Source organism: Cupressus sempervirens, chromosome 6 (genome assembly GCF_028749045.1).
Source record: "Cupressus sempervirens isolate cs-2001-9-10 chromosome 6, ASM2874904v1, whole genome shotgun sequence".
NCBI classification, from domain to species: domain Eukaryota; kingdom Viridiplantae; phylum Streptophyta; class Pinopsida; order Cupressales; family Cupressaceae; genus Cupressus; species Cupressus sempervirens.
Window position 1 is genome coordinate 694,248,119 of NC_143123.1, and position 144,179 is coordinate 694,392,297.

General features: G+C 33.9%; 1 pseudogene; it reads right to left on the reverse strand.

The window, feature by feature from the left end:
- Window positions 1–24,915: 24,915 nt before the first annotated feature.
- LOC149554101 (G-type lectin S-receptor-like serine/threonine-protein kinase At2g19130) lies at window positions 24,916–85,107 on the reverse strand (annotated as a pseudogene).
- Between the last annotated feature and the right edge of the window lie 59,072 nt (window positions 85,108–144,179).

Sequence of the window (144,179 nt, forward strand, 5' to 3'; positions counted from 1 at the left end):
AAAAATATGTTTGAGAAGGGTTTCAGTGACACTTGGACTTCGGGTAGCCATCTGAAAATCTTATTTTGATCGAAATTGAATGAAACAAAAGGGGTTTTCTAATATCATCTCAAGATTCCATCAATATAATTGCTATCAAATTCTTAGTTTGACAAGTATTTATTAGTCAATTTTCAATGAAGATTGACATACTAATTGAGAAATAGCTATAACTTTCAAACAGTATAAAATTTTTTAAATCTAAAGGTTGCGTCACATTCTATGCTTCTCCTAGTATAAGAAAAAAAAATTAAATTTGGTAAAATTTTCTATTAGTTAAGGTGGTCAGACATGGGAGTTTTTTTTTTCTGAAAAAGTTTTGGTAGAAAATTTATATTTAATTATTTATTTGGATGTAAAATACCCAAAAATATGCTTCACATCCATGCATGAGTCTACTTTTTGTATCTATAATTATATTTAAAAAAATTATCATTTGATTTTGATTAAAGTGGTCAGACATACACCTACTTTTTATTTTTGCCCTGAAATTTTTGTAATACTGCATTAAAATCCAAACTTTTGACCAATCAATTATTTTTTTCTCTAGATAAGGCCTGGTAGTTTAAAAATTGCATTCAATTTCCTATAGATTATTTTCTTACAACTTTTTGATATAAAGTCTGCAACCACTTTAAAATTATGCGTTAAGTTGATATAACCCTGATTTGCTAATTTTTCACTACCACTTAAGGCCATAGTTTGGTACACCATGATCCTGCACATACCCATCTATATTATTTGAAGTGATAGCATCATTACCTATGGTTCTAGATTCAAATTCTCTTTTCCACTTACCATAGGCTATCATGTTAGCTTACATCTCCATAGCTAGCATTTGTGAAGCTTGTAAATTTGCTACATTTTCTCTCCTAATTTGATATCCTAGATAAGGAGGCATAGGGATGATGTAGAAGGTCTTATTATTGTCATTTTGTGGTGCACTTGCAATTGGTATTCTCTTGATGAGTATATTAAATCTTGAATTAAAATTCTTCATAGAAATAGATGGTTCTTTCTTCATTTGTGCCCATTGTAGCAACAACACTTGTGCATCTTCTATACTTTTATAGCAGTCTTCAAAAATTTACTTTATGTGATTCCAATTTGTGATGCACCCTCTAGGTAAATCTTGGAGCCAATCAACAAAATTATCTAGAAGAGTATCCATAAACATCCTGACTGCCACATCCTCATATTGATGATTCACCACACCACAAGCTTTATGAAAAGCACTTAGGTGTTGTTCTATAGAGATTGTGTCATCACTGTTGAATCTTGGGAAATTTTTCCTTGATTCTCTTGGCAAGTCATTATTAGCTCCAAGGTTGAGAGGACCAATTGCATTGCCCCAAGGGACTACCATAGCTACTAGTACAATGATATGATTTTTTTGGAAAGTGACTAAAATAGGGAGTGCTACACCATGCAACAACAAAGAATCAAAGATGGAAGGAATAGATGTTCTAGAAATGGGAGGGGAAGAAGATTAAATTATCCTTGTTCTAGTAGAAACAACTTAAGGTAAATGAATTTCTTAGAGTTTCTTAACCACAGATTCCCTTGTAAGCATTCTTCCCTTTCTAAAAATATCTTTTAGAATGGGAAAGTTGGCTTTCTTGAGTTCCCCATCTATTGGATCAACCCTTCCTCTTTCCTTGGAACTCCTAGTATACTTGGCATCCAGGATGAACTAACTACTTAGAAAATGGTGTTTATAGTTTATCTTAACCTTGGTGATCAAGAAAGCTTTACCAGTCTTCAAGTTTGAGTTAGCTTATCCTTTTCTAGCAAGTTGAGGCTGTAAAACTAGTATTGGGTTCTTATGGAAAACACATCACTTCCACATGACCTATATTTATACTAAAAATATATGAGGAATTAGATTAAAAACTAATTATGAAGGGAAATTCTTCAGATCTTTCATTTTGAATTATCCCCAGTAAAGTTTCCCAAAAACAATTGTTTAATAGTTTGTTCTTGTGTTGTAGTTTACAACCTGACACTTTTGATACCCAAGGTTTGGAGAAACAAAAGGATGTCACCAAAAAATGGGTCACTGTATGTATTCTATCACTATCCTCTAAATTACAAGGTACAACTCCCTTAGGACTTGCAATGATTTGTAATGAATGTGTCTTTCTTAGATTAGAAGTTTGTGACATAATAAGCTCTTAACTTGAGAGTAGTAAAGGCTAACCAAATTGCTTGTAGGCACAAATAGCTCAAGAAAAATGGATTTGAATAACCCAAAATCCCCAATGGAATGTTTTTCATGAATAATCTTGCATTACTTCTATCTAGCTTCTAACTACAATCTATCTCTATTGATGATTGTTAACCCTAACAAAGTAAAATAATAAGAGGGAGACAAGAAACAAAATCATATATGGATAGTAAATATAATTACTTATACCACTAACACCATGATAAAATGAAATTTTAAAGGAGATAATAGAGTGACACACAGGTGTCTTTCAACTCTTCATGCAAAAACTACTTTAAAACTAAGTGGAACAACAAAACCTTAACAAAAAATGCAGGTAGATGGAACTACAAGACCAATTCACCATCAAGTTTTCTGACCTTTGTATTGTAAGAGGAACCCACATTTATATCTTTTTGTCATTCCTCAATTCTAGTAGTGCAAAAGTCACAAAATAGAAACAAACTATGAATAAAACATAAAAATATCTAATCTACACCATGGTAGGAATTTGTGACATCTTTCTCAATGAAGATCCTAATCCAATGGCACTTCTAAGAATACCTAGTGGTTGTTTATCTTCATGTAGCTTCAAAAACCTTGTGAAAATATTCATTCCCTTTGTATTATGCTATTGGAACCAAATCTATCTAATTCATATTTCAACAATCATAACAAGTTTGAACTTTAGCCAATGATCTTAGATCAATGATCATGATTAAAACCTAGAAATCCTCACTAATTTTCCTTTTATGACTTCCTTCATGGGTCCATCTATGCACCTGTATTGAATGCTTACTTTCTCACTTTGGTTATTTCTCTTGCAACTTTATAAAGCAAGATAGTGACAGGTATTGATCTTCTTTTGATGAATGACTTCTATAAAGTGAAAATCACTTATAACAGTCAGAAACTCCAACCAATCTAGGCATGCCATCTAGACAACTTATTCTAATGCATTCCTTTTTTTAGCCTATAGCTAAGTTAGGTCCAAATATCTCCATGTGTCAAATACTTCTTCTCTCTTTGGTTATTTATTGTTCAACTTTATAAAGCAAGATAGTGACAGGAGTTGATCTTTTAAGATTTGACATTTGGGAAGATGCATTGTTTAGCATCACTTGGAAACCAAGAGGGGCCTACAAGGATAGGTGTTAACTCATCTCTATCTCACTTTGGTTATTTCTTGTGAAACTTTCTAAAGTGAGATAGGGACAAGCATTGATCTACTTTTGACCTGATGATTACGAATCCATCTCTAAGGGCAATTGACCTTTCAACACATGACATAAAGACTCAGATGTATGTTGTGCCATTGTTTTATTTCCAACTAATGATTGTGATTTATTTCCAAGGTGACTTGACTATTCAACTCAATGATATGGATGTTTAGATGTATTTTAGACTATTATTTCAATTTCAACTTTGGTATTTGCCAACTTTGACCATGTTCTTCACCATTTATCCATCTTTCAGTGCTCATTGTGCATCAAAATCAACTAATCTTGTTTCTAGCTTGTTCTCACTATCTACCTATCATATTTTAGCCTCAGTTCTTGTATTCTTTGCTATCATTTTCTTTGAATATGTTCATGATCTTATTTATGAATTTATCATGTCTTCACTATGAACACTTGACCAAATTACTAGGCTTTCAGAAAAAATTCCCTCTTATGAAGGAAATTCATATACTTTCCCTCCCTTTTCTGATCACCTTCTATGAACAAATGCATTAGATTGCTTTTGAATTCCCACCTAGGTGCATAAAAAGGGATAGATGAGATGAGACATTTCTTAAGGGTCATCTAGACACACACATGCCATCATATTGACTTAGCCCTAATCCTAAAAATTTGAAAAATATAGGGGAACAAAAAACATGGAAACAATTGGCTCTGACTGGGGAATTAGGCATGTTACAATGATAACTTTAAGAAACCCCTCCTGAAAAAAGAGAGTTTAAAATGCTAGCAAATACAACATTTTGTGGGCAGGAAAATTTTAATGTCGAGGGCAATTTTTTTGTTCCATATAGGGAAATAAAATATTATATTTTGGTGATTTTTGTCTTACCCTAGAAAAAATCATTTTAAATGTGGCGAATTAATGTTTTTTTGGCTGATGGATAAAAAAATGATGTTTATTTTTTCCCTTGCCAAAAATGAATTAATAATGTTAGAGGTGAATTACTTGTTTTGTAGGAAAATGAATAATAATGGTCTAGGCTTATCTTCAGTGGTAAACTAAAAAAATGTTTAATCTGAAAGAAAAATTTGCACATGTATTGGCTAGTGACTATACTGACTACTGAGTAGTCACTTCAAGTATCAACTTGTGTACTGTCTTAGGTGTGTTATTAATAATGTTGTAACATTATTATGTTAGTGTCACTATTACCAAGTCAGCTACCGTCACTTTCATATTGTTAATAGTAAATACAATAGTTTTATTGATCGTTTATTAGATGGAAATCAATGATAGAAGATGCATCTCGAGGCCACTCACTTGAAAAGACTTGCAGTTGCATGTAATTCTCTAGAATCAAGACACATTGAAAGGTTTGCATGAAAATCATTACTCAATGTTAGGAACTATCAACTATCTAACATTAATGCCAGTACATTTTGGCATTTCACATACTTAAAATTAATAGGAATACGAAAAATTAAGATACGAAAGATCGCAAATGCCAAAGAATTAAATGCAACTGCCATAATGGAAGTGCCATTAAATAGAAAGTTCTATTAAATAGCCTCTTCAATTCCTCTGTCATTATCATTTCTCATATTCTTCAAACTTCAATCTGAATTTAGTTTGTAGTTGCAATTTGCAGAGTTTCTTGAATCTTAATCATGGATATGCCAACTCGCCTCAAATGCAATACAATGGCTCTGCAAAAGCCCTTTCTAGGTAGGATTCCTGATGATGTCCTTGCCATGGTTTGCAAGGTAGATGCCCGGAGTCTTTTTATCCACCATCCTATATTCAAGGTACTCAACCATGAATTCTTGAGAAATGATAAGAGGTACCATGTGTCCATGGATATTACATTCTGCTTCCTTGCATTTCTTCTTGACCTTATAGGTAGTCAAATAGACATGTTGATGCTTCTGCATAATGTTTTTAAGAAAATATTTTTAGAAGATGATGTAAAAATTCTTGTATTGGTTGAGCAGATACCGGTGCCAGGCATTGGTATCACTTTTGTAGATGTAGTAGAAAAGTGCTATGAGGAAGGCATAAGGTGCATTATACATAAGCATTCTTTCTTGCCTGACATTAACAAATAGTAATTGACTCACCATCGGAAGTGGGCGTGGCTCAGAAGGGTTTTTTTGCAAAAATGGTTGTTGTCGAATGACATCAGCGAGATCGACTTCACATGGCTGACAAGTTTAGGGACATCATCTTCTCCAACAGATTCCTTGCAGATGGACATAAAGACCTTTCTGATTAAAGGCTTCAAAGTTTTGACCCCTTCGCCCGCTCATGCTTCCAACCTCCCTAGGTCCTTGGTTTCTTGTTATCTCAGCCCTATTTCTGAATATTATTTCCTTACCAGTTACCCTTAGGGAAAAAAATTGTTTTAAAGATATCTATATTTTTATTTGATTGGGCCTTGCCCTTTTTTGTAAATTACAAAATAGTGAAACTAGGCTGATTTAATCAACTATTTTGAATATCTATGCTATGAATCAATACTATGTACATTGTATAGTCTAAAAAATTATCAATGAAAACAATAGTTTTTGGCTTCTCATATCATTGTTCTTGTTAGTTTATGACTTTGTAAGTTTGTTTTTGGCATCTTGATTCTCAATGCACTATTGAAATGTTACTATTAGTTTGTGACTTTGTTAAAAATAGTTAACTATTAATAATTAACTATTTTTGTTTAATCTAATTGGTTAAAACAAATGGAGCTTCAATGAAAACTAAAGATTATAACCTTAACAAAGTTAAATATAATTTTGATAATTTATGTGTCAAATTTTTGTTTCATACTTATCTTGTCACCTATTCCTAACTTTTTTTTTCATTATGAAATGTTTTAAATGATGAAGAATAGTTTATAAATAATTATCACAATTTTTAATATATGTTAAATTTTAATAATTTATAGATATTTGAACTATATTATATTTTAATTTTGAAATTAAATAATAAATAGGAATAAAAATATAGCATTTGCAATTATATTTTTAAATTGTAATTATTTTATTTACATTATTATTATTTTATGATATATTGCACCAATTTTATTTTATAAAATTTAATATATTTTCATTGGATTATTCATATCATCTTTACAATAAAAAGCTTATGATAGAAAAGAAAATCAATTCACTAATAGAAAATAAAATCCTTTATTTATATATTAAAACTATTATAATAATAATTTTTGATCGATAATAGGTTCTACCCGAAATCCTGATTGTTGCATAAAAGAAGGATTGACGGCCCGAGATGAATTTTGAGCCGATTTGGGGAATGCTTTCCCATGTGGCTAGATTTATTCGAAATTATGACACATGTCTGGTCATTGTTAATTGGAAGAATCAGTTAATATTTTTATTTTTTAATGTAAGTACATTGGTTTATATTTTATATTGTAATAATGTATTTTTTAAATAAAGAATAATATGTTTTTTTTTTTCATTCAATTAAAAATAATATTACTTATATTATATAATCATTTAAGATTTATTATTGTTATAGAAATATTATTATTATTATTTATAATTATTTATTATATAATAGAACATATATATCAATTATTATATAATATAATTATGAATAAAATTTAAATTTAAATAACATCATTACAAATTTAGAAAAAATAATAATTATATTACATTTTTATTAATTAAAATATTTTATATATTATAATAAATTTATTAAATTTAAATTAGATTTATATAAAAACTAAAGGCAAGTACTAGTGGCGCTTGTTTCATATCTTGCACCAATTTTATTTTATAAAGTTTAATATATCTTCATTGAATATCAATAATTAAATTAACCCGAAATTGGCACATGTGTGCTACAAGATTCTACTTGAACATTGAAATCTCGACTATTGACTAAAAGAAAGATCGATAGCTCGAGATGAATTTTGGGCCAATTTGGAGAATGCTCTCCCAAGTGCCTAGATTCATCCAGAATTGTGACACATGTCCTCAACAAGTATCACAATGTCACGATTGATGGACGTGTGATGATATAACTCAACAAATTCAGCGATTCACTCAAAAATCATATCGTATCATCAATAATTAAGTTCTATTTTAATTAATTAATTTATTTAAAAGGAACAAATTTATTCAAATGTATGTCAATGTAATAATTTTTCTTTTTTAAATTTTTTATTATTGTTATGTACATTACTAAATTATTGAGTTTTGACTCTTTATGTCATTTAAATTTACGTTGTACATACTATTAATAAAGTACCTAAAACCATTAATTACTTAATACTTTCTTTTTAAATATTAACCCTACCCTATATGTTCATTGTTTTTAGAGTCTAATATGTCAGTAGGGTTTTCAAATTTCAAATTTTCTCAAAGTGGTAGAATTCCATTTTGTGTTTTGAAGACTAAAAGTATGAAAATTGAGTATTAGATGACAACATCAATTATCTAATCTTGATTCTAGGTATTTAATTTTTTTAAAACTTTTTTATTGCAATTTGCAGCAATAGAAATCTTGATTTTAACTATCTTAGGTTTACACTTTACAATTATTTTAAATAGGGCCTAAAGAAGAATTTTGTCTAATAAAAAATAGAAGGCATGGACAAAACAAGGTGAAAAACCTCCCATACAAGTGCAAGCATAAAGGAAAAGAAAAACATTATAGAACTTAGGCAAGTGTTACAAACCCCAAGTTTCATCGATAAATGTCATGATATTTTTGATCTTGTTATCCATGGAGATTTAGAAATCATGGGAATTGGACATTCATTGTTTAATAAGTGAAAAGATCCTTAGAAGGGGAGAAATTATTACAAATATAAAAACAATATTTGTGCACATACAAATAAATTAGCTGCTTTGGTTACTAGATTAGCAAACCTTGCTATACCTAAAGTATTCCCTTGCCCTGAAATTGTAATGCTATACGCTCAGAATTATGATGAAAATAGAAAGGAAATTGTAAACCAAAACACTCAAGAGGAAATGTTATCCATAATTGAGAGTGAATTTTTCAGTCTATTAGACCTAGGGCTAGGGTTTAAACCAGAAAGCTCTAACGAGTACATTGACTTGGATAAACTAGCATAGGCTTATGACAAAATGGAAAGAGTTTTTCAAGATTCATTTATTAAGGGTTTAATAAACTTAAAGTCCTCTAGTTCTACTAGTGTTACATTGGACATAGACCATAAGCCTCCTTATCAGTATGATATTTTTGTGCCATGGGTTCATAATACTATTTCTTTGTTATCATCTTGTCTAGGATTGGATAGTAACAAGGAAGTGGGGGCCAGTGTTTGCAAAATAATTTATAATATCCATTGTCAAGGTCAGTTAGTTAAGTAGATGGAAGATATAATTTTTTCCAGCATATTGTTGAATCTATGCAACAACAATTACTGACGATTAAACAAAGTACAACTATAGGCAAGACAAAGAAATTTAGGTTCAAAAGTTACATGTGCTACCTTCTTTTAGCAAAGCATAGCCCAATATTTGAGACAGAGAACAAAAAGCTTGATATTGAGGTCTATAAGTTTGATGAGAGAACCCAGAAGAAACTAGAGACTCCAAGTCCAGTATATGAGTGGACACATAAAATGAGGATGATTGTTACAAATAAAAACTACTTGCCATTTTGTAGACTTCTTTTTGACACCTATTTTCCAAAAAATCATAGGCACTTTGATGCCTAGATTTCCTATTTCTTATAAAGATTGCATTCAACTGGGAAGTTAGATTCAATTGGCTAATTGGTTCTTCATGGAAGAGTACACTATCTTAGGGTTTTACAGTTCAGCAGTTGAACCTTACAAACTTCCAATGCATGTTACAGAAAGGGTTTTTGCACTAGAATATGTATGGTAGATGGAGAGTGCAGATGAACTTTTGAGTGGACAACAAAAGAAAAATATATTTCCTTCCTTGCCTTTCGCAATTGGAGGCCTCACATTTGAGAGAAAGGCTTTCAAAGTGGCAAATGAATTGGTAACTTTTTTTGGCTTTGATTTTGTTAGGCAATAGAATTATGATCCACTGAACATAATAAAAATGAGACTGATTGCCAATGAGAACTCTGCGAGCAAATATCAACATCAAGAGATACCATTGATAGAAAAGTTTAAAAATAAGTATTCATGGGATGAGGTTAAGAAAGTGATGGAGAAACATGCAATAGAGAATAATATTTCAATCCAAGAATTGTCATCCCAAATTATGACATTACACAAATCAGAGCCTTTGACATACTTAAATTTCTACAAGAAAGCATCTCAACCTTCTAAGAGGTCTATGCCAAAATAAATTAAGGAGGTATGCATAGCTAAAATGTGGTGTCAAACCAAGATGACTAATTTCTAGAAAATGAGGCAAAATTTGGGTGAACCAGAGACATCAGTTGGTTTTGATGAAATTTAGGAGGATGAATTTTTTAGCAATTATTGGAATAAAGAGCATCAAACTATACTATATGATTTTGGTAGTGAAAATGATAATGAAAGGTAGAAGGACCTTGAGTCTGATGCTAACATTCAAGGTATTTAGGATTCTAGGTCAACTAGGGGTAGATATATTGTTACACTTCAAATGAGTGATTCTATTAAACAAATAGTAGAGGGGAAACTATGATACAAAAAATGGGTTATGCAGGTATAGGGCCCATTGGTGCAAGTGGTGAAGGGATTTGGAATCTAGTTCTAATACCAGACCCACCCAAAACAAGATGTAAACCAATAATTGGACTCTCTGAGAATGAAGATGATTCATCTAGAAAGGGCAAAAAGCATTATGCCTCTACTTCTAAAGGTCATCCCAAAACATTATTTGTTAAATCTTTGAATCCAGTTGTAGTTGATCCCACTGGCAATGGCACTGGCACTAGCATGGATGAACCTTGTGCAAAAAGGAAAAAAGTTATGGCAATTACACCGCCAGCAATGTCAGCAGTTACTTTACCAATGTATGCACTAGTAGCTTCTATACAAAACCTAGAAAATAGTCCTAAAATGCCAAGATTTGGAATGATCCATATTTAGTATGTTGGAAATCCTCAAAATACAATTGTAGGTGGAGTAAGTTTAACTGGAGTTGGAGGAGCACACAAGAATACAACTGATGTTTCACCTTTCAAACACTCAATTGTGTTAGCAAACCTAGATTTTAGTTTGAATGAGTTTGCATCAAAGTTTGAATAGACAAGCAAAATAAATAGGAAAATTATGAAAAAAGTGATGTAGTTGCTAAATGTTAGGGATCTACTAACAGAATATTTCCAACATATGATCCAAACAATGAAATGATGAACTTCATGGTGGTTATGCCCTTGGGTAGAGATAATAATCCACCACAAAATGTAATAAATCCTAATGATATACAAGTTACTAGTCTTCAAATGGATTTGTCAAAAGTGAAAAATATTGACAAAATCAATATATCAAAAGAGAGCAACAAAATGGTCTACTCTACACTTTTGAAAGTAGAGAGGGAAAACAAAATGCTTACAAAGAAACTAGAAAAGTTATACACAGACCTTGATAATGTGAAGGAAAAGGGGAAATCAATAGACAATAGGTTTGAAGAATTGCAAAGTGGGATAAAGAAATCTTCTCCTACAGAGGCAATTGTCCAGCAAGAAAAGATGAATGAACAAGTGCAAAAATTGACTAAAGAATTGGATGAGTGCCAAAAAAGACTTTAGCATCAACAAGCTTCTACTGCATAGTTGTTCAAGTCTATAGAGAGTAGTGCACAGGTCAAAAATAAATTGAAAACTAACCTGGACTATGTTGTCAAGGAAAATAATATTTTGAAGACTAAATTGGAGAATGAAAAGAAGCATTCGATGTCTAGGGAAAATATGGTTTTTAATTTTCGAAAGGGATTGGGGAATGAGAAGAAAAAAGAGGAGTCTAGTACAAAAATAATCAACAATTTGAAGAAGCAATTGGAGAATATGAAACAAAAAGAGGAGTGAACTACAAAAACTATTAGTAATTTGGAGAAGGAATTGGAGAATGCAAAGAGAATGGAGTCTAGTGCTACTGCAAGCACTAACACAATCCATCACATGAGGAGGGAATTGGAGAATGCAAAGAAAAAAGAGGAGTCAACTAGAAAGAAAATCCTCAATTTGAGAAAGGAATTGGAGAACGTGAAGAAAGAGGAGTCTACCGACTCTACTCAAAGCCTCCATGATTTGAAGAAGGAATTGGACAATGGGAAGAAAAAGGAGGAGTCCACTGCAATGACAATCCATGATTTGGAAAGGGAACTTGAGGATGAGAAGAAAAAAGAGGTAACTACTACAAATAAAATACAAGATTTGAAGAAGAAATTGGAGGATGAGAGGAAGAGAGCAACTAATTGGCAAGGGAAACTATAGGAAATATAGAAAAAAAGTGAAAAAGAGATGTTTGAAATGAAGAAAAAGATGGAGAATGTAATGGCAGAAAATAGAGTGACCTCTTTTGAAGACCATCATGTGAAGGATACTATAATAAACATGGTTAAGCTTATCAAACAAGAAAATTGGGACAAAATAATGAAGAACAATGATAGTTTTCTTGAATGGATTGATTAAATAGCAATCTCAGACTTGTCTATGAAAATTTAAAAAGTGTTATTGTGGGTAAAAGAAAAATCTTCACCAATTCTTTAAAAAATATTTTTGATCAAATTTTGAATAAAGTAAAGAGATCTACTGATAGGGATTTGGAAAAGCATGGAATAAACAACCGCTTGAATGCCTCTTTAATGACCATTGAAGTTGGTCACCATTGTGAACAAGTAACAAAAATAGGTGAAGCTCTCAAATTTTTTTCCAAAGAATTGATGAAGATGAGTAACATCATACTAAACTTGTTGACTATTGGATTACCAAATCCAGCTGACTTAGATGGCAGATTCATTAGAAAATAAAATTACATGAAAAGTTTGCAAGATAGCATGAATTATGATTTAGGAAACTTGCCTGAGGAAACCACTCCAGAAAGAATTGCAAGTTTCATCAAACCACTGTCAATAATGAATGAAGTTATAGATAAATTCCTCGATTCATGTAAAAATATCTCTCAGAAGTATTTATTGTTGACAAGGTTACAACTATTTAGCTACAACCTCAAAAAAATAGAGCTTCCAAATGATGTAGAATGGAGCACCCTAAAGAAATTCTTTGAAGCTGGGTCATCTTCACAAATTGAAGCTATTACTATTGTTGTCATTAGTAATCATGACTCATAGCTAATAGCACTAAGAAGTAACAACTTAGTAAGTGATACTACTATAATTATTTTTTTACTTGTTACTCTTTGATTTCAAATTTTGGATTTAATTTTAACTTTGTTTAATGTTAATTGTTACATGAATCAAGAGCCAACATATTAGGATAGTTGGGCAGCTAGGAACTGGCATACTATTACTACACAGAGCAGATGAATTTTTTTTCCTAGTCCTACTACTTGAAAAAATTGTACAGTTGGCAATGTGGAAAATTGGAAATGTGATTTTATAGTACTAAAGTAACAAGAATAAGAATCAGATCGAAATCGGCAAGCTTGAATCGAATTGTGAATTGAATCGTACAATCATGTGAATCGTCATGATTCTTGGAATTATGTTGTATACACATAATGTATTATGTAGTAATAATTTGATTATATATACAATTACAAACCAACCTATAGCTATTGTTTCTCCCTTATATCTACAAAAAGGAATTCAGGGTCATTTAAATTTGACATTGAGTCATTTGCAAAGGGTTGTAATTATTTTAAATTGACAATTGTTAAATCTATTATGTTATAGGCTAATTTATAATTATAAATTATAATACAATTTTTTAAAAATAGAGCTTATTCTATTAAATGCATTATGTTACAATTTCTTAAAGAAAATAGAATCAATGAAAATCTCAACATGTTAAAAAAATACAATTAATGAAAATCTTAATATGTAAGTTTGTAACATCAACATGTGCAAAAAAATAATAATTTAAGCATCTATAAAGGGACAATGAATGAAGGCTATAAATTAACTTCTATAAACATTTTACATAATTAATTAGTAGATAGAGTCTTATATCAGAGCTACTAGTCTACTACTTGACTCACACAGAAGTTAGAACTTGAGGTTGAGATGCTATTATAGTTGCCACTTTGCCTAGATCGGCTCAACATCACTACCTTCAAAATACTCCTCATTTATTGCATACAACATTTCATTTTCCACTATGCTTTCTTTAGATTCATTGTCAGCATCAAACTCACTATGCGTGCCAAAGTCAACACTATCTTCATTGCTTCCAATATTAGGATATGAACCATTGCCTTGACCACTGTCACTGCCACTACCACTTGAGTTTGAAATGTTGGAAATCCCTCTTCTTTGACATTGGTTTCTCCAAATGATGATAGCCCTTTCATAAGGGAAATTTTCTACCTCATACCTAGAATTATAGAGCCTTAGATAATTATCCAAATTTTTGTCTAATTGTTTCTAACCTTTGACTTTAGGAAGCCCAAAGTACTGAAAAGTCTCTCATCCTCCATTGAACCCAATATCATTGTCAGTACTTCAAGAAGCCCAAAGTACTAAAAACTCTCTCATCCTCCACTGAACCCAATATCATTGTCAAACATAAATCAATAAGCTTGAAATATTTTGGTATTGCCTCTCTCAACTGATTGCTCTCATCAAGGTTTTTCCAAAGCTTTTTTACTACTCCCTCTTCATTTGGGTTCTCCATAAGAGCATATTGTTCCCTCATTATGTTTGCAAAAGAATATGATTGATCTCTCAATCAAGATTCATCTAAAATTCCATTTATAGTGACTCCATTGATTACTTTAGGTTTGCAAAAATGCTAAATCAAAGCTGTCATCCTTCTTTGAAAATCAATCAGACAGTTTAGAGACCAATATAGTAGAAAAAAAATTGACATTGCTTCGAACAATTCCTTTGCAAGGAATTTAAATCTAATTTCTAATGAAATATTGTAGAAAACTCGATTAACAGAGTCAAGCACAGAGTCTTTGATCTTCTTGAATTCTTTACTTGTAACACATGAAACTACCTTCTCTAGTACTGATTCAACTTCACTTCCTACTTTTTTGGGGTTGGAGTCAGGGTCAACATGGGCATAGTACTACATTGGTATGTCAACTCCACATACCATGGCATATACCTCATCATTTGCACCAATATGTAAAAATATCTTAGGATTATTCAAATCTGAGATTTCTAACCACTTTGCAAACTTTGTTTCATTTAATGGTATTAATTGGTACAGAGTATCTAGGCTACTACATGTCATTTTATGTAGCTTATTATATTTTGCAATGTACATATCTCTTTTTTGAACCTTTTTTATAATATTTCTCATGTCTTGTAGCATGGGGAGAATAGCTACTAAAGTTAAGAATACCCTAACATTAGTTAGGCTTGAATATAGCCAAGGGAATTTGTCTCACACAGAGTGGATTAGTCCAAGTAATGACAGCTATTAAGACATTACTTGATGCGTTGGTCCATCCAAAGAGATCCATCTAGTACCATTGTGTTTAAGAAGCTTTCTCCTATCAGTAAGTCCTTCAGCAAAGTGTTAAAATTCCTAGACTCATTTTAGACTTCAACAAAAGTATTGGTAAATCTCTATGATAAGAGATTCCACTTTACTTACACAACCAAAATTTTTGACAATTCCAAAAGCTAGATTCATTTGATGGGCCATGCAATGAATGGGAATAGCGTAGGGTGCCAAATTATTTGTGATCTTTTTACAAAGACCACCTTTATGACCTTGCATAACCAAAGCTCCATCTACTCCAACACACACCAAATTTTTGGCAATCTCCATGCTATCCAAACCTCAAGATTCAATTAAAGTAGTCTTTAATAATTCATATAAATTTTCAGCTGTTGCACTATGATTCAATTTAGCAATAGATAGTAGAAATGGTTGATGACAAAGATTGTTTATAGTATAAACATGCATACACACCCAAGAAGTATTATCAATTGTTGTAACTTCATCTAGAGAAAATGAAATGAAATTAGAGTGTTTAATTTTGTCCTTCATATCTTCTTTTTTAATATTTGCAAGACATCTAGCCCATTCCCATTTATTGTTTACTGACCAGTGACTGTTCGAATAGTTTTGAGTTTTCAAAAAGCACAATAATGCAAGAATTGAAGGGTAGTCCATCATAGGATGACCTCTACTCAATATATAAAAAACCACACTTAATTGAACTACTTTCCCCATATTTTTCACTTCTATTGCTTTCCTAATGAAACTTTCAATGGAACCTTTTACTGCAGAACACTTCTCCCATAATTCCTGGTGTAACTCGTATATTTCAGCATTCCTGATATGCAAACAGTTCTCCTTTGTTTTCCAAGTTAGTATGGATTTTTCAACTCCATCTATAGTTTCCTTTTTGTAAACTTTATTGACATGCTTTTATATGGTATCAATTTTAAGCTGCAACCTCTTCTCCTTCTTTATTATCTCTGTGCAAACCTTACATCTGCATTCTGCAGGAGGCTAACCATCAATTGGATTGGGTACTAGTTCAATGAACTAGTACTTTTCCACCCATTCTAGCTGAAAATTCCTTTTGGAAAAATCAAAAATTCCTTTTAGATAGATCCCAAGGAGATCGGTCTTTTGTCAATTCCAATTTTCTTTTCCCCTTTTGTGCATGAACACGATTTATGGAACTAATTTTGGTGTTCGCACCTGATTGATCCGAGACTGACTCCAACTCTATAATCTCAATTTGTGACTCCCTACTCAAGGGAAGTGCCTCCAAATCTTGTTGAAGTTTGTCCTTGATTGAGATATCAGGTTCACCAACTTGAACTTCAATACAGTCTGAGGGTCCAACTTGTGATGAATCTCCTTTTTCAATAACCACTAGAGATCTAACTTGTGAATCTTGTAGGTTTCCGACATTTTCACCACCAAAATATGCTACTATGGTTCTACGTTTTGGTAATGGTCGCCTCTCTAGGCTTTCAAGGGTCCTCCTAGAACCCCTGTTACCCCTCTTGTTTGACATGGCAAGCCAATAAAGGCTACAAAAAAAATTAACTTAGTTGTTGAACAAAAGACTCAACTACTTAGACTACATATAATAACAATAATATGATTCATTCTCAAAAAAAGGGTACTATTTCTATGGTACTATAGTCTATCGTACTACCCAATATAATTCACAAATTTATAGGCTATCTTAGCATGTGAGATGTCTAGTCACTAGTAGACATTGGACAGTAAAAGTAAAAAAAAAACTAGTACCACTAAACCAATGGTCTAGTATCATTGTTGACATAAAAAATAAATTAAAAATCACTTGTCTTTTACAAAAACCAGGATGCACGAGTCAATGGCCAATGCACTCAGCACTTTGAAAGTTCCACACCAATAAGAAATGCTAGTCTCCAGACTAGAAAATAAGGAATTGTGTAGAATAATAATATCTTATACTCCAATATAGGTTGGCAAACTATGTAGGATTAACAAGAAAGAATGTCAAATGTAGGAAAAATGCACCTTCCTATGCAAGCCCATAGTAGGAAATAGTTGGCTAAATAGGGCTGGTGATCGACACACATTGGTAAAATGGTTGGCAACTCCCAACCCAAGGGAAACTTATTTTCTTGTAGTAATGGAGAAAGAACATGGGCCAATAAGAAATAATATGACAAGGCTAGTGATATTTAAAAATAAATGTATCCAAAATGTATATTGCATTGGCGATTGGACTGATATTTTTGACCAATGATGTGATAACTAATGGGTAACTATCCTTGGCATTGGACCCAAATTTGATAAATATCTAGTGACACGGTTGACCTATGTTACATGCATTATTTTCCAAATGATGATCGACTCATTAGATGGGATCACGAAAAGGTGAAGATTTTCCACTAAAGTAATCCCTGGCATGTTAGTGCCTAGCCAAGAACTTAGCAATATTTGGTTTTTCAAAACAAGATGACAACTTGGCAACAAAAAGAATAGACTAATCTAGGAAAGAAGCAACAACTAACTAAGAAAGTGTTCAACTAAGCTAAAGAAAATTGTATGAAAGAAAAACCTATCTAACTAACTACTATTCAGGGGTTACCTTCTTCAATTTAGCATTTGATACAACTTCAAATCCTTCCCATTATAAGGACAGGGAAAGGGTTCTCTAGTGGGATGTGCTAAGTTGAAAAAGTTGTTCTAGTTCACTTGCATGATTTGAAATGGCCATTTCCTCAATGATTGAAACTTAGAGTGTATTCCTCTTCATTCATGACTCTTATCCCACAGTAGGAGAAAATCACCTTCTATGAAGTTCCTTGGTTTTTCTCTTTTATCATTTAAAATTTTCACTCTCTCTTGATACTAAATGATTTTATCTACCATTTCTTCTCTTTCCTCCTGCAACTTGGTGAGATAGAAAATTCTCTTTCCAATCCATTTCAACATATAACATATTCAATCACAGTCTTTAATTTATAAGTGGAAAGCTCTAGAGGCAATGACAAGTTAGCTTCTACTCCTTAAACTAACTCAAAAGGTAACATACCAATGGCCCTTTTATGTGTAGTTCTATCTACCCATAAAGAATCATGTATCTTCTTGTGCCAACTTCTCTAATTTTTTGAGACCAATTTCTTCCAGACATTAATTAGATTCTTATTGCTGGACTCAGCCTGCCCATTTCCCTGAGGATAATAGTCAAAGGAATTCCCAATTTGGATACCATTATCATAACAAAATTCAATAATTTATGAAGAAGAGAAATAAGATGCATTGTTAATTATCAATTTCATAGGAAATCTAAAACTGACAAATATATGTTCTTTAAGAAAGTCGCATACCACCTCTAATGAGATCTTCTTCATTGGGATGGCTTCCACCCATTTACTGAAATAATTTATGGTAGTTAGGATATAAGAATTTCCTTGACTAGAAGGAGGATTGATTGGGCCTTTAAGATTAAACCCCATTGATGAAAAGGAGCTTCAACCACAACTAGCCTAAGAGGCAAGGCAACTCATTAAGGTTTACCAATAAACATCCTACATTAGTTAGAATTGGAAACCCACTTATATGCATCCTTAAACATACTAGGCCAATAGTAGCATTTCCTTGAGGTTTGAAATGTAGTGATAGTAGAAGTGAGGTGTCCTCCACATGCTTCATTCTGAAAAGACTTTAAGAGCTTATCTTGCTTCTTCTTATCAATACATCTTAGAAATGAACCAAAAATAGCTCTCTTATGCAAAACATCATCATGAATTACATAATTTAAGGCCTTTATTTTTAGATCTCTCCTTTTATTAGCACTCAATCCATCAAGAAACTCACCATAGGTCAGAAAGTATGCAATATTTGAAAACCAAGGATCTTGAAGACTTAGCATAAGAAAGTTTGGAGTATCTTCTTCTTCAACTTGTTGATCTTATGCCAAGGGTTTACAAAGTGTATTTACTCTCACAAGTTCAATTGGCTTAATTTCTATATCATATTCTTGGTCCTTAGCTATTCGAGCTCCTCTATTATTGCAAAGTAAAAGCACAGATCTGTGTCATCGTTTATGATAGCAAAACCTATTTTGATCAAATCTCATTTCTCTATCAAAACTCAATTTTTTTCAAAAACTAAAAATACCCTTTTATAGATCTTAGATTCAATATCAAAATTATGTAAATTTTTGAGTGTTTTGATTAGTTATAATATGTTATAATCTCAAAATATTATAAGTTGATATTTCAACATTTCAGAAGATGCTCCCTTAAAAAAGGAAAAAAATAGTAAATCACATAAAAAAAATTAAAAAATTATATTTATCTCTAGAGGAGAGAATCCTCTTCACAAATATGTAATTTTTTTCAAGAAAGTATAGATTTGATAGGGAAGTTTTGATGGGAGGAAAAAATTGTTGGATTCTGATAAGGTCAAACTTGAGTACTTATAATAAAGAAAATATACATCAAAAATAATTATTTCTTTTTTGTTCACTACCTATACATGTGATCTATAAGATATTTTTAAATCAGAACAAAAAAAGATGATTTGAATATACTTGTTTGATAGGAACTACAACCTATATTTTTTACAATTAAAAAAGGGACATCAAAATAAAATAAAATGAATAAATTCTTACTTTAAAAAATTATAAAAATTATAAGCATAAAATTCATCCAATTCTACACATTTCATTAGTTTACATCATCTTCATATTTTAAACACAAATACCATTTTTTTTTGTCTTTAATGTTGAATAGTCACATTTTGATATCTCATTTCTTTATAAAAGGTGACACATGTTTGTGCTTTTACATTGCAACCAACCTCTTTTTGTGTCAAGATACTTTTAACCACAAGATCAAGAACATATATTATTGAATGAAAATGCAACACATAGAACCAAATTTTTTTAAGCTATCTCACCATTGCATATGCATGTTTCTCCATTTGTGAGTATCTCTTTTCTTTATTCTTTAATGGCATACTCATGAATGAAATTGGGGCTTTTATTCCTTCTTTGTTTTCCTACATCAATATGGATAACATGTTATGCTCTATTGCATAACAATACATGATGAAATCCTTAGTATAGCATGGATGAATAGGAACATGAGCTTTGGCAATAGCACCTTTGATGTCTTCAAAATATCTTTTCCCAATATCACTACCTTTGAAAGATGTACCACCCTTCATCAGATCTACTATACACCTAACTATCTCAGAGACATCAGGCACAAACCTTCTTAAGAATTTTACTTGGCCAAAGAAAGAATTTACTCCATTTTTTCTCAATGGCAGACTAAACTATTGAATGGATTTAAGTCTATTTGGATCAATCTTTATGCCTTCTTGAGAGACAATGAGATCAAGTAGTTTACCTTTTGTTACACAAAATTCTATGTTCTTGGGATTCAATGAAAAACCATAATCTCTACACTTTGTAGCACTCTTTCTTATTCCTTGATGTGATCTTCCCTTTTATTGGAGAGGACTATCAAATCATCTAGGTACACAACAATGATTCTATCCTTCAAATCACCAAAAGCCAAATTCATTGTATGTTGAAATGTTGTACATGCATTAGTCAAACCAAAAGGTGTTATGTTATATGAAAAAGTACCCCATGGTGTCATAAAGGTTGTCTTTAGTTGAATTGTCTAATCTACTTGAATTTGATTATACCCTAAAAAACCATCTAACATAGACATCATCTCTTACCATGCAATAGTCTACAAGAGGTGATCCATGTTGGGGAGTGTAAAGTTATCCTTTAGAGAATCCTGATTTAGACTCCTATTGTATGCATGAATATGTGACCTTTGCTAACACACACACACTTCAACATGGTCATTGTATCTGGATTCATCCCGAAATGAAAATTGGATTGTTCATTCAAAAATCAGCCTGCAAAGCGACCTGTTGCCTTCTATCTAAAGGGAATTGCTTGTCAGATATCCTCAGATTCGAGGTGTTTAAGCAACCAGACCTTGTAAGAATGAAGGATTTGAATGCACTTTAAGCTATATGAATGTGCAAGTAATCTATATGAAGTACAAGCAATTAATCTAAGAAATAAAAGACATTAAACTAAAAATTTATGCATTATTAAGCTAGATGAGTCTAAACTAAGAAAGCAAGATGTATGTAAAAATATGAGCAAATGTGAGTATGAATTCCAGCAGCAATTCAATGCAAATTCTCCAAATTCATCCTCTCAAAATGAAGAGATGAGGGTCTCTTAAATAGACTTTCCTGGAATCCATCAATGGTTGAGATTGATTTCAATCAACGGTCAGGATTAAAGGTAAAGTTCAGTCATAAAGGGAGATTCCCAAATTAAAGGGAGTTAACAGATTTAATTTGCGTAGAAAAAGGAGTTAACTGATTCAATTCATTTTTTGATCAATAGTGAACTAGAAATTTCCCTTTTTTGAACTGAAGAGAGATTTTGGTGAAATATTTAATTTAATAAAATGAGATATGCTCTCATAATTACCTTTTCTATTTAATTAAATAATCTATTAATTATTTAGAGATACTTTTCTTATTTAATTAAATAACTTCATTTAATTAATTAGGAATGGCTTCCCATTTAATTAAATAACTTTGTTTAATTAATTAGAAGTAAGTACTCCATTTAATTAAATAATTTTTTTTAATTAATTAGAAATACCTTTCCCATTTAATTAAATAATTACATTTAATTAATCAAGATAGGCGTATTTATTAAATTGAATAAATTTAATTTCGTAGTACATTAGCCTTTAGGATATAATTTAATTTAATTAAAGCATAAATACTTAGTAATTAAATTAAATATTAATCAATAGGTTTAATGCGACTTACATGAGTATGTACTATAGGAATTAAATAAGAAATATGATGAATGTAGATTAAGGTTTTCTATATCTGACAATTAAGCCAAGTAGTGAATAGCAAAATGAGAACTGCCTATTAGAATAGGACTTAGAAATTATCAGAAATAGACCAGAATTGGTATAATGGCAATGAGCCAATTTTGGGGTATTACATTTTGCCCCTCTTTGAATGAATGTGTGAGCATCACATTCAATTCAAAGATAATCAAAAAGCATGATGCAATCATGAGATTGGTTCCAAAGGTGATGATACAGAGACCAATTGATAAGCTTTTAAGGACTATCTCTAGAATAGAACTTAATCCTAAGGGATCCAAGCAGAGCACTTAGATACCTAAGATTGATAGCATTTAAAAGATTATCTCCAGAATGGAGTGTAATCTTTAAGGATCTAGACAGAATGTCTAAATACCTGAAATTGATAGCATTTAGAAGATTATCTCTAGAATGAAGCTTAACCTTCAAGGATCCAGGTAGAACACCTAGATACCTAAGATTGAAAGCATTTAGAAGACTATCTCTAGAACAGAGCTTAACCTTCAAGGATCCAGATAGAACACCTAGATACCTGAGATCGATACAAGATAACAAGGTCCAATCATGAGTCATAGAATCATCCCCAGACCGAGGTTTGATTCTTAGGAGTCAGGGTTTAGACTATCCCAATACCTATCCATCAAACTCTGAGAAGAGTTGTTATAAGGTTGATCAATTAATGAAAATATAATATAGATGGCAAAGATGCCAGATAGAAGGGAACAAGATGCCCCAAGTGATGAGATGCCCCAAGTGATGAGAACATAAGATGGGAACTAGATGCCCCGAGCAATAAGTATTTAATGATGTAATCATCCTGCCCCCTCGAGAGCAAAATCGAAAGATGACACACCAGAAATATGATTTGAAGTAGTATATCATGAGATATAGAAGAAATTTGAGATTCAGCAGAATCTAGAAGAGATTAGAATGATCTGAATAATAAAGAAGAGATCAAAATGATCAAAAGAAATATGAAGAGATCAGAATGATCTGAAGAAATGTAAAAGTTGAATCGAAGTGATTTCAAGATCCAAAAGACCAAGTTTGACCAAAAGTTGACCAAATTTAGCAATAGTTGACTTAAGTTGACTATTTTCAAAATGAATTTTGAAAATATGGAGAATGTAAAGTTGAAAGGATTCCAAGAATCACAAAGTATGAGAAAGATTTGGGCTGCACAAGCGTTTGATCGCATCAGTCCCTAAAATTTTAAAATGCTTTTTTGAAGCTCTTAGGTGTGTCAAATTTTAAATTTGATCTTGAAAATGGATCCAGAATGGTCCAATTAGCCAAGAGTGTGATTTTAGCGCAAATCTGAGCACTTTGAAAAATTTGGGCAACACCTATATAAGGGCCCAAAGGGTCATTTTTAATTCATTTGTGCTTTTGTCCTGTAGTGAATTTGAGCTCTGATAGAGACATGGCAATAAATGTGAGATATCATCATTTTGAGCACTCCAAACGACACAGTCGGCCAGCAGACTACAGACCACTGGTCAGTCATCCATTTCCCAACATTGTACTTTTGTTTTCACACATTTCAAAGTCATTTATTGCACATTTTAGGATGTTTTTTAGGGGTCAAATCTTTCTTTGAGCAAGATAGATCTCTTCTCATGCGAAGTCCTCTTTCTTTGCACCAATAAATAGAATACGTTGTTTCTTTGTGCGTGGCCGGAGGATCTTTGCGTGGGACAATTTTGGTTTCACGCAAAGATGGAGTTTCTTCGTGCGAGATAATTCATGTTTTGCGCGAGAATATCTTTTATCACGTGGGAAAATCTATCTTCGCGTGAGAAGCTATTTTTTGCACAAAGGCGAGATTCTTCGTGCGAAGAAATAATTATTTTGCATGAAACTGAATGTCTTCACGCGAGATTTCACGAATCTCGCGCGAAATTCCGTGACAGTTTTATGATTTTTGCACTTAGAAATTGCATTTTATTTTGTTTTGATGCTTCAATTTGACTTGATACTAATCGTTTGTTTGTCATTTTTTGTTGTGCGTGCAGGAGGTCTTCAGAGATGTTTCATTTGGGTCACACTATCCGCCATATGAAGAGTTATTGCGAAGTCTAGATGATGCAGATCGGGCACACATTGCCCAATTGGGTTTGTCTTCTCTTTTTCGAATTCCAGCCGTGATGGTGAATCATGGCTTACTCATAGCTTTAGTAGAGCGTTTCCATTCAAAGACGAACACCTTTTACTTGTCGATGGGTGAGATGACTATCACACTAGAGGACATCTGGAGGATCTTGCAGATTCCTTTCCATAGTGCTTGGGTGGTTTATGATACAATGCCTTGATTAGGGACAGAGGCACTATCCATTGTATTCGGGAGAGAGCTATCGAGAGGCAGGGCCATCAACTAGGATGAGTTGATGCATACTTATGGACCCACTCACAGGTTGGCATCTGTGCTGGGTATATTCTTGAGCTGCTTCCTATGTCCTAACAGGGGACAACATGGGTTGGAGTGTGGATGGGGTGTCATACTTCGCAGGATGTTGGAGGCACCAGAGATCTTTGGGTGGGGTTAGTGCATGTTGACCCATTTTTTCCATGAGATGCATGAGGTCATCTTCCATGAGAAGAAGACCATGGCAGCGGGTGTATATGTATTATAGATCTAGGCTTGGGAGCATCTCCCTATATGTAGGCCAATTTTTTAGGATGCCCAAGAGCCTATGGAGCCCTACATATGCAGATATCAAGGGTATATTACCCAAGCCCACCTGGGTAAGAATAAGCACTAGTAGACTCATCTTGATAACCTAGTGTCCATTGTATGGTGACCGTGGAGAGAGACAGAGGACTGGGATGATGCTCCTAGAGAGCTACCATGGATGTTTAGTTCTTGACCTCTGGCGGGCAGGATGACATTAGTGATTGAGAGATTTGTTATCTTACGAGTGTGGTGGCAGTATGGCCGACCACAAGATATTTCACCTGAGTACTGTGCCTATGCCAGGGTGCAGAAGGATATTGAGCAGGGATGGCCTCCACGGATGGATCCAGGGTGATCCATCATAGATATCTGTAGTTTAACTGCTGTTCAGTGGGACTACTTACCAGAGGTAGTAGATGTAGGGATAATGCCTGCATATCAGGTATTTTTGATCAGCCATCCATTCCCATGTTTTATAGATCTAGTGGGGATGGCAGGGTAGGAAGAGAGACAAGCACCTTAGTAGCAGTTGGCACAACCACAGCCACCCGTTTAGCCACAAAAGCAGTCACTAGTTCGGCATTGGGTTCAGAAGATGCAGATTCCCCCACGTTAGATGGGATTAGACCCAGGTTCCAGGGGTAGTTGGAGTGGACAGGGCTGATGTCGTAAGTAGAGGACAGATGAGGAGGCCCCTTAGTAGGAGGCTTCTCAGCAACAGGTGCCACCACAACCATAGGCACCACCACAGAAGCAGGCACCTGAGATGCTTAATGAGGATATGTCGGATCAGCCGGTTGGTGGGGTACATGATGTGGTATGGCGGTATTACAAGTGGGTTCATCAGGCCTCCCGACAGTTGGGAGAGTTGTAGATTGCAGTGGTAGTTTGGGATGCATAGCTGGTAGAGCGACAGCAAGAGACAGATCGTTAGAGGGAGCACACGGAGACTGCATAGCAAAGGCTGGAGTTGGCGCAGGATGAGATCCACTTCTAGTCTACTCAAGCTGCGTATTACTATGCCACATACACCAATGCTGTGCCAGATGAGACATTGTAGGTTCAGCATTTCTCTTAGTACACGCGAGAGTCTGGAGGTGCATGACCTCTTGTCAGGCCAAATATGCCACCATTGCCTCCGCCACCTACTGCCCCTACTCCTCCTACTCCTCCTGGAGTTAAATGCTCTATGCTTGATTTTTGATTTTGATCCCTAGTTATGTATCGATTGGTGTGCTAGCACCACATGTATCATTTTTGATCAATTGTGCTTGAGTAGTACCCATTTTTGTACTGACCCATTCTTTCATATATATATATATATATATATATATATATATATATACGAGATTTTGAGCCAAGTATTTCTGTGTACATGTCATTGTTTGTTTTGTTTTTCTTTGATGTACATGAGATGTATGTTGTACTTAGATAGACCGCATATGTATGAACTGACATCTTACGTAGTATTGCGTGTTTTTGTCTGACAGTCAGAAGTATTCAATTGAGGAGCGTGAATCAACAAACCAAATACTTGTGTAGCCATGGAGGAATCTGATGCATGTGGAGTATGGATAGAATTACCATCAAATTGCGTGCTAATGCAAATGAAGTATGTAATGCAAGACTATGTTAAATGCAACCCTAGGTCTGGTTACCAAGCCTTGATGATTTATCATCATTGGATATAAAATAAAGCTTATATGTTATACAACTCCCACTGACATTGCAATCATGAATATATGAATATAACATACGTTATTGGGATGTTGGGATTAAATGTAAGCATTCAAGGCACAAGAAGCCAGAATGACTAGAACATTTGTCCCTTTTAATGTAGTAAGTTAACATAAGCATCAGAGCATAAATGCTAGGATGACCTAAATGTTGCTTGCATGACAAGTACACCAAACACATGGGAGATTCCTCTTATGCTAAGTATTCAGTATTCATTCTGTCCACAATGACCCTTGCATTCGTAACCTGAGACAAAAGTGTGCTAGATATACTCGCAGTGACCCGTATGTTCACTTAGCAGGAAGAGTATCAGTATTTACTATAGCATGAAGAGTTCACTCCAACAAACAAGGAGAAGCACTGAAATTATTGACATATTCTTATAAAAAGAGCCGAGGTACACATGACCATCCAACATGAGATGGAGGCTCTTATAGTGGACACCCCTCTTATAGGAATAAATCAACTTATTGGAACTAAATTGCAAACAGAAAGCAAAGGAAAAGATCATGCCCCTCAGTCATTGCATCTCTAGTCAAAGATGACATCATCGAGTTGCTTGAGGAGATATGATAAAGAAAAACAAAGGAAACAAAGAAAATTCTCAGCATATCCAAACAAGTATATCATTTTTGAGTTCAATGTTTTCGGATTGATGTCAAGTGCTAATGTCTAGAATAAATTCTAAAGAAATCTCTTTAGTAGGTTGACAACAGTACGTAGATGCAGTTAGAACGACTGGTGACTGAGGTCAAAGAGGAATCTTCACAATGAAGAACCTAAGAAGAATTGAGTGATAGTAGAAAAACACAGCCAGGATGACTAGTGACTGACGTAAAAGAGATCTTCCATAAAGGAGTTTGGAGACATGAACTAGCAACAGTAGACAGACATAGCTAAAATAAATGGTGACTATTGCAAAAGAGATTCTACAAGGAGAATCTTAAAAAGAGTGACACTAGTGATAGTAGGCAGATGGAGTGAGGACCACTGGTGACTGTCGCGAAGGAGATTCTATGAGAATCTCAAAAATAGTGACACTAGCGACAGTAGGCAGACATAGTGAGGACCACTGGTGACTATCACGAAGGAGATTCTATGAGGAGAATCTTGAAAAGAGAGTGTCATTGGCAACAGTAGGAAGACACAATGAGGACCATTGGTGACTATCGCGAAGGAGATTCTATGAGAATCTCCAAAAGAGTGACACTAAGGGGGAATGCCCCAGAGCTGTGATAAGACTCAATCCATGGATACATGAGTAGGAAGCAGGAAAGCGAAAGTGACTATACAGAATAGCCATAAGATATGCTGCAAGGTGAGGCATTGGAAACAAGAGGCGCCTGTTTACTAGGTTTTCACCTTCTTGGCAAGTTTTCTCTTTTTTCAATTTTTTTTTGTTTTTTTTTTTTTTTATAACTTTTATTTAGGACTGTTTCTGATTTTTAGACTTTTTTTTCAAGACATTTAGATATGTACAGAGAGCTTGTTGAGATTAAATCAATTGTAAAACTGCTTAGATCCATATACTGCAGTAATGATGTAAGGACCTAGCCTATTTGGTTCAAACTTTCCCTTTTGCATTCATTGTTGTTGATTCTTAGGGTTCTCTCTCAGGATGAGGTCACCCAGCTGGAAGTCACGTGGCCTAATTTTCCTGTTGTAGCTTCGTTCCATTCTTTGTTGATATGCTCGTAGATGATCACAGGCCACTTGTTGTCATTCATCTAGTAACAAAAGCTCTTGAAGCCGAGCTATCCTGTAGTAATCATCAGTGATAAGGCCTTTCATGGAGATTCTCAAGGTAGGAATCCCAACCTCTATTGGAAGCACAACATCCACCCCATACACCAACTCAAAAGGAGTCATGCCCGCTGGAGTTCTAATAAATGTCCTATATGCCCACAGGGCTGGATTGATCTAGAGATGCTAGTCTCTCCTTGACCTATTGACTGTGTGATGAAAAATTTTGAGGATTGCCTTATTGGATGCCTCAACTTGGCCATTACCATAAGGGTAATAAATAGAAGACCAATGTTGTGTAATCTTGAATTTCTTGCATAGTTCCTTGAGGTCTTTATTTTTGAACTGTCCTCCATTGTCAGTAATGATTGAGGATGGTATACCATATCTACAGATGATGTAGTTTGTGATAAAAAGTGCTACAGTTTTACCATCATCAATTGTGAGAGGGACTGCCTCTACCCATTTTGTGAAATAATCTGTAGCGGTGATAATGAACTTATGTCCATTGGAAGAGGTTGGGTGAATCTACCCCACCAATTCAAAGGCCCATTGCTGAAATGGCCATGTTGTAGTAGAGGGAATCAGCTCTTTGGCTGGAGCATGAATGAGATTCCCATGTAGCTGACACTGTTTGTAGGACCTAGCATATTTAATAGCTTCTTGCTCTATTTTAGGCTAGTAGTAACCAGCATGAAGGAGTTTGCGAGCTAGTGTCAGGCCATTGGAATGAGATCCGCAAATGCCTTTGTAAACTTCAATTAGTGCACGTTTGGACTCATCAGGTTCTAAACACCTAAGGAGTATTCCATCGAGACCTCTCCTATATAGATCGTCAACAATAATGACATAATGTGAAGCGTTACAAATTAGGTAATGTTTCTCATTCCAGGTTAGACCTTTCAAAATGGTTTGATTGTGAAGATAGGAATAGATGTGTTGGTAGCGAGATGATTCTTGTCCTATAATAGAATAGATTATCCTAGAATAAGGTGTGTCATAGGCTGGGTAGTGTAACGCTTCCACCAAGAACTCATGTCAGAGATCATTTTTTGGCATTTGTAGAAGGGAGTCCAGAGTGGCCATGGCATTAGCCACTTTATTATCTGCATGTGGAACTTGTTAGAAGGTGATGTGTACAAAATATTTCATCAAGTCATCAACCATGCATTTGTAAGGAATTAGTTTTTCATCCTTTGTTTGATACACATCATTTACTTGGTTGATGACAAGCTGAGAGTCACTAAAGATATCCAACTGATCTACTCTCCATTCAACTTCAATTTTCATACCATTAATCAAAGCTTCATATTCAGCAATGTTATTTTTACAAGGAAACAAAATCTTGTACACTTTGGGCAATGAGTATCTCTGTGGTGTGATGAAAAGTAATCCAGCACCTGATCCTTGTTGTGTAAAAGACCCATCAAAGAACATAACCCATGTATGGTGAGTGAGTGTTAGAATTGACCCATCTGGAAAATCAATGTTTATTGGTAGAAGACTCTGTATGGGTGCCTCAGCTAGCTAGTTTACAATTGCCTATCCCTTTATAGCTTTTTGTTCAACATATTGGATGTCAAACTCACTTAGTATCATGACCCATTTAGCCAATCTTCCTGTGAGAGCTGCCTTACTAAGCAAGTACTTTAATGGATCTATTTTAGCCACAAGCCATGTAGTGTGGGCAAGCATGTAGTGTCTCAACTTTTGGGAAGCAAAGACAACTGCCAAGCAAGCTTTCTCAATAATGTTGTAGTTTTTCTCATAAGAGACCAATGTTTGGCTCAAGTAATAAATAGCTCTTTCTTTGTTGTCATTGTCTTCCTGAGCCAATAGGATTCCCAAATATGTTTCAGTGGCTAAAATGTATAAAAGCAAAGGCTTCCCATGCATAGGAGGCATCAAGATCGATGGATTGACAAGATAATGTTTGATCTATGTTAAGCTTTGCTCACAATCCTGGCTCCAATTGAATTTCACACCCTTATGTGAGGTCTTTGTGAAGGGTTGTGATTTATCTGCCAATTGTGAAATGAACCTATGAATAGATTGAAGCCTTCCCTATAGTCCTCTCATCTGACTGATGTTTCGAGGTGGTGGCATGTCCATTATTTCTTGTACTTTTTTTGGATCTACTTCAATTCCCTTTGCAGAAACAATATATCCTAACAAGTTTCCTGATGTGAAACCAAATGTGCATTTCTTAGGATTGAGCCGAAGACTAAATTTTTCCATACGATCTAGGATGGGTCCCAAATCGAGAAAATGAGTATTGTGTTTAGCACTTTTGACCAAGGTATCATCAACATAGTCCTCCATGGTTCTATGCATCATGTCATGGAAAATTGTAGTAACAACCCGCTAATATGTAGCTCCAGCATTCTTTAAACCAAATGGCATTACATTCCAACAAAAAGTTCCCCATGCACATGTGAAAGCTATTTTCTCTTGATCTTCTAGCGCAATTTTTATCTGATTGTATCCAAAAAAACCATCCATAAGAGAGTACATCTCATAGCTAGCTGTCACGTCCACGATCATATCTATATTAGGGAGCGAAAAGTCATCTTTAGGACATGCCAAGTTAAGATCATGCTTGGAAATAGGAACAATATTGGATATCCATTCATCATAATCAATTGCACGGATGAAACCAACCTTTAGAAGTTTCTCCAATTCTGCTTTGACTAGCAATGCAACATGAGGATGCATTTTCTGAAGCTTCTGTTTAACTGGTTTGATGCCTGGTGCTATGGACAAATGATGCATGATAAGATCATGATCCAATCCTAGCATGTCAGAATATGTCCAAGAAAAATTTATTTTCTTTCCTTTGAAAAAGGCAATGAATTATTCCTTTTCTTCAGGCGACAATGATTGCGCCAGATGTATCACATGAGGATGTTCTTCTGTGCCCAGGTTAATTGAATATGTTGGCTCTATTAACACTGATGATCTCTCCTAAAAGTGACTGGGAAGGACATCAAATATCTCATCCACGGGTGCCTCAGAGAGGTTTTCACCCTTGGATACGTCTTTTATTTTTACTTTTTTTGGATCTGACACTGCCACAATGTGGTTTTCACCATTGAACCTATTGCATTTTTTCTTTTTAATTATGTGACTGAGATATTTGATGTCAGCCTCAGTCATGTTGACACTCTGCTCATTGGTGGAAGATGTTATAGGTTTTATAACATTGAGGTAACAGGCAAGAGCATAGTCATTTTGGAATGTGGGGACTTTGTTAGATGCATTGGGGTTCTATTCTATAAGCTCGGGATGTGCGAGTGAGAGAGTAGTGGCTAGTTCAATTGCATTCATAGTATAGTCATTAAGTGTGTGGACCAAAAATTTGAGACCTACGACGACCTCATCCACAAGTGTATTCAAATGCCTCAAAGTATGAACGTTAGTAATTGATGACTCTAGGACACTAGTTGGATCAGACCCCCATGACCTAACCCTAGATGTTTCACTCACTTTGATTTGATTTTCATAGACATGCACTTGGTCAATGTCTTTATCAGTAGTCACTTTTGAAAGATTGTCAAATTCATATTCATGAGAATCGGTGCTACATGGTGAGAGACTATAGAACTCCCCATCAGTGGTAGGGACATACTCTCCTTCAGCCTCTGGATTCTTACACAAATACTCAATATGGCATGACTGACTAGATTCTCCCTTTTTTGAATGATATTTGAGTTGCTCAACATTGTCCTCAGAAGAATTACTAGTATCATCCACAGTGCTAACACATGGCACAAAGTCATCTGGCTTAGAAAAGAATTTAGCAAGATCATAAGGAATAGGATGAGGGTAAGAATCCTCATCATCAGATTCTTCTTCTCAAGTACTTGACTAAGACTGTGACTCATTTTTAGATGAACTCTCAATTATGGGTATGAATTTTTTGGATCCCAAATGGAAAGGGACCTTCTCAAACCCTAGGCCAGTTGTGTCACTGTTGCTTTGAGTTGTTGCTTTGATAGGATCTATTAAACCATTGTTATTGCACCCAATAGGGCCAGGTCCCTTGTAACCAAAATGCTTCATAAGCTTAAGACCAGGCCCATACTTCTTAGGAGTGATTTCTCAAGCTTGTTCTATTATGTCTACTAGAGCCTCTTCTTTGTAAATCCATGCAACAATGGCTCTATTTTCACTTTCATCTTCTAAGGGAACTATAGCTTTGACAAAAGAGCCATTAAACTTGGTCTGAGGTGTCAACACGAATGGCTTCTTTGCTTCTGAGGGTCTCCCAAAATGTCGAGGGGACTCTGGAATAGATGTTAATGATAGCACTGGTCCCTTGTGGTACTCTCCCATACTAGTTCCTTTCAATTTAAATGACTGCTTAATTTGTTTCAGCTTATTGTTGTGACAATTAGTAGACTCATGGTTAGCAGGGACAAAAGAATCAATAGCTTTGAGCATATTATAGGTGTAGCTAGTAGTGGCAAGAATAGTAACTTCGAAGCCATGAAATGGGAATTTAATGCATTAGTGGTATGTGGATGGCATAGTGCACATCTCATGTATCCATGGCCATCCCAATAGAATGTAGTAGGCTAAGGGAATGTCAAGCACCTGACAGGTGACATCCCTTTTGACAGGACCGACGCAAATTGGTAAAGTCACAAGACCTAGTGACTTTCGTTCTACTTCATCATACACTTTAATAGTGATCTTTCATTGAGGATCATCAGATTCCTTAGAATATTCCAATTGTCCAAGCAGAGTAGCAAAAAAAATATTTAGGCCAGCGCCATTGTCAATGAGTACCTGATGAACACATGTCTGGTGGATCATAACCTCAATGTGTAGAGGTTGATTGTGTGGGTGATTCAGTGAGTTGTCATCCTCCTCAGAGAAGGTCATAAGATGAGGTGAGGTCAAGTGACCTACCATGGATTGAAATTGCTCAAGATTAAGATCTTGAGGAACATTTCCCTCAGTGAGGGCTTTGTCCAGAATTTTCCTATGGGCAGGCAAGATTTTAAGCAGCTCAAATATGGAAATGTGAGCATTGGTTCATTTTAACTAATCTAGAACACTATAACTGGTTACATTCAAGTTTGTTGTGTGTTTTGCACCTTTACCAGATGGACCAGCAAGGGTTTTGTCCTTATGTTGTTCAAGATTTGAAATAGGAGGTGTAGGGCCTTTGAACAACAACTTCGCATGAGAGCGAGTAGCAGTGTTAGCACAATGTTGCGAAGATGCATTATCCATGTTATTGGAAGTAGATCCTCTTAAGAAAAATGGTGTCTTGGGTTTTTCATTATCTTGCTTCCCCTTTATGGTAGTAATGTCACAGTATTCATAATCTACAGGTACAACCATGTGAATGACATTGTCATAATTGGAATACGTATAGTTGACCTTATTGTAGGGTTCTGGTTTTGAAGTCTCTCCTTTTTCATAAGCTGGGAAAGGCTCTTTGAATGCCTTGTGGTCTGAGTTTTTGTTATGTCCATCTACCACAAGTTCACCAACATCAATCATGTCCTGGAATTTATGACACAAGTTTATATAGTTGTTGGTTTTGTGTCCCTTGTTTTGGTGATACTCACAAAATGAGGTCTCATTCCACCATGGTGGACGTGGTTGTGGATCATAGGGACGAGGGTTATCCATTGGTGAGATAAGCTTTTGTTGTAGAAATGTTTTGTAAACCACATCCAAAGCTTCTCTCAAAGGCATATAATCTCACTTGGGTCATGTTGCCCATGAGTTTCTCAGTTTGTTTCTAGACATCTTATTGTCAGGGGGAGGCTTCTCAACATTTTTGGATGCTTTGAGGTAGTCTGTGAGATTAAATGCTATTTTAGCAAGTTTTGGTGTGACATTATCAACAACCCCATCATGTACAATTTCTCAGTTCTTGTTGACATGTTTGATTTTATCCCTGTTAGAAGTGGAACCTTATTTTGAGTCTCTCTGAAGAGTGAGTTCACCTTTCTTGACCATAAATTCTTCGATATGGATAGCCTATGTAATCATGTCTTTAAAGGTACGCGGATCTTGTAGTTGGACTCTATACTTGAAATCAGGTAAGAGGTTATCAGTGAAAATGTCAAGCTTCTTCGTTTTTGGGATTTTACGAGAATACTTAGTGTAAAGTTGTCTCCACCATTGGAGGAAAGTGAGAAAAGGCTCACCAACCTTCTGTTTAAGGTTGCATAGATCTCGAATATTTACAGGAAGTTGAATGTTATGAGAATATTGTTGAACAAATGAATTAGCAATTTTGTCAAACGTCTTGATACCAGGAGGTAAATGTGAGAACCACTCTAAAGCCTGACCACCTAGGTTTCTAGGGAATAAACGCATGAGGTAGGTTTGATTGTGTATAAACTCCATAGACAAAGCACCAAATTCTTGCAAGTGATCTTGGGGATTAGTAGTACCAAAGTACTTGTCATATTTGGGTAGTTCTATGCCTCATGAGAAAGGTGGCATGTTTATACTTTTGTCAAATGGGAATGAACAAAAAGCATCCAATGTGTATGTCTTTGTGGGTTTCTCTTTCTCATGCATCATCTGAGCCAATTGGTCTTGCATAATTTTCAGTTATTTTTGGAGTTTAGCAGTCTCAGTTTCTTCTTCATGTGTGATAATGGTCTCCACATTGAAATGTGTGGGCAGTTTAGCTCCCTCTTGGGCAAGTTTGAGAAAGTACTTTTCTTTCTCTTCGTTGAGTAGGATTCCCATGACCTTCTAAAAGTTTTTGTCTCTTCAACATTTTGCTATGTGTTCAGGAAGGATTTCCACCTCTTCTTGTTCCTCATCAGTGTCATATTCTTTCTCTTTCTCCTTGTCATCCCTAGGTTGTTCTTGATATCAACTATGACTACCCTGTTCAGGTTCATGATTAGTCATTATAGAAACGTGTTTAGTTTCTGTACATTGTGTTTCAAAAGGGTTTGTGGAGAAAGGATCATACATTGTATTTGGGAATGTAGGACCTCTACCTATTTTAGCATCCTCTTGGTAAAAAGGATTCCTAATCTTTTGCAAATTGGAAAATGTTCGTTGAACTTGAGATGACCTTGCAGGTGAGGAAGACCATGAAGATGCCTCACTAGCCAAACTGGATACAGATTGTATAGCGAAAGGTAAGCTACCTCTTCCATGATTACGACCCCTAGCATGACCACATCTAAGGTTATTGGGATAAAACATGTTTCCGCTTCTAGTTGTGACAGCCATTGGCAAGGACAAGAAGCTAGAACCTAGACAAGGACTACACTAAAACTGAGTCTCAAAAAGGATAAGATAATAGCAAGAATGTTGTTCACTAAGGCACAAATGGTCTGATTTAAACTCTAGAACAACCAGAGATTATGACCACTACAACACAAAGTATGACAAGCATTAAGACGAGGACCAAAATTACTTATGAGCCAAGACTAGTCAAGGTATAAGACACAAGTCTTTGGCTAAGTGAAGTGTCATTGTTTCAGGGCTGTTTGCAAATAAAGAGCGATAAATGGAAGTAGAAAAGGACAGCGTGCAAGTCACAGATAGATAGAACAGACCCAAATTGGTAATGCTGATACAAAGTCTCATGTGAAAGACCTTTATGGGTCTCACGAAGAAGTTTTACAGGTCACGCGAAGATGTTTCTGTCTCGCACGAAGGTTAGTAATAGTCATTTCATTTCATGTGAAAGTGTTCAAGGATTGCGTGAAGATACACAACAGGAATTTAATTTCGTGTGAGGACAAAATGGCTTTGCGCAAGTTCCAGATGATTTCACGCAAGACCTAAATGATTTCGCGTGAAAGGGCAGAACAGTTTGACAATAGCGACTGATTTTAACAAAAATTTTGATCGTTCCAATAACCAGGTAGATAAACAAGCATGTAGAATAGTAAGCAAGTGATTTCAAGCACGTCTGAAAACAATGAGCAAGGGCAAAAGAAACCTTGTGCATGAACAATCAAATGACTTAGTCTGTGCTAATCCCTAGGAGAGCTATTTGTGTACGTTTTCAAAGAGTTTTGCAATCATGCATACATCTCTAGAAAATAAAATTTGGCCTCTCTAAGGTATTTAGTAATGGTTTGACTCTGCAACTTTTATGACTCACAGGGGTGACCTCCAATCCCGGCGCACTGAGGTTTTGACACAGTCCAAGAACTTAATCTTCAAGAGCTGCTAGGGAGATCTAACAACCCACAATGAACCACACCCATGGAGATTTCTTCCACAAGGACATTTATATAGTAGTTGTCACTACCATGGCGAAAAATGGCTATTACTGCTTGAGGTTCCGTCAATGTAGTTTTCCTTGTAGAGGGATTGTCTACTACGGTTAACCCTCTCTAAAGGTGACCAACTCACAATAGTATACCACAAGGGGACTTAGCTTCTAGATTCAAGGTTTTGACACCTTTTCACCTTTAGCCCAATCAAAGCAAATAGATTAATTTGACACGCTAAACTAAGAGTATCTCTTAAAGATCTATGATATCAACTCCCAGTGATCTATCAACCTCTCCGGAGAGAGGATGCCTTAATCAACAAGTTGAAGATTCATCTATCTGCGAGATGCTCAAAGTATCCTCCCCACCTACAAGGAATCCATCTTAGAGAGGAGTTTCACTAGAAACCCACTCCCTTAAGATCCACGAATAGTGTTCATGGGGGCTTAATTACTATGTGTGTACAGATGTGAATTTTTGAAAGCAAATCTATCCAAAAGCAATCAAAAAGTACAAGGTGGTACACTTAACACTTTAACTAATGTGAGGTGAGTCCAAAGATGTGGAACATTTAACCCCTCACACAAGCTAACATGAGTCCACAACTTAGAAACTAGTGAGTTCTAGAAAGCACAAAAGGGTTGCCTAGTGGAGCCTTTAACACTTCTTTCCTATAGACCCCTCCCCTTTAACGTGGTGTTGATCTTGCAACCACAGGGTGGAACGAGGGGCTAGTGGATTAGCGAGTCCAATAACCAAAAATAGCTATCTAAATCTATCACTACTACCTAAGCCTGCTAAATCAATACTAACGGAGATCACACCCTAGTATCAAATTATGCATGTGTTGTAAAATGAAAATATGAAAGGAAGCACACACACGCTCGACATGAGGGATGTTTGTTTTAGATCCAAATGAAGTGTTATTAGCTGAGCAAGGTTACCTAATGATCCTCGCAATGCGCTTAGTAGATTTTACCTATTTTTAGTGACTTTATCACGATTTTCCCATTGTCTCGCAAACCGCTATTATGTTGTTCCAAAAAAATCAAAAAACACAGAAACACTAGAAACCATGAAGAGTCAACAGAAAAACTAGAAAAAATGAAAATCAATGCAAAAAAAATGCCTCTGTCAGCAGAGTTTCGCACAAAATCCCTAACAGCCTGCACGAAGAAGTTTTACGGCTCGCACGAAATTGTATTTTGCTTGCGCAAAATTATATTGGCTCGCATGAAGAAACAAGTTTCGCGTGAAGTTTCATGCACCAAAGAAATTTCTTACACAATGTGAAAAAGATCTTTGTGCTAAGATTCTAGATCCTCATGCGAAAATGAACAGTCTCACGCGAAGATTCTCGAATCTATATAGAACAGTACGGATAGAGAACAAAAAATGTTTTAAAAAATACAGAAAGAGGCTAGAAAAACTGATTTTTGGGCCCCACGGTGGGTGCTAGAAGTGTATGGGTGAATATGTGACCTCTACTAACACACACACTTCAACATGGTCATTGTATGCAGATTCATCTTGAAATGAACATTGGATTGTTCATCTGAAAATTAGCCTGCAAAGCGACCTGTTGCCTTCTATCTAAAGGGAATTACTTGTCAGATATCCTCAGATTCGAGGTGTTTAAGCAACCAATTTAAGCTATATGAATGTGCAAGTAATCTATATAAGTACAAGCAATTAATCTAAGAAATAAAAGACATTAAGCTAAAAATGTATGCATTATTAAGCTAGATGAATCTAAACTAAGAATGCAAGATGTATGTAAAAATATGAGCAAATGTGAGTATGAATTCCAACAGTGATTCGATGCAAATTCTCCAAATTCATCCTCTCAAAATGAAGAGATGAGGGCCTCTTAAATAGACTTTCCTAGAATCCATCAATTGTTGAGATCGATTTCAATCAACGGTCAGGATTAAAGGTGAAGTTCAGTCATAAAGGGAGATTCCCAAATTAAAGGGAGTTAACAAATGTAATTTGAGTAGAAAAAGGAGTTAACTGATTCAATTCATTTTTTTATCAATAGTGAACTAGAAATTTCCCTTTTTTGAACTGAAGAGAGATTTTGGTGAAATATTTAATTTAATAAAATGAGATATGCTCTCATAATTACCCTTTCTATTTAATTAAATAATCTATTAATTATTTAGAGATACTTTTCTTATTTAATTAAATAACTTCATTTAATTAATTAAGAATGGCTTCCCATTTAATTAAATAACTTTGTTTAATTAATTAGAAGTAAGTACTCCATTTAATTAAATAATTTCGTTTAATTAATTAGAAATACCTTTCCCATTTAATTAAATAATTACATTTAATTAATCAAGATAGGCGTATTTATTAAATTAAATAAATTGAATTCCGTAGTACATTAGCCTTTAGGATATAATTTAATTTAATTAAAGTATAAATACTTAGTAATTAAATTAAATATTAATCAATAGGTTTAATGCGACTAACATGAGTATGTACTATAGGAATTAAATAAGAAATATGATTAATGCAGATTAGGGTTTTCTGTATCCGGCAATTAAGCCAAGTAGCGAATAGCAAAATGAGAATTGGCTATTAGAATAGGACTTAGAAATTATCAGAAATAGACCAGAATTGGTATAATGGCAATGAGCCAATTTTGGGGTATTACACCTATAATCCACACAAATCTTTATCTCTCAATTTTTATTCCTCACTAGCACAATGTTAGCTACCCAAGTAGAGTGATGAATATGATATATGATCCTAGCCTTCAACATTTTATCAATCTCCTTAAAGATTTCTTCTTCAATTATAGGATTGTAATTTCTTTGTTTCTATCTGAATGGTGTTGCTCCTAGCTAAAAGTGGATTTCATGATTGAATGTCCTATTCATAAAATTTTTTAGATCTTCATAGATCCAAGTAAATATATCTTGATATTCAATGACTAATTTCTTGATTTCTACCCTCTCCTTTTATGTGCAACACTTCCTTATGTTTATCATTTTTGGATTGATTTTTGCCCCTATATTTATTCCATTATACCCAACACAAGCTTTTCCTTTCTATCTCTTTCTCTCTTAATGTATGCATCATGTCTATCAAAAAGAGTTTCCTAAGAAATGAGATGAGATGGAATCTTGTTACCTTTCAATTTATATCATATTTTGCTCTGGTTTCCTTTTACCATTACTCAATGAATCACCACTTAAATTAGTGCTTCCTTCAAAATACAATCCTGCAAAATTTTATGCCTCTTCAATGAATTGTTGTATATGTTTTTCATTATCAAACACCTACCAAGAATCTTCATTATCAAGAACATTGAGCCTGAATAGAACTTTCACATTATATATGGGTAAAAGCACAAAAATGTGTCACCCTTTTACAAAGGAAAAGGGTAACAAAAGTGTAGTTGTTCATATTCAATGACATGAAACTAGTATTATTATTTAGAATTTTGAAATGAAGTAAATTATTGAAGGGTAAGTGCACCAATTTTTGGTGCCAAAAGAGGGGTATAAGTGGACATCTTTTTTTCTGAAATCAGCAATTTCTAAACTTCAACAAGAATTTGAAGGTAGTTATGCTCAAAATTTTAAGATATGACAAAAAAAAAAGTAGTCCTTTGAATCTAGTTTCTAAACTTTTAAGTTTTTTTCCAAAATGGTTTAGTTTTAGGTCCTCAAAAAAGAGGGCCACAAAAAGTGGTACTATTTATTTAGAAAAAACATAACACACTAAAAAGTGTGGTACCCCTAAAATTTTAACTTTTTTTTTTGAAATTCTTTAATTGCTCTAGTCAAAAATTACCTAACACTGTGTAGTTTATCCTAGATTTTTCAACTAATTTTATAATGTATATTTTTTAATGAATTTTTTAATTGGACACATCCCAAAAATGTGAAATATCTATGTGCTCCCCCAAGAAATGATTGAAAACTAATCTAAAATCAAATTTTCTTTTTTTCAAAGTGTGTAGAATGGAGTCTAGTTTGTAAAAAACTAAGTTGTCGCATAATTTGATGAACGAAATAAAATCTATAGCCCAATTAGTACATGTTGGTTTTTGACAAAAAATGGACATACATTCAAAAGAAATTATAGTTGAAAGGTTTGAAATAATTTAAATAAAAAATAAATTATATGGTTATATAGCTAACACAAAGACTTACAATGTCATGTAACCCAATTTTATCGATGCTCAACCATGAGGAAACTTGAAGGAGAGCGCACAAGAAAAATCAATTTTTTTTGTATGTTTGCAGCAAAACACAATTGGAAATGATTGAAAAGATCATGAATGAAGAATAATGGAACTGGTAAACAATGTTTTCAATCATTATTTTGTCATTGATGTCAAACTTGCTACTTGTAGGAATGACAATTGCTTAAGTGACCCAAATATTATCAATTGGTTGATTGTCAAGGAGGTGGCAATCAATAAGATGCAACTGGAGTACCTAGAGAAAGGTTGAAGTTATGATGTTGTAATGAAGTATAAGGATCAACTAAGCCATTGATGAAATAGCATATTGCTGACATACTCTAAGAAGATGGACACACTAAGATACAACAAAGATGTAAGATTTAACTAAGTCATTTGTAAAGCCTAACTAAGTTCATTAGAGTGAGCCGAGCAAGCTAGTTAGAGTTGAGCAGATTCTTTGTTGAAGCCGAGCAAGTTCAACTTTAGTGTAAGCTGTGTAATTATTCAGATGTTGAGTAACATAGAATCCTTCAGATGTCGAGTAGCAAAAAAGATAATGGATGCCGAGTAAGTCTTCAAGTGCTAAGCAAAGCAGAAATTCTATAGGTTTCAAGCGCTAGTCAAATAACAATAGAAGCCGAGTAACACAGAAGGAGCTGAGTATTAGTAAATCTATGATGTCGAGTTGCTGCATTATTTGTTAAGTTAAAGATTCACCAGATCAATAATGATAAGTTTGTTACATCAAATTTTGTGAATCAGTTGGATGATAAGGATGATGAGTAGATGTCACAGAATTTTATGTAAACCACACAAACCAATTCAAGGCAAATGCTAATGGACTTATCATGAAATTTCTAGAAGAAACAATTTGAAGGGAAAATAATACCATTTTCTCAAGGTCAAATTAAGATTTGAGTGGGAAATGAAGAACATAACTTCTTTATAAGGAGTTACAGGTCAGAGATCAAATGTGCATGTATGAGAGGGAGTTGGTCATAAAGTATGGTTGTACAAAGAAGCCCAGAGGAGTAAGAACAGAGCATCAAGACTCTGAGTTGATCAAGTGACCATAGAATGCATTGGCATAATGAGTGGAAGAACTCAAGGAGACATATCTTGAAGGGTGAACAATCTGTCAGCATTACAAGGGAGGAAAGCCAAGCGAAGAAAAGAACTAAAGAGTGATCTGAAATCTGCACAGTTAGGGTTGCAATCTTTATTAGGTCAAAACCCTTCTAATACTCTCTTACCATTGTATTAGATATTGAAATCCTACATTTCTAGGTTAGCTTAATAGATATGTGGATAAGCCTTAGGAGAAGGATAAAGAGATCCTCAGGAGAAGGATAAAGAGATCCTTACAAGGAGGATAGGAGATCCTTAGAGAGGGATGAAAGATTCTTTTGAGAAGGTGACTATAAATCCCATGGACTTGGGTGAGCCTAACAACTCTATGTAAATCCTTTGACAGGGTGACATTCCAAGTCAAACGTTCTTAAGTCCTCTAACAAGACACACTCCTAACAGGGTGTAGAAATCCTTTAACAGGGTCACATTTAACAGTGTGTTACATAGCCTTTAACAGGGTAGACCATCAGAAGTGGTTGAAATTAATTGCACAATTATTCTGTGGGTATCATCCCCACCCCAGTTTTACCTTCTTATTCCTGGAGGGTTTCTGGGTCATCAAAATTCTTTGTGTTATGGTGATGCATGTTTACTTCTCATGATTGTTTAATGTTTAATTGCATGCATGATAAGAAAGAAGAAGGATAACACTTATAATTCACTCCTATTTATTTAGAAAGTTTGAATTGGACATCATTGGACCTTGGATAATTGATTCAACCCCCCCCCCCCCCCCCCCCCCCCCACTCTCAGTTATTCTAAAGAATTCTAACAAGCATGTCTTAGACCAGTTTAGAGACTCCAAACCTTTGTGTTGGATCCCCAAGGCAAAATCAAGACTTAGGCATGGTAGAATGCAAAGCTTTAAATAATGTGTGTGTACTATAGAACGTGCATGCTATTTAAAGATTTTTAAAATTTGGGTCTTAATAGCGCATGTGTGCTTTAGTAAACATGCACTATTAAGGCCTAAATTTCAATAGAGAGGGAAGGAGAGAGGCAAAGAAAGAGAGAGGAGAGGGGGGATGGGAGTGTTTGTGTGTGTCTTTGAGAGGGAGAGTAGGGGATGAGAGAGTGGAGAGAGAGAGTAGGGGATAGGAGAGAGAGGAAGTGTGAGAGAGAATAGGGGGTCATAGAGAGAGAGAGTAGGGGATGGGGGTAGAGAGAGAGAGAGTAGGGGATGAGAGAGAGTAGAGAGGGAGAGAGAGTGAGAGAGAGTAGGAAGTGGGAGAGGGAGTGGGAGAAGGAGAGAGAGGGGGGATGGGAGAGTGTGTGTGTGAAAGAAAGAGAGTAGGGGATGGGAGAGAGAGTGTGACAGAGAGAGTAGGTGGTGGGAAAGGGAGTGGGAGAGGGAGAGAGAGGGGGGATGAGAGTGTAAGAGAGAGATTAGGGGATGGGAGAGAGAGAGAGAGAGAGAGAGAGAGAGAGAGAGAGAGAGAGAGAGAGAGAGAGAGTGGGGGTGGTACGGTGATCCCACAATAATGGGTTTCATTTTTTGGCCAATTTTGACACTAAAATCAATATTTTTGCAACAAACCTCATGTTCGAGTGACTATATCTCTAAAACTATAAATAATTTCAAGATGACATAAAGTAGTGATTTTTAGTACTCTATTCCTAATTTGTAACCAAATTTTTTAATCTAAAAAAAATTTATTTATGTCAATTATTTCATCTCCTCCAAAAAGTGGTACATAATAAAATTCAATATTTTTAAAGAGTGATAGTTTATTTGACACACATAAATTTTTTTTATAGAAATGATAATGAAGTAATTCTATTGGCGTTAGATTTGTAACATCAATATCTAGAGGATGCATTTGGTTTGATTCATTTTGGTTGACTATTGTATAGTTTATGAAGGTTTGAAGTGACACCAATTGTAATTCAGACAACACTCATTTTGACACAGATAATTTGAAGTCAATTTATCATAAACCTATATATATTTTTGAATAATAAGCTATTTCCTACATTTTTTCAAAAAAAAAAAGACCTAATTTACTAATTTTCCCGAAGTGTCAAAGTTGGTTGATGCTCAATCAGTAATGAACTTATGATGAGTTAAACTCATATTTGAAAGTCTTAATGATTAAAATATGTATTACAATTATAGTTATTGGAAAGCTTGCTCTGAGCAGTACATTTTGACATTTTTTATTTTATAGTAGGAGATCATTGTTCTACAATTATGGGTGTCAAAAGAGAAAGAAAAAAAAATTAAGAAAAAGGGGGGCAAAATTTTCTTAGTTTTGGGCATTCACAATGAACATGACATTCATAGTGAACATATTTTATATGTTCGTTCCAAACATATAGGTTATAATTTCTTGACCACCAAAAGTCTAATAAGATATGTTCGTGCAAACATATATTTTTTATCATGTTTGTGTAAACATGTAACAAAACAAACAAACTTGACATCAACTTCTGATAAGTAGTTTAAAAATAGTGACAGTGATAAGAAAATCTATACAACAAAATTTTTATATGATTATTGCGCAAAATTTATATTGAGCCAAGGAGTAATTTTTTTAAAAAAATTTATAATGGGAAATAAGAAACTAAGGCAAAACAAATATGCAAGAAAGAGATCCGATGAATCCGAACAAAGAAATCTTCAGAAGACTATGGGATGTTATCATCAAATTAAACAAGGTGGAGAAAATGTTGAAGAAGGTTCAACAGAAGTAAAAGAAGTGCATATGGGAGAGAGGTTAGGAACACTCCCTATGGAATCTCAAACAATGAATGTTGAAGAAGGCTCAAGATCACTTCCTACAGAGGTTCAAATAACAGAAGTCAAAGAAGGGTCAGAATCTTTCCCTATAGAATCTCAAACAATGGATGTTGGAGAAGGCTCAAGATCACTTCCTGTAGAAATTCCAATAATAGAAGTCAGAGAAGGGTTAGGATTAGGTGTAGGAACTGGTATGGATGAGCTCCTAAATATTTCAAACAATGTTATTTCTCCAAAAAAAATAGATATTTACTTAAAATGGATGTGGATAAATTGAGAAGACTTGCAGCTACTATTAAACTATTAAGTTTGTCTAAGATAGGGTCAATGAATAAGAAGATAAGAGAAATTATGACTTAATTTGATAACACTGGAACACTTGAACAAGCTTAGTTACTTTCACTTTTACTTACACAAAATTTGCAAGAGGAATTCAAATTGTTAGGTGTACACAACATCAAAGAAGAGAAGATTTTCTAGCATACAAACTAATCTGATTGAAAATGTTAAACAAGGTTTGAGAAACATAAGAAAATACTCTCAAACTAAAGATAAGTTCGTGGCAAGAAAAGTGATGTTGTTGTCTATTGTAAATAAGAATATGACCCAAAATAGACAAATATCTTCAATTTCATATGAAATGGGTTTTAGTAGGAAAACAATGAGAAAATATGTTAAGAGAAGATTAATTGTGGATGATAGTACTATGGAGGGCAATTGGGAAATCATGTGTAGAGCACCTCATTCTGATAGGATTGAAGAGCCATTAAAAAATTTAGTCATATCATTTTGGATTGATAACACTCATCCTTCATCAAATAGTAGAGATGTTATTAGGCATAGGATTGCATCTAGTCAATATGAACATCACACAAAACATTGGTTGGACACAACATAGCATGAGTTATATGTGTCATTTTGTAGTGAACATCCTAATGTTAAAGTTGGGAAACTGTTGTTTGAAAAATTGAAGCCATACTTTGTGAGGTCAAACAAAGTGTTTGAAACATGTTGTTGTCATCATCATATTGAGTTTGATCTCCACTATCAGGTATTTCAAAAGTTTGTCAAAGACACATATGGTTTTCATGTTGCTCCTCCTAGTAGAAGAAGTGAGTTTATATCATCCATTCTATGTGACAAAATAGATGATCTAGCTGGTCAAATAAATTGCATCAAAGGATTATGTGAAACATGTGATATATTGCCTCTATTTCATTTGAAAATTGAAAATATTGATGAAACCAAAAAATTGAATTGCAAAAGTTACAAGTATGTCAAGAATGAAATAAAGTTAGGAAAAGAGACAAAAAGGTTGGAATATGTTGAAGAGGAATTACTTGTTCTAACATTTATAAACAAATTTAAGAATTTGATTCATCCTTATATTCATCGTGCATTTTTTTGAAAGTGGCAAGCACAATAGTTTCAAACTTTGAGAGGTAATTTTCCACTTGGAATGATTGTATCAGTTGTTGATTTTTTAGAGAACTATTCCTTTGTTCATCAGAAAGTAATTCAATTAGATTATTACTTTTCTAAGCAAGTCACTATTATGGTACATGTTTGTTATAGACATGCACAGTTAGATTTGGATGGTGTTCAGAGTACAGTTCAAGTACAGGTAATTAAAAAGGAATATCATTTCTATATAAGTGATGATAAAGAACATGACATTCACTATGTCTAACATTGCTTCAATATCTTCTTTTCTTATTTGAAAGAAGGAAATATAAATGTTGATAAACATTATGTTTGGTCTAATGAATGTGCCACATAGTTCAAATCATCTAGACCATTTTATGCATTATGTAGATATCATCACAATGAGAATATAAAACACATATGGAATTTCTTTGAAAGCGGTCATGGAAAAGGTGAACATGATGGTTTTGGAGCTTGCATTAAATGTTCTCTACGAAAGTATCAAATGAATTATCAAGGAGTTTGTGTAAATGATGTACATGATGTTGTTGAATGGGAGTTCGTGTAAATGATGCACATGATGTTTTTAAATGGTGTAAGACACATTTTACATTAGATGAGGTCAGGACATCATCAACAATGAGTCGACAAGTACCATATAGAGTCTTTTGGGAGATAATAGGTATGGATGTCTACATCTGTTTAATTTTTATGCAATTAAGCTATAAAATTTTATTGTTAAGTTTTATTTTTCAATTCATTAAAGTTTAAATTTAATTTGTCCATATTTTGAATTTGATGAACTTTTAGGTGTTAATAGAAAAAAATGCATGGTTCCAAGAGGATAGAAAACACATGTTCCTTACATTCAATCATGAGTGCAGATAATTGTAATTGGGCACTGAAGAGAATATTCATATTTTTGTGACAGTTGCAATGATGAAGATTATGAAGAATGCATCAATCAAGCACGTGGATATACAGGTGCATGGATTTTGGTACCACTTGATGTTACTAATACATTTGATAAAGATGATGAAAATTTTGATGATATTCCATTGATTTCTGATGCTTATGATCATATCTCTGGATTGGTAAAAGTGGGTAAGTATCATAAAAATTAATTTGAATGTGTTATCTATTTATCAATTTGAACTATCTTATATATGTACTATACACATACATATGTATACTTGTTATGCAGGAGATATCTTTGTAGTGATTGTTGAGCCTAGAAATTATGAAGGTGTTAGTTATTATTTATTGTGATGTATTGTAGAGAGGACAAAGTTATATGACCTTGAAGAAAGTGATGGAATGTTGTTCCCCATAGGTAACCTTATATGAATAAATATATATATATATATATATATATATATATATATATATATATATACACACACATATATATGTATATATATATATATGTATATATATATATGTATATATATATATATATATATATATATATATATATATATATATATATAGGTAACTTTATATTTATCAAATTTTAAAATACTTAAATTTGTGGTGCAAGTTCTATTGTGATAGAGGGAACATATTTGAAGCAAGACAAAATAGTCCAACATGGAATACACTTTGTTGATTATCAACCTAACAAGAAGTTTTTACAATACAACCACTTGGTCATTGCTACCAGGCTTTGTCTACATTCAATCAAAGTTAAGTGTGCACGTCACAAGTGGAGACTAGACAATGAATATCATGAGAAGATATTACATGTTATAAGTGTACATCATGGTTGAGCTGACATTTGAGATTTATTTTATAATAATTTGAATATCAACTTCTTTTCAAACTATTGAATTTCATCTTGAATTAAATGTGTTTTTAATTGTATGATCATAGTCTTCGTTATCATTAGTTTATTAAAAAACTATATAAATTAATAATATTAATTGTACCATGGATGAATTTAATAATTTAACAACTTGATATAAATAGGCTAAGTTAGTTCGAAATTACATAATCATTATTTATAGATATGTATCAAAAATAATTTAATATGTTACAATTCTTAAATATCAACTTCTTTTCAAACTATTGAATTTCATCTTGAATTAAATGTGTTTTTTATTGTATGATCATAAGTTCTTAATTATCATTAGTTTATTAAAAAACTATATAATTTAATCATAAATTAATTGTACCATGGATGAATTTAATAATTTAACAACTTGATATAAATAGGCTAAGTTAGTTTGAACTTACACAATCATTATCTATAGATATGTATCAAAAATAATTTAATATGTTACAATTCTTAAATATCAACTTCTTTTCAAACTATTGAATTTCATCTTGAATTAAATGTGTTTTTAATTGTACGATCATAAGTTCTTAATTATCATTAGTTTATTAAAAAAATATATAATTTAATAATAAATTAATTGTACCATGGATGAATTTAATAATTTAAATTCATTTATAAACTTTTTTTCAAACTATTGAATTTCATAAGTGAATTAAATGTGTTTTTAAAATTGTAAGATTATAAGTTCATAGTTATCAAATGTTAGTTTATTAAAAAATTGTATATTTTAATGTTAGAACTTTATTACATCTACGGTCATGCTCTTAAAGTTTAAATTAGTTTAAATTAATATGCTTTTAAATATTATATTTTGTAAAAGTTTTCTAAAATAATGTATTGGCTTACCTAATTAACATATTTTTATCCACATAAAACTAATATTTATCTTTAGCAGGTTAGTAATTGATAATTTAAGAAATATGCATCTTTCTAACTTCCTACTGATTGATATAAGAAATTTGCATCTTTATTTAGGTACTATTTGATTTACCAAATTTATGTATCTTTAGTCCTTCTAATTGTTTATTTCATATAATGATTACAATTAAATATAATGTTTTAAATTTATGATCTAAATTATTTGGGTTAATTTAGTAGTTTTAAGCACCTATATTAATTCAATTCAATCACCCTATTTAAATTATTATTCTTTTTGAAAATTTTTAATTAGGTTCATAGATCAATTTGGAACTTCTTTGAATATTTAACTATTGAAGTACCTATATTTAGAGAAGTTAATTTGATTATTTTATAATGATGACAATAAAATCTAAAGTTTAAAAGCTATAATCTTATTGATGAAGAATGTTCTACTATAAGTACTATAAAAAAAAATAACACACATGTATATATACATGTACACATCTCAAGATCATGTTCTATAGCTATAATACAAAAAAAAAAATACACATATACACGTCTCAAGAATAAACATCTATAGATCTAATATATCTCTACAATTGAAATACATACATATGCAAACTGTAAATCTTGAATAAATACATGTATGTTGCAAAATATAAAAAGTCATATATACATGTGACCATCTAACTACCGAAGTACTCAATAATCAAATAAATAGTGAAACATATGTATACATGTATGTCATCAAGGTACTAAAATATACATGTGTATGTAAGCTATCTCCGATATATAAATGCATCAAAAAATATATAAAGATCTACTACTAGAGGGACCCCTCAAGATGCATATGAATAGAATGACCCTTTGATCGAGTCTCCTGTACATCCTCTTGCTGAGGTGCATCAACCAAGACCTACAAATATATATGTACATATACATACATTAGAGTTCTATCTAAACATATATACACATGTACATGTACATTCAAATTAAATACTAACGTGTATATATATATAAAGTTTGAAACATTTAAATAACTTTAAACAAACTATTTAAAAATCAAGTACCTAAGCACTACTGGTTGCCTCAATGGAATCATCTCACTTACATACATGATGCCCTAAACCAACACTACATGTAACCATGTGCTTAGTGACCTGTGCTTGCATGATTTATTATAGTTAAAGATTAAATTAAATATCTATATATATCTAAACTAAATTTTTAAATAAATTCATTTTTTTTATTTCATATATATTTAAAATTAAAAATAAATTATATATGTACCTAGGTCTCTGGAGGTGGAGGATGATCAGTAGACTCCATTGTATCATCTACCGATGCACCTGAGCCTAAAACTCTAACACCTACTGAACCACCCTCTGCACCATGTCCAACTGCTAGTAAATCTAAGTGAATTGGACTATGTAACTAGCTGGGTAATGGTGTAGAATAAGTGCTGCCAGGTCATCCGAACAATAGTTCCATGTATGATGAAATACCCAGGCTCAAACTAGTATCAATCTCAAACAAGCTTCATAAATGTTCACAAAAACATCAAGACCCTCTGTTGTAATCTAGACATCTCCAACTCATATGTCCAAGTCATTTGTAGAGTGTCATGAGCTTGGTGCTAAATGTTGTGAGCTACGAACAAGTGTATAATCTATCACTAGTGTGGCAGCCTGTGTCTGTGGAACTATGATAGGGCTTTGATGCTATCTAACAACATCCATCATTGAGTGAACCAGAATCCCCTATGTATTAGAAATATAATTGATAATGTGCAACATATCCTCCAAAAAATATAGTGCCAAATCCTATGTCTGATTTCTTGAAAGACCACAAACATCACTCGGGAGTTGTACCCTAGTAGCTCTATATGAATCATCGGAGGTGCCTGAAGTGCTACTAGATGCCTTTGAAGATGGTCAACCAAGTGGACGAGGATGTCGACTATGAATATAATGACCAATAGAATCAGATGTGATACTAGCAACCATAGATGCAATGTGTCCACTAGTGTCAAGTGCTCCCCTCTAGGAAGCAATGCCAACTCTATCTGCAATAGGCACATGTGCTAGAGTCACAGGAGGCAGTCTCTGTCCAATAAACTATCTAATATCTGGAGGTGGTAGACAATGTGCATTGCAATACTGGTCATGATCTGTGATCTAACCATGCCCCTATCTACAATAATTAGGAATATCCAAGTAGTTGATGTTGAGCCCCATGTGGAACTCAAAGTACAACTACTATAAAAAATAAAGAGGTATCTGGTCGTTATTAGGATAACAACCATGTACAACTAAAAATTAAGGATAGATCATGCTAGCACTAACAAGATCTCTGCATCATGTGACTTGGTAGCCTCTCACCCTACTTTGTGTTCCCTCATATCCTAGAAAGAGCTCTCTTTTGATGACATATTTGGGGGCCACCCTCTTGACATCATCAAAAGATGCATCTCCTAAAAACTCAACCCTAAGCTCCCTATACATGGAAGCTAATATGTTAGGAGTAAATGAATGGTGAGCTCTAAATCTAGCTATCAGATCATATAAACTCCTACATATCATAGCACATATGTCTCTATAAAGACCATCATTAGAGGACAATATATACTATTGTAGTCTAGCAACCTCCTACTCTGAAAAATGCAAATAAAGCATTGATATCGATGCATGGAGGTGGTGCAGTAGGACCTCTAGCAAGAGCTGTAGGTGCAGCTTGACCTGGAACATGAGCTACACCAGAAGCCACGAAAGGACCTACACCACTTGGAGCCACACCAGGAGCTGTACCAGGAGCCAAAGCATGAGCCACACTATGAGCCCTACCTTGAGGTACACCATGAGCCCCACTACAAGCTGCAACACAAGCCCCACCATGAGCAACATGATGAGCTACACGAGGAGCCAGAACATAAACTACATTAGGTGCTGCAACAAGAACTGCATCAACCTGTGATGTAGTAGGAGCCAGAATAGGAACTGCATCAGGTGCCACACAAGGAACCACAACAAGCTAATCATGTGAAGCCATATCTGTAGAAATGTATCAAGACCTAAATTGTCTATTGTACACACAATTTTTTTTAAAAAATTTAAAATTATACATGTAATTGAACATACATCACACATGTCTAGATAATCTATAACATGTACATATATGATCTAATAAAATTTAAATATATATGATTGAATTAATATACATGCATACATAAGAACTTTAGAGTTAGAGACATACATGCATGCATACATACATACATACATGTGATAATTGAAGTAAATTCATTTTGTTGAGACATCATGTGTGGTGTCACAAAGGTTGGTCACATGTGAATCCTTCTAAATTTAGTCTTTATATGTGTAATTAAATATAAATTTGAACACATTGGTCCATAAACCATCAATTAAAATATATAAAAAATAATCTAACATGATCTAAGGATAAATTAGATCTTATTTTATCCCCTAGATCAAATATTTGGAGTAGTTAAATTCTAAAATATATATAATAGTTTCTCTATTTTGTAACTTTTGATTACTAATTGTATAAGAAATATAAATGGTTCATCTTATTAGATATTTAAGTAATATGTTTTTATAATTTTCTAAGAAGTGCATTTCATAACATTGAAAGTTATATGAGACCTTGATTCAAGTTTTCTAGATTAAAATACATTAATATATTATGGTCCATTGTGTTATTTCTATAAGGAATTAATCATATAGTTTATGAATCAATCTCATTGACCCATGTTTCAAGAGTAGTGATTCACATGAATCCATTTCTCACGAGAATGTCTTCTAAGTTTATCAATATTATCACATGTTTTGAAAAGATTTTCTATATTTCATTTAACAATAATTTATTCAAAATAAGCTTTCAAACATGAAAATGTGTTGAATTAACTATACATATAGACCTATTATTAATTAAAAATTAGCTAAGTCTACTATACACTTAAAAGTACATTATTATATATTATGACATTGCACGTTATTTCTATAAGGAAAATATAGAAAATCTAGCTAATTTAACACATTTTTAATTAATAATAAGTAAATAATATAAGTAAACTTAGATTTTCTATATTTCATTTAACAATAATTTATTCAAAATAAGCTTTCAATCATATAATATAGAAAGTTCAATAATATATTTACTTATTATTAATTTAAAATGTGTTAAATTAATTAACTAGATTTTCTATATTTTCCTTAAATAGAAATAACACAATGTCATAATATATAATAATGTATTTTAATGTGTGTTGTTTTCAAATAAGTGAAAATAGTGTCATTTGATTAAAGATGTTGTAAATTATAATTTAGATTTGTGAAATTAAAAATGCATGTGCACTCAACTTTTTATCTTACTAATTTTTTAACCACGTATCTCCAAACTTTCATATAGATGTTCAAGTCTAGGTTATCTCAAGGAGGAAAAAAGTCTACTTTTGACACCTTTTATAATCCCTTATTTTCAAGCTTTTATCCAAACTAGTTTTTAAATCATTTACAAGAATCTCAATTGATCTTTTATCACAAGATATGTTGTCCAAGGTCTAATATGATGGCTAAATAATTTTTTATTATTGTTTCTACTAAGGCTCAAACAACCTTTGGGCTTTTATGATTTTGGTCCTTATGATTCAAATTGAGCTTTTGTTAGCATTCAAATTAGGGTATGGTTATCATGAATGTTAGGGTTGGGTTAAAGATTATGGTTATAGTTTAGATTATATTATAGTTAGGGTTAAAACATAGATATATTAGTTTCATTAATGTTATGATTTAAGGAAAATTAAGGTTAGAGTTAAGGTTAGCAAGTAGGATAAGGTGCAAATTAGAGGGAAAGTCTTTGATTTATAGATAGGGTTGATTTATATTTGGTTATGGTTAGAGTTAATTTATTGTTAGGATTTTATTATACTTTGGGGGGTATTATTAGAGTTCAATTAGGGCAATAAATTATTTATATTATTCTTAAAGGATAATGTTGAGGTTTAGGTTTCAAGTTGGGTTACATATCATTTAAAACAAGGGCCATACTTCATGTACATGTACATGTGTCTTTATGTATGCATGTGCATCCCAAATGTAATATTATGATTTGGGATTAGGGTCAACTTGTTTTAATTTTATGTAAGTTAGGGGCCTCAATTAGGTTTTGAAATAGGGTTTTAGTGTAAGGGTTATAATTAGGTTCAATTTTAGGGTAAGATTTAGGATAGGTTATGACATTGTTAGGGTTTATATGAGTATAATTTAGCATTATTAAGGGGTTAATATTAAGGTCCACATGTGGTTAACAATTTAGGATAAGGGTTTAGCATATGAAGTTTATGATTTGGTTCAAGATTATGATTTAGGGTAAATTATGATTTATAATAAGGGTTTAAAAATTAAATTTTAAGATCAAGGTTAGGGTTAGGGTTTGGATAATGGTTAGGTTTAGGGTTAGAGTTAGGATTATGGTTAGGGCTATGATTTAGGATTGAGACCATGATTAGGGTTAGGATCATGGTCAGAGGTTAAAAGTACAAATTATAGTCTATTAATTAGGGTTAGTATTAGGGTTTAGCATTTAGGATTTAGGGTTATAGTTATGATTAGGGTTAGGGTATGGGTTTACATTTCTATTAGTATTATTTATAGGGTTAGGCTATGGGTTGACATAGCTATTAGTATTATTTTTACCGTTATGGATTGTATCAAGGTTAAAATTTATGGATAGGATTATGATTACCTGGCTTATAATTTAGGATAAGGGTTGGGGCTTATCATCTAGTATAAGGGTTTACCATTTATGATTAGGGTCAAAATTATGGTTTGGTACTTAAAATTAGTTTATATAGCTTTTAGAATTAGAGTTTAGCATTTAAATTTAACATTTTAGGATCTTAGTGTACAAAGATTAGGGTTTAATATTTAGGGTCATGGTTTAACATTTATGATTTATGATTATGATTAGGGTTCTAGGCTATGGGTTTTACATCATTGTTGGAAGTATGGTTAGAGGGTTAGGGTATGGGTTTACATCATGTTGTTAGAAGTATGGTTAGAAAGTTAGGATTTGTATTAGGGATAAGATTTTGGATTATGGTTCTAACATGCAATTTTAATATTTATAATTAAAGTTAGGATCAAGTATTATGATTTACTATTTATTGTTGGGGTTTATCATTTAGGTCTATGGTTCAAATTGAGATTTAGGAGTTATGGTTGAGCATAATAGATTAGGGGTTATAATTTATGATTAGGGTTTTGCAGTTAAGATTGTGACTAGGATTAGTATTGAGGACTATTGTTTAGCATTAAGGTTTAAGAGTTAAAATTTAAGTTAAATAAATAATCGTTACATGTTAGATTATATGATGTACGTTCTTTATGTTTGTATATAATCAAGTTATTTTCTTATAATTAACTTTTATTAATTAAATGTTGTAACATCTATTATTTAGGTCATACATGTTCTAAGTTATATGTTCTTATGTATGTATGTATGTTATATTCTTACCTATGCAAATTAATCTACATTCTTATATATGTATAATTTAGGATCCCCCCTTAAGACATGTCATTCAATTATATAGTTAATTATATACTTGGATTAAGGCATTAAAAATAACAACATATACATAAACATGAATATTGAAAACATACATGTGTCTATATTTAACATGAACATATTTACATGTACATACATTAATCTACATTCTTATGTATAATTTAGGATCTCCCCTTAAGATATGTCATTAAATATAGTTAATTGCACTTAGTTATAAGACAAGTTAAGATCAATAGTTAACATATGTACATATAAAAATGTGAATTTAGTGAAAATATGTACATGGACCTACTTGTAACCATGAACAAATATACATACATCTATGTTCAAAATAAAAAAATACATTTTAATCTACAATCTTACATGTATAATTTAGGATCTGGACCCTTAAGATATGTCATTTAATTGCACTTCTAAGATTAAGACATTAAGATGAATTTAACATATACATAAACATTAATATTGAAAATATACATGTCTACATTTAACATTAACATATATACATATATCTATGAGATAAAATATGTATATTTTAATTTGCATTCTTATGTATAATTTAGGATCTTCCCTTAAGATGTATGCCATTAAATATAGTTAATTATGTAGTTTATATTAAGGTGCATAAAGATGAAAAACATACACATAAACATGAATAAGGCATTAATATGAATAACATATCTAGAAACATGAATAAAACATATACGTAAACATAAAAGATTAAGATGTATTAAAAATCAATAATGTGTACATTAACATTAATAAATTTATATGAATATTGAAAATATTTTTCTAAATTTTATTTTTTACACTATTCTTTTTTTAATATTTTTAAATATTTTTCTAATGTTTTCTAATTTTCAAGACTAATATTTTTAAAAATATTTTCTAATGTTTTTTTCTAATATTTTTCTAATGTTTAAATCTTAATTTAATTTCTCGTAGTTTTCTAATATAAAATTCTAAATTATTATTTTTGAAATATATTTTCTAATGTTTTTCTAATATTTAAATGTAATATTTTTTCTAATATTTTTCCAGATTTGTTTTCTAATACATTATATTATTATAAATTTTCTATTTTTTAAAATAGTTTTCTAATATTTTCTCTAATGTTTTTCTAAATTTTATATTATTATAAATTTTGTAATGTCTTTCTATTGTTTGTTCTTATGTTTTTCTAAATTTGTTTTCTAAATTTTATATTATTAGAAATTTTCTAATGTTTTTCTTATTTTTTTCTAAATTTGTTTTCTATATTTTATATTATTATAAATTTTCTAATGTTTTTCTAAAATTTTTTTCCAAAATTTATATTCTTATAAATTTTCTAATATTTTTTCTAATATCTTTTCTAATGTTTTCTATTTTTTTTTAAATTAATGTTTTTTATATAATATTTTTCTAATGTTTTCTAAATAAACAATAAAAATATTAAATTAACATTAAAATATGCGTTGAAAACATAAAAAATGTAAAGAACATTAAAATATGCTTTGAAAACATTAAAAACGTAAAAAACATTAAAATAATAATATATAGACATACTTGAAGAGGAGAATCTAAAGGAAAATGACAGGATGACACTAACAAAGAGCACACGTTCACTCCAACACTTGAGTGAATAGTTAACACCATAAAAAATGACAAAAAGGGGGTTAAAATGGCATTTTTAAATGCCAAAAATTGACATTTTAGATTATCACTGCCAACATATTAATTATGTATGTTTGTAGTGAACATACGTAATTATATTTTAATATGTTCACTACGAACATGGTTTTAATATATGTTCGCAGTGAACATATTTAGTATGTTCGTAGCAAATATATGATAATCTCAAACTTCGTGTTTTGCAAGTTTTTTCCATTTTTCTTCATCCCACTAAAGTAGAACCCATTATTGTATGGGATGGGAGAGAGAGAGAGAGAGAGAGAGAGAGAGAGAGAGAGAGAGAGAGAGAGCAGTGGGAGAGGGATTAGGAGAGGGAATGGGAGGGAGAGAGAGAGAGAGAGAGAAGAGAGAGAGAGAGAGAGAGAGAGAGAGAGAGAGCAGTGGGAGAGGGATTAGGAGAGGGAATGGGAGAGAGAGAGAGAGAGAGAGAGAGAGAGAGAGAGAGAGAGAGAGTAGGGGATGGGAGAGGAGGGAGAGAGGGAGAAAGAGAGGGCGGATGTGTGTGTGTGTGTGAAAGAGAGAGAGTAGGGGATGGGAGAGAGAGAGAGTAGGCAGTGGGAGAGGGAGTGGGAGAGCGAGAGAGAGAGAGGGAGGGTTGAGAGTGTGTAAAAGAGAGAGTAGGGGTGATAGAGAGAGAGTAGGGGATGGGAGAGAGAGTGAGAGTAGGGGATGGAGAGAGAGTATGTAGTGGGAGAGGAGAGGGAGAGAGAGAGAGAGAGAGAGAGAGAGAGGAGAGAGAGAGAGAGAGAGAGAGAGAGAGAGAGGAGGGGTGATGGGAGTGTGTGTGAGAGATCTAGAGAGGTAGAGGATGGGAGAGGAGAGAGGAAGGAGGGATAAGAGTGTGTGTGTGAAAGAGAGAGAGTAGGGGATGTGAGAGGAGAGAGAGAGAGAGAGTATCCCAAGAGAGAATGTAGGGGATGGGGGAGAGAGAGTAGGTGGTGGGGAGAGGGAGTGGGAGAGAGAGAGGGGGGGATGGGAGTGTGTGTTAGAGAGAGAGTAGGGGATGGGAGAGAGTGTGAGAGTGTTAGAGAGAGAGTAAGGGGTGGTAGAGAGAGAGAGAGAGTGAGGTGAGAGTAGGGGATGGAGAAAGAGAGAGAGAGTAGGTGGTGAGAGAGGGAGTGGGAGAGGGGAGAGTGAGAGAGAGAGAGAGAAGGATTAGAGTGTGTGAGTAAGAGAGAGAGAGTAGGGGATGGGAGTGTGTGTGTGTGTGTGAAAGAGAGAGAGTAGGGGATGGGAAAGAGAGAGTAGGTGGTTGGAGAGGGGAGTAGCAGAGGGAGAGAGAGATGGGGGATGAGAATGTGTGTAAGAGAGAGAGAGTAGGGGATGGGAGCGAGTGTGAAAATGTGAGAGAGAGTGAGAGTAGGGGATGGGGAGAGAGAGTGGAGAGGGAGAGAGAGTAGGTGATGGGAGAGAGAGTGAGAGAGATTAAGTAGTGGGACAGGGAGTGGGAGAGGGAGAGTGAATGAGAGAGAGAGAGTAGGTAGTGAGAGAGGGAGTGGGAGAGGGAGAGCAAGAGAGGGAGAGAGTAGGGGATGGGGGAGAGAGAGTAGGAGGTGGGAGAGGGAGTGGGAAAGGAGAGGAGAGAGAGAGAGAGAGAGAGAGAGAGAGAGAGAGAGAGAGAGAGAGAGAGAGAGTAGGGAATGGGAGAGAGTAGGTGATGGGAGAGGGAGTGGGAGAGGGAGATATGATACAGAGAGAGTAGCAGTGGGATAGGGAGTGGGAGAGGGATAGTGAGATAGAGAATAGGGGTGGGAGAGGGAGAGAAAGAGAGAGAGAGAGAGAGAAAGAGAGAGAGAAGATGGGAGTGTGTGTCTTTGAAAGAGAGAGTAGGGGATGGGAGAGGAGAGAGTAGGGGATGGTAGAGAGAGTGTGAAAGAGAGTAGCTGGTGGGAGAGGGGAGTGGGAGAGAGAGAGTGAGAGAGAGTAGGGGGATGGGAGAGAGCATAGGCGATGGGAAAGGGAGTGGGAGGGGGAGATAGATAGATAGAGAGAGAGAGAGAGAGAGAGAGTAGCTATGGGAGATGGAGAGCGAGAGAGAGGGGGGATGGGAGTGTGTGTAAGAGAGAGAGTAGGGGATGGGAGAGAGAGTGGGAGAGGCCAGAGTGAGAGAGAGAGAGGGAGGAAATGAGTAGTGTCTATAAGAGAGAGTAGGGGGTGGGAGAATGAGAAAGAGAGAGTAGGGGATGGGGAGAGAGAGTGAGAGAGAGTAGGTAGTGGGAGAGGGAGAGAGGGAGGAGAGAGAGAGAGAGAGAGAGAGAGAGAGAGAGAGAGAGTAGGGGATCAGAGAGAGTGAGAGAGAGTAGGTGATGGGAGAGGGATAATGTGTTTGTGTGTGTGTGTGAGAGAGAGAGAGAGAGAGTAGTGGATGGTAAAGAGAGAGTGAGAGAGAGTAGACAATGGGAGATGGAGTGGGAGAGGGAGATAGATAGAGAGAGAGAGAGTAGTGGTGGGAGAGGGAGTGGGAGAGGGAATGGGAGAGGGAGAGAAAGATAGAGAGAGAGGGATTGTGAGTGTGTGTAAGAGAGAGAGTAGGGGATGGAAGAGAGAGAGAGAGAGTAGGTAGTGGGAGAGGAGTGGGAGAGGGGGAGAGAGAGAGAGAGAGTAGGGATGTGAGAGAGAGAATGAGAGAGAAAGAGTAGGGGGTGTGAGAGGGAGAGCGAAAGAGAGAGAGTAGGGGATGGAAGAGAGAGTAGGAAACGGGAGAGGGAGATAGATAGAGAGAGTAGTGGTGGAGAGGGACTATGAGAGTTAGAGTGAGAGAGAGAGGGGGGTTGGGAGTGTGTTTTATGAGACAAATGAGAGTAGGGGATGAGAGAGAGAGAGAGAGAGAGTGAGAAAGAGTAGGTGGAAGAGAAGGAGGGGGAGAGGAGAATGAGAGAGAGGGGGGATGGGAGTGTGTGCCTTATGAGGGAGAGTAGGGGGGTGGGAGAATGAGAGAGAGTAGGCGATGGGAGAGAGAGTGAGAGAGAGAGAGTAGGTGTAGTGGGAGAGAGAGAGTAGGTAGTGGGAAAACGAGAGTGAGAGAGAGAGAGTAGGGAATGGGCGAGAGAGAGAGTGAGAGAGTAGGTAGTGGGACACAGAGAGAGAGAGAGAGAGAGAGAGAGAGAGAGAGAGAGAGAGAGAGAGAGAGAGAGAGAGAGAGAGAGAGAGAGAGAGTATGGGATGGGAGAGGGAGTAGGTGTATGGGAGAGGGAGTGGGAGAGGGAGATAGAGAGAGAGAGTAGTCATGGGAGAGGGAGTGGGTGAGGGAGAGAGAGGGGGGATGGGAGTGTGTGTGAGAGAGAGAGTAGGGGATGGGAGAGAGTGAGAGAGAGTAGGTAGTGGGAGAGGGAGAGGGAGAGGGAGAGTGAGAGAGAGAGAGGGGGGGATGGGATTGTTTGTCTACAAGAGAGAGTAGGGGATGGGAGAGGAGAGAGTGTAGGGTATGGGAGAGAGGGAGAGTAGGCAGTGGGAGAGGAAGTGGGAGAGGGAGTGCGAGAGAGAGAGATTAGAGGATGAAGAGAGAGAGTAGATGGTGGGAAAGGGAGATAGAGAGAGAGTAGCAGTGCAAGAAGGCGTGTGTGAGAGGGAGAGTGAGAGAGAGGGGGGATGGGAGTGTGTGTAAGAGAGAGAGTAGGATATGGGAGAGAGAGTGAGAGAGAGAGAGAGTAGGTGGTGGGAGATGGACTAGGAGAGGAGATAGATAGAGAGAGAGTATGGGACGGGAGAGGAGAGAGAGAGAGAGAGAGAGAGAGAGAGTGAGAGAGAGAGTAGGGGGATGAGAAGGGAGAGAGAGTGAGAGAGAGAGTAGGGGATGGAGGGAGAGAGTGAGAGAGAGAAAGTAGGTAGTGGAGAGGGAGTAAGAGAGGGAGATAGATTGAGAGAGAGAGAGAGAGTAGAGGATGGGGAGGAGAGAAAATGAGAGAGAGTAGAGGGGGTGGGGAGAGGAGAGAATGAGAGAGAGTAGGGAGAGAGAGTAACACACATGTTTACTTTAGGATAAAGAAATTAGTGAAGTTATGAAATCATTGATCAAAGACTTTTGGACAAATATCACACGTGTTTCCCCTAATGAAAGAGATGTTGTAAGAAGGAGGATGGTAGCCAAAATTGTGACCCACATGCGAAACATGTTTTGGACACAACTCAAATACAATTTTTTACAAAATTCATTAGTATGTATCCTCAAATTCAAATATGTCAAAGATTTTTTGAGATGGGTAAACCTTTTTATGTGAAGATAAATCATGTGCACACAACTTGTTTTTGTAGGATACATATTGAATTTTCTAACCATTTGATATTTTTAGGCATATATGTGTCTTTTTGCATTCTAAGTTTGTTTTGTAGGATTGTGACATGAATGAGCCACCTAGATCTTCAAGGGAATTCAAATCAAATATTTTATTTGAAATAGGGGATGGCCAAAAATTTTATGAGACATCATGCTTGGATGGTACATGCTTATTTTGTGATTCTTTGCAACTTTTATCAACTGGTGAACATATGGATAGTACACATGCATTGGAAGTGAAATAGTAGTGACATATGCTCTAAAAGATGGGAAACATGATAAAAAGATGTGATTTAGTCATGAAAAGATTCTAGTGTATGAGTTCATGAAGATTTTTTCATGAAAAGATTATTTACAATTATGCAAGGCATACACATAGAGCTCGATGGCTAGATTTGCAATTCGAGTTGCACAAGGATACATTTCCACTAGATACCATTGTTTTTAGTTGTAGACTTTACAAAGGACTAAAAATTACAACCAGAAAATTAGGTGCAAGAAAAGTATTATACTTCTCAATAGGTTTCCATATTTGTTCACATAACATTCATGCATTCACCTACAAGTACATAGGATGACAAGAAGATTTTGATGGAGTACCATTTTTACATTAGTGATGATCAATCACATTCTACAGAGTTTGTACATGGTTGTTTTCAACTATTTTATGGAGATTTGGCCAAAAAGGGCATACCATATCATCAACACATTATTTTCTCCCACAGTTATGCATTTGAATTCAAGAATGCAAAGATGTTCTATTGGTTGAGCAGGATGCAAAAGTTGTCTAGAATTCAATATATGTGGAATTTCATAGAGGTTGGTCATGGAAAAGGAGAGCACAATGGTGTAGGTGCATGCATCAAAAGAGCCTTAGCTCATGAAGTACTAAAGTACAAGATGGAGAACTATTGATAGATGCAAAATCCATCATCCAGTGGTGTAATGCTACAATGGGTCTAGGTAAGGAAGGTGAGTCTATGGTTATTCGAGGATTGGCAAACAGAGAGGAAGATTCTTCATTATTCAAACCTTGTTGTCACATCAAATGTCCACTTGATAAAATATGGTGATAAACCACATAATAAGAACCTTTGGAAAGTTCTTGAGTTAGACCATGAGGCAATTACTTGAGACATTAAAATGTAGAGCAAATCTAGTTGGTTCATTAGATTGAATAGGGAGAGAGAGAGAGAGAGAGAGAGAGAGAGAGAGAGAGAGAGAGAGGCAACTTGAATTGTAGGGCCCTCACCTTTTCATTTTTGTTTCATTATGCTCCAAGTGAGCCTTGTAAGTAGAATAAGGGTCACTAGACCTAGGTGTGGTAGTTAGGGTATTGGATGTCATTTAATGTCCTTAGAAGAGTCACTATTTTGGTCTAAAAATCAAGCATACATTACAATAGGGTGATAAGCAACCTAAGGGATGAGTCATTAGCTTAGGGAAGGGTACCTAGCATGGAATTGCTAAGGGATAGCCTAAATAACAAGTTAGAAGTGTTAAGAAGAGCAAGCAAGAAAAATCCAAAAGTTTCTATATTGCAATTTTACAAGAAATTATGGATTTTCCTTTTACAACTTGAAGGAGGCTGATGCAAACCATAAGGATGAAGAGGAAAGGCCTAGGAAGAGATATACAGACTTTGTAAACCCTAAAATGAGAGAAGTTAATATCATTGTGTACCATCAACATGCTATAGCATGATATTTGAAGGCAAAATTACTGAGTTTCTAAGTTTTAAGGCATTTTTGACATTGTTTTTCTAGATTGCACTAGTTTCCATGGTAGATTTGGCTATTTAAAACAATTTTGTTTTAGGAAGTTTGGTTTGATTGTCTTTCTTTTCATAGTTGTTCAAAAAGTTTCTTGACAACTTTTGAGCAACTTCCTAAAAATTTCTTAAACTTTCAAAAACTCTTCCCAAAAGGGCTATTTGGTTCAAACCAATCTTATAACTATTGGGGACAACCTATATTATCCCTCATAGGTAGGTGATAGGCATAATGTACTTATTTTGGAAAGAAATCAATAAAATAACCTATTTTTCCTACAAAATGTTGTGTTTCAAAGCATTTTATGGACTGGTATAGATGTTGAGACATGCATCAATGACCCTAGGAGTTAAAGGGTTGAGTTTCCTTTCATTTTCACTTGGTTTCATTTTTTTATCCTTTTTAGTGTGCAAGTTATTCAAGTTTTGTTGAAGGTGTCTAGAAATCAACATTAAACCAAGGGTTTCACCTAGAGCCTTGTTGTTTTTTCTCTTTCCACCATGGGAATAAAATTCCCCTTAGTGGAATACAAGGCCTATCAGTGTACTTCATGATTTTGTAGGTTTTATAGATGGTCAAGCAAGGAAAGAATTTTCCCACCATACCCTAGGTGTATGGCTCCATACACGCACCATTTAACATTTCACAACCGTGAGTATAACTTATGCTCTAGAGTGGTCCAAGTTCTATAACTTTGGATTTGGACTTGTTTCACGTGCCCCTAGATGTTCCAATAATTTTTTTGTAGATTGGCATGTTTGAAAGGGTACCTATAGTGTAATGCAACCTAATTAAGCTTATCAACACTTTCCAAATGTTGTTACAACAATGGCTTCTAGTCTCTTCCAGTTTGTGAGGTTTACATATGTTTTATATGTCCTAAAAGGTTGTTTGAATATCACTTTAAACTATATCTTCATGTGAGGTTTTTCCATATTATGTTCAATTTATAGTTTGAAGGGCTACTAGCCTTTTCAATGCCAAACAATTGTAACTGTATATTAGTGTTGTTTGGACACAACAGAATCACTTTATCTACTGTATATAGACCTTAATAGGTCTAAGGTGTGTTTGTATTCCATTCCATGGTCATTTTTCTATTTTCATTCATGTTTGGGGGTATTTTCTCTTATTAGGATTTCGGAGAATCCTTATGTTTTGGTGCTTTTGAACTTAGTTAAACCTTTTGATTAGGTTCACTACCTTGTTTGGGTTGTGATAACATGTTATAAGTTCATTATTGATGCTTTTGATAAGTTTCCTAGCACTAAACCCTCTTTTTGGGAAATTTGAAGGATTCCAACCTTGTCTAATTGCCTAATGGCTTGCCTTTTAGAAGCTTCCACTGTGCACTGCTACATCACAACCTATCCTAAGTGAACTATCTAGGATCCTTAGGTGCCTTATTTGATTAGTCTAGAATGGGTACTACTACACTAGTCATCTTCTTGAGTGGGACATGTTTGGGAACTGACAATCTCCATTTAAACTCAAGTCTCCATTTAAAGGTGGCAATGAGTTTTTTTTGTTCTGATAAGATCATTAATATATTTCAATGAGAACTTTAAGGGATCATGCCCAACTTGAGTATCTTGGCTTCCCAAGTCCTATAAATTCAAGTCCATTAATGTATAGGCATTTCTAATTGAAACGTCTATGGTCTTGGAATGAAGTGCATGCCAAGATTCTTTGCCTACTAATGAGCCAATTTGAGGCTTCACTTCACATTGCTCTATGGACAATTTTATAGCTCTTGTTACTTCTCTATCTAAAAATTTTGTGTCTATGTACATGTGCACTCTTTCCTAGTAGCTATAGGTGTTGTCTCTTAATCGTAAGTAATTGGCATACCCTAGATGGCACTAAGATAACCATTTTCTTTTGAAATGTCCTTTCCTTTAGAATTAATCTCTCTATTAAGCATGTTTTCTATATCTTCGTTTGTATATTTAATAGATGTAGTTGAAATTCCTCTATATATATTCCTCTGTATATTAAGCTTTCCTCCATAGGAATGAGAAGGCATGGGGAGTGAGGCCAACTATTGGTCACTATATTAAAAAGGTAGTTCTTTGCCATGACATTGATGGGAATTATTTCAATCTTATTTTCAAAATTGGTAACTCATTTTTCTTGAAAGAATAATATATATTATTTTCAATGTCTTTGAAATACCTATAGCTGGTAGCAAATTTCTTATTTATTGCCTTTCAATATTCATGGAAAAATAAGGTATTTGGTTACCTAATAGGTCCCAAGAATCTTAACTAGTGTCCTAGAATAGTCCTAGATGGACCCATTTGACCTAAATATGTAAAGAGCAAAAATTGCTCAAAGGTTGCAATGTTGCTCAAAAAGTTGTTTTAGCAACTTTACAATTTTTGCAAAAGAGTTGCAAATGGAAGTTTGAGAAGTTTTAACTATCCATTCTTGAGTATATGAGCATGGGAAACATTTTTTTGAAGGTTAGAAGGTTTCCAGTCAGATTTGCATTTTTAAACAACTTTTGCAATTTTGCACAAAAAATGCAACTTTTGCAAAGTTCACTAGATTTCACTTCTAGGACTTGGAAAAGGTTTCAAACTATTTAAAAAAAACTAAAAACACCTAATCCTACGCTATCTTGACTAAAAACTCAAAAAGACCCAATTTTTCCTAATTAGCAACTTTTGCTCATATCTTGCACAAAGTGGCCTAGGCATACATATCTTGCTCATATATCTCTCACCGTTCATTGTGGGATAAAAATGTCTATTTTGTTAGCTTTGGATAGCAGGATAAACTCCAACCCCAATCTCGTCCGATCCCTTTGAGTGCTCAAATGTTCTTGGGAATTCCAAATCAAAACATCCCTAAGAGTCAATAAATGTCATAGGGCAATGATCTTTGACATGACATATCTTAGAGATCATGTGAGGTATGGATATGAATCTATGTCCTATAGGACCATATAGTGGAGACCTACAATAACCTCTCTAACTTTTTGGAGATCTTACTCCATTTTCATTTTGTGATGCCATCTCGAGTGATGTTGAAACTAGTAGTGTTGGCTAGTACAAAGTTCCAACTGCCAAATATCCCTCACAATTCGTCATGGGATTGAACTATCTATTCTATTAGCTTTAGGTGGCCAAGCTCATCCTATCCATTTTATTGCTCAAACATTATCAAGAATGCCAAATCAAAATGTCCCAAAGAGTCACTAAATGCCATAGGGAAACAATCTTTGATGGGGCATATTTCAGAGCTTGTGTGAGGTATGGATGTGATTCTAGGTACTATAGGACTATGTTGTGGAGACCTACAATAACCTCTCTCACTTTTTGGAGATTTTATTCCATTTTTATTTTATGCTGTCATCTCAGGTGATGTTGAAGCTTGTAGTTTTGGCCAATACAAAGTTTCCAAATGACAAATCTCCCTCACTATTCATCATGGGATCAAACTATCTATTTCATTTACTCTAAGTGGTTGGGAAAATGCTAGCCCTAAGCATGTCCCATCCCATTGAGCACTCGAACATTTTCAGGCACACCAAACCAAAATGTCTCTAAGAGTCAGTAAATGCCACAGGGCAACAACCTTTGATGGGTCATATCTTAGAGCTCATGAAAGGTATGTATGTGATTCTAGGTGCTATAGGACTATGTTGTAGAGAATTACAATAACCTCTCTCACTTTTTGGAGATCTTACTCTATTTTGATTTCGCGACACCATCTTGAGTGATGTTGAAACTTGTAGTATTGGCCAATACAAAGTTGCCAACTACCAAATCTCCCTCATCATTCATTGTGGGATTGAAATTTCTATTCTATTTGCTTTGAGTGACTAGATAAACCCTAGCCCCAAGCTCATCCTATCCCTTTGAGTTCTTGAACATTCTTGGGCACACTGAACTGAAACGTCCCTAAGAGTCACTAAATGCCATAGGGCAGAAATCTTTGACAACGCATATCTCAAAGCTTGTGCAAGGTATAGATACAATTCTAGGTCCTATAAGACCATGTTATTGAGACCTACAATAACCTCTCTCACTTTTTGGAAATCTTATTTTGTTTTGATTTTGTGCCGCCATCTTGGGTAATGTTAAAACTTGTAGTATTGGCCAATGCAAAGTTTCCAATTGCCAAATCTCCCTCACCATTTTTTGTGGGATCAAACTATCTATTCTATTAGCTTTGGGTGGTTGGGTAAACCCTAGCCCCAAGCTTGTCCTACCTTGTTGAGCACTCAAACATTCTTGGGCATGTCAAACTAAAACATCCCTAAGAGCCGCTAAATGCCAAAGGGCATATCTTGGAGCTCATTTGAGGTATGGATGTGATTTTTTGTACTATAGGACCATGTTTCAGAGACCTAAAATAAACTCTCTCACTTTTTTGAGATCTTATTCTATTTTGATTTTGTGATGCCATCTTAGGGTTAGGTATGAATCTATGATTGAGATTCATCCAACCTTCTTGCTCAATTCCCTTCATTTTTCTAATTGGTTGCATGTTGGTCACATAGGGAATAGAAATAGATTCAATCTTATCTTTAAAGCTTAGAGATTTATCCATATGTCAGCTCAAAAATGGTTTACATAGTGGTTTGTGCCATCACAAACAACTAGGTCATTTTTGTGTTACTCGGCACTTGTTTAATACTGATGCTTAGCACATACTATAATTCTATCTAGCTCAATACTTGAACTTGCTCAGCATTTATTTTTCACTTGGTACTTGATTTACTCAGCACATGAGTGACTTGGCACTCATTGCAACTTGGCATCTATATGTATTATACTTGGCATAGGTTACCAGCTTGACACAAACTTGGTAAAAAGCTTAAGTGTGTTGAAACTCAATTGTCAAAACCAATCTAAGATAAACAATCTCCCCCTTTGACATGAGTGGTAAAAACACTTAACTATACATGATGAATCTAATCTCCTCAGGTATAATATACATCTAATTCGACATATATAGAAAACTTCAAAATTTGTTCAAAATTTTGTAAAGTACTATATACCTCAAAATTTTGTAACTCCTCCTAAGTTAATGTATCTTTTTGGTATCCAAAATCTCTTAGAGTATATTTGACTCTTGCTTACACTCCTTGTCTTCATTCTAATACTCTTTATCTGATGTGTTCTGATATGATGCCCTATTTATGTTTTTTTTCTTATTGCTCCCCCTTTCTTCTCTTTGTTTATTTTGTAACTCCCCCTTTCACATGTCTCCCCTTTGCATAGATATTTCTCCCCCTTAAAATATTTCTCCCCATTTTTGACACTAATGTCAAAGGATTTAGACACTAAGTGTGTACTTATCTAGGAAGTTCTTGTTTACTTTCATTACAATCTTGAGAGTAGCATTCTAGTTGTCTATTGCGACATCTAGTGATCTAATATGGATGGTTATCTCAGCTACAAGGTGAACTAAGTCATCGAGTGTTGAAAGATTAGGATCTTTCCTGAGTATTGTCTTAGCATAGGCTAGTTCTTTCTATAGGATTTCCATGTGTTGGGTTAGGGAGACTTAAATTTAAAGTAATTTGGCTCTAGTATTAGCCTTTTCTGCTATTAGTACAACTAATTCCTTTTGTGTGTGAAGCATAGAATAAAAGTACTTCTCACTTTGAGTTGGGTTCTGTGGTAACTGCATACTAGATACTTTCAAGTTTTTCTCCAGACTAAAAATCCTTGAGCTCATTTCTTGTATGAAGAATGTGAGGTCACACAATTTAGTGTATAGTGAGAATATATTCTCAAGTACCTTCTTCACCTTTTCTATCTTTGTAGCCAATTCCACTTGTGATAGTGTTATTCCACTTGATATTTTCTCATTTACCTTTCCTTGAAACTTCTTTTTAGACCATTCCATGAGTTTTGCATTAGTCTCTTGGTCTTCATTTGTCACCTTTTCAATAATTTCTGACAATTATTCCAATATTCGCTTGATTGCATTAGGTTTTTGCAAGAAAAATGCATCTTAAAAGATGTCTTTGATTTCATGTAGCACTTGCCTTTGTTTATACTCCTTTCTAAGTATCTCTTGGTCCTTTTTCATTTCCATTGCCTTCTACATCTCTTGATTTTTTCAATGTTCATGGTTGCATAGTCATATTTTGGTATGACAAATTCTTTATCTAATGTTGGGTCTCCATAGTGAAGTACCCTTGCAACATTTGTGGAGCTCAAGCTTGGTGCTAAAATTTGAACTAGCATTGCTTCAATGCTTGGCTTCTGAAGGATTTTTGTAGGAGTACCGGTAGTTGGTAGATTAACCAATGTCTAGATGGCTTCCTACTACTTTTCTCTTGGAATGTCCTTCTCTTCTTGTGATCCTCCTTGATCAATCACAATTATTTGTAGTACACCTTGAGTTTGTGTAGTAGGAATAGATACCTTTTTCTATCCTATTTGTTCCTTTGTTGGCTCCTCAACAGTTAGAGTCTATTGTCTAGTCATGACAACCTTGACTATGGTATCAACCTTAGCTAATGTATCTGCTAATGTTCATTCTTGAGGTTGTCCACGAGTAGTTGTAGGGATGGTAGAGGATGTTTCTTGTGTAGCCACCTTGTTCCTAGTTAGGTTAGCTACTAATTTCTACAACTCATCCACACTGACCAATACTGAATTGTCACATAACTTTGCTTGTAATGTTGATTGGTCAAGGATCTTCTTTAGATTCTCTACAGGCAGTGGATTGACATTCTAAACTAAACTATCAAGAAAATCCTTCACTTTTATCGTCTCTTCAAGTGTGTTAGTGTCATGCAGAGGACATAGTGGTGGCAATTGTGTGTCTTGCACACTTTAATCTATTTTTTGCTCCTTAGTAGTTTCTATTTCATCAATTTTCTATGTTCCCTCCTCCACTATGTTATCTACCTTTTCTTTTTCAACTTCTCCTTCTTTGTCATTCTCTTCCTCTTCTTCATTGTTTCTTCCCTGAAAGGGATCCTCCTCTCCTTCCTTAATAGTACTTAACCCATATATTAGCTTTCACATTTGAGTGGACTTCTTTACAACATCTTCAATCTTGTTTAGAAGAACGTTGAAGGCCTTATACTTAGGTACAAATTTGCTTTCCATTTTTTTAATTTTCTTTTGTTATTTGGCCTTTTAATAATTCTAGCATCACTTGTGACAATTTCTTCATCTAATGTTGGTTCTCCATAGTGAAGTACCCTTGCAACCTTTTTGGAACTCAAGCTTTGTGCTAAAATGTGAAGTGGCATTGCTTCAGTGCTTGGCTTCTGAAAGATTTTTGTAGGAGTGCCAGTAGTTGGTAGATTAACCAATGTCTAGATGGCTTCTTGTTCCTTTTCTTTTAGAATGTACTTCTCTTTTTGTGATCCTCCTTGATCAATCACAATTATTTGTGGTGCACCTTGAGTTTGTGCAATAGGAATGGATACCTCTATCTATCCTATTTGTTCCTTTGTTGGCTCCTTGGCAGTTTGAGTCTATTGTCTAGTCATGACAACCTTGACTGTGGTATCAACCTTAGCTAATGTATCTGCTAAAGTTTGTTCTTGAGGTTGTCTATTGGTAGCTATAGGGATGGAAAAGGATGTTTCTTGTGTAGCCACCTTGTCCCTAGTTAGGTCATCTATTTCTTTTTGCAACTCATCCACATTGACCAATATTGAATTTTCACACAACTTTTCTTATAATGTTGATTGGTTAAGGATCTTCTTTAGATTCTCTACAGTCAATGGATTGATGTTCTAAACTGAGCTGTCAAGAACATCCTTTACTTTTATTGTATCTGCAAGTGTGTCGGTGTCTTGCAAAGGAATTAGTGATGGTAATTGTGTGTCTTGCACACTCTAATCTATTTGTTGCTCCTCAGCAATTGCCATTTCATCATTTTTCTATGTTCCCTCCTCTACTATGTTATCTGCCTTTTCTTTTTCAACTTCTTCTTCTTTGTCATTCTCTTCCCCTTCTTCATTATTTCTTCCCTTAAAGGGATCCTCCTCTCCTTCCTTAATAGTAGTTTGCCCATATATTAGCTTCCACATTTGCATGGACTTCTTTACCACATCCTCAATCTTGTTTTGAAGAATGTTGAAGGCCCTATACTTAGGGACAAATTTGCTTCCATGTTTCTTATTTGCTTTTGTTATTTGGCCTTTTGATAATTCTAGCATCACTTGTGCCAATGTGGAATTTCTTATTTCTTTCTCCATGTTTAGGCAATAATGCCATTTATTTTCAATAATAGAATATAAATCCTTAGTCATAGTAGTGTCAAATTCAAGTGGAGTATTCTTGAATGTTTCCATCATGGCATATACTAATTCTTCCACCTTATTCTGATATTCTCTATTTAATTTATTGAATTCAATACTTTTCAAACCAGTCAAGTCTGTATTATCCCTAATATTTTCACAAATGTTTACCACTCAAAACTAGCTTGTGTCCTCTAACTTGGTCCTCTCTTCATCAGATTCAGGTTGTGCAACATATTTCCCCCTTAATTTCTTTTGCACTAGACCTGGTTGTTCGGTAACCTTCTTCTTGTCTTTTGTTTTCTCCTTAGCCTTCTGAGTGGTGGCACTTCTAGTTGCTCTTGTGGCTAGAATAGTAGGCTTCACAGGGCTTGGTTTTGTAGTCTACTTACCCTTGGGTTGAGCTGTAGGTTGTTTCTGAGCCTTTCTCTTCTTAGGCTTTGGTTTAGCTAGTGCTTCCTTGGCTTGTTCCTCTTCAACACCTTCTTCTTCTTCATCATCTTCTTCTTCGTCATCATCTCCTTCAGCCTCCTCACCAAATTTTGCTTTCAGCTTCTTCACCAATTTATCTTTCTTTTTGAGATTTGAGGTAGTTTTCAACTCCATTTCAACCTTGGACTTCACAACATCATGGTTTCCTAAGATTTTTGTTGACTTATCAATTTTCTCTACAAGTAATGTAGTGATGGCTAGTGATGCTTCATCTATATTGATCTCATACCCCAAGGCCTTAGCCATCTTACTCTCGGTACTATAGCCTAGACAAATATGTAGTCAATATCTACTAAGAAACAAATGTCATTGTAGTGCTTCTCCACTAGGGAAATTTGGAATCTCAATCTTTGTTTCATAGATTTCTTGAAATCCTCAAAATAACTAGTCATTATAGACTCAAAATTGTCTCCCATTTTCTCTATGTATTCATTAATTTGTACTGCCATAAACCTATTGGTCTTCCAACCTACCTTACCAAAAGAGGGAAACTCATTCTAAATATAAAATAATATACATATAAAAAATTGAACCAAATTTGCATTGAGCACCTTTTGATCTCCATATTGCTCCTAGGTTCTCCATGATTATTTGCAACTGTAGCTTTGCAAGATCATAAGTATGATCTTCCTTCACAATTTTGTATCGTACATCAACTACAATGCATGACACACTATTCAATCGGCTTGACTGCTAGAATTTGTGAGATACGACCCTCACTGCAAATTCAAGAAGTGGATCTTTGATAGTATCAATGGTCATTCCTCTCTTATTCCACTTTGCCCTTATATTTTTCTCAATTTCTTCTTTAGAGTCACCTCTTAGGGTTTTGGGCTATTCCAGGGTTGGATATCTTGTAACCCTATGTACAATCATTTTTGATAATTTGATAGGTCCACCTTCCAACCATAAGAATCCATCATGGATTCTACTCAAAACAATTCTTATCCATTTAGTCTCAAAGATAGTGGGGAAATATAGGGCACAGGTTAAGCACTTTCCCTCAATGATTTGAAATTATTTCTTCAACATGCCATTCTCACATAATTTGTCATGGAATAACTAATTTAAACTTGTCTACCATGATGGCTTGCACAATAAAACACGTATAGTTGCTTTTATTATTTCTTGAATATTCATTTTGCACCCACAAGCATGCAACTGCTAGATATATCTTGTTTTGAACAATTTATCAAATAATGTAGAAAATAATTATGTATCAAAAAATTGCATGAAAATAAATAAATTAATTAAAATACTAGTAATAATTTACATATCAAAAAATGTGGTTAATAATAATTTCTGAATACTTCAATCCTCTTTAGTTTTTCTCACTATTGAAGTTGTAAGAAAGTTCTTCAATATAAATAATATTATGTCTATTGTCATACATCAAACCCATAAACAATTTTGTTTAAAGTATCTACACATGTAGAATCTATCTTTCTTGTCTATCTTTAGAATCTACGTTTTACTTCATTTATAAGAATTGATAAGATGAATAAGGAAGAGAAATGAAACTAAATTAATCCAAGTGAGACATGTGAAGAAAAGTTACCATAAAAGAACCAAGATCCAAGATCATACACCAATCAACAACTACAAAGGAGACATAGATTTTTGAAATGGGAAAGAAAATAAAACCCCTTGTGAATAGTATGAATGGAAAGAAAAATATCTAAGAAGGAAGAGAGAGAGAGAGAGAGAGAGAGAGAGAGAGAGAGAGAGAGAGAGAGAGAGAGAGAGAGAGAGAGAGAGAGCAGTGGAGAAAATAGATCTCATTACAATAACATGAAGATGGTGTGTAGAAGTTCTATGGAAGAATGATCAAGAGGCATCTCTTTTATAGAGATGAGAAAGGAGTTGTATGTGGTTTCATGTATAACTCTCCTTCAATGAATGCCGCATTCATAGTAAGTGTGTACAAAGTGTCAAGATCCTCTTAAGTAGAAATAACTATTTTCCTTAATAAAGGAATTACAAAAAATGAGTTGTCCTTAGACGTGGACAATATGACAAGAAACTAACATGTCCTCCACATGTGGACTAGAGGAAAAAAAAAACAAGGGATACCTTGGTTTATCCCATATAATAAACAAATACAACCAAGGAAAGATTACTAATTCTTATATTCCCCTTTAATCTTTACTTGGGGATTACATCAAAGGGTATCAAACCTAATTCTAAATAATACAAATTTATTTTTTGAAATATCCTCAATTGTGCAAGAGGTCTCTTATTAGTGTGGGTACATCATTGGAGAGCCAAGAGAATTGGACAATCCTTGAAGCTTGTTAGATCTTCAAGTGGGTTCATGTGGTGTGGGATCTGCACAACAAATAATGATGTCTTGTATATGCCTTGATGGATTAACTTGAAACATAGAAACAAGAAACAAGGAAACTATCCATGAGGAGAATGCCATCTTATATTTAAGTTAAAATATTTCTAAGTTTAAGTAAACACTCATAGAGTAAATTGGAATATAGAGTGATAAATGTAAATGTAACCTGGTACCACAAAGCAATCAAGATAAACCATATTCTTGAAAGAACGAGTTTGATAAGAAAATATGTTATCAAAGCTCCCAACATCAATAGTGCATCAATCAAGTAGATGTATACAGTCCACTAATAAGTTATCTGACTGCAAGTTAATGGGTGAGCAATCCATAACTTGCTAAACTCATGATTTGAGCAATCAAGTATGTGGAACATTATATGTCATGATTTCAAAGATACCAAAGGGAAGGAGTAAGAGTATTAACAATAAATTACCTTCAAATATGAGTAAAGTGTCTTCAAGATGGGAAAATTAATTGAAATTGGAGGGAAACTCCAAGAATAACATGCTCTTCATGAGGGACAACAAAATGGAGGGAAACTCCATATATATCTTAGACTTTCAAAGGGGAACACATATAAGAAAATAGAATTGATATCTCATTGTAGTTTATATCACATTGATTCATTTTTTTAATTATTAGCAATTTCTCTTTTTGCTCATCAAGAATGTCTACTCTGTCAATCTATGATTACTAGGCTACATAGCATTGTCTCCTCTCTTTGTGAGATAAGTTTTTGCATGCAAGTGATTCTTGAGAGGTCTAGGGTTGAAAAATGATATAAAGAAATATCTCACATCTCAAACTTAACAATATCTATAAAAAATTACATATCACAAAACATAGAGAGATGTAGCTACTTCCCTATCTTTATAACTAGACTAAGCTCTAAATTGACATTTTAAATATCTTCAAAATCAAAATATGTTAAATGACATAATTCTTGAATTTGGAAATTTTTCTATCTGAGCCATGTTGTTCCTAAAGATCTAACCAAAATATAAGTAATTTATAAAAATGTGACATATATTCCAAGAAAATAAATATGAAAAAATAAATTAAAAAATCTTCTTAAATTTTCTTTTGGTTAGGGCTCTCAATTGCTACATTTAGGACATGACAAGATTTGACCCTGATCTGTCTATAAAAGAAGTTTTCAAAAGTCTGTATAATAAAAGAAAGATAAATATTCAATGTATTCCTTTCAAGGTCTCACTAAAGACTATTTTGATCATTACTAGTTTGGTCGTGGAGGGAAAGCCTATCCCTAGAACTACAAATAGACACTATAAATATAGTCTCAAGATTTTCCTTGGCCATAATGAATTTTTATTAGACTTTAAAATAGTTTGAAAAATGAAATTATTTCCAGTGAATGAAATTATTTCTCCATAGTGGTTATAAAATTTGTCACCCTCAAAGGTGAGTTTGAACATTTCAGTTCCCATTTATTTCCTATACTTAACCATTTGTGCCACAATCCTAAGCTTAGTTTCTTGTATTAGATATTTTTATCTCTATTTCAACTAGTTAGTTAGCTAAAAAGGTAGCCCCCTCCATTAGGGCTTAATCCTTTTCCTTTGCAATTTTAATGTAGCTTAATCCCTAGAACTTAGCCCTAAAAATGCTAATCTCTTGAAATTGACCTCTTTACTTATGGACCTTTGTAAACTAATGGTTAGCCACAAAGGTAAAATAAAGCTAATGGATTTAATATTATTGTTGCATCAAAAAATACCAAGTCATCAAGTGGTCCATTCAATCGGCTTGGTCCCCAAAAAATTCCCTCACCAACATTATGTGTTGCACACATGAACTCCCTTCCCCTAATATGTAGAAAAAGGTACCCAAATGACCCAAAAATAACCTTCAATGTTTCCTCACCCCATTCAAGAAAACCAACTTCTCAAATGATTTTCCTAAGTATTCCTTCAAAGTGAGAATAGTGGATAAACTATGCATACTCTACTAATCAAATGGTTAATTTAAAGATATACATTGCAATAAAATGGTTTAAATAGATAGGAGATGACTTTTGAGGCTAGAGCTAATGATGGTGATTGTGAAACACCAAAGTGGATAATAGTATGTTGAATGTTGTAGAGGAGTTAGGTCAAAATTTGAACAATTGGAGCATCATGAAAGACCAACTTGGAGAACTAAAATCCTTCATCCCATTGAATGAGGAGATATAGGAAATGATAAGGGCATTGGAGAATGTTAAAGCCAACTAAAACTAGATAAACAATAAGTTATCTTAGGTTATAAAATCCAATAAGGACATAATGGAAACAATGAACTCCTCAATTAATACCCTATAGGAAGAGTTGAATTACAAGACATCCAAAAGAAGGAAGTGGAAAAAGATACAGATCATTACCACCTAGCAAACAAAAGAGGGACCTTTCATGGTGAAAGAAGGACTTGGTCAAGATACTACTATGTGGACCAAACCAAGAAGTCTTCTTTTCTAGACACTCTTAATGAGCTTAATTTGAGGAGTGGAAGTACAATCAAATTCCTCCTATCTAATTTCTTGTTTTAAGTTTGTAGCAAGATATTTTTTAGTAGCTAATATTTGTAAATTTGCTAATTTTAGAAATTTTTGGCTAGTAGTTTGGCAAATAATTTAAGATATGATACAATCTAAATCACCATAGTTTTATAAAATCTAGTTTTAGAATATTTTAAATCGCTCAATAATTTATTTTATTGAAAATCTTAAACTCAAATATTCACCACAATATTTGATACATGATAAGATTTGAGTCATTTATATATTATATTATTGGGCAGATTAAATTGAACTAACCAATAATTATCATAATTATTAGTTACTTTAAGGATATATCACCAATATTTAGGTTTCGCTATTGATTTAAAGAATATGTAACGATCCTCATAATATTCCATGAGGTAAAAAAATATTTAATTTTGATTTGTAATATTCCATGATGATTAATGAACTTCCTATTATTATTGAGATTCATCAATATATATACAAAAAAATTATGATTAAAGAATAATCACCAATAATAATCATATTTAGAATAAAAAATTGGGAGATTTGCCAATAGAAATAATTTTTCTTTTTCAAAATAATGAAAGGTTCGCCAATATTTTATATCTCTTTTTGGAGGCGACTTTCTTAAAGTTTACCCTAGTTTGTAGGCTCTTGTTAGGTTTGTTGCTTGTCTTTTTGCAAATTAGTCGCTAGTTGTTTCTAGTTTGTGGATTCTAGTTTGAATTCACTACTTGTGAATTCCTTTTGATCTGTTGTTTGACTTTCTATTATTCTAATTGGTTTGGGTCCTCTTTTGTTCAAACTTAATCAAAAAAATTAGATAAATATATTTATACTAAAAACTATTATGTATAACTAAATATTTTGTAACTGAATAAATAATTAGTACCCTAGCAAAATAAATATATTATTTATAATAAAATTTTCATTTAGACATTAAGTGAAGGTTTCATGCAAGTCAACTTGTTCATATTATCAATGATGATTCAAATTTTTTTAGAAGAAGTTTGTCATGTCCCCTTTTCAAATAATTAAAAATAATAATCTTTACTAAGGTAGGCAGGCCCAAAAAGGTGAATTTTTAGAAAAAGGGGATAATCTTTGGAAGCTAATGGATTAATAAATGAAAATTATTATTAAAATATGTTTTATTAACCCCTCTTGGACATGAGTTAGGGTTATGCCCTCTTTTAAGTGGTTTGGAGGCATTTTGGGTTGATTCTAAAACTTGATTTTTGCTCATTTCTTTGTTGTTCTTCAGAGGCTGCCAAACTTGTGGAGAAGGAGACCAAAAAATGAGAGTTTGTATGTTTTTAGGAAGGCTAAGGATGGGAGTTTGAAGCCTTTATATGTGCATGCTCATGCAGAGTTTTCCATTGTGCTGAATAGTGCAGATTTGTGCGTTTTTGGATGTGTTTTTTTGTAAGAATTTGTTGTTTCCGGTTGAGTATTTCATATAAGTTTGGGTTGCTACTGTATTTCATACTTTTAGATGTTAAACTAGAGCTAAATATATGTATTTGGTCATGATTATACTTCTATGATAGATTATTAGTGTTTTTGTGGTGTTTCTGGGCTATTCTATGTTGTTTTCGAGAGCTCGATGAGCATTGTTTTTATCCTCCGTTTGGGAGCTGTTGTGTAAATGTTATACAGATATGAAAATGTCATTTTGTAGGCTGTTATGCCACTGAAATTTCTATAAAAATTTCCACTTTCAAATTTACTAATAATATGTGACGCTGTGAAGTTTTTGGCACTATTTCCGACATACCCAATTTGGGGTTTATTGAGAAATTGGTGGATCTTTGAAAGATTGGTTGTTTGATCTTAAAGATATGATTAGAGGCTTGAAATATCATATAAAATCAGAGGAAGGGACATTTCAATGGTATCAGAGCTATGATCTTGCTAGCCTGAGGGTTTGTAGAAGTTTGCATGTCAGTTTTGACAACTAACCAAATCTTGCATGTCATAATTTATAGTTGCATGTTGCTTCTAATCAGCTGCATGTCAAAATCTATGGTTGCATGCTACTTCTAATCATTTTCATGTTAGTTCTTGGTGAATTTGGTGTTTGCATGTTGCTTCTAACCAGTTACATGTCAAAATCTATGGTTTCATGCTACTTCTAATCATTTGCATGTTAGTTCTTGGTGTTTGAAGAAGTTATAACCTATTGGGGTTACACTCTACTTTATCAAGAATGGACAGGTATAGTACATAGTCTCAAAGGACGCAATCTTGGACAACTAATATCCAGAGTCAGAACAATAGAAAGGATGGTTATTTAGACATTCGAGATAAACTTAGGAGAATAAGCCATGACATGTCTAAAAAGTTGGTTGAGCACCACAATATAATGAATGACATGTTTTTCGACCCAGCTAAGGTGGATAAGTTGACTGGATTTCTATTTGGCAGATTTTCTCACAAGGCAGATGACACAATTACCAAGAACTTGCATGAGGAGTTTGAGAAACTAGCTTATAGCCAAGCAGAGGTCTCAAATTCTACTCTGCCATAGGAGGTAGTGGGTTTAGATGATGATTATGAGGATGTTGTTGTGCATGATGGTGAGATACCTGATAGAGATGAGCAAAAATTGAGCATTCATGACTTTTCTGAGAAAGAGTACCAGGCACAGTTAGATGCTTCGTCACATGTGGTTGAGGCTAGTAGTACTTCACATGATTTGTCTAGCCAGCCGAAAGTGAACAAAGAAAGTATTGTGACTTCATTATCTCATCATGACAGGTATGTGGAGTTAGTTGGTATTGGTCATATTACTCAGGTGAGGAGTTTGTTTGAGTTACGAGCTAATTCTAGTTTACGGATATGGACTCGAGATTGTTATATTGGCATTTGGGATTCAGTTGACTGGAGATCTTTAACACTTTTTGGTAGGAGTGTTTGTTTGGGTGCTATAATGGATTTGATTAGCAGATTGCACGGTGTTTTCTTTTCTTGTGCTAGCAACTTGTCTGATGCTGGTATTAGTTTTTATGCACCGGTGTTGGGCTTTGATCATATATCCAGTCGACCATACTTGCTGGAATGTGTTGATGATCTTTCATATTTGGTAGTGTGTACAAATGAGTCCTAGGATCATATTGGCATTGATGACATCCAAGAGGATGCAATGGGCAATTTTGAAGACTTAGTTTCCTTGGCATATTCTTTTGGTACAAAGGAGTTGGATAGTAGTGCTATAGTTTTTGATACTCCATATGTTGATATGAGCTTTGGATTTGATTCAAAGGATATGGATGGTAATACTCTAGAGAGTAGTAACTTTGAGGATATTCCTTTAGATAGTGCATCAGAGGAGGTTTGTAGGAGACAGTCTAGACAGTGCCATCATGTGTCTAATCAGTTGAGAGTTAGTGAGCGAGACATTGCTATCGCTTGCCAGCATTTCGATGCTACTCGTCAGTTGTTAGCAGTTTATGGATCGGGTTCTCCTACTAGCGATGAGCGAGAAGGTAGTTATCTTTCCTTGACAGAGATCCACTCTTTATGGGACGCTATTCAGATTTTGAGACAGAATTATATGCAGTTGGTAGCTGACAAAGATTATCTTATGGAGTGGGGGAGTACAACATATGACGCATTATTGGCCAAGGAAGATGAGGTGAGTGAGCTTACTTAGCAACTCGAGGTGACTTTTGAGATTCTTGAGAGTGCACAGTTGGCTTTCAAGGAGTCACAATTTCATTTGGCTAAGGTGAGCATGGAGTTAGAGAAACTACAATCTTTACCAGATTCTATACAGTCACAAGCTATGCTGTCTGGTGATCTGAGGATGTCCATGGTCGAGATTGTCAAAGAAAGTGGAGATGAGGATGCATCCATCCTTGATACTAACATTAGCATATCAGGTTCGTCTCCACTAGAGTCAAGTTTAGTTGAGTTGGGTGCTGCAGCAGATTGTTGTGGTATGCCTGACGTGGTGGTGACCTCTAGTACTAATGGCATGAAGACTAGAGATGTTGTATCAAAGACCATGTGTGATGTTGGTGATTTGATAGTTGGCATGGTTCCTGCTAGTAATACTACTCCCTTGATGATGTCTTCAGAAGTAGTAGTCAATTCCAACCTAGTTAGTGATCGATTGCAGTTAGCTACATTTGGATTGCAATCTGAGCCACTGACTGAGATTGGCGCATTCTATCAACATTACATTGTGAGGTATGCTCATCAATTCACCTTTGATGACCATGTTGATGAGATGATGATACAGAGATGTATTTTGGTTCCTAGTGAATATCATCAGTTATGGGATAGTTTGACACCTCGGGATGAGAGTTGTGATGGGCATGACACAACAATAGGTTCTACAATTGATAGCTTGATAATACATGACTTAGAGCAGGATTTTTGGAGTGATGCTTCAGCGGGTGTTGTTATTGATTCTACTCCTTTGGCTATGACATCTCCTGACTTAGCTGGTGATCAGACACAGTGGGTTGTATCACTTGTTCATGGTGAGTTGTTGACTGAGGTTGGTTTTTTTTATCAACATTATATTGTAGGGTATGTACATTAGTTAGCATTTGATACTTGTGTTGAGGAGTTGATGGCAAACAAATTTGGTTTGGGTTCCATTTCTTATTGTTTATCTTGTGATGGCTTTTCATCATCAGGGGTGCATGGGAGTTATGGTTATGAGATAGTGGCTGGTGATTTGCAGAGTTGTATTGACTGTAGGAGTTGTATAGTGTGTGGATTCTCCATACTTGGTATAGTTTCATTCAGGAGCATTCACCATTGTTGCAGAGTTGGATTGTACATTTCGTATAGGCCAATGGGATGCGTTGATGGTATTTACTGTGTTGGCAATTTGATTTGTCCACTTTATTTGGGTTTTGATGTTCTAAGAGTTTGTGTCTCGTGGGTTTCTGATTGTGGAAGTTTTTATTTTGGAGTTTGGTTGAGCTGTAATTGTCAGTTGGATTATGGATTCCTCTTGGTTATATTGCAGAGGATATTGCAGGAGCCTATGTTAATTGATAATAGTATAGTTCATGACTACATTTGGAATCCAGGTGGATTGATTGGTTTATTGTTTAGCCATTTCTTGAGGACAAGCAATATTTGGAAGGGGAGGACTTGTAATGTCCCCTTTTCAAATAATTAAAAATAATAATCTTTACCAAGGCAGGCAGGCCCAAAAAGGTGAAATTTTAGAAAAAGGGGATAATCTTTGGAAGCTAATGGACTAATAAATGAAAATTATTATTAAAATATGTTTTATTAACCCCTCTTGGATGTGAGTTAGGGTTATGCCCTCTTTTAAGTGGTTTGGAGGCATTTTGGGCTGATTCCAAAACTTGATTTTTGCTCATTTCTTTGTTGTTCTTCAGAGGCTGCGAAACCTATGGAGAATGGGAGTTTGTAGGTTTCTAGGAAGGCTAAGGATGGGAGTTTGAAGCCTTTCCATGTGCACGCTCATGCAGAGTTTGCCTTTGTGCTGAACAATGCAAATTTGTGAATTTTCGGGTGTGTTTTTTGTAAGAATTTGGTGTTTCCGGTTGAGTATTTCATATCAGTTTGGGTTGCTGCTGTATTTCAGACTTTTAGATGTTAAAATAGAGCTGAATATATGTATTTGATCATGATTATACTTCTGTGATAGACTATTAGTATTTTTGTGGTGTTTCTGGGCTATTCTATTTTGTTTTTGGGAGCTCGATGAGCATTGTTTTTATCCTCTGTTTGGGAGTTGTTGTGTAAATGTTATACAGATCTGAAAATGTCATTTTGTAGGCTGTTATACTACTAAAAATTCTCTAAAAATGTCCACTTTCAAATTTACTAATAATATGTGAAGCTGTAAAGTTTTTGGCACTATTTCCGGCATACCCGATTTGGGGTGTATTGAGAAATTGGTGGATTTTTGAAAGATTGGTTGTTTGATCTTAAAGATCTGATTAGAGGCTTGAAATATCATATAAAATCAGTAAAGGGACATTTCAAAGTTGTGGACTTGGTGGACCTATAGATAGTAGTATAAGTAGTTCTCTTAAAAGATAATTTAATACAAATAAAATATGAAAGCAAAAAGGATGGCAAATAAAAAGAAGAGGAATGAATATGATAAAGTGTTGTATCATTTTTTTTATTAAGCAATTGTAGCTCCTCCTCGCTCAGCCTATCTCACATTTTTTAAAAGTTTATTTTTACTTTAAAGCAACTACGATTATGAAAGGATTATGGCTTTTCCCTTTCTTGTAGTTAAAAATTGACATGAGAACATTCCAGCTGCTTAAATTTAAGGAAAAAATGTACATTTAAATAGTAATATGCAAAAAAAAAAAAGTTTCTTCTCTCCTATTCTAACTAATGATAATTAGTTTCATCACTATCTATATCACTTTGATTTTCATTCCTTTCCATAAACAGGATGCCCGAAATCTGCTGAATTTGTAATTGCATCTTCCCTTCTAACATTAGCACCACTTGCCCCATGCTTGGTCTCACCTCTTCATCCTTTTCAATGCATAACAACCCTACAATATTTAATCTTCTTACCTCTTCAACATGTCTCTCTTTTGCAATACCCTCCTCCACAATATTCATTGTGTTTCTATTGTAAATTTGAGTAGCAGCCCATGTAGGAAAGTGATACATACTTGAATTTTGAATGTTTAAGTCCAAATTTCTTCGACCAGAAATGATTTCCAGGAGCGTCATACCAAAACTGTACACATCAACCTTGGCAGTGATGGGAAGACCAGAGATCCACTCTGGAGCCAAATACCCTCTTGTACCTCTCGTTGTGGTCAGGACGCGGCTGAAATCTCTACACACAAGCTTTGGTAATCCAAAATCGCCTAATTTTGGTAAAAAATTATTGTCGAGAAGAATGTTCTCGGGTTTTACGTCACCGTGAATGATGCGATCTCTGCACTCCTCGTGGAGATAACGTAAATCTTGTGCAGTGCCTAAGGCAATATGGATTCGGGTCTCCCAATCAAGCACATTTTTTTGGCGTTTGGAATTACTATTGAACAATATGGAATTCAGAGAGCCATTTGGCATATAATCATAGATAAGTAAGCGTTTGGATCCTTGAGCACAAAACCCTCGAAGCCTGACCAAGTTGACATGTTGTATGTTACCAAGAGAACTGATTTCTACTCAAAATTGCTTCTCATCTTGTCTTGAGCCCTCCATCTTCTTTACAGCCACAGGCGTGCCGTCGAATAAATGTCCTTTGAACACAAAACCGAATCCTCCACTTCCCAGCTTGGACTTGAAATTTCGAGTTGCAATCTTCAACTCGATGTAGCTGTACATTCTTAGAAAAGAGTCTGACGGATCTGGATGTCTCACCATAGATGGTCGCGGAGCCCTCTGCCCATGCCTCCTCCATATTAAAATTGAAAAGACACCCAAAGAAATGACGAGAGGACCCACGATACCTAGCACTGCACCTACGATAGTTGCTATTTTATGCTTGGAGGAAGCAGAGTCGTTGGCCTGAGAAAGTGCAGAAGCAGCTAAACGAATGAAAAGATTTGAATTGTTTCCTGAGGGAAGAGATTTAGGCGTGTTCAAGAAATCTCCTGACCAGATCTAACACGGCCCCGAAGGCAGACTGAAAGAGAACGCGGTGCAGGAGCAGTTGACGAGGCAGGCTTTCTCACAATCTTTCTTTGTGGTTGCAGGGTATAAGGATGCGGATTCAGCATCAGGCAAAGTGACGCTGAGTTCCATGAATCCGTCCGTGCTTCCATTTTTAGGGTTGTAATTCAACGAGCTCTGGCGAACACAACCACTCGACCAAGACTCTCCCGACTCCCGGGCGCGAGTGTCTTTTGGGGTGAAGCCTTCCACGCAGCTGCAGAACTGAAGGTTGTTGGAATTGCAAATTCCATAGGTGCCGCAGAGACCATATACCAAACACTGATCCCTCGGTTGAGACCACATCACGCTCCATTCACCCTTATCGAGCAGAAGATATAATTGCATCCCTTCAGACTTCGTTAGGACGTATCGTGAGAGCGCGTTCTTGATTTTTGTCAATGCAAATGTGAAATACACACCAGATTTAGTATCTTCAACACTCATATTGTAGAAGTCTCTGTCTGCCATTTCTAGAATTTGACTGAAAACTTTGTCGTCCCATGTTCCACTTGTCCAATACTGTATAGAATTGTTCCATTTTAAGATGAATTGTTTGGTTCCAGATGGATCCAGCTGATAAGAATAAAGGCCAGGAGAAGGATCCACTGAACTTCTCCAAGAGACCAACTTTTGTTGTCTGCCGAATCTCATGCCTGGCAATAAAGTGTTGACTGGATGGTCGAAACTCTGCCAAACAGTTTCAGATTTGTTGTCACCACTGACCATTACAAAGTTACCAAACTCTCATATCACAGCCTTAGAAGACTTATTGGACACATTGACAGACCAAAGAGAAGCACCCGTTGCGTCGAACAGTCCAAGATCACCTCCGTCTGAAAGCTTCAAAATGCCAGGTCTGTTTTTCACGTGAGTCTCCCTGTTAGCAACCCACACATACGTTCTCTCTTTCAAATTTGCATACCAGATGCCGATATACCAGCTATTGGAACCATTTGGGTTGAAGAAGTCCAGTTCAAAAGTACCATTCTTTGAAATTATTGTCCGATTTCCAGTAATTGAGGTGCCCAGGGAAAGAGTATCCCTACCCTCCACTGCAACAGCACAACTTTTCAGTTGGATACACACTCCAAATAACAAAAGCAGGCTTAAGCAAAACTTCTGCCTAATTTTCTCCATTCCTCAAGTACAGTTTAACGATGGAGAAATCTACCTCTAGAGTTAATGTATAGGAGGCATGCTCAAGCGAAAACCCTCCGGAAGGAGAGAAGTCACTTCCAAGAGACCTTAACAGTCAAATTACATGTTTGGAAGAGACTATTCCATGGATGGTCTGAGATTTTAAAGAGAACCGCCATTCAAAACATTCAATGTTGCGGTCAGAGTTACCGTTCCAAACCGTGTGGGAGTTACTGTTCTTAGTATTTAATATTTAATATATTTGTAAATCTTAATATTAAAGAGACAAAATAGTAACTCTGACCGTAACATTGCATGTGAAAGGTTAAAGAGACGCGGGTCAACTTTTGAACTTTTGAATGCATACTTAGAAGTCAGTGGTCGTAGTAAAGACGCAAGAGGAGCATGGTAAAGACCGATAAAAGCGATAGGTCATTAAGATACACAGAGTCTTAGCGTGAGTTTATCTCATTTGCACCAGTCCTTCCACGACTTTTAACACGTCGTGAATTTGATCTTTGATCGCAACATGACATATATCACGACTTTTTCCATTTGATCCCGGGAAAAAATCACCTATGATTTTGTGGGTTGGATGGTGGGCTGGACGGCTAAGTTGTCTGCAATTTATTGTGGACAGTGCTGGAGAGTTCTTTGATTGTGGACGGCTGAGTTGGGCTGGATGGTGGACTGTTGTACGGCTGTGGACGGTGGGAGAAATTACTCTTGCCAACACTCCCTCTTAATTTCTGTCACTAATGCTACTGCATTTATATTGTTTTTCCTCATTATAATTACTTCGGGTTTTATGGCTTACCCCTAACCAATGCAATTCTGAAGTGGTTCCAAGCTCACCACGAACTCCACAAATATCACACAGATGGTTTCAAGATCACCATAAACTTTGCACTCCAATGGTTTACAAACCAAGCATTGATTGGTTCTACTGACCATGAATCATCACTACAAGGAAACTATCATCACTCTGGGTGTTTCTCTTTTGTATCTGCATCAAACTAATTATTGAGTCCATATAAAAAGAAATCCATCTACCGAGATACATGGGTGCCCAACCGCTGTACTCACTAGTTCTATAGAAATCCTTTTCACATACATGGTTCATCAATATGTCAAACCAAAAACCTTTAGCAACTAGTCTTGCCTTGTGTTTAACAATTTCACCTTTTTCATCAAATTTAGTTTTGTAAACCCATTTGACTCCTATACATTCTTTTCTTTTAGGTAAATTCATTAATTTCCATGTGTTATTTCTTCATCCATTGCCTTGATCCATTTATCTTCTTTAATTGCTTCATCAAAATATAATGGATCACAAGAAAATAAAGCAAAATTTGAGTAAATATCTACATTCTCTTCTTCTTGATCATATATTTTTTTTAAGCTTCTTGTCTTCTTACCTTTGTATCCTGGTGTTGAGAATGTTGAATCAGATTTATCACTTACATTTGAACTTGGAGGTGAGGCACCTTGCACAAAGTTCCTTGGTCGAGTATTGGGTGTTGATTGAGTCCCTTATTCCTTTAATTCATCATCACCTTGTAATATTGGTGCTCCTCTTGTGACTTGTTTGTTATCATTTTCATGCCATGAATCTTCTTCTTCAAATTTAACATCCCTGCTAATGATCAATTTCTTTGAAATGGGATTATACAATCTATAAGCCTTTGATTCTTCACTATAACCAATAAAGATGCATTTTTCACTTTTATCATCCAATTTCTTTCTCAATTCAGATGGAACTAATGAATAAGCAACACAACCAAAAACTCTAAAATGGGATACTGTATGTTTCTTACCATTCCATGCTTCTTGTGGAATTGTGGTCTTAACACTCTTTGTAGGACTCCTGTTCAAAATGTATACAGCACATGCTACTGCTTCTGCCCAAAACTCATTGGATAGATTTTTGGCCTTCAACATACTCCTTGCCATTTCCATTATGGTTTTGTTCTTCCTTTCTGCTACACCATTTTTTGTGGTGTGTACCTTGTGGTAAATTGCTTCTTAATTCCATGAAATCTGCAAAATTCTAGAAAATCATTAGAACTGAATTCACCACCTCTATCAGATTGCAATACCTTGATGTAGTGACCACTTTGTTTTTCAACCAAATTTTTGAACTCCTTGAAATTTTCAAAAGCTTCACTTTTTTGTTTGAAAAAGTATATCCAAATCTTCCTGCTAAAATCATCAATAAATGTTAGGAAATATATACTTCCTCCTAAAGATGGAGTTTGCATAAGTCCACATATATCAGTGTGAACTAATTCCAATGGTGCTCTTGCTCTATATGAACCTCCTACCGGAAAGCTTTCTCTATGTTGCTTTTCCAAAATACAACTTTCACATAAACTTGGTGGTTTCAATATTTGAGGCAATCCTTTCACCATATTCTTCTTTTGTAACAAACTCAAAGCATCAAAATGAAGATGACCATACCTCAAATGCCATAGCCACGACTGATCTGAGTATACTATTTTGAAACTAACTTCTTTTCCTCCTTGAATGCAATGAATCTAGAGGGGGAACATTCGATATTGTGTCATGTTGACCCTTGAAATTAACCTGCCACTAGGATTTCTATCCAAGATTGTGCAAACATCATTATCAAAAGAAACTTTGTAACCCTTTTGTACTAGTTGACCAACACTCATGAGATTGTGTTTTAATCCAGGCACAAAATACACATCAGGAATATATCTTTTTCCTCCATTTTTTGTCAAGACATTTATAACACCTTTTCCCATTACAAAGACTTTACTATCATTTCCTAGCTTTACTTCAGATTTTATAGAATCATCCAAGCTAGAAAACAAATCTTTATTTCCAATCATGTGGTTACTACATCCACTATCTAGGAACCATATATCACTAGAGCTTTCTTGAGCAACATTACAAGTTATAAATAAACTTCCTGAATTGTTATCAGATACATCTGAGTAATTAGCAACATTCTTTTCAATATCCTCTTGTTTCTTTCTACATTCACTTGTAATATGGCCAAATCTCTTACAATAATGACACTGAATTCGAGATTTATCAAACCTTGATGATGGGTGTTGGAATGAACTTCTGCCACATCCTCTATTCAAACTCTGAATGGATTGATTTGTTCTCTCTTCTTCTACCAAAAGATACTTGCGATCTAAATGCATTCTCTTGTTATTTTTGTTCATTCTTGATTCATGAGATAAAAGTGAGCCTATCAATTCATCAATAGATAGTATTGTCAAATCTTTAGATTCTTCAATGGCAACAACAATGGCATCAAATTTTCTAGGCAAACAACGAAGTATCTTTTCAACAACTTTTTGATATGTCAAATCATCACCATATGATCTAATTTGATTAACCACATTCATTACTTGATTTAGAAATTGATCAATTGAGTCTGAATCCTTCATACACAGATTTTCAAAATCATGCCTTAAAGTTTGCAATTTAGCAATCTTAACTTTTGATGTCCCTTGATATGATGTTTCTAAAATATCCCATGCAATTTTAGACTTTTTAGCAGTACAAACCTTAGGAAAAATTGATTCATCTAAAGATTGTTGAATTAGAAACAATGCTTTAGCATCCTTTTTCCTGTTATCTTGTAATTTATCCTTTTCATCTTGTGTTAATGTAGACTCATCTTGTGGTTCAATAAAACCCTTTTCAATAAGATCCCATATGCCTTGAGAAAAAATAGTGTCTTCATTTTTATAGCCCAAAATTCATAATTTTTACTAGAAAATATTGAAATTTGTGGTTGAGCTATACTACTTCCTGGAGCCATATTAATACATAGTTACAACTGCACGTTACAATTTTAAACTTTTCTTTACAAAGAAAATCCACCAAACAAGTCTAAGCCAATGACATATAGCTTAAACAAACAACATTATAATGCTTATTTTCCCCTTCTAACAATTTTTTTTTTTATCATTAGACTTTACTCCAAGAAATCAGCTCATACCTTCTTCAAACATTAACCTGTGATCTTTTCTTCTCTCAATCTTGGCAGCCACTAGTCTCCAACTTTAGAAGCTGATAATGATCTGCAATCAAGAAAACATTAGAAGCTTCATTCACTACTACAACAGTTATACATATCAACACATAATTCTTTTCCTCTTAGGCCCAACTCTTCATGCTCTGATACCAATTTGAAGGCAAAGAGAAAGACAAATACACAAAAATAATACTGATTTTATTGCCTTACTGCCTTGCACAAATGCATTACATAAGACATCTATTTATAGAGATTTGACAATACTCTAGAATCCACATAGAACATTTTAAACATGTTATATTATATTAAACATGGACTGTTATTTTGTGGGCTGGACGGTGGGCTGGACGGCTAAGTTATCTGCAATTTATTGTTGATGGTGCTGCAGAGTTCTTTGATTGTGGACGGCTGAGTTGGGCTGGACGGTGGACTGTTGTACGGCTATGGACGGTGGGAGAAATTACTCCTACCAACAGGTTTGACAATTACGGCAACAGATCAGGGCTTAAAACAATATTCAAAAGAAACTTTGTTATCGCAATTAGGTATTTCGAATGTGTTTTAAAATGTATAGTCGTCCAAATTTCAACTCGATTAATTATAAATTGTATAATTTATTTGTAGTATTTTAGTGTGCAATAAGTATTTCGTATTTTTCTAAAATAATTTTTGTTACAACCACTACTGTTTGTTTTACAAATTTTGCACTTGTTTGAAAATGGTTTAATTTATTTTTAATTTAATACTTATTTAGGTAATTGAAAATGACATGTATATTTGTGGCTAAAAAATGGAATTGCACAAGTGTCACACAAATTATGTTCATCAACTATCATAAAAATTGGTTTAGATGGAAAATGGGAAGTGATACATGTTTTCTATTTATAAAAATAGTTACCTCATTGTTATATGTAATGTTATGATGGAGTGCACTTATGTGTCATTGCTTGCCTCTTTTGTTATAGAAAACTTTGTAATCAACAATCATCTTTGGAGAGCCATTCTTGTATTGGGTATGCCAAGTTCTTGAACCGCTAATACATGTCATTTATGTAATCAGTATATCTCTTGTATTCATCAAATGTGAATTGACAACTTTGCACTTCTATTCTAATTAAGGCTCAGTACAAGAAGTTGGGTCTCACTTTTGGCCAAAAAGTGGAAGTGTCTTTCTTGTTTTTGAAATATTTTGTCAATTGATGCCAAAATTTGAGTCATTTAGAGATTAAATATTAAAAAAATTCAGAAATAAAAATTGTAGTGCCCGAGATCTTCTTTTTGAATATGTAATTTATTCATATACCCATATGATAGTTTTTTTTTGGTACAGATCTTTAAAAACCACTTTTTTCAAAATGTTTGTTTCAGGACCATACCACGCTCGTGTACAGACACCATAATTTGATCAAAATTTCACTTTTTTCAATTTTTTTTTTTAAAAACCTCAAAAGAATTGTATGTAGATTGATGACATAAATAAATTTAAGAAAAATTATAAAATAAAAAAGTTATTCAAGTTTTAGTGAATGTCACTTTCTAACATTTAAGAGATAGTTTTGATTAATAAATAATGGAAAAATAGCAAATAAACTAATAAAACTATAAAATTAACATTTTTGCAATCAGAACAGTAAGACCTATAATGGTTTTTGTTTCATCAAAAAATTATATGGGGATGACCATATAAAAATTATGACAATCCCTGAAATTGTCGACTAATTGCCTTAGAAAAAAATGGTCCATAAAGGCATGGCTTGGTGGGACCAAGCCTGTGCCATGCCTTTCCTCGAGGCAAAACTCCATACAAAAGTCATGACCATTCTAAATTCTAGCTCATGTCTCAAGAATCAAGCACTCGATTTGTGATTCAAAAATCGGGTGCTCGATTGCATGTTAACCATTGTAAGAATTGGGTACTCGATCGTTTAAAAATTAGGTACCCAATTTTTAAGCAATCAGGTACCAATTTTAATGTACTTTTTGGGCCACAAAAGCTGCCCCACAGGGTGAATTTCAATGATTGAATAATAGTTTTGATCTGCAATGGTGAATTCTATCATAGCTATTCTATTTTCTTTTCTTCTTCTACAATTTGCAAACTATTGATTCAAATTCAAAACTGGTGCAAACATGGGATCAAAACAATGAAGAAAGAAGAAAATAAAAGTTCTAATAGATGTAGAGATTGCAACAAATAAAGAGAATGAAGCATGATGTCAACGAGAGAGATGACAAAGAAATTAGAGACTTGAACAATGTTTCAAAGGAGAAAAACATTGAGGATACCATGATGGATGAAGAGGCCAAAGAAGATAACCCAATACAAGAAAATTCAAGTGCACATTCTAATCAAACATTCAATATAGGTGTGTCTCCAAACCCTCAAATTTTTTCTCGTAATGAAATTGGTGATTTTTTAGAAGAAAGTTACGATTTAAATGATTTAGATTTTCTTGATGAGAATAAATTGTCAAATGGTCATGCACAAAAAGCTCCAATGGAAATGCATGCCCCAAAAGAAATACAAGAAAAAATGAAAATGAGATTCAAATCCCAAATAACAGTGAAAATGAAATGTCAATTGCAAAACAAATTGCATGAATTTAGACATAGAAACACCAACTACTGAACAAATAGGTTAGAATGATAGTAAAGTGTTTGAACATAACTTTCATATTCCTAATGATGTGCTAGATAATCTTGAGGGATTGGTTTCATGGAGACAAATTAGGAAACATGCTAATAGATTATATAGACATTTTTTTTATAATAAGAAATTTGGGTTTCAATGTCAATTGTTGTTGTAACTAATTAAAATGTCTAAAATGAAAAAAATAATGAGAAGGTTAGGAATGTATGCAAAACCAAAGAATAAAAATGAGTCTTTAAAACAAGTTGTATCCACTGTTTGCTAGTGCCTTTAATGTTATTGGAAAGAGAAGTCGCTCTAAAGATAAAAATGCAGTACGATGAGCAATAATGACAGCTTTAGTTAAAAAATCAACAATTAACAAAAGATTGATTAGCAACATAAGTGGATATCTTAATATGAATCATAAAACTTTAGAAAGAGTTGTAAAGAGAAGGGTTAAATTTGAATGTGATCTAGCAAATATTTTGTGGAATTCTAGTGGTAGACTCCTAAGATGTGATATGAAACTTACTAATGAAGTCAAAAGTTTGGTTGAAAAAAATTGGCTTGATAATACAAAAGTATCACCTAATTCAAGAGATGTTCTTAAATTGAGAATTGGGTCAAAAATATGTGATCCACATCCTAAGTTACACTTTTTGGACATGACTCAAACTGAATTGTTTAGAAAATTTCTAGATGGTAAGGTATTAAATATTACCATTAGTCAAAGGTCTTTTGAAAAGTGTAAACCATGGTAAGTAAGGATTAACAAGGAAAGAATCACATGTTGTTGTAAAACTCATGTTCAATTTTGTTACCATTATGATGTATTTTGATCTATACATAGTACCATGCATAGTAATGAAATGTTGCAGTAATGTGGTATAAAAATACCACCTCAAACTATAAATGATTTCATATCAGGTTTGTATTGTAAGCCACCTAATGATCAATACTTTCTTTTCAATGCATGTCTTTCTAGTAAATGTGATATGTGCAACAATCTTTCTTTGTTAGATGAATGTTTACATGAAAATACCTTGACTACTTTTAAACAAAAATTAGTTGAGGTAAAAAGATTTAAAACTATTGAATATCCATTAAAGGATGGGAAGATTGGAAGAAGGTGTGATCTAGTTATAGATAAAGTTAGTTTTCATGCATTTATGGATGAGTTTAAGAGTGTGATGATACCAAAATATCTTAAGCACTCTCAATATGCTTGATGGATTGATGGAAAATTTTGTATTTATAAGAATACATTTTCAAGTGGTACTATACTTTCAGTTGTTGACTTTGCAGAGAACTACACACTTGCACTAGAAGAAGAGGTACAACCACAATATTACAATTCAGTGCAAGTAACAATTTATGTTCATATAGTTTATAGGCATGCACTTCATAGTACGAAGGAGGATTAAAAAATATTGAGAGAGTACCATTTTAATATGAGTGATAATAAACTCCATTCATCTAAGTTTGTCCAATATTGTTTCAAGGTCTTTCATGATAATTTAAAAGAGAGACAAATTCAAATGACATAAAATTGGATATGGTCAGATAATTGTACAGGATAATTCAAGAATGCTAGAATATTCTATTGGTTGAGTATGACACATAGGCAAATTAACATCCAACATGTGTGGAGTTTTTTTGAGGCTGGACATGGTAAAGGAGAACATGATGGTGTTGGTGCATGCGTGAAGAGAGCCCTTAGCAGAGAGCAATTAAAATTTGAGGAAAAAGATAAATTCAAAAATGCACTTGAGATTATTGAATGGTGTAATAAATATTTATACACAAGATCAAGTGAGAACTCTATAATCAAATGTTTCTTCTACTTAGTTGAAGAGAAGAATATCCTTTCAAGATATGATTGTGATACAATTAGTGGGTAAGCTAAATGGCACTCATTTAGAAGTTCAGATTCTAACACTTGGACTATATGGACTAGGGTGCTTGCTTGTTTTTGTCAATTTTGTCTTGTAGGTGACTAGGAAGAATGCAAGAATACATAATGGGTTGAAGATTGGAAACAAAAATCATTAGACCTATTAACACACATTTTTAAGATGATATAGTAAATGAAGGATAGAATATTATTTTTGAATCAGAAGACTATGATCATATTTCAAACCTCATAGAATCTGGTATGCATAATTTAATTAGATTTTGTTGTGATCTCATGCTTCAATTTATATAATTTGCATATGTGCTCATGTGATTAAAGTTTTTTCATACTTTATCTTATCTTGTAAGACATGTTTATGCTATTATTGTGCCTAGTAATAATGATATATAGACTGAGTATTGGCTAGCTAGATGTGTGGAACCTAAGAAAAATTTGATATGTCATCAAGTAGACGATGATGGTTTTGAGTATCCAATTGGGTTTGTCATTGTAGCTAGCACCTAGCTACGTAGATACCTAACAGGAAGAAATGGTTCACCAACATTTGAAGACTACCAATCTGAAAAGAATATTTTACACTATTCTCATTTGGTTGTGGCAATGAATATCAAATTAGAAAGATACAAAGGGAGATCTGCCAATAAGGTATTATGGACGAGCATGAGACAATCATAGATGCATTGCTAAAGAGAAAGGATGTAGATGGTACAGTGGGATGACTACATTTAAATCAAACACATGTAAGTTTTTTCTTTATTGTGTTATTTTTATATATGTACTTATATAATTTAATTACATGTATGTTTGTGTTGTCAATACCAAATTGGATAAATTATATATATTGCTCTTATTCAAGTCTCAATTACAATTTATGCAAATTTAAATGCTAAAGTGGATCAAACATCAACATCTTGTATAATTCCACATAGTGAGTACATACATATTAAACATATATTTACATAGTTCAGATATCTCATATTAATTTATGCATTTATTAACATGTGTTTTTGTTTTACAATTTTATTTTATAGGATCTCATTTGAAGAGATGTGTTGAACCAATTTTACATTTTGAGTTCACTTCTATAAATTTATCATTGACATTGTCTTACATATATTGTGAAATATGTTGTACAAACACATTTAAAAATAGGAGTTTACTTCTATTTGAAAGTTAAAGTGTGCACTTGGTATTATAAATTAATTGTCAATTTAAGTAATGACCTATTTTTTCCCATTACTTTTGCATTCAAGCATGTTTACATTAATGATTGTTTGAAGTTTCAAATTACTATTGATTGTAATATTAAACCATTCACTTGTACATGATAATTTAAAGATCATTACTCATTGTATTGATTATATGCTATTGTTATGTTGATAATTAACATGTATGTTTAACCATGTTATATTAGGTGAGAGGAAGTGAAGGAGGAAGAGAGGGAGAGAGAGGGAGGGAGGGATATGGGGAGGGTTATAAGTGCTTGTAATTTATCAAAAAGGGTTATAATGGGTTCTATGTGGTCTTACAATCCCTTTGGACCCATAATGACCCCTTAGGACACATTAGGACCCATTAGGACACCTTAGGAAAATTAGCACCTCTTAGTACCCCTTACAACACATTAGTTATTGTAGTCCTAAAAGTAATATTTTCTAATGTATCCTAGTACATTCTAATGTTTCCAAGAGGTTTTGATGGGACATATGTGGTCATAAGAAACCTTAGGACCCATTATGACTCCTTAGAAGCCATTCTTACCATTAACACAACTTATGAACCCTTAGAACACATTAATCATTGTAGGATACACTTTAGGGTTGTAATGTGTACTATTCAATCCTATTTTTTCATAAAGAGTTTTAGTGGGTCCTAAGTGGTTCTAGGAATCCTTGAGACTAATTACAACCTCCTAGGAACCATTATGATCCATTATGAGCCTTTATAGCATATTAGTCATTGTAGGACACTGTTTAGAGGTCTAATGTGCCTTAATGAGTCATATGTTCTAAGGGGACATTAGGGATTTTTAGGACCCATTAGTACACATTAGGTCTCATTAGGACACATTAGGGTCCATTTTCACACATTAGGACCCATTAGACCCCATTAAAACCTCTTATAACACATTAACCACTGCAAGACATAGTAATGTGTCCTAAGTGGTCCTAATATCTCACAACGGATCACGATTGGTCCTATGTGGTTTGAAAACACATTAATACCCTTTAGGGTGCACATTATGACCATTTCAAATATATTCAAATCCATTAATGCCTCTTAGATAATCTTAAGGGGCATAAGACACACTAATGAGTTATAATATGCCCTAATGGGTCCTCCTGTGTCTTAAGGGGTTCTAATGTGTTTTAAGTGATCCCATGACCTTTTAGGACCTTTTAGGAACCTTTATAACCCATTAGGGGCCATTAGGACACATAAGAACCAATTATAACCCCCCTAAACACATTCACCATCATACGATACACTACTATGTCCAAAGGCATTATAATAGCTCTTAAGTGGTTGTAATCAGTCCTAATGTTTCCTCTTGGATTTTAAGTGGTCTTAATAATATCATGAAGGGTCATAATGGGTTCTTAGTGGTCCTAGGACATCTTAGGGCCTATTAGGACCCCTTAGAACGTATTAACTATAGTAGGACACACAAATGGGATGTTAATGATTCTAATGTATCATAAAGGGTCATAATGGATTGTAAGTGGCCCCAGGACCCATTACAAAAGCTAACAATATATTAGGACCAATTAGGACACATTAAAACTACCTCAATTGGTTATTTAATTACATAAGTAAATATATTTAATAAAATGTAACAACATGATAAGACATCAAGTGTCTTGTCTAGAAAAATAGGCATTCTAGCCAAAGTGACACTTGATGAGAAAATGTGTGAAAGGAAGGGTATCATCCATCATTTCATAAAAAAAATATTCAATCTTTACCTCAATTTTATAAATTTTAATTTTTAGGATGAAAAATATTTATAATAGTAGGTCAATTTATTTGTATGAATCTCAATGCATAAATTTGATGTGATATTTATGCAATAATCTTTTTGATATTAGTACTAATGCTCTATAAATAGTTAAAATTATTGTTCATGTACCATATATACTTAAAAAATGTGTCATATGTTCATGAATAAAATATGTCACAATAAGGAAATTGGTTTGAATACTTAAAACATGATTTAACATAATAATATATACTACATACACTAGCATGATAAGAAGTCATAAAATAATAGTACGTGGTCTAACATGTCATAACATGATCTATGAAGTCAAAAAATACATATAATATAGTTAACTATCCTAACACAAAGTGTATCAAAATAAATAATATGTGTCATAAAAACACAATCTAAAGGTTCCAACAAGACCTAATCTATCGGATTGAATGTCCTCTTTACTCCACGTGAAGAGGACTTAGATGGATCATCCTGTGTAATATGAGTTGTCTCATCATGTGGGATACCCTACGAGGTAGATGGATTGTCCTGTGTAACATGAGGCATGTCTCATCATGTACATGCTTAGTTGAAATGGGTTTCAAAATCTAGCTTACAAACAAGTTAAATATTCACGACATAATAAAATAAATACCACATGAGATGGGTGTCCCTCTGTAATGAGAGGGGGTATACTATGAAAGCTACCAAATGCGGCAGTGGTGAGGTCCTATAATTTACAATACATACATTTTTAAGATTTGATCAAGAGCATAATGAACTATGCATGTACATAAATCACAATACTGACCTCAAAGGATGATGTAGGTACCTCCATCTAGCCTAGTCCTATACTCTCAGCAACACTCATGGCAACATAGTCCTAAAATTATGGATACATAAACATTGAGTCAAAATTATATATACATGAATAATTACAAAGTATGTAAACTAAAAAATACATAATTTGTACACTGCATTTTTTATACACTATAAAAACATGTATATATATCATACTTAAGTAGTAGCCAATGTCACAGATGTGTCTAAATGTATGCTAGCATGATGATCAAAAGATGGAGTCAAAAATAAAATATATTGAGGCCTGTATGGATGAGTACGATCCATCTCTTGTTCATAAATTCAAAACACATAAAATATATAAATGAGTCAAAATTGTGATGTGAATATCAAGATTTAACTATGTGATTTTGAGTCAAACTCATTGAACCATGTTTCATGAGTAGTGATTCAACATGAATCCATATTTCATGAGAATAAATGGAAAACTTAGCATTCATTGGATCTAGGTGATGCTCACAGGGGTGAAGCACCAGGACTTCCCAGGAGGTCACCCATCCCAGTACTACTCTAGCCTGAGCGCGCTTAACTACAGAGTTTCCTCCATAGTTAAACCCAAAGCTTGCAACCCCATTTTCAAAACCTTCACAAAGTGTTGTGCCTTATGAACCATTCATTAGAAAGCCCCTTAAGCTCATCAATTGATAAGTAGGAGATAATTTCCACAACAAGTCAAATTGTGATGTGAATATCAGGATTTAACTGTGTGATTTTGAGTCAAACTCATTGACCCATGTTTCATGAGTAGTGATTCAACATTAATCCATCTCTCATGAGAATAAATGGAACACTTAGCAATCATTGGATCTAGGTGATGCTCACAGGGGTGAAGCACCAGGACTTCCCGGGAGGTCATCCATCCCAGTACTACTCCAGCCTGAGCGCGCTTAACTACAGAGTTTCCTCCATAGTTAAACCCAAAGCTTTCAACCCCATTTGCAAAACCTTCATCAAGTGTTGTGCCTTATGAACCATTCATTAGAAAGCCCCTTAAGCTCATCAATTGATAAGTAGGAGATAATTTCCACAGCAAGTGAAATTGTGATGTGAATATCAGGATTTAACTGTGTGATTTTGAGTCAAACTCATTGACCCATGTTTCATGAGTAGTGATTCAACATGAATCCATCTCTCATGAGAATAAATGGAACACTTAGCAGTCATTGGATCTAGGTGATGCTCACAGGAGTGAAGCATCGGGACTTCCCGAGAGATCACCCATCCTAGTACTACTCTAGCCTGAGCGCGTTTAACTACAGAGTTTCCTCCATAGTTAAATCCAAAGCTTGCAACCCCATTTTCAAAACCTTCACCAAGTGTTGTGCCTTATGAACCATTTATTAGAAAGCCCCTTAACCTCATCAATTGATAAGTAGGAGATAATTTCCACAACAAGTCAAATTGTGATGTGAATATCAGGATTTAACTGTGTGATTTTGAGTCAAACTCATTGACCCATGTTTCATGAGTAGTGATTCAACATGAATACATCTCTCATGAGAATAAATGGAACACTTAGCACTCATTGGATCTAGGTGATGCTCACAAGGGTGAAGCACCGAGACTTCCCGGGAGGTCACCCATCGCAGTATTACTCCAGCCTGAGTGCGCCTGACTACAGAGTTTCCTCCATAGTTAAACCTAAATTTTTCAACCCCATTTGTAAAACCTTCACCAAATGTTGTGCCTTATGAAGTAGTACTCAGGTTGGAGTAGTATTGGGATGGGTGACCTCTCGGGAAGTCCCGGTGCTTCACCCCTATGAGCATCACCTAGATCCAATGAGTGCTAAGTATTCCATTTATTCTCATGAGAGATGGATTTATGTTGAATCGCTACTCATGAAACATGGTTCAATGAGTTTGACTCAAAATCACACAGTTAAATCCTGATATTCACATCACAATTTCACTTGCTGTGGAAATTATCTCCTACTTATCAATTGATGAGCTTAAGCGGCTTTCTAATGAATGGTTCATAAGGCACAACACTTGGTGAAGGTTTTGAAAATGGGGTTGCAAGCTTTGGGTTTAACTATGGAGGAAACTCTATAGTTAAACGCGCTCAGGCTAGAGTAGTACTGGGATGGGTGATCTCTCGGGAAGTCCCGGTGCTTCACTCCTGTGAGCATCACCTAGATCCAATGAGTGCTAAGTGTTCCATTTATTCTCATGAGAGATGGATTCATGTTGAATCACTACTCATGAAACATGGGTCCATGAGTTTGACTCAAAATCACAAAGTTAAATCTTGATATTCACATCACAATTTCACTTGCTGTGGAAATTATCTCCTACTTATCAATTGATGAGCTTAAGGGGCTTTCTAATTAATGGTTCATAAGGCACAAAACTTGTTTAAGGTTTTGCAAATGGGGTTGCAAGATTTGGGTTTATCTATGGAGGAAACTTTGTAGTTAAGCGTGCTTAGGCTAGAGTAGTACTAGGATGGGTGACCTCCCGGGAAGTTCTGGTGCTTCACCCCTGTGAGCATCACCTAGATCCAATGAGTGCTAAGTGTTCCATTTATTCTCATGAGAGATGGATTCATGTTGAATCACTACTCATGAAACATGGGTCAATGAGTTTGACTCAAAATCACACAGTTATTTCCTGATATTCACATCACAATTTGACTTGCTGAGTCAAAATTGTTTAGATTATAAGTTAATAACAATGTGTATACATAAAAATAGTACAAATTATTTCTCTTTATTCAAAAGTTCATACCATATGTAGTTGAGGTTGTGCATCTATGGTAATTGGATCAAGACCTCTACTGACATCAAACTATGTAGCAGTCAACAATCCCTACAAAATTAGATAAAAAGAACATATGAACATGTGTTATTAAATTCAAGTTCAAATGTACATTTTTATAGTGTAATTCAAAGTGCATACCATATGAGTGATGCCAACATCTATAGGTCTTGAAAAAAGACTATAGTGCCTCCTAGGAGTAACAGTATCATCCACTCTCTATTATTTCAAAAGTACAAATTAATATGGTTAATACAATTACACAGTTATGTAGAAAGTAAATAATTATGTACTTTATATTTAAATTTTAATTAAAATTTTACTTGCTTCTCTTGACTATCTCTGGGCTCTCCCTTCATGAGGTCAACAAATGATGACACATGAATCTCATCACTACCATCACCATGGGCAATGTATACATCATCATCAAAATTAGCACACTCAACATAATGGTCACTGTGCACTGCATCAACATCACTTTGGGGGCCTCTACATATGCCTCCATAGCTAGTACAAATATTTCCAAGTGGACAAACATGTGCCACTTGCATCCACTATTGTACTAACTTTCTCAAAAGGGAACTCAAAGAGGTAAGAGCAGATGAAACTGCTCAATGATGTTGTGGAGCTAGTAAAACAAGCATAGAAAGAGGAACAAGGGGCTGAGGTCACCCGCAGTTTCTTGTTCTATCACTCAGCTTTTCCCTAGGCCTATCCTAAGGCATCCCTCCACCAACTCCCTGAAGTGATTTCATATCAAAATAAATGGGATTCAAACTCAGCTCATAGTTCCCTAAGAAAGTACATGGGTACCTCATGATTAGCATGTGGTGGATGGTCAAATACCATCCACCACTACTCCCAAAAGTGTGCTGCTATGCATGGATGTGTGCACCATCTAATAGAAATATGAGGCTTCCTCTAATTAATCTCCTCACCCATCTTAGGTTTTACAAAATAGCCTTTAAAGTTTCCTTTACCTATTTTAAGGATATGCACCTCTCTATATGATAAGCCATTAGAATAGAAGAAACACATGTTTTGCCTCCATAATCTAAATCAATGAATACCATTATCCAAATGCTCTATAGATTGAATGATGCCTTGCATGCTATCCACAAGGCATAGTAGGTGAGAAGGGGGGTGGGCCTCACACCTAATAACCTCAATATCTTGCATGAGGTTATTAAGATTATGCTCCATGCTCTCTCGTAGATCATCTATTTTGGGTGGTGGAGGAGGACTCGGTGGTCATGGAGGTGGGGGTGGAGGTGGAGGTGGAGATGGAGGGGGTGGAGGCTGGGGTGGAGGAGGGGGATGGGGTGGTGCTAGGTCCATCAAATATAATCTACATATATGTTTAAACAACATAAAAAATGAAAAAATTACTATTTAAGAAAATTTAAATTTAAAATATCAGTTATATAAATGTGTGAATATTTAAAACCATATCAATTAAATAAATAAAGTTAAACACTTAAGTAAACTTCAATCTTCAAGCTAATTGAAAATTATACCAAATTTAAGTCTAATCATAAAATAATACTCTAAAAAACTATATTAATAAATCAACTATATAAATCTGGTTTTAATGTTAGATACAAACTTGTTTTGTCTATGCACGTTCAAGGGAACATGTTTTTGATATTAAGGAAAAGGATGTGAAAGTACATAATAGTTTAACCATTGTTTTGATAGATTATGATCTTTTTAGTTATCCAATGAGTCACCATATTTAAAATTTTACCCTTAAATGTTTGCCTATCCAACTGTTGAAGTCCTTCTTATGTCACTCCATGTATTTGTCATCATTTGAAGTGTTGTGTAAAGTTCCCACACTCTTCGTGTCATTGAATCTTCATTTGAACCACTTTGAACCACATCGAAATTTGGTTCAAAGCAGTTCAAAGTAGTTCAATCAAAGGATTTTTTCTCTAATGATTTTCTTGCAGGAAATGTGTGCCAAAGTAGCGGGGTATTCTTTTAAATCACTTTGAACCACTTTGAACCTCAGTTCAAAGTAGTTCAAATCCATTCATCGATAAAGGCTTCTTGATGAAAATGGATCACATTGTAAAATTGAGCCATCATCTCACAAGGAATTGATTGTGGTGTCAGAGATTAATAATTAAAGGTGTGTTTCAATTCCCAATGCAATAAGGCATAATTATGATTTAAAGAGGAAAATCTTTCGCTAGAAAGGGGATTGGTTATTATAATGAGGCTAATCATTGTCGATACAACCACAAAGGGAGTCATCAAATAAGGTGATTATGTTAGAAGGCCTTCAAATGTGTGAACATTAATATGAGTGATTTGTTATAAATTCCTCATAATGAGGTAGTACTTCCACACGTAAGTAATTTTTCCTTCTTAAAATGAGCTTGGATTTCCCTTTTTGTTTGCCATGCAAAGAATTGAGAATTTGAAGAGAAAGATGTTAAGGAGGAAAGAAAGGAAGACCATTATTTTTTTGACAGATCACAGGTTCAAAAAGAAAGGATGTCAATTTAGGGACAAGATTCAACCGATGGTATCAAATTCTTTGATGGCACTAATGGTGATGTAAAGTTCATTGAAGCCCCCAAGGTTGATCAACCAAGGTTTATGACTCCCACCAGAGATGCTCAAGAAATCTCTATAAGTCTTGATGTCCCATCCTAGTTATCCAATACAATCAATAAGAAAAGAAATCAGCAGCCAGTTTCAACACCTATAAAGAATATTGTAACCAAGTATGCTACCTGGGGTTCAAATGTTAAGAAATTGAAAATGGATGCTCATTTAACTAAGGACCCAATGACTGAAAAAATCATAGCTGAAATAGCCACCTATAAGTGGAAAAAACATTAGGTGAGATTGACAATGATGGTTTCAAAGTCACTTTAGTTGAACTAGGAACAATAAATAGGAGCACAGGCAACCACTTTTTCAAGTTTTATGTTGATCACATGTTAACCCAATTTGAAAAAGATAGTAGGGAGAAAAAGGAGCTTAAGGGAATGGTAATGACTATGGCTACTTATATCTATTCTTTAATGAATCTCAAAGTTCTCCCAATCATTCAAGCCCCTCAATCCTTCAACCCAAACTCTATAGATAGCCAACAACTAGTAAAGAAAATGCAAAGTGGGGAACTGCTATCAGATGCATTGAAAGATTGGGTGAATACTATCATCAAGGAAGGTAATAAATTCATTCTAGAATTCACCAATGTGTATGCCAAAGGAGAAATGATGTTGGAAGAAATTCAAACTTTGACACCAGGGTGGGAAACTGAGTAGAGCTAGTGATACGCAATCGTATTCTAGGTAAGTGAAGTTGAGAAATTTGGAGTACTTAATTTTCTGAATGAAAATCCAATGAAGAATGTAGATCCCTATATGTTGTTCATCATGAAAAACAAGAGTTGGAAAGAATTAGTTTATAAGGAGGCAATCAAGGAAATGCAAGCCATTGAGAGCAAAATTGTTGGGATGCATGAGGAACTCCTTAAGGACATGACTATATTGAACCCTATAGGGATTCTATAGTTTGAGGATGGGAATATTGATTCTAAAACATTGACTAAAAGCTTCATTGAAGCTGTCAAGAAAATTAGGGATAATGAATTGCCTACTGCTAATGATTTCACTATGCTGGCGAATATCGAATCCATATTATGTCTCAACAAAAACCTCATGCCACTTCAAAACCTGAAGATCAAGGAGTTCAAATGGAAAAAGGACATGTGTAGGGCTAGGCTATTGATTTAAAGAATTTGCATTCCCATGCAATGTAGGAGTTCATGAACGCTTTTAGAAGTTGGAAGTTGGTGCGACAGACTGTGGGAGAAGAAGAGAAAATTGATGACAAGGCTTGAAGCAAATTATTGTTTTCAGTTACTTTTTGACAACTATTTTTGTAACTATTTTCTTTTTTATAACTATTTCTTGTTTAAATCAAAATGGATAGGTTTTGATGGAGGCCTTTCAGATCTGTATTGAAACTATAAATGTTGGGGCACTGAACTTATTAGGGGTTAGAAGCTAGATAGCTAGAAATTCTAATGAATAGAGACTTTAAAACACTGATAGGTAGATAGCATATATATGTTTTTTCTTTTTGAATGACTATGTACATGAAGGAAGTTATATATATATATATATATATATATATATATATATATATATATAAAATCTTGGATTTAGCTTGGAAACTTGGCATTCAAAGTGTTTAAATCATTGTTACTTTGTGAGCTCTAGTTTATTGATTCAAGATATTTGTTGTTGTTCCTACTGTAAGTTCATTTCAATTAAAGTTCTCAAGTGATTAATATCATTTGTGGTATTATTCATTTCTTTGAATAAATGTTCTATGGAAGCAAAGTTTGATAAATTTCCTTTTGATGTTTAAATGAATCCTTACCTCACTACCTAGGAGTATGTGAGAGAACCTTAGGTGTTTTATGGAAAATGTGCAAAAATAAACTTTGAATTCATTCAACATTCTATAAGGAAGCTATACCTTTAAAATGAAAAGAAAAAACCAAATTATATGAGGTTTTATCAACTATTGTGAACATTTTGTGTTTTCCCATACCTTGGGCATAGAGTGATTTTATTAAAATATTGAAAAGACTATCTGTTCACTAACAAATTTTTGGCAACTTTTCTTGGGAGAGTCCCTTTTGAAAACAACCTTGTTTCTAAAAAATCATGAATAAAAATGGTTCTTCCACATAATGATTTTTTTCTTGTGCTACAACCCAATTTCAGATTTGAGGATACACAGGAAGATATAATCTCAGACTTGTCTTCAACTACCTAGACCTTGCACTGAAATAATCAACAATTTCAACAAGTGTTGAATGTTTTGGAAAGAGAAGAAGAAAGGGTTGAGTTATTGAGAGGGGTGCTCTAAGTTCAAGAAGAAGTATTTGTTAATAGACTTGCTCAAGAAAATGCAAGACCTTGAACTTAGAACTAGGAAATAGAGCTAGCTGCTCAAAGATATACAAGGGGAGAAAGAGAAAAGGGGATCCTAGATGAAAATTTTGAGCCACTAAAGAACCTAAATTTTTTACCAAATTTTAATGATCCCAATAAGAAGAAGATCAAGTCCCAAAGTAGACCTAGTTCACCACCAAAGCAACCCTCTCTTTCACCATTAGTGCAATCCTTGCTTCCATTAAAAGCCCTTGTCCCTGCTCATTTAAATATCCAACCTTTGCAAGTTGTACCACCAATCATGTTTGTTAATCAACCATGGGGGCAAAACATAGGGCCATTAAATCTAGGTGTTAACCCTACAACATTACCAAAAGGAGCCTCTGAAATTTTACCATATTTTAGTGGAGATGGTAATGTCTCAATAGATGATCATTTGAGTGCCTTTTATATAGCTTGTGGTGTCATAAGTGTTCCCACTCAAGAAGTTGCTATGAGATTATTTTCCTAAACATTAATTGATGCTACTACTGACTGGTTCAATCACCTACCTTGTCATTCCATCACTAGTTGGGATGAGATGAAAAATTCATTCAAAGATAGATTCAAAGCTCTTGAAAATGAATGCTCTCTATTGCTTCAACTTAGTCAAATGAAAAAGAAAATGCACGAACCTATGAGGGAGTTGGTTGCTAAATTTAATAGGTTGGTTCAGAGAATTCCTGCAACATCTAGACCTAATGCAAAAAACTAGAAAACATTCTTTACCAATATTGTCCCTCCAGATGTAAGTTTTCATATCATTAAAGATGTGTATGCTAACTTGGTTATTGCAAAGAGGCTTGCTATTTGATTAGAAGATGCTTTTATCAATGCTAGCAAATGGAAAAGAGAAGTTCAAACACTTGGAACCACTTCATCCTCTGCCTCTATAGACCCTGTTATACAAAATTTGATGAATGATGTAGCAATGATGAAAAGACAACAAAATAAAACACATGGCCCTTACCAAACTCCTTATCAAGATATTCATAAGCAATAACAGCCTCAAAATTTTGGTAAAAATCCCACATTGATTGCCCCTTAGACAAGACTACTATTTGAGGAAGCTCCTAAAGAGGCAACATGTTCTTTTCATATGACTTCAGATCATGATGAATGAACTTGTCTTGACTGGCTAAATTATGTTCAACTAGTTAAAAATGCTCTTGTAGCAAAACAAATCCTTGAAAATGAGAAGGTAGAAGATGGAGATGTAGGTGTTTATTTTCTTGAGTAATGTTTCCATGACACTTCAAGATCTCGCTTCCACTGTAATGACCAGGGGTCAAAGAAACTAGAACCCTTATATCGGGGCTAATCCAAATGCGTCAACTCCTAAAGGAAAGGAAAATATACATGTTGATTCAACAAAAAATACAAAATTGAGAATTCTATCTAGAATAGAATTAGTAGCCAGTACGTCAGCTTTTCATATTGTAGAATTTTGCAAATCCTCTTCTATATCTATTTCCCTAGCCAAACATTTAAGACTTAATCCTAAGGAGTTAGACAAGTTAGTTCAATATGTGAAGGGAGGCTCTGCTACTAATGCACATTTTGCCTATGACATCACTGAAGACACTAAGGCTATAAATGAACCTATTTTTGTGTCTAAAAAATGCAAAATAGATACCCCTTACCATGAAGCAATTGCTAATTTTGTTTAAAAGGAAGTAGAGGAGAAAAAGCCCAATCTATTTTATATATCATTACTATAAAATGGCCAGAAACTTAGTAATTGTATCATTGATTCTGGAGAATTAGTTAATATTATGCCTAAGCCTGTTGTAAAATCCCTCAATCTAGAGCCCACAAAAATCTTTGGATGTTGCTATTCTATGGATGAGAAGCAAGTACCTCTAGTTAGCCAAGTGAAAGATGTTCAGGTCATCCTCTATGCCTATCTAGAGAAAAGATTGAAGCTTACCATCTTTGTAGCTGATATACCAGCCAACTATGGAATGCTACTTAGTAGAACTTTATATAAGGATATGGGTGGGGGAATTAAAATAGATTGGTCTAAAGCCTATATTCTAGTAGGGAAGAAGAAAATAAAGCTAGAGCCCAAGCCAAAGAATAAATACATATTCGTGCCTTTAGAAAATCCCAAAGCATAGATACTATACGAGGAATGTTAGTTTGGAAACTATATTATACTGCCTAAGGAACAATGCAAAGGAGGAGAGATAATAAGTTGTGAAGAAGCCCTCTGGACTCTAGAATTTAGTGGAAGCTATTCTAATTCAGGTTTAGGCATGGGTTTTGTTCTCATCTCACCTTCAGGGGATATTTTTCCTTTCTCTTTTAAATTATATTTCCATAATACCAATAACACTATGAAATATGAGACATTGCTTCTAGGTCTGTAAGAAGCTAAAGAAAAAGGAGTGAACTAGTTAAGAGTGAAAGGTGATGCTAAACTCATTGTGAAATAGGTAAGGAAACAATTTGCTATAAAAAATCATAAGCTGAAGCATTATAGAAATTTGGTGTGGGATGAAATTGAGTCTTTTGAAGCTTTTTCTATTAAATTCATACCTCACTCTCAAAATGCTAAAGCCAATTCTTTAGCTATTTCAACATCTTTTTTGTTACCACACCGAGAGTTTAAAGATGATACCTATAGGATTGAGATGATCTATAGGCCTAGAGCTCAAGATAATGTAAATCATTGGTAGGTTTTTAATGATGACACACAATTGAGAGAATTCATTGAATGTGTTGGCAACTTGTCTAAAACTTTCTTTGAAGGGTCTAATCATGATGGTAAACTGATCAAAGAAGAAATAACTGAATCAGGAGAAATTGTTCAACTGAAAGGTAATCGAATTCCTAAAGGATTGGGTTCTCTGGAAGACTCCGTTTGTAAGAAAGGATGATAGTGCCTTAAAAAGGGAAGTTGATTTTGATAAAAATTTAGAAGAACATGGTAAAATTAGTATTAGAAATGAGGAAAATCCTAGATGGATTTCTATTGGTAGGACTATTCCAAGAGAGAGAAAGATAGGCTGACTAAACTTCTTGCTCAATATCAGGATGTCTTTGCTTGGGGTATGAAGACTTAAAGAACTTTAGAAATGGAGAATTTGTACATCATATAACTTTAAAACTAGAAGAAACTACTTTTAGGCAAAAGCTCAAAAATTACAATCCTAAGGTATCTGAGGCTATTTTTATAGAGGTTGAGAATATGTCAAAGGCTCGCATAATATACCCAATCCATCATTCAACATAGGTAGCAAAAATTGTTCCTATGAGAAATAAAAATGGTGAAATAAGGATTTGTGTAGATTTCATGAATTTTAACCAAGTGAGTCTCAAGGACAACTATTCACTTCCCACTATGGATCATATTTTGCAGACAGTTGCTAGATCCAAGGTCATGTCAATGCTTGATGACTATTTAGGATACAATCAAATAAATGTTGCACCAAAGGATCAACATAAAACAACCTTCATTACTCCATGGGGTACCTTTGCTTATAATATGATGCCATCTAGTTTTATTAATGCAAGAGCAACCTTTCAAAGAGCAATGAATTCATCCTTTAAGGATTTGAGGGACAAAATAATTGTAATATATCTTGATGATTTGACCATCTACTCTAAGAGAAGAAAACGCCACTTGAGGGACTTAGAAAGGGTGCTTGATAGATGCAAACAGCATGGTATATCTTTAGATCGTAAAAAATATGTTTCTTTATAGAAGAAGGCAAACTACTCAGTCATATTGTCTTAAGAGATGGCATAAAGATTGACCTAGAAAGAGTGAAGGAAATATAGAAACTGGATTTACTTGCCAACAAAAGTGATTTGAAGTCTTTTTTTGGTCAAATCAAGTTCTTATGAAGTTTTGTTCTTGAATTCTCTAAAAAAGTGAGACATATGTTAAATATGATGAGTGAAAAACATCCCTTTAGATGGAAAGAAGGAGGTAGAAGAGCTTTTGAAGATATTATAATAGCTATTTCAAATGCTCCCTTGCTAGTGAGCCCAAATTTTGAAAAAGATTTCATCATTTACTACTATGCTTCGGAGTATTCCTTGTCTGGCATTTTGACTCAAAAGGATGATCAAGATAATGAAGCCCCAATTGCCTTCATGAGTGTCCCATTAAAGAAGAACAAGTTAAACTATACTCAAATGGAGAAACATGCATTTTCTATGGTAAAAGCATTGAAGCAATTCAAGTATTACATTCTGCATTCCCATTCAGTTATGTATGTGCCAAAGACAACAATTAAAATTATATTAACTCAGCAAGAAGTTGGGATGAATAAAAGAGCTATATGGGTAACTAAGGTTCAAGAATAATTCTTAACCATTAAGCCTACTTCTTTGGTGAGAGGGCGTGGTTTATGCAAATTGATAGCTAAGAGAAAAGATTCATCTCTTGACAATTTTGGAGAAACACCTACCATTTTGTTTGTCAACCTTATAGACCCTTGGTTCTCCAATATCACATATCTTTTAACAAATGGTGAATGCCCCCCAAAGATGAGCCATAAAGAAAAGTGAAATCTTAGATTGAAGGCTTCTAAATATGTGATTTCAAATGGTACCTTATACAAGAGAGGGGTAAATGGAACCTTTTTAAGGTGTGTAGATGCAGAGCAACAAGAAAAGTTGCTAAAGGCATGTCATTCAGAGGTGTGTGGAGGACATTTCTCATCTACTGTGATAGCCTTTAAAATTCTAAGGAATTTCTTCTATTGGCCAGGAATGTTCAAAGATGCCCTTAGACCAGTAGTGATTGATGAACCCTTTCATCAATGGGGAATTGATTTTATTAGACCTCTGAGTCCCCCATCTAGCATTGGCTATTCATAAATATTAATGAGTACTAATTACTTCACCAAATGGGTGGAGGCTATCCCAACCAAAAAGGCCAATTCTCAAGTGGTGTGTGACTTCTTAATGGAACATATATTTGTCAAGTTTGGAATTCCCCAAAAGATAGTCTCAGACAATGCAACTTATTTTTCATCTAAGGAAATCTCTCTTTTTTTCTATGAACATTGCATATCACTAGCTTACTCCTCAAATTATTTTCCCCAAGGGAATGGATAGGCAAAGTCCACAAACAAGAACCTAATTGCCATAATTAAAAAATTGGTGTCTGATAATTCCTAGGATTGGCATAAGAAACTATATGAAGCATTCTAGGCTGACCAGATTACCCCTAAGAAAGCTGTAGGCATGGATCCATTTGAATTGGTGTATGGAATTGGCACTCAAGTGTCCTTACCTCTGGAGTTGTCTGCTGCCAAATTACAATCTGTAATTGAAGATCATTTATTTAAAGATTCTCTGGAGAAGAGGATAATGTATTTGAATAAGCTAGAAGAAAGGGATAAACTTGTTGATAATATTAGTGAACATCAGATGAAGGTGAAACAAATCTTTGACATGACAGCTATACCTCGTGGTTTTTGTAAGAATGATGAATTTCTTCTGTGGGATAAAAGGAAAGAACTAAAGGGAGCACATGGTAAATTTGTTTCTCTTTAGAAGGGTATGTTTATCATTTTAGAAGTCATTGGCCCAAATGCCTTTCATCTAAGTTATCCAGATGGTACAATTTTTCCCTTTACATACAATGGGCAAGATTTGAAGTTAACCAAAGTTTGAGTATCTTAAAGTTTCTATTCATGTACGTATCTTTTTATTTTGTGTGTGTGTGTGTGCCCTATTTTCCTTTCCCTACTATCTTCTTTTTGTGTTAGGTTAGTTCCTATTTCTAGCTTTCTGTGTTCTCTATGTACTCCATGTACCAAATCACCAATTAGAGCCCTTGTTAGTTATCCAATGAGTCACCAAATTAAATAGTTTACCCTTAAATTTTTGCCTATCCAATTGTCAAAGTCCTTCTTCTATCACTCCATGTATTTGTCATCATTCAAAGTGTTGTGTAAAGTTCTTAAACTCTTCGCATCATTGTCTCTTCATTTGAACCACTTTTAACCACTTTGAACTTTGGTTGAAAGTAGTTCAAAGTAGTTCAATCAAAGGATTTTCACTCTAATGATTTTCTTGCAGGAAATGTGTACAAAGCAATGAGGTTTTCTTTTGAATCACTTTGAACCACTTTGAACCTTGGTTCGAAGTAATTCAAAGTCATTCCTCAATAAAGGCTTCTTGGTGAAAATAGGTGACATTATACAATTGAGCCATCATCTCACAAGGAATTGATTGTGGTGTCAGAGATTAATAATTAAAGGAGTGTTTTAATTCCCAATGCAAAGAGTCATCATTATGATTAAAAGTGGAAAATATTTCACCAGAAAAAGGAATTGGTTATTATAGTGAGGCTAATCATTGTAGATACAGTCGCAGAGGGAGTCATTAAATAAGGTGATTACGCCAGAAGGCCTTCAAACATGTGAAAATTAATGTGAGTTATTTGTCATAAATGCCTCATAATGAGGTAGTACTTTTGCACATAAGTGTTTTTTCCTTCCTAAAATGAGCTCAGCTTTCCCTTTTTGTTTGTCATGTGAAGAATTGAGAATTTGAAGAGAAAGCTATTAAGGAGGAAAGGAAAGAAGACCATTGTTTTTTTGGTAGATCACAAGTGAGAAATATAGAAACTCTTATTTTTGTTCTGCAATCTCTATGTTTTTCCAGATAATCAGTTCAAAGCCTTGCTGGATTTGATTCAAAGATGAAATCTATGTTGCATTTCCTTGGTAACATTTCAAGTTTGGAATGTAAATGACCTATCATATGTGATACCAACCTAGAGGGTGTTAAGTTGGAGAAATTGAAAAAAATGATTTCTTGAACATGCTGATGAATTGAATGCATGTATGGAAATTCTAACTAGTGGTCTAGTTGAAGCCGCAACTTTTCCCCCAGCCCTTCTAAGTCTTGAATTGCTCCAAAGTTGTATTGACCATTATGATGTAGAGTAAAAGTATTGTAAACAAGGATGGGGAACCAATGTTATCAATTTCAAGGGAAACCATTGCCTCTATATTGTGTCTACCAAAAAATGCATTTGTTACATTTTCTCCCATTCAAGCCCTAGCTAAATACTGAGAAACTCCAAACCAATACCACAATACTCTAGCTAGGAAATGGACTTAAACTAACTATGGTGGAGGCTCTAGGTTGCCTAAGATAGTCACCAAGGATCATCTTAAGCCTCATATTCACAACCTTGTAGTGTTGTTACATCGGGTCAAGGGTTCGGCTAGTGTTTTCCTCTTTAAAGAATGGATGTATTGTAATGTAGAAAACATTTTGAAAGGAGAGCAATGGATAGACTAGGATGAAATCATTTCTAATTCATTGAGGACATAGCTAAGACATGCCAAAGAATCTAGGGAAGGTTTCTATATGGCCTCATATTTAACGTATTGCATTGCTTGCGTTAGTGATCTTTCTTCTCTCCCTCATGAAGTCTAGAATGAGGAAATGATAGTATATCAATATTGCCCCCTACTGCAAAAGGACAAAGTATTGGAGAATTTTAGAAATGTTCATGATGTATTGATTGAAAATGTGCATGTATCTTTAAAGAAAACATCCATGCCCAGAATGTCTCCTGAAGCTTAGAGATTGAATCAACAATACGGAAGTTATTTCATACAATTTCCCAAGTTCACCTATTTGAGAATAGGTGGGTTCGAAGAGGAATGAATAAAGCTTCCATGATAAGCATTGGATTATTTTGTTTTGGCTAAAATTTGTAGACAATTATTCTCTATTATTAAAGATAACATACCACAGGAGAATTGGGAAACATTTTTCCCTATCAAACTCAATTCCTTGGTTTCCAGTAGTATGATCAATGCCTCTATTATAGGAAGTAATCTGCTTGGATTTAGTTTTGGTTCTTTCCAAGGAAGAATAAATTTTAATAGTAAGGGTTTTGCAATTCAAGTTCTTGGTTTTAAAGGTCACTCTTCAAGAACTTTACAATTAGAAGATCTATGGCAGGACTGTAGGGATGAAGAAGGGGTTTTGAGAAGAGATTATTCTAGATTGACATTGCAATAAATAAATTTCCTAAGATTGAAATTTTAATCCAAGGGGATAATTGAGGATAGCTCACACATAATTGAACTGACCTAGGAGGAATCCAATGAATTGAAATCACTAAAAGTAGACTAGAATTAGGATGAGGAAGACGATATAAATCTAAGGGTTAGATCTATACTCACTTACTCTAATGATTGGCTAAATAAATAGAGAAATAAATTTTTCAATGAAACATCTTAAAGGGTAGTTTCTTTTCCTAAAACATCGACATCTGACATCCAACTTTCATCTCCTATTGTAGGTAGTGTGTTGGCTCAAGATAAGCAAAAGAGGATGCCAATCCACATACAAAATATGGCTCTTAGAACCTAGTCTAAAGCTAAATATAAGGCGCTTAAGTAGCATAAGATACAAAAAAAAGGGATGTTAATTCAGGGACAAGATTCAAGTGATGGTCTCAACCTCTCGGATGGCATCGATGGTGATGTAAAGTTCATTGAAGCCCCCAAGGTTTATGACTCCCACTAGAGATGCTCAAGGAATCTCTGTAAGTTCTCATGTCCCATCTTGGTTATCCAATACAATTAGTACAAAAAGAAATCTACAGCTAGTTTCAATACCTATAAAGGATATTGTAACCATGTATGCTACCTGGGGTTGAAAAGTTAAGAAATTGAAAAATGGATGCTCATTTAACTAAGGACCCAGTGACCAAAAAAATAATAGCTAAAATACCCACCTATAAGTAGAAAATAGAGTCAAGGGATATTAACAATGAGGGTTTCAAAGTCACTTCAAGTTGAACTAGGAACCATAAATAGGATAACAGGCAACCACTTTTCCAATTTTTCAGCCGATCATATGTTAACCCAATCTGAAAAAGAGAGCAAGGGGAAAAGGGAGCTTAAGGGAATTGTGATGACTATGTCTTCTTATATCAATTCTTTAATGAATCTCAAATCTCTCCTGGTCATTCAAGTCTCTCAATCCTTTGACCCAAACTCTATAGATAGCCAGCAACTAGTAAAGTAAATACAAAGGGGGAAATTGCTATTAGATGCAATGAAAGATTGGGTAAATACTATCATCAAGGAAGGTAATAAATTCATTCTAGAATTCACCAATGTTTACATAGAAGGAGAAACAATGTTGGGAGAAATTCAAACTTTGACAACAGGGTGGGAAATTGACCAGAGCTAGTGCCAAGCAGTCGTATTCTAGGTAATTAAAGTTGAGAAATTTAGAGTATTTAAGTTTCTGAATGAAAATCCAATGAAGAATGTAGATCCCTATACATTTTTCATCATGAAAAACAACATGAGTTGTAAAGAATCAGTTTATAAGGAGGCAATCAAGGAAATGCAAGCCATTGAGAGCAAAATAGCTGGGATGCATGAGGAACTCCTTAAGAACATGAATATAGTAAACCCTATAGGGATTCTGCAATTTGAGGATGGGAATATTGGTTCTAAAATATTGACTAAAAGCTTCATTGAAGCTATTATGAAAATTAGGGATAATGAATCGCCTATTGCTAATGATTTCACTATGCTAGAAAATATCAAATCCATGTTATGTCTCAACAAAAACCTCATGCCAAGTTAGAGCTTGAAGATCGAGGAGTTCAAATGGAAAAAGGATGCATGTAGGGCTAGGCTATTGAGTTTAAAGAATCTACATTCCCACGCAATGCAGGAGTTCATGAATGCTTTCAGAAACTGGAAGTTTGTGTGAAAAACCATGGGAGAAGAAGAGAAAACTGATGACAAGGCTTGAAGTAGATTGTTGTTTTCAATTACTTTTTGACAGTTGTTTTTGTAACTATTTTCTTGTTTATAATTGTTTCTTGTTTAAACCAAAATGGTTGGGTTTTAATGGAGACCTTTCGGATCTATATTGAAACTATAACTATTGGGTCATTAAACTTATTAGGGTTTAGAATTAGATAGCTAGAAATTTTGATAAATAGATACTTTAAAATAGTGATAGATAGATACCATATACATGTTTTTGGTTTTTGAATGACTATGTACATGAAGGAAGTTATATATATATATATATATATATATATATATATATATATATATATATATATATATATATATATATATATATATATTCAGCTTGGAAACTTGACATTCAAAGTGTTTAAATCATTGTTTCTTTGTCAGCTTTGGTTTATTGATTCAAGATATATGTTGTTGTTCCTACTGTAAGCTCATTTCAATTAAGGTTCTCAAGTGATTAATATCATTTGTGGTATTATTCATTTCTTTGAATAAATGTTCTATGGAAGTAGAGTTTGATAAATTTCCTTTTGTTGTTTAAATGAATCCTTACCTCACTACCTAGGAGTATGTGAGAGAACCTTAGGTGCTTTCTAAAAAAAGTGTGAAAATAGACTTTGAATTCATTGAATATTCTATAAAAAAGCTATACCTTTAAAATGCATAGAGAAAACCAAATAATATGAGGCTTTCTCAACTGTTGTGAATAGTTTATGTTTTCCCATACCTTAGACATAGAGTGATTTTATTGAATTATTGAAAAGACAATATGTTCACTAACAGATCTAGATCCTAAATGGAATTACTTTATGAAATATTGTAGTGATTTTATTATTATTAATATTTTATATTGAATGCTAGAGTAGATATATTCCTATTCTATTTAGTTTGCAAAGTCTTGTTGAAAAAAATATTGCAATTATATGTTTCTATCTTAGACCCCTAACTGACCATTACGGATGATTTAGACAAACCACGTGTGACTAAGGATAGAAAAAAGAACAATGATGATGATGATGATGATGATGATGATGATGATTTTAATCAATTCTTTAGTATTTCATAGAAGAATTACATATTGGATGCATCCAAGGAGAAATCAAGTACTTAGTTCTAGGCAATGTCATCAATAATGAGCAAAGAAGAAGAGAAGGAACCAAATAACATTAAGGATTACAAATGTTGTAGAAGATATTATGACTAAGAAGGAGAATAGAAATGTAATTAATGAAGGGTAAGCCTTCAATTATTTGCCTTAAAATCTTGTGATTGTGAGTGAAAAATCTTTGTGATAAGAGAAGGTGATAGATAAAATGGAAAATATTATCTTGATTGACATTCCTTGTAGTGGTGAGAAATTAGGCATAAGTTTATTGTTGGCAGGTGATTTTGGTAAGACATCTTATATTAGAAAAATTTGGAAAGGAATAAGATTTAGAGACATGTATGGTGAGGATCAACTCATGAAACAATACTAATCCTTTGTTTAGGAAAATGAGAGGTTAGAGAAGAAAATAGAAGAAGATTGTTGGATAGTGTATTCCATGTGACCATAGATGTTATCATTGCTAGAAACATATCTCTTGAGTATGATTAGTAGTCATGATGAGTAAAATAAGAATAACATGTCTATGTCTAGGAAGGACTCACAGTGTTGCTTGAAGAGATTAATATGATGATTTGAGTTCTAAGTTACAATGTGTTGATCATAGACTAGTTTTTTTGGTGATGATGGATCAATTATGCAATATTTTTTGGTGCTAACCAAGTGAAGTTTTGAGTAATCATATGTGTATCTCAAGATAGAAAGCTTCACTTTTTTTATTTGTGCATGTTATTTTTATTTAAAGATAGATATTCCTATTTGACGTTCATGATGAATAGTGTAGACTTTCTTTTGGATTATGAGATAGAGATGTGTTTTTTGTTGATGGGGTATTTCACAATGCTTATTTATATTTCTTAATTGTATCATCTTATTAATACGAGAAAACAATGAGATTTTTTATTAGATTCAAAAGGTCTCTTGGAGTGTGTTGATGTATTATTTCCTAACTCAGTTAGTTGTCATGTTGCATTAGATCATGAGTGTGATTGATAGATTGTGGCATACTAGAGATTATATATGTGGGTCCTAACTATGTCTTAGTTTACATATCTTGGGTAAAATTGATTATTGTAGTTCATTTTTGTAAAATTTATATGATGGTTAAGATCAACCTTTTTATGTTAATTGCATGTATAAAAAGATGAAATTATTTTTTAATGTTACAAGAAAATGGTGATGTTATGAGTATATGAGATATAAAGGTGTGTAAGAATGTCATACAAAAAGTTTGATCTAAGAGGTATGACTAGAATATATATTGAAATTTAAAGAGTTGATAACTTATTTAGAGATGTATTAGCATATCATAGATGCTATCAATCAATCCATAATTCAATGGATTTTTCTCCATAATGGATTGTTGTTTGTTCTAGGGTTGTTTCCCTTTTCTATATTCAAGTAGCTAGATCAATTTTTATGTACACTTATTTTTTGACACTGGGGGATTGTATTCTCATTATGGATTATATGCTCATCTCAAGATCAAACAAAGTTTAGTAATGTTACCTTTGCTGGCTCAAAATCTTAGTAATGAATGGGTTATAAAGGTTATAAAATCTAATAGAATTATACAAACTCATAGCTAAATTTGTAAAGAATGTAGACATCATCACAAGTTGAATGAGTAATGGACTATTTTAAAATATACTTAATTTAATAGTTTGATAGAGGAAGTTTATTGTTGATATAGTTTTAGTGTCTCAAAATATCAATGTACCAACAACTAGTATTTAACCTAAGACAATTATATCTATTAAATAACTACGTTAATAAATGAATTTTTATACACAATCTATTTCATTATTTAGAACTGATTATTAATAAAATATATTCTCAAAATAATATTATTCATATTATCCATAATATTTCTTCAATGCAATTTAAAATCATTAAATATAGTTTTCAAACTTAGGATTAAGATTACTTTCCATTATACCTACTGTTATGGTTACCTAGCTAGGAATCAAGTGTTAGGTTTAATATTTGAAGTTACAATTATAATTAGGGTTTAACATTTAGGATTAAGTTTATTAGCATGATTAGGGTTAGGCTTAGAATTAATTTTGACAATTTTAATTATATAATTTGGTTAAAATTTTAATTAGTGTTAGGGTTAGGTTAGAATTATGGTGCGACTGAGATTTTACATCAAGGTTAATACTATGTTTACTATTAGTGTGTAGTTTTATTAAAAAGTATATAGTTTTAAGGTAAGGGAGCACATCATGTATTGCCCAGCCAAAGGATCCAAAGAACTAACCTAAAGTTTTACTAAGAAAGCAATAACATGTACAATAATTTATATTAAAAACATAAGAGATTACATTCCTTAACAAGCACATTTAAATTTCATTTTTAAATAATTATACTAGAACACTAGTAGATTTGAGGTCATTTTTTGACCATTTATTAAATTGGTCGGTATGGAAAGGAAAACTATGGATTTTTTTAAATCTATGCCCATGTTGGTCGAAATTTTGACCAACATGAGCTTAATATCTAAAAAGGGCAAATGTCACCCATTTCATTAGATCTCTATTCAGAAAATGCCACCCATTTCATTGTTGTCTCCATTCAGCTTCAACACACACACAGGAGTTGAAGAACTAGGAGCTTTGAGTGAAAATGTAGATTTTCACGAAGTTTTGTGTGGGTCTTATTGAAAATACCTTCCCATTGGTCTGTCACAGATTACTACCCTTCTTCCCGAGAGCTTCGCGGGGGATCACCCTAGGGGGTTTACTACACAAGGCTCCTGTAGTTGGCTCCAGCTCCCAATGAATAGAAGTTGCTCAGCTCTGCACAACATAGGGATTAGCATGCTTTTGAGAAGAACATGGAGTAGTAAAAGATCCGGCATGCGAGACACAACAATCATGAAAATTCGCAAATTGGAAATATTATAACATACTCTTTCCGATAATTTTCTATACTGGAGGCAAGCTTTTGGAAATATTAAACCTCGAGTGTTGTCCTCTTGTTTACTTAGAGATTTTATGCCTTCATTCTCTGAGTTTTTAAAGTGTTCAATACATGTTATGTTACTCAATGCTGATGACATGCATCATTATGCAAAATGGAAATTGGTTTGCATTATTATTTAATGTTTTTTTTTCAAAATAATGTGTTTTTGAATTGCGAAATCCTTGCTTTGATTCCTATGTTCTAATCATATATTGATCTTCTCCCTTCATTTCTATTTTTCTCCATCTATAACCAGACTGCAGTTGCATTTTAAGACAATGACCAAAAGAAGACATTGAGTTCAGAACAGCCTGAAATTAAAACACTTCAACTATTCCATTGGGTTTTATGAAATTGGGTGTACCAGAAACTTTTATGATGGAAATAAATAAATTGTTGTGATTTTCCTAGAAAGAAACTTAGAATCATTTACTATGAATCTATCAAGAAATACATGCATTCAATGAATACTAAGTGAGTTCTTTTCCCTATCTCTTTTGGGCTGTTGTGAAAGCATGATATCATCTTTGATTCTCTTTTTTTTATGCTTTTTTTCATGTCAAGCCATTATGATAGTTGGCTTACTATACTTTATCTATAACCTGTTTGCCTCATAGGGGTTTCATACTTATATGGCGTGAGACCGGTTCTCTTTTGTTGATCTTTGTTTCACATCTAAGTCGTGATCTTCATTTCTTTGAACCTTTCTTAAACCCTTTAATTTCTTCCATAAAGTATTTTTTGATATAGTTAATTACATCATTTTTTATAAATAGAGAGGCTTGAACCAGATCTTCTTTCAATAGAGGTTGGTGTGGACTATGTACACTCTCCATAATGGTTTCAAAGTGATAAAATTGGAGGTTTATAGGATCTTTTGGCTTCAATAGCTCTCTATTCCATACTGATTCTAAAGAGGGCTTAACCTCTCCCCTTGCAATTTTTGCAAGGCCTTTAAGAAATTGACCTGTTCCTCGTCTATCACATATACTATGGTGGAAACTCACTCCCACAATAAAGCCACGACATGAAAAATGAGTTACCTATATGAAGTAAATACAAGAAATAACAACAAAACAATGCACAAATCTTGTTAAAAAATCATATATTAAATCATTAGTATAAATTGAAATAAATAAGTTACAAATCCATCAAATGTAATGAAAATGATAACTAAAAAAATACTAGAAACTAGGAGATCCAAAAAGTGGCTTGAATATAGAAATTGGAAAAGAAAATTCAAGATAATAAAACCCAATGTAAGATAGTAATACAACTCAATATAGGATAGTAAGATTCAAGGATTTAGGAGTATCCAATCCACCAAATTTGTTAGTGGCATCAATCTTAGAGTCTTGCACTTAGCAATATTAGAATATTCTTGGTGGGTTTGTTAAGACACTTCACCAATCGTTAACATATGTTTTGATATACAAAAATTGTAATTAATAGAATTGACTTATCGTAACATTGTTATCATTTTGTTCAAACTCCCATTGGAAAACTTTTCGTCTACAAATGTTTCAATATACTAAAACTATGAATAATAAGATTGCCTTACCTTGGTGGTGTTATCATTTTGTTCAAACTCCTCTTCCATCTATGACCTTTCCAACTCATTTTTGAAAGAAAAAGCATAACCCTTCTCCCCACCCCCCTTCTCCTCAGGGAAGAATTAAGCTTGGAATAAAAAAGTCAACTTTGACTATTTAACACTTTGGTCTAGGAATTAAGCTTAGTGTGTGATGTTTAAGTTGTTCCTTCTCCCCAACCCCAACCCCAAAGATAAAACACTTTCTAAAGGAGATAAACTTAATCCTTCACTTTTCTATAAATAAAAAAGCAAAGCAAAGAATTATTTGAACAACCAGAAGATGAAAGTTCTCAATAGGAGTAGTAATAGATGGAAGTGAATAAAGCAGCTATTGAAATGATGGATTGCCATCATCCAAATCTCCCAAGGCTGAAAGAGTGTTATCTACCATTGCTTCCACAAACAGAGCACCCTCACTTGTGCAATCCACTTCAAAATCCCCATTTTCTTTTCCTCTGAGCCTCCCAGCCAAGGGAAAATAATATTGTAGAGAAAGAAAATTGGTTTAAAATTAAATTATGTAAAAGTTTTTTGTATCAATCTTTTAGATCAGATTTCATGATTCATCATCAAGATATTATGAATCACAAAGTGGGGTACAAAAATTGTGTACACAATTTAATCTAGAGATAGCTTTCTCTATACAATATGGATTGTGGAAATCTCTTATTATTGATACTAAGTATGAATGATCCAACTATATTAAACATTTTACACAATTTTCTAAATAGAGATGAATGGGTGTTTAACCTTGAAGGTTTGATTGTTTCCAAGAGTCAATGCAATGGGGAAACTTCTACCAATTGTGCTTGTTTCTACTGTAATTAACTAGGGATCTGTATTTGTAACTGTATTTGAGTAAGGTGTAGAGTTTCCAGCTAAATAAACTACAACAATTCATTTTTCTAGAGCATGAAATTACCCAATAGAAATTGCATCATCAAAATAAACATCTAGTGAAGGTGGTGATCCAAGAAACATAGAAAGCACATCCACACCATCATGAATTGCATCATCAAATGTAGTAAGTATATCAATTGATTTGCAATCACTAGTACCCCAACATACTTTGTATCTTGCACAACCCCCCTCCCCCCTGTAGGACCTTTGTGCACAACTACTAATACATTTGTCTTAGTATAGATAATTTGGAGTCCATAATTATTAAGACATCTTAAATATTGAATGACACTTTGAAATGACCACTTTTCAACACTTTGATGCTTAATGAATTATACAAGAAATTTTATTGATATGGAAAATGAAATAATTTATTTTAAAATACTTAAATTACATTAAAAATAACAAAATAAATTGTTGAAATCTAATATTTAATTTAGACTCAAAGAATGTACAAAGTTAATTATAGGCACTTTCCCATTGCAAAATAACAAAATTACACAACTCAAAGCATGTCTATCTAGAAGCAAAATTGGCAATATACTTTTAGTCTAATGAATCAATCTGTCACATCAATAATTTAACACAACTAGCTTTCTTGGGGCTTTGTCCAGGGAATTCTAGAATCAAAAGTGGAATCATTTTTGGATTTGACCTAAAAATTGTTTGGTCTAATCTACTCTTGGATGTGGTAACTTATCAACAATTGTTAGGCTTAATGAAAACCATTTTTAAAATGACATTTTGATGGCAGAAATCAGATAGACAATTTTTTTTTCTTTGATCGATGGAACTAAATATAAATTCTTGTGCATAGATTGACAATGACTCCAAACACAATATTTTCTAGACAAAAACTTTACTATCTTGAATAAGAAAATTAGAAATGAAGAATTTGAGAGAAGAATAATGGCATAGCTATACATAACTGTGAATGCAAATGTAACCAATGATTTATGGATGACCAACTAAAGGAACTCTTTCTAGTGATGAGCTATTATGTCAAAGATCGTGTGATTTGAAGAAATTGGATAAAAAATAAATATTAGCTCAAGAACAAGAAAAAACATCAGGTTATTGTGAATGTACTTAAATGGTAATAAAGAGGCTTTTATATCTATGTGGTCGATGTTCTTAGGAGCCTCCAAAAGAAGCCTCAAAAAGATATGTCATCTGCATACCCATTTCACTCAAAAACAACCTTTGTATGAAGCCATTTCTAGGCTATGGAATGCTCTTCCATGAAAAATTATGAAGAAATGTGCTTAATTTAGTAACATCAATGAAAATCTTCTATCCATGACTCAAATTGAGAGAGCCCAAGAATTCAAACAAGGCATTAGAGTGCTGTTATTTTTTTTTTGCACCTAGGATCTTAATGTAACAATTTTTGGTTTTAATATGATGGTAGCCTGATACTTTCAAATATAATAATGTGCAGTAAAACTTATGTTCAATCTTTGAATAATTTAACAATAAAATTAAAAAATAATTCAAAATAGAGAAAAAGATGTTAACTAGGCTCAAAATACTTTAAAAAAATTGAAGTATACAAAAACTCATACCCATAAATGATATGATTAGGTCATTGAAAAAACTATAAGAATGGTAGAGAACAAAGAAAACTAGGAAAAGTACTAAAATAATTACTTTATTGAACAATACACCAACACTTTGGAGAGAGCCTCTCTAACTATTTTTGCAGAATCAGCAAAAATACTGTCGTGAGAATTGTAAACTAATAAGGAAGTAAAGATATGTCTTCTTAACATGGCTAAGTTATCAATAGAAGCCCCTTCAATTTGTGCACAATGTTCTATTTATAGCTGGGAATCCAATAGGATAATAATGAAGCATAACTTCTAGGCAGTTTGGCCTAGAAATCAGATGTTGTGTTGAGGGTCTCGTGTGAGGCTTGTAATGTTGTACAACTGCCTTTGAAATTTTTATTTTCAGTCAACAAAATGTAGCTAAAGACCAGTCTTGGGAAGTATCTACAAAAACACCTTTATTTTAATTACAAAGCTCCCTAGCTTCACTAATTTAACTAAAATGGACCTTTGTATGAAGCCCACAATCAAACAATTACTCAACTAGTTTTTTCATAGCTTTAAGATTGCACAAACATTGAAGATATCATCCTTCAATGCTAAAAATGTTTGAAACCCTAGGTCACATTTCAATCTTCCCTAGAACATCCAATATAAAAGTCAAAACTCATAAACAAAAAATCAATCAATTTCATTTCTAGGGCTTTTATAATTCCTCAATAAAGTTTGACTCATGAGGCTTCACCAATATGCCACTTTAATGACTTATATAACTGTTTTTTGTGTTTGAATTAAGTTATGTCATTATTAAAGGCATACTTTTCCATTAAATATAATGCCTCCTCAATAATACTTTATGAAGATAAGTAATAAATTTACAATAACCATTATAAATAGCTTTATTACTGTTACTATAATTTTAATATCTCATTGATTACTCATCATCTCTCTGTCTCATCTAAACTAGTTGGTCAACCATTGCTTCCATCGCACAACCAACTGCCTTACTAAAAATATTAATGGTTCTCTCTATTAACTCCTAACCTACTATAACTAGTAATTCCTTGAGTATTTGATAAAATCAGTAGTGCCAAGGGTCGTCACTGTGTTTAGATCGGTCCACATGCCTTGCCAAATGTAGAAATGTTGGATACATAACTTACTATAAATTGTAAGTGTAGCTATTGAAACAAATGAGGAGCAATCTTAAACACTTCTATACTATAGAAGGAAAAGATCCTCTTGTTTTGCCAGATGGGGCCCTCTAGCCATTAGCCTTAACCTACGAGGGCCAATAATAGGTCAATTCAAACATAAACCATGGAGAGCTAAAATGAGGACATTACACTTTATAACCAAACCTACTTGTCAAAAAACACATAGGACACTTCAACAAACACTTTGACTTAAATACCTTTTGGAATTTTTGGCAACTTGACCACATTATGGAACCATGGGAAAGGTATGATGACACATCTAAGTAACTCTTGGCAAGGGAATGTCCATTTGGTGTTTCTCAAATCAAATATCATGGTTAATCTAATTTGACATTCAAACACTTTCCAATACCATACATAAATTCAATGTTCAACAGTTGTGCATTTTAGGCATGTAAAATGTATCCTTGTGATTTGACGACGTGTTTTCATTATGAAAGTCTCTATGATTTAGCATTCAAGGTCATCCCATTTGACTTGACAGTCATAATATTTTATTAATATTATGAGATTTCAATTATAAGACAAATGTATTAAATACAATTTGCTACCTATATTGCTTCTGATGTTTTGAAGAGTATAATTTGGAGATTAGTTATCATACAATTCTCAAAGTGGATATGTAACACCAAAATACCTTAAAATTTGAGAAAATACTTGCATAAAAGCTCCTAAATTCCCAACTCAAACTTTTTTACTTTAGAGAAGCAATTATTTGGATTTTGCGCCTGTATAATTGCTACAAGAGTCCATGTGGCTACTGTAATTGGAGAGTGTACAAGAGGGGTTTGTTGAAGAGGGATAACTTGTGATCTTTACAAATACACTAGAATGTATTTCAAGTTAGTTCTGCTCAACATATAGAGAAAAATCTTCAAGTATTCCTGTTAGTGGATGAGAATCTCTCTCACTTTTCTTTTCATGTTTAATTTTGAAATGATGATTTTTGCTAGTTAATTTAGACACTTCAAAGAATGTAATCCATGGTTGATTTGATATGATTACCAATTTCTATAGTATTATGGAGCTGGTAAGGGAACAATTGTATTGATTTATATGACTGATTCTAACATGAATTTGATTGAAATTTGTATTTTAATTTATTTTAAATGTGTCCCAATTGGGCACAACTTACAATAGTTTGTATAGTCTCTTTCACTTTAAACTTGATGATAGATGATATGTTATAGGAATTGATACCTCAGATTTTATGGAGCATAGAACTATTTTCAAGTTGACAGCTATATTAAAATTTAAAAAATTCATTCAATTTTTACAGAGACTACTCTCTGCAGCAAAATAGCAGTTAGGGGAGATCATCTCAACATTTGAATTTCTAGATCATTCTTCTCTGGACATGGTAAACACAAACTTCAATTTAAAATTATCTGCATGGTGGCAATTTCTCAATAATGATATTTGTTTATTTAATATTCAGACAAGGAGACTTTTGAAATATGTTTCAGTATTATTTTTCTCCATACTAACCTATTTGACATTTTGTCTATTAGTAGTGTTATTTACTAGATGTAGTTTACAGACTATTCTTAAATGAGACTTACATTTGGGATGTTGTATGGTGAGCAGAAACACTCTGACTAAGCAGGCCTGCACACCTCTCTCTGATTTGGAGAGATCTATTAAAGACATTGAAGGGTTATTTGCTAAAATAGGTACGTTGACCCAGGCCTTTTCAAAGATTCAAAATATTTTATGACATTACAATGCATAGATTGTTAGCTGGACATTTTTATTCTGATTGTGTCAATTTATAGAAATGGAAATCAATATAGGGAATGGATTCAAAATTCCATACCCTGTAAAGTAGCAGTTCAGTGTTATGGAGGGTAATCATGTACGGACACCATGTGAATTAGATTTTCTAGTGTTCCATGTACAAACATACCATTTTTATAAGATATTCCACACACTCATGTATTATATTGCTGCCAAATATTAGTCATCCTTATATTTTTGAATATATATATTAATACTCATTCTATTAAGCATTTGAGATCTATTTTCTATAAGCTGCATTGCAAGATTCTCCAAACCGAAATAATATGATAACATTTCACCTACTCACTACCATGAAACTATCATATTTAGTTTTGATAATTTTGATTATGTTATTCATAAATTTTAAGCTATACATTATTACACCAATCACAATGATGGGATTGTGGATATTCAGCCTTCCTAAAACATATCCAAAAATCAGAATCATCCAATAGTTAGATAGAAATTTATGGCATCTGCACTGAGACCGATTATTATTGTCATAGAATTTATGAGTTCTACCCTCTAGAACGTCAAATAACTTCCAAGATACAAAACCAAACAATATCAAAACAAATTTATTTGAAAGATGTGTGAATCTTATTTCCCAAAAGGTAAAACTCAGCATTTTTCCATGGTCAAAATGCGTTATTTGATCATACCCTTATCACTAGGTCTATAAATAAGAGTTTCAAGACAATTTTTACAAAAACCAAAGGATTTGTCAATATACTTCTCATCCAAAACCTCTAATTTTCTTCAAATGAAAGAGGATTAAATATAATTCACTTCCAAATAGATTGAACTTATTTATCAATCCATTAACATAACAATAAATGCATGAAAAAAGGATGTAACATGACTGCAAACAAAAAGATAGTTTTGAATTTACACAAATCATATTAAAAATTTCCTTGAATATTCTTACAAAGTTTAGCCAAATGGTTTTATTCATATGTTGACCCTTTCTTTACTTCTTTAAAAGTCTTAACTCACAAAGCTCCTCTAAGTCCCGTTGTAGTTGGGTTACTCATTCCTTCTCTAGCAAGACTAATTGATTCTAAGTCTCTATGCTTTTATGCCTATAATTTCATGCTCACCATATAGGTCTGAAATGAGACAAGACCATCTTTAAAAGAAGTAATAGTGCCAACATTAGATATTTCTCTTTCTTTGGAGGAATTGGCCTCATTACCATTGCTATCAATATAGAATACTGGGATCTCATTATATTATTTTTCTCCCTCTTAACTTCAATGAGCCCTATTCATCTTTAGAGATCCCAATTTTCATCACCAAATCTCCATTAAATGATCTCTAGCTTCTCATGGAGTTCCTATATTAGAAGCTTCATACATAGTATCACTTCCATCATCTGCAATAGCTGGTGATAATCTAGATGTAACCAATGCACGATTGCCAACTAACGAAATACTAGAGCCAATGTTGAGATCTAACTCCACAATAATAGCTAATGAGTTTCCATGTTTTTTATCAATTGGTTAATCTATTGAATTATTAGAAAATTTATGAGTCAATAAAAAAACTCATCAAATCAAGCTTGGTGTTATTCTCAATTATAACAACAACCATTTAGGCCAACTGTTCATAAACTACATATTAATATTTGGTTCAAACTCAATATTTTGGATGGTGAATCTGATAATGTTTTTATGGTTGTAGAAGAAGAACTCATTTTTAGCATATCCTTGCTCAAAATAGTTTCCACAAAAATTAAGATCCACCAAATATTCTACACCTCAAAATAGAAAACAATCAAATGACGCTAGTTGTGCACACCATGTTTACTTTGGTTCTAATTATCTTCCTACCAAATAATAGTATAGGGCTTTTCTATAAAACAATGCTACTAGCTGCCACATTTCTAAAATGATCAACTGCATGCCACTATCGACTATACTCTTGCACCTATGCTTGGTGCAAGCACTAGTATATGGTACTTAAGATACCACTGAATATCTAAATCATTGTTTTTCAAAGAAGTTGTAAATATCTTTTGTGATCAAGTCTTGTAAATATCTTGGTTGGTACAACTGTAGATTTCTTACTGGCTTTGTACTAGTACCCAAGATTAACATTGATTACATTAGTAGAATTCCAAGTTTTTCTCTTGCATTCCTATTAATTGTAATAGTGAATCAATACGCCATTTCTTTCTAAATCATTGCATACTTCTGATGGAAATTAATTCAGGATGATCTGTTACACCTAAAACTGGTGACAAATTTGTGTCTTTTTTGAAAATCCCTATGGAGATATTGGAGATATTGAAAAACATCTACTTGGTAGAATGCAAAGCAGTGAAGGGGCTTTTTAATCATCAGTTAATTAGGGTATGGTATAGCTTTTTGGTCCATATTACTCTAGTAGTCCTAATGCAGGTGTGTTTTTTCCTTCCTCATAACCTGAGATTATAAAATAACATGCATAAGTATCAAACCAATATAGGGAATGGATTCAAAATTCTGTACCCTGTAAAGTAGCAGTTTAGTGTGTAAGTAATAGTTAATAGAACAATTTTGTAAAAGATAAATAAAATTTGTGGTGTGTGCTTGATATAATAGCTTTGGTTTTTTTTTTTGTCTCAAGACAAATTCTAATCACAACAGTCTAGAGTCATTGTAGGCAATATGGTCATGTTGAAGGGGGCCATGATTTTAGTCCATTGTTGAATGTGGATTTCCTACTGGAGGAACATGGAGGTGTGAATAACCAAGCTGAGGATAACACTCCCATGGAAGAAGATGATAATGTGCTAGAGGACATGATTGAAGAAGATGGTATTGGGGTAAGTGATGAAGAGGCTCACAATGATGGTACTGGAAAATTTGATAATAATGATGAAGATGGTCTTGATATACCTTTACTTGAGAAGGCACACGAGCCCTTATACGAAGGCTCCCAAACAACTCCATTTTCGGCTATAGTGTTGTTGGTGAACTTAAAGGTTATGAATAGTATATCCAATGTAGCAATGTCACATATGCTAAGGTATGTCATTTTTGTCATCTTCAATGTTAGCATACAATTACTATTCATTATATTAACAATGCATATTTGTTGTTGTAGGTTGATTAGTGAGTTTTTGTTACCACCATCAAACATTTTGCCTCGTTCATACCAAGAATTATCTAACATTATGGATCAGATTGGAATGAAGTATCAAACAATACATGCATGTCCCAATGATCACATTCCATATCATAAACAACATGAATTTCCAATAGAGTGCCTTGATTGTCATGTTAGTAGATATCGGTCAAATCAAATAACAAAAAAAGTGCCTCACAAGGTTCTTCAACACATTCCCATTATTTCACATCTTGAATGGTTATTCAGGTGTGCTAGCTTGGCACAATTTATAGATTACCATGCACACAATAGAAGTTAGGATGACATTATGCAAATGCATGTCGATGGTTCTATATTTAAAGAGATAGAAGAAACATGGTCACACTTTAAAAAAGAACCTTGTAATCTAAAACTTTCATTAGCGGCGGATGATGTCAATCCATATGGAGATATGAGATCTATTTAATCAGTATGGCCTATTTTTGTTATTAACAATAACATTCCTCCTTGGATGTCCATAAAGAGGGAGCACATAATGTTGTCAATGATTGTGCCATGTATTTTTTTATTTTATAGTTATCTAAATTAATTTATAAATAGTGCATGAAAATGGTTATAATAATTACGTAATGTTTATGTTCATTCAATTGCTAGGTAAATACCAAGTTAAAGATATGAACATGTATGTTGAGCCCCTAATTGATGAGTTGTTAAAGTTATGGAATGACATCACTATGTATGACATCTATAGACCGATAGGACGTAGACAATTTCAATTCCATGCAATGCTTGTATGGACAATACATGATGCCCCAAGGCTAACTCATTTTTGCGGTATGTTATATTGTTAAGATCACATATTTTTGGTCTGTTATAGTGCTTACACATTACTATCGAATGCTTAAGTTATGCATGATAATTGTACATGATCCAATTATACATGATCTTTTAGGTCTTCAAACAAAGGGAAAATTTTCATGTCCAGTTTGTGGTCCGAAGATGAAATGTCATCATTCGAGAAGTTTAGGAAAGTAGGTGTTTGATGAGTTTAGACAATTTCTCCATAATAATTATAGGTATCAAATTGCCGAAAAACATCTTTTCAATGGGAAAGAAGAGACATCATCAAGGCCACGAAGAATGACACCTCATTTATGAAAGTTGGAATACAATCGACTAAATCATCGAGGTAATGTCCAATTTGTTGTCTGAAGTTTACAATTTGTATTTCGATATTTTCTTATATTTACTAATGCTGTAACTAGTGCTCATGAAGGTCGTCAAGGCATCAATGACCAACTTCCTAGAGGAATGAAAAGTTATCCTACTCAATTTAGTAGGTTACCATATTACAAGGATCTCCTAATCGTGCATTTGTTTGATGCTATGGATATTGGAAAGAATGTAACAGAGACACTATGGAAAATGTTGGATGGAAGGTGTGATAGAGAACAAATTGCTAAAATTTGTACTGACATTCATGAATCTAATCATGCACTAAAAGTTTTCATTGAATCAAATAGGGATGGAGACTGCATAAATACAAGTGCCCTTCCTTGGTTATTAACAGAGCAAAAAAGTGATGCATTAAAAGAAGTCATATAAAAAAAAAATTCCAACAGAATTTGCTGCAAATATAAGCACTCTTCTATCAAAGAAAGGTAATTTTGGGCTAGGGTTGAAGACACATGATTGGCATACCTTCCTCAAGGTAAGTCATGTTTTCTATTTATAGTATATTTGTAAGATTGAATGTAGTACCAGTTGCATTATTTAATAATATATTGAAATGATCATTTTTTAATGATTGTAGTTCATCCTACCTCTATCCCTTCTAGAACAGTTTGACAATAGTATTAAACAAGTTATATATGATCTTGAAAAATACATGAGGTTAGAAGAGTTTTTTTTCTTAGATTTGTAGCTTTTTATTTAAAATCTATTGTATAATTTTATTTGAAATCTCCTCTATGTGTTTTTGCGTGTTGAATCTCTTTTAGGTGGTTATCATCTAAAGGAATTGATAAAAAAGATATAAAATATTGGAAGAGAAAAATTTCACAGGTTATGTGTGAAATGAAAAAGTTTTTATCTCCATCATTTTTCAATGCTCAAGAACACTACCTCATACATCAAGTTGAGGAGATTGAATTGTGTGGACCTGTATAAGCTAAATCAATGTGAATGGTTAAGAGGCACTTGAAATTTATGAAGGGCTTGGTTTGAAAAAGAGCACATCCTGAGAGTTCTATCATAAAGAGATATATGATATACTAGACCATGGTGTATATCAGTGAATATCTTCCAAAGTTTGCAGCAGTTATCCATGTAGATCGCATTTGGGATCCCAACTATAATAACAAATTTAAAGGGGAGTACCTAATAGGGAAAGGTAGATTGAGGAGGGTGAGAGGTAATTATATATATATTTTTTTAATTGAACAATTCTTATCCATCACAATATATATAAGTTGTTTCTAACTAGTGTAATTTTCTTCTTTATAGTTGGTCGTGAGTGGGATGCACTACACTTGTATATTGCAAATAGTCTTGATTGGATGATAGTGTGGATTGAACAGTCTCAAAAAAATGGTCGCTCATGAACATGGGATGGTGTTGCATCGTTGGTTAAAGAAGCTCATCGTAATGGAGATTCCAATGTTACGCCAATGGTACTTGATCTAATATATGGCTTAAGAGATACAAAGGTATGCATAAGATTACTAAATATGAGACATAAGTTTAATATCAACTCAAAGATCAATGAGAAGATTCTTGACATGTTTGAATAATTGTAGGTCAAACACCACAAAGCTATGTACTACCATGGCTATAAATTTCTCACAAAAAAGTTAGATGAAATGAAGAAAACATGTGATTCTGGGATAAGTGTTTTCTTTGTGATCACCAATATTTCATCTAGAACTGACATACATCCTCAACAATCTAAAAATTGATATTATGGCATTTTGGATGATATACTTGAGTGCAAATTTAATTCATTCAAAATAGTTCTATTTATCGTCAAATGGTTTAGGTTACGACTGAATCGAAATGATCTCTATAGGGCTATTATTTAACACGGCAGTGGATTTACTATGATTAATACAAGGTCATTTGAGCTAGTAAGAGATGAGCCTTATGTTCTTCCAAGTCAATGTGAGAAAGTGTTTTACTTTGGTGTTCTAGAAAAACTAGGTTGGTCATTTGTTGTTAGGCATAACCCAAGAGGAAGGCCGATAAAGTATAATGTGATCAAAGAAGAAGATATTGAAGAAGCATAAGAGGAAGTAAATGATTATCAAGAATGACAGTTACCCGGTGATGAAGAAGAAGAAGATGGTGATGATTTTGGTCATGCTAATGATAATGATGATAATGATGATGATGATGCTGATGATCATCATGATCATGGTGATGAAGATGGTGATGATGGTCACGATGATGATAGTGATCAAGAGGATAATGATGGTGATGACGATGATCAAAGTGACAAGTATGATAATGGTGATGATGATGATGATGATGATGAAATGGATGAAGATCATGATGATCAATGAAATCTTCAAGTACGATCAATGTCAACTATGATGGGGTCTTGTATGACCAAATATTTATTTCCAAACCATATGTGCACATATAAACATTAAGTAGAATATGTCAAATATTTTTTTAGATATAAACATTAGTTAGGCTAAATTTTTAACTTAAGAAAAATGATTTACATATACAATCTACTTTATTATTAATATTTTTTTTGGTAAGTCTATTACTTTAATTTTGCTGTTGATTTCTAAGACTTACTAATTTTTTTCACAGGGCGATATGGATGCACCATCTCAGACACCTTCAATAGAGGTAAACATTAATTATTGTAAATTTTAATGTTAATATAGAAACAAATGTCCTATTATTATGTTCTTTTCTTTATGGCTTTAGAGTTATTTTGATGAAAGTATACAAATATTTGATGTCACAAATGATAGGAAAAAGTTACAATGATCACTGATCAGATGCAATTTGAAATACGGGCATCATATCTACATGACATTGGCCTTAGTACTGACCCTGTATTCATTACCCAACAAATTACACAAAGATACACTATTGAGCTTGTTAAAATTATCATCAAGCATGATGGAAGTGAGGAGAAAGAGGCACTGAGAATAAAATTGGACCGCGGAATCTAATCTTTGAAAGTAAGCAGTAATTTGACTAAAGCAGTAATAGAAGTTCAATAGATATTATTATTTTATAGTATCTTATGGATCATGATCTCTAATTTTATGTATTCTTGTATAGACATATGTGCCAGTTTCGAGGTCAGATGGTGAACATGGTCAGGATTGTTGCACAGTACCTTCATGTAAGTAACACTTTGTTTGTTTTGATCAACATTATAACACTTGCCTTTTTTTTTTTTAATGTTTATCTCTAGTATCCCATTTGATCTTTATCCATTGCAAATTTCATTTCTAATAATATTCTATTCTTCAGCTCATGATGAAGTGTGGACTCCTCCTTTAGTTGGTGATCCACTATTGTCTGCTGCATTGTCAACAAAAAGGACCATCCAAACATCATTGTCTATGCCCAGTAGAACTGGTAAAATCTTGTTTTGCTATATTTTGTAATGTCTTTCTACAAGTTGATGAACAATGGAGTAGCATATTAGTGCTTAAATGATGTCTACAGAAGCTTGCATACATACAAAAACATGCATACACACACCATGCATGCATACATACATACATATATATATATATATATATATATATATATATATATATATATATAGCCACACATAGAGAGGCATGGACATAGGCAGGGAGGTAGACCAACAGAGAGCAGTACTAAAATTTTCATTTAATTGTTATGATGTTTCAGTTGATAGAGCAATAGAGAGTAGTACTACTGAAGTTGATCCATTTCCTGGAGTAGTTCGTGGGATTAGTACTGGTTCGTATGAAGGGACATTGTTGCTGAATAAGAAAAATATGTTTCCATTAAGAGAACGAAAGCTTCCAGGTGCTTTAAAATTGATATTATTTAAAGTGTAAATTTAGTTTACTTTTACATTACTCATTTTGGACTAATAAATCCTTTATGTTTTTGTAGGTAATAATTCTTTCTTTGAACATCTTTTTCATATGACATTGAGACTATTTGGACCCACCATATGTAAAAGGTATGTAGTTTCATATCATTGCTACATAATTTTTCTTTTCTTCTATTCATTGTAATATATTAAAGTTATTGATCTAACAATCTATTTGTTTTTAAAAAGATGGAATTTACAAGCTGTGGAATTAAAAAATCAGCTGATTGCATCCATTGAGGAGAAATTTTGGAAAAATATTTTTGACATTGGCCCACTTCTAAAAAGAGTAGCAAAGCATATAAAGATTGTGAGCGATTAATATAGAAGGGCTCTTAATGAAATAATAAAAGATGCAAAGGAGAAAAGGCTATGTGAAGATAGAGATAATGAAGCAGCATAGGACAAAAAGAGGTATGTCATTATAGTATTAAGTACATTGTAATCATGCACTAATTATTGATATTTGTAAATATATAATCTAAGATGTTTGAAATTATTCATAGATTGCAGGATACATCCATGGCTACAAAAGCAAGAATAGAAAAGGTTGGCCAACACAAACTTGGCTTTGGTGGCTATATGAATCTACAATCTCGAGTTGTAAGTAGAGTAATGAATTTTGTTTTTTTTTTAATATAATGTTGCAAACAGTTTTGTTTAATGAAACCATACATGGAAAATTGACGTTATCAAGCAAAAAAATAGGGCACCGATTTCAATGTGGAGGTCACAGATGAAGATAGAAAAATTGCCTTGAAGGAAGGCTATAAAGTTGTGGTTGCACGCCTACGTGAAGAATCTATAAGCCTTGCCCAAGAATCCAGTGCACCAAATGATATCTCATAGGTAAATTGGTCAGATGAAAAGTAAATGAAATTAAATAGTTGAGAAGATTCTTTTTTCGTATTAGTTTTAAACTTAAATTGACTACATAAAAATGTGCATAACATTTTACTACAGCCTTCATATCCTACCACAAAACTTGCTCCCGACGAAGGCCATGATGTGCATTATAGTGGTGGACATATTAATTTGCTATTGGAAATTAATTATGCGATTATGAATACAATTTAACATCTTCAATTGGAATTTGACGTGTATCCTTTTTTTGAATATTTTAGAGCATGTTGAACATCATGTTGAAGGAGTGGACCATGTTCCAAGTGTTCAACGTGTTGACATGGTGGCAGATCAAAATGTTAATGTAGATGATGTGGCATTGTTAGGTAAGAAAAATGTATTTTATGTTGTACTCGTACTTAATTACAAAATTGTAACAGTTAGAAAAAGAAAAAGAGTATGCCAATTTATCGCATTCACTTGTTCTTGCAACAGAGCCCCCTTTAGTGTAGCAACCTCCAGCTCCTCTAAAGAGAAGGAGCCATCGTAATTTGATATTGCACGTGCTAGAAGAGGAGGAGAATGAAGCAGATATGGATGCTCCTATGAGCACTTTTCTTAAGAAAGCTCAGAAAAACAAAAAAAATAAATGATGTTTTAAAACTCTTCTTTGATAAATCTTGTTGGATAATGAAAGAACTTTGTTTTAAGTAATTATGTATGAATGATGCATATTAATAGAAATTTTTATTTTATGTTCATGAATATTGTTATGTGTTAATGAAGTTTTGATTAGTATTGTGTATTAATGAATTTTTATATCATATTAATGAATGTTATGTGATTGTATTGATTGAATCCTATAGTTCATAAATAGATGAATGAATGAATGAAGTATGTAATTAGATGATAATGGGTACTTTAGATTGATGTTAGGGGGAGGGGGGTGAGGCTAGATGAGCTTCCACCTTCACATGGTTGGCCTTGTTAAGTAGAGAATATTATAGTATTATTGAAACCAAGTGAAGCTCAAATTTATTAAGTCTTCAAACACACATCCCAATTCTCTTTAACGAGACTAAAGTTTTTTCACTTGTAATAGTCTCATTGTAGTCATCTTTTGGTTCCTTGAGCATATAGTTCTTGCTTAGTTTAAATCCCAATTATTAGATATTTATCCACATTGGAGTTAGTTTGGCATAGAAACCTCATTATTTTATTATATATATTTAGTCAACTAAAAGCAATGTAGAAAGCATTCACATAGTTGATGTCTAACAAAAGAAGACAAGATGCATATACTATTTAGCATGGAAATCCTTGTAGGTGAATTGTGTGTGTATGTACACACACACACATATATGTATGTATGTATATAACTTCAAAAAAATTTGTAGGCTCAATTAGCAAGAGACACCAACCTCAAATCCTGCAACGCAGAAGGAACTGACCTTTGAAATGCAAAGTGTTAATTATGTAGGTAGGTTTGCCTTAGATCTCCTTCAAGGTCTTCAACAAATCTTCCTTGTACTTATGAATAATCCACTAAGATTTGAAATAGTTTTTTTCAATAAATGCTCTAAACTTGGAATATACCTTCATAAAAATTCTACCTTAGATCTGCTCATCATATTCAAAATAAGCATTCATAGGTTTGTTCACTTAGGTCTGATTTACGTCTTCCACAAATTTGGCTTATAATTATGCTCTTGAATCTCTTAAAATGTTCTTTGTATTCAAATGATATTTAATGAATTGATTGATATAAATTTCCTCATACTTGAATCCAAATATCACTATCATTGTCAAACATAACACAGACATAAAATCATTTTGGTTATTCACTTGTTATACAAGTTAGTCTTATCTTTTTGGTTTTCACAAGTCATGCACTTATGCATCTTTGGGATATCCACAAGCTATTAGAGATGTTTGGATGGTTCATGTCCTTCTTCTTTTTTTGTGTTGTTTGTAGGGTTTTTGCCATGAAGTCTAAGGACAGACATGTTGGATGTTTGTGATAGACATGTCCACCTATAAGAAAAGTATCAAATGTAGAAAAAATGCAAAGAAAAAGCAATGTTCATGATATTGCTACACATATCTCGACCCTTAATACCCATATGCTTAGATGGATTGGCTAACATTCCTAGTATTATAAGTGCTTGTTAAATGAAAAGGGAATATTTCATCTTGATATGTCAAGATCTTGACCTGGACATACCCATTTTTAGAAATAAAATGGCTCAATGATGAAAATTAATTGCTCAAAAGGAATTGTTGAATTGTGGTTAATGATATCTTATTTGCAAGTTCTTTCAATGTGACTAGTTTGATTGAGGAGCACTTGATTAGTTTTCTTTTACATCTAGACCTTTCTCGCCCAACCAAACTTTTTATTTATTTTCCATTTATCATGTTGCAGTTCCTATTCATCGTATTGCCACTTAGCTTGTGTTCGATCCAGTTCACATCCACAGTTTGGTGAAGTGCAAAATGTGGAAAACTTGTCTTAACACAGCTTGCAGGGAATGTGTACAACATATTTGCATGATATAGGCAAAATGGATTTGTTGAAAGGGCATTCCACAAATTTCAAGCTAATTTAATCTGCATGCAAAGCAATTTGATTTCTTTCATCACAACATTTATGGATTTTTGAGTTTGGTGCAGAGATCAAGCTCATTCAAACCAACCAAAGTATTGGAAACTGTGATTCTATGATCTATCTCTGTCATAGAGGAAGCTCAAAATCTGCTTTGTTTGGCAAGAATTTATATTTGTGCATAGATCTACTAATGGAAGTGGGGATACTATCTTTTATATGTTTAGAACTCCATCTCAAAAGCTCCAAAATTATATGGGCTTTGTTCAATCCTCTGATAATTTAGAGATATAAATGCTTCTTTTTCTATTTTTAAGTCCAATCCCTCTTAATACAGTCTTTGTTGTTAATCCCTCTCTATACAATGTCTGTTAAACCCTCACAGGTAGCTTCAGGACCTCCTTATTACTGTCTTTAAAAACTGTTATTATGTGCAGGACAGAATTTATGGGAAACATGGAATTAGTGCACAATTATGTATTATATTAAATCCTCTTGTCACAAACAAAATCCAAATTAAAAAGTAATTAAATAGTTATGGTCCATATAAATTTTGATACAAGAGATAATATTGATATGTGGAAACTTAGAAATGAAGTGGATTTAGTAGGTTTGTGCTTTTTGGCAAATTACATGCAGCAATCCAGTAGCTCTCTTTGCACTATCCTATTTTCCCTTATGGGTCTGTCAAAAGTACAATAAAAAAACAATAGTAGCTTTGGCTGAAATTCAGATGAAAGGCACGAAAGGCAAAATTGGTGTTATATGGTGAAGTATTGTAGGAATTATTACATCATCAATTGGCAAAATGTGTAGAAACACATGGTGATATTCATGAAATATTATCTTTGTTCAGAGTCTTCTTACAATGTCATGTTCATTGGTAGTAGGTAAGAAGATATCACACACAAAGAGTTATCAGTTAAGAAGAGGAGTTATTTCATCTGAAGCCTTTGAAGTTAACATCACCATTCTCAAGAGCAACACTAGATCTTGGGTATGTTCTCTTCTTCTTTCTCTATAAACACTTTTTTATTAGGGAAGCACTAGTTTTTGTCTCTTTTTCTTTCTCATTATGCATGATAATGAATTTATTACATCTGTGAGCTTCTTGAAGACCTCTTGGGAAATGTCACTCCCATGAGAATTTTCACTTTGTAATCATATTAGTTATGGGAGTCTTTGGTTGAGAGTAAAATCCTAACAAACCTCCTACATTAACTATAAAGGCCAAAGCATCCCCTTAACCATGTCAATTCAATTAGTAAGAGGCCAATCCAAAATGGTTTGGATTTTTTATTGATCCACCTAAAAACTTTGAGCAATAACAAGGCACAAGTGGAGAAAATTTATAACCCCAACCTAGCACTAGCCCACTTCTTTAAAAATGTCATATTGCTCTACTATTCCAATAGCTATATTTAAATGCTTTAGATACCTATTCATCGTGAGAGACAGATACCTATTCTTGATGGTAGACAAATACCTATTCTTGATTATTTTCCCGCTCAAGGTTCTGTGGTCTATGCACATCTAACATACCATCTTTTCTCTTTAGAAGAACCACATATGACTCAAAAGAGCTAGAACTTGGCCTGATGTGATCCATCTCTAGCAATTGCTTTGTAATGTTTTCTTTTTCTTCTCTATACATCTCTGAATGCTAGTAAAGGATGTTCATGATAAGCTTAGAACCCATTTCCAACTCTATGATGCATTAAAATACCCTATCCAATAGTAATCCTAGAGAAAAATTACTAAATAGCACATTATGGCTATCCAATATTATATGAATGTTATTATGACAAATGAAGCTTACCCAGTAGGCATGCCTTTTACTAGAGAGTAGTTGGTTACCTATGAAATTTATCCCTTGTGGAGAGTCCTCTCCATCCCCTAGGAGTGACCACATATACTGATTAATCAAAAATGCCTTTAGGCACCATGTCTTTCCCTTTATATTTAAATTTTAATTCCATAGACTAATAATATTGAGTAAATTCTCTAACGAATGCAACCATTGGCTAGTTCTACAAAAAAAAAGTTTATAAAGAACTCACCACACTGAAACTGTTGGATTCTTATTGACAAAACATGCTAGGCTACATTAATTATCAATAGCATGCAACTACTTGCAAATAGCCTACAAAAATATGCAGTAGCTGATGAGAAGTTCTCTAAAACTGACCCAATGTTTACTCTCTACTGCTATTTACTATCAGGGAATCTAAAAGGTCCAATTTCAGTGAGGATCCACTAAGACTAAAAATCTATAAGGGTTATGTTGATCTTATTGCGGAGAAAGTAAAAGGTTTACACACAAGATGCCTAAATGTACGAGAAGTCTCTACAAGCTTGCCATATCTATTTTACTTGGAAATTCTACTCATAGTATATCAATTATCAAGTGCATGTGAAAAAACTAAGATGGCGGAGATTACATTTTTGGCTTTAAGCAATGTGAGTAGTCCTCCAGCAGAATTTAACAATACACAATTGGCTTGTTGGTCTTTGTTAGTTTCTTGACTAATGCTAGTCATTTGGCACATGATTCATTATTTCACTACCTTTCCATCCTGGCTGATGTTGCAAATGAGGAATAAGTTGAGGCAGGGTTCATAGGGAGAAGATCTTCATCTATTCAAGGGTGTGGGACATCTAGGACTAGTATCATGGATTTACCATGTAGTACAAAATGTTATAAATTTGAATAAGGGGATCTCAGGAGAGCAAAGAATGGATGATCTCCCTTTTCAAATTATTGATGTTAGTGGGATTTTTAATTCGAGTATCATAGAATACAATGTACTTAAAGATTTGGGTTTGGATTGGCCTGATCTATATTATGTGATTTCATGCATTTGGAAGCTTGCTAGGGTAAGACACCTTCCCAAGTGGAGGAGCTTATACTGGAAATGTACAGTTTTATTCTTGGCTGGAGCACTTTATGTGATGTTGGATTTGAGGCAGTCAATGTTCTACCTTGGAAAGCTGAACCTGAGGGCAAGTTGTTGGGAACTAAATGCTTCATACATTTTAGTAGAATTGTGTGCAATAACATTAATTTGGCACATTTTGGAGAGCTATCGCAGCTAAAAAGTTTCCTTTTGGAAGTACTTTCTACTCAACAAATGGTGCATAAATAGGGCAATTTGAATGAGAAGGGTTGGGTTTTTTTGAGGCATGGAGCATGGCTATCTCTAGTCATATCATTACTTGAAGAAGGCTTGTGGAAAGTGTCCCTAGGGAGGTGGGATGTTTCAACAGATGATATGCCTTGGATAGAACATACATTTAAGGATACTACATTTCTCACACTATCCAAGCAGTTTATTTCTCATATACTGGAGGAAGGGCAAACAAGTTTGGTACTGAACATTTTAACATCCATTTTAAGCATGTATGTTGAGGCAGTACAAGATGCTGCACTTGTTGTTCTTGATGGTAAACAGTGTAAAAATGATACACGTTTTTCTATAAATTTACTCCTTAAATCAAGATTGGATAAGTTAAAGGAGGAAGCACTACTGGAGAAGCTTGGAGGTAAGTTTGAACTGATTAAATCTATATATGTAACAGTGTCAAGTTTGGCAAGACTTGTGAATCAAGAAAATACAGGGAATTTCAATAAAATTTTCCTGAGATCTTTATTGCATGGTTTCCCATCACACGGTCACTTGGGGAATGTGGTATTAGTATCAGCTATCCTTTCGATGGAAGGTATTTTGGATACAATCAAAAAATTTCTCAGGACAAGGGATGCATTAGGTAAGGCTGGCATGGAGTCAGAAGTTTTAAATGCTTTGATCAATGTTACAATGATCATGAAGTTTGACAGACGGTTTGAGGGTATACACGATAAATGTGAGGCATTCCTAAATTATTTGATTCCCAAAAATGAAGAGAGGCACATATATGTTGATCTATTTTTAATCAAGCATACGGAAGGTTTGGTAAGTGAAATGAACTCGAAGGATATATACTTAGCTGGTGGATCCAAATAAGCTTGATGTGCTTAAATATTATTTGGGTCATGTTGGGGAATCAAATATGTTGAACGAGTTGAAGTTAAGAAATTTTCTAGGAGAACATGGCAATCTTTTAACTCTTGTTGATTCTTTCGATGGATGCCATAGTGAATCAGTAAATGTAAAGGTGTTGCAGCTTTTCGTCAACTTTTTGACTGACGATCCTAGTTATTTCAACATAAAGCAGGATTTGCAACAAAAAAATTTATTGATGGATTTTCCTACTTTGGATGGATGGTTGGAGAAAAGGTTGTTCGGATATACCATTATATCATCATCAGGTATTGCATCAACACATGGAATTGCCAATTCAGTAAGGGACTCAACAATTGCTTTCATAAATGCTCTTTTGTTACCATCATCTCATTTAAAATCTAGAGAGCTTCTTGATCATTTTTTGGATGCAATGCTTATCAGTCTAGAGAAAGCATTTGTGTCATTTGATATTTTGAGTGCAAAAGCCTACTTCAATTTCTTAGTTCAGCTGGCAAATGGTGAGCCTACCATAAAGCATGTTGTCAAGGGTGCAATTAATATAATGGTCAAGCTATCTGCTTGCAAAATTCAACTTGAAGGATTGAAGTTTATTTTTGGCTTCCTGATATCTGTGTTGGTTGTATGTGGTGCTAACAAAACTGTTTTGGAAAAGTCCACAAAAAAACCATGGTCAAATACTAGTTGTAGCAGTGGATCTACTATCTGTAAGTTGAAGTCAAATGTTACTAAAAAGAACACATATGCACTAGTTAATCCAATAAATCAAGGAGCTTAATCTTGCACAATGGTGTGTGATGCCACATTAGCAAATTAAGATGAAGATGATGGTACGTCAGATGGTGAACTGGCTAGCATGGACAAAGAAGATGATGATGATAGTAATAGTGAATGCTCAGATGCTCTACTATTGCACCTGTTGTTGCATTACTAAAAAGGCTTCTATTTTCTCCTTATGAGGTAGTTCAGACATCCTGCAAGTTTCTACTTTGATATTCAAATATGCTTAGTTTGTATTTTCTTGAGGGAAAACTAACTCTTTTGGGATAAGTGCATTCGTAAATGCCTAAAATTCTTTATTTTTTTTTCTCTTCTAGCTTGGCCATGTCTTCTGAGTTGCTTTAGGTTCCCTTCCCAAAGAAAACAATGTTGGCAATAGATGATGTGACAGAGAATAATAGATCTTTGCCAGTTCCTTCAAACACAAGTGTTGCCACTGGAGGCAGTGGCTAGGGGATTATTGAAGAAGATACCAATACTTCATCTGTTCAGTATTGTTGTGATGGTTGCTCAACTATTCCCATTCTTAGGTGGCATTGGCATTGTAATGTTTGCCCAAATTTTGATCTATGTGAAGCCTGCTATGAGGTGATGGATTCAGACAGGCTTCCACAGCCTCACTCAAGAGATCATCCAATGTCAGCTATTCCAAGTGAAGTTGATTCAGTTGTAGTGGATGGGAGTGAGATCCAATTTTCCATGGATGAAATGAGTGAGGAAAGTTTACTGCAAGTGGCAACTAAAATCAGTTTACACAATTCACCTCCATTGGATCCCCCAATGGAAAAAAATGAAAGCAGAGATTTTCTTGTTACTGCAAATGATACAAAAGTAGTTGACAAGGCTTGAAATGTGGCAAAACTAAAGCTTCAAATGTCTACTTATTATGCATCATAGTGAAAACTTAAATAGGTAATCTGCCAAAAATGAACAATGGTAAGTAAATACAGTAGAGATTTTTAGAAGTAAAAATTACCATTTTGAATTGCTAAAGACTCTTTATAATTTTATACTTAAGATTATTTAAATAATTTGAATAGCTAAACTCCATACTATAAATTTTAAAAATACAATTAAAATAGTTGCTCAAAAAAGTTGTCAAAGAAGTTGAATGAAATTAGTACTATCAAGTTATCAAAGTTGGAGACTTCCCAAATGCTAGCTTCTATGCACAATTTTGAAAACTCAAGCCTATTAATGACCAAAAACATTCCAAATTTTCCTTGTATTATTATTAGATGGGTTTATCATAACCACAATCCTATCTTTACCTTACTATCAAATCTAGACAACGACTCTATGCATAAATCTTTGTTGCAGAACTTTACTTTGCACATTCTGATATATTAAAATTCAATAGCAACTTTATAAACTTACCTTGGAGATTCCTATACTTCTTCAATTTCATTTCGTATTCATTCTTGGAGGACCTTCACAACAACTTCTATATTGAGGAGAAACTCAACACGTAGAAAATTTAAGGCAATTAAAAATAACTCATTCCTCTTGTACTTTCGCAAATAGTTTGCCACCGAGCTCCTGCATCCCATTCAAAGATAGATCAATTTGCATGCTCAAAAGAAAATCTTTTTCATCAAACCCTCAAACAATGTCTTT